This window comes from Xyrauchen texanus, chromosome 13, assembly GCF_025860055.1.
Source record: "Xyrauchen texanus isolate HMW12.3.18 chromosome 13, RBS_HiC_50CHRs, whole genome shotgun sequence".
Classification (NCBI taxonomy): Eukaryota; Metazoa; Chordata; class Actinopteri; order Cypriniformes; family Catostomidae; genus Xyrauchen; species Xyrauchen texanus.
In genome coordinates, this window is record NC_068288.1 from 17,458,599 (window position 1) to 17,602,777 (window position 144,179).

Sequence of the window (144,179 nt, forward strand, 5' to 3'; positions counted from 1 at the left end):
GAAACATCTTGGTTACTGTTATAACCACCGTTCCCTGATTGAGGTAACGAGAAGTTGTATCGATGTAGTGACACTAGGGGTCACTCTTGAGAGCCTCGGTTACCTATTATCTTTGAAAAAAGGCCATTGTGAATTGGTGAACAGAATTTGCATGTCCCTCCCCCGGACATACGGGTATAAAAGGAAAGGTGAAAGGTGCTATAAGCAATCAATACACCCGGCCAGCTGTTCCATATTACCAAATTCTAAACAAAACATGGGACGAGACCAGCTCAACCCAGAAATTTTAAAATCTTGCAAAGGTATTGGGTGTTGTCTGGCCCGCCACTCTTCAGATGTTTGCAGGAGAGGTGCCATTGGCCAGTGCCCACGAGGATGCCACACTACTCATAGAGTGTGCTCGAACCTGCAAGGGGATGAGCACGGCCTGGGTCTGGTAGGCCAACACAATGGCATCCACGATCCAGTGGGCAAGCTTCTGTTTGGAGACAGCGTTCCCTTTTCGCTGTCCACCAAAGCAGATAAAGTGCTGCTCAGAGTGTCTAAAGTGCTCTGTGTGCAATCCAAATAAGTGCGCAAAGCACTTACCGGACACAGCAAAGCTAAGGTTGGTCTGCCTCCTCCTGGGGCAGCACTTGGGTAGAAGGCGTGACACAGGTGGTGGCTCGAGTGGCTTTCACCGCAACTTTGCCATGTTGCCAACAAATGCCTTTATCAGTCAACTAACAAATGATAATGCATCTATGTAGACTTCTGCAGTTAATCCAGAATGGACTTCAAAGACATTAGTCAATAATATTACAATTAAAACTAAACCTTTACACTTTGTTTAATTTTTTAAACCATAACTTGCACTGCACATTGATAAGTAATATTGGTATTATATTTATGCTGTTAACTAGAGGGGAGAGCCTGGTTTCTCCCAAGGTTATTTTTCTCCATTAACTAACATCTTATGGAGTTTTGTGTTCCTTGCCACAGTTGCCTTTGGCTTGCTCACTTATTTAATATTTATTTTTTGACACAATTTACAATTACACATTGTTGAATTTAAGACTTTATAGATATTTCAGTTCCCCGTCTGTCGCTTTCTTCGACGTTGTGTCAGAGAAGTGACACTAGGGGTCTCTCTTGAGCAACGAATATACCTCTGATCTATGAAAAAAGGCCAATGAGAAGTTGGCAGCTAGTATTTGCATACCCCGCCCCCGGACATACAGGTATAAAGGCGAGGAAATACTATGAGTTCATTCAGAAATTTTCTTTGGAGCCGATGGTTTTGCATGCTGTTTGCTATGAGTCACACCTGTTCCTGTATTCCTCTGACGATCTGCATGCTGTTGGATTCTACGGTGCATTACAGTGGCTTTCTCCTTCTCTGCACGGCAGTGCAGTTGCCCCTGGGCGCATCAACAGCGCAGTTAAAAGAGTTATTTTCTCTAAAAGAGCAAATACACAGCTGGCATTGAACGTCCTTTTCAGGACGCGTCTTTTTAAAGGCGTGTTTCCGCCTCTGTGCAGTTTCTGGATGCGCTTGATTTCTCCCCTCCTCTGACGGTCATAAAAGCTGCCTGGCGTGCCTGGGCTGCGATTACACGCAGGCAGCATTTTTATGAATGGTCTATGTTTTCAGTGCGAGAACATAGCCATGACAGCATTGCGGTCGCGGCTTTCTTTTGTCACGAGAGAAATGAGAGAAAAGGGATTGGGGCAGGCGTCGCGGGCGATGAAGGCGATTTGGGGATTGGGGGACAATGACGGGCTCTGTTCGCCGGGTAAATCCCCTCGAACCACCTGCCGGCATGCTTGCTGGCTTCCGTCCGAGCTCGGGATGAGCGATTTCTCTCCAATGGGTTATGTTCTTTGTCTGAGAACATACTGTAGCTGTGGCAGCATTGCAGTCGCGTCTTTCTTTTGTCATGAGAGAAAGCCACTTCAGCCGCCCTCCCTTCAGTCTGAGCCTGATGCACAGAGGTCCGCTATGCTTTCCCGGGTACCGCGAGCACGAGGCTGGACTGGAAAATCCTGTCCCCCCCTCATGGCTACTTGATTGGTTCCGCGGGCATGTGCACTGCTCACAGCCGCACCCCCCCAGTTCCTTTCTTCCCGGATGTGCACGACGAGTTGAGTAAGCCATAAAAGGCTTTTACTGCCCGGAACCGGCTTCCTCGCTCCTCCGCTCTCACTACTCTCGACGGTAAAGCGGTCCCAGACCGCTTCCACCTTGCATGCCACGGCCCCTCCTGCAACCAACACCAGGCTAAGGCTCTTCAAACTTGCACTTGGGTAGTCCTGTTTTTGATGTGCTGCAGGAACTACACTCAAAGACCGATCGCACCCCGGGCCATGAAGGTCAGAAGCTCCAGCACTCGAACAGGCGATGGCCACCCCTGTGGTCCAGAAATGCAACCTATGGACTGGACCTGGTCGAAATACGGGCGCCTTCTCGAATGCCCCCGTCTCCCAGCTCCGTCCATTCGGCGGCACCGTTGACGACTCCGCCCAGCAGGTCCTCAGTGGTGAAGAAGCAGACGGAGACCATTTCACACATCCTGCCTGCCCTGTCTGCTCACCGAGGGCGTCCTCCTGCGGCTTAAAAAAACAAACAAAAAAAAAGGTGCTGCTCTGCCTCAACCAAGAGTGGGCCCAGCTCTCAGCCCCAGCGTCGAGCACCCCGCAGGAAGCGCACGCCCCCCGTCTCACAGACCCCTTCGAGGACCCGGAAGGCTTCCAAGCGTTCCAGAGACGGACGACCCAGAGATCGAGATGTTTGCTCCGGAGTTGGTAAACAGAACACTCCGTCCCCGGTAGAGGGCCGGGAAGAGAACCTGCAGTTAAAGGTACTTTTTTTTTTCATGTTTTTCACTAACAGAGCTATTTCTTCTTTCTGGGTCACCTGGCCCGCAGATGTTGTTCTGCCGCCACACCTCAACAGTTCCGGCATGCTGGACGCGGACCCTCCACCCTCATGACTGTTCCCTGGCCGGCCGGTTCTGATGAGTCCAGAGGACGCTGCTACAGGACCTCCTCCTCAGTCACTAACCCGCCCCCTGCCGGGTGTGCGGAGCAAGGTATGAGAGCCTCGGGACGCGGCCTCACCTTCTGACGCCATACTACCTGCTCCGCCCCGCTGCGAAGCCCCGCCGGGTACGTCAAAAGTTATCGTCCCCTTAGTGCCCCCAGCACGGAGCTTGGATGCGTGTCTTTCACTTCCCAATCCGTCACGCTGGCTGGCCAGTACCATCCGACTCGGTTATGCAATTCAGTTTGCCAGGAGTACACGGCAAATATGCCAAATCCCTGCGTGTGGAAATCATCTCTTACTCAAAGACGCGATAGAGCCTGTCCCTCCAACCGAGATGAAGAAGGGCCCTTACTTCATCTTACCCAAGCAAGCGTGGCGGCTTACAACCGATCTTGAACTTATGAGTTTTTCAACCAGGCTTTGCACAAACTCCCGTTCAAAAATTCTCACGCAAGAACACATTTAAAACTTGTGTTCGGCCTCTAGATTGGTTCGCAGTGGTAGACCTGAAGCACGCGTACTTCCACGTCTCAATTCTGCTTCGAAACCGACACTTTCTGTGGTTTGCATTCAACGGCCAGGCATTCCAGTACAAAGTCCTCCCCTTCGGCATGTCTCCATCCCCTCGCGTCTTCATATGCTCTCACAGAGACCAGGTGCTCAGGCACCTCAGCCCTTTGGGGCTTCACGTCAACTGGGAAAAGACCAAGCTCGCCCAGGTTCAGAGCATCTCTTTTCTTGGCATGGAGTTAGACTCAGTCTCAATGTCAGCCCGCCTCGCCAACGAGCGCACGCAGTCAGTGCTGAAATGCCTCGCCGCCTTCAGGCCGGGCAAGGCGGGCCCTTTAAAACCTTTCCAAGCTCCTGGGGCATATGACATCCTCCACGCCGGTCACGCCGCTGGGGTTGATGCATATGAGACCACTTCAGCAATGGCCCCAGACTTGAGTCACGAGACAAGCATGGCACCGCGGCACGCATCGTGTGATCATCACCCCCGCCTGCCGCCAAACCTTAAAACACTGGACAGACCTCTGCTTTCTGTGGACAGGAGTACCCTTGCAGCAGGTGTCCCGACGCGTCCTGGTCACAACCGATGCCTCCAGACTGGGTTGGGGTGCCATGTGCAACAGGCATGCAGCTGCCACTGCACTGGCATATCAATTGCCTAGAGTTGCTGACTGTTTTCTTTGCCCTGTGGAAGTTCCTCCCGTTAGTTCGGAACAAACATGTCCTAGTCAGGTCAGACAGCACCACTGTGTTAGCGTACATATATCGCCAAGGCGGCATACACTCCTGCCACATGTCACGACTCGCCCGTCGTCTCCTCCTTTGGAGCCAGCAGCGACTCAGGTCACTGTGTGCCACTTACATCCCCGGCAAACTCAATGTGATAGCGGGCGCACTGTGACGACAACGCTTGCCCAGCGGAGAGTGGAAGCTTCACCCCCAGTCGGTCCAGCTGATTGGGAATGATTCGGCAAGGCCCAGGTAGATCTGTTTGCCTCCCGAGAGACCTCCCACTGCCCGCTCTGGTATGCCCAAATAGAGGCTCCCCTCTGGGCAGACGCACTGTCACACAGCTGGCCTACGGGGCTGCGCAAGTATGCATTTCCCCCAGTGAGCCTTCTTGCATAGGTGCTGTGCAAGGTTGGGAGGATGAGGAACAAGTCACACTAGTGGCTCCCTATTGGCCCACCCGGTTCTGGTTCTCGGACCTCATACTCCTCGCAACAGCCCCTCCCTGGCTAATTCCCCTGAGGAAGGACCTTCTTTCTCAGGGGCAGGGCACGCTCTGGCATCCGCACCCAGACCTTTGGAACCTCCACATCTGGCCCCTGGACGGGGCGTGGAAGATCTAGCTGGTCTACCGCCGCTTACCGTCGTAGACATGATCAACCAAGCCAGAGCCCCTTCTACCAGGCATCTCTACGCCCTAAAGTGGAGCTTGTTTGCAAATTGGTGTTCTTCCCAGGCCGAAGACCCTCAGAGGTGCACAGTTAGTTCAGTGCTCTTATTCCTGCAAGAGAGGCTAGAGGGGAGGCTGTCCCCTTCCACCCTAAAGGTGTATGTCGCTGCTATCGCGGCCCACCACGACACAGTAGATGGCAAGTCCTTGGGTAAGCACAACTTAATTATCAGGTTCCTAAGAGGTGCTCGTAGGTTAAATCCCTCCCAGCCAAGCCTGTTCCCCTCCTGGGACCTCTTGGTAGTCCTCACGGGCCTCCAGAGACCTCCCTTCGAGCCACTAGAATCAGATGGATCAGGGCCTCTCTCTTAAGACTGCCCTGCTGATGGTGCTCGCCTCCATCAAGAGTGTTGGGGACCTGCAAGCGTTCTCTGTCAGCGACACTTGCCTGGAGTTCGGTCCGGCAGACACATTTGTGATCCTAAGACCGCGACCGGGCTACGTGCCCAAGGTTCCTACCACCAGGTAGTGAATCTGCAAGCACTGCCCTGGGAGGAGGCAGACCCTGCCCCTTCGTTGCTGTGTCCGGTACGTGTTTTGCGTACCCACCTGGACCGCACGCAGAGCTTTAGATGTTCTGAGCAGCTCTTTGTCTGCTTTGTGGGACAGCAGAAAGGGAGCACTGTCTCCAAACAAAGGCTTTCCCACTGGGTAGTGGATGCCATTTCATTGGCCTATCACACCCAGGCCGTGCCCCCCCTTGCGGATCCAAGCTCACTCAACAAGGAGTGTTGCGTCCTCGTGGGCACTGGCCAGGGGGACCTCTCTGGCAGACATATGTAGAGCAGCGGGTTGGGCAACACCCGTTACCATTGCGAGATTTTCCAGTCTCAGGGTTGAGTCAGTATCATCCCGTGTTTTCTCAGGTCCGAGCCAGTAGAACTCGGTAACACGCTGATGGGGTGGCCGGGTGAATCGCTTGCATATAGCACCCTTTCCCTCGGTTGAGGTAAAATTGTGCGTTTTTTTCTCCCAGGAGATCCCACTCCTCAGATCCCTGGAGGATTCCTCCCTAGCCCTCGTGGGTCCGCAGTTCAGCGGAGGAACTCGCCAACCCAATCCACTGCGGGTACTCAATCTACCCTGTACTGGAATAGGTGCTCCACAGGGTGAGGACTCCCCCTGTGTGTATTTTCCACGATACGGTCCCCTTACAAAAGTGGACCCGCATTTTCCTTAGGCAGTCCCTGGCTGCCCTCCGGTCACCGTGTTGTAGCAACTCCCCCCTCCTCGAGGCTGGATCTACCACCGCGCCACTTTCCACGTGCCGCCTAAAAACACGTGACATATTCACCACTCTTACCTCCCCTTCCGGGCAGATGTGGTCTCCGCAGGGTCTTTTCCCCCTGAAAGAATAGGAAACTGGGTAAGACTCCCTTCCCTTAATGGATGTAAGGGCCCCGGCCGTTTATTGCTCTATGTGAGAAACACAGAGAGAAAAGAGGCCCAGCCAAGCTTGGCCCGTTCCCAAGCGTCGCCTTGCTCCCCTGTCTAGGGTAACCAGAAGGACTCTGACAAGTCATTGGCGAAGTGTACATGCAGTCTGACACAGCTGGTCGTCTTGGCACATAAAATACCTGCCCGCTCCTGTGTCAGCAAAACACGTACAGGGCTCAGCGCATGGCGTGATTTAAATTGGACCCCTAGTGTCGCTTCTCCAACACAACGTCGAAGAGAGCGACAGATGGGGAACATCTAGGTTATGGATGTACTCATAGTACTTCCTCGCCTTTATACTTGCCTATATATATATTTAATATTCCCTCTGTGAATAAATATATCTGTATCTATATATCAAATGCCCATCTGCTGTGAATTAAGAATTTAACATTGAATTTAAGAAGAACTTAATGACTTATTTTTTACTTTCTTATAGCTTTCTGAATGTACATTCATACCCTGAGATACAAATTAGTTAATTTATTATCAATTTCTCTCACCCTCTGCAGGAATCTCCTGGTGAAATGACATTTTGATTATTTTCATAGCTGGTTAAATAAATGACTAAATAAATGTTTCCCATTTTCATTAGGCTTCTATACAGAACACAGTCGTATAGATCTCAGTTTTTTTTTTATTACATTTTCACCATGGTATTCTTACATTCAATTCAGCATAATTTCCCCATAATCATTACCGCAGATGGCCTACTTAAGTGACATTACCTCCTGATTCACAGACATTCACCAACATGTGCAGAAACAAATCACAATCCCAGCAGTTGGTTAATTTAGCCATATAATGAGTGTACATTTTCTCTTACAACATTGAATGTACTGTATGAACAATAATTATATAAAACAAATTCCATTCAATAAGGACTTTTTACCAATAACATATGCATGCATACAAAATATCACACACAAAATTTGATGACAATAAAAAATAGCAACCTTTATTTGTATTTTTATTTTTCAAATCAATACGATAACTCTGAACTTATACTACAACAAAATACAATAAGGTGTACAATATTAATAAAATTATCTGTTTTAAAGTACATCTCAGCCTGGACATAATCAGGGTCAAACAGGACACTAGAATACTGTAAATTATTTTTGGTTTTGGGATGGAAAATAACGTGATTGACTCAAAGAATTTGCTGACATCCATAGAAGCTCATATGTTATTCTAATATAATGCTATTTACTGGCCAACAATTGGTGGGACAAAATTGTGATGTTTTGTTAGCTATCTTATTAAAAACACACCAAATTCAGGCCCTACAAAATATGCAGAGAGACATTATTTAAGCAAAAAATTTATTTAGACAGATCATCTGCAAACAGGTAAAAATATTTTAAGGTCCATAAGATAAACCCTTTTACCATTGTAAAAAAAATAAAAATAAAATAAAAAATAGATGGCTTATATCCAGGACACTTTGTTATTATTAACCAAATTATTCAGCTGCCCACATAATTATTAATGATGTGGTTTTCCACTAACAAAATAAAATGCATATAATTAATATATCACAGTGGCATTTATACAGAATGAAGAGAGATGGATAGACTGATTCAGAACTTGCTTTACTAAACAATGAGACTGAGGGTCACTGTAATAACATTCTGGAAATCTAAATATGTGATCTACAAAAACCATACTATTACATTTGGGTAACTTGCAGTATATAAATACATAATTCTTTACAAATCAAAATATGAATGTTAGCCTAAAAACATAAGGACATTTAGTTTGTTTTACAAATAAAAAGCACAATAATTACAATAATAATATAAATGATCTATGCTTAAAAAAACTGAAAAAAATGCAAATATGGCACAAAGTACGTGAACATATCAAAAATCAGTGAAGATACCAGGGCAGAGTCACTACAAAAAAGGGGCTACTAAAATGCCTTAAAATCTGTTAACACTTGATTAAAAAATGTTTTCATTGACTACATTCATCAAGCCTCATGTCTGAAATGAAGTGACTGCTCAGGGTCAGGGTCACATTTTCTAGAGTACAGGACTGTAATACACCAGAAATAATTTTCCACGTTTGTCTTTGTTCCATGAAAATATGTCAAAGATTTTCACACAAAAACCTTATTTATTCGGCTCTAAAGCCCCTAAAGCACATTTTTATTTAAACATTTTTGAATGCTGAACAGTCATACGATGATCATCAAGTTCAAATTAAACCAATGATTTAAGCTTTATGGACTATGGCATGGTACACTTTTGACAGATGTCATTATTTCCACTCTGAGTAATTCCCTTAAATGAGGATATTGAAAAGACACACAGTAGTACATCTTTAATAAAATACTAAACAAATAAATTACAGAACATCACATTTTGCTACAGGCTTAAACGTGCCACTCAGATTCATTTCCACACATAAGGTTTTTTTTTGTTTTGTTTTTTTGGAAAATTAGTGGTCAGCTGAAACCACAAGACAAAATGGAGGCAGAGTAAATACAGGAAGAAAATGTTGATGTTAAAAATGTTGGGATTGACGTAGAATCAGATGGACAGATGAATGGATGGATGTATGGGCAGATTGATGTTTACATTTCATGGGAAAGGATTTCATGCTCAGCTATACCGTTGGCGTGGATTGCTGGCTGCCCATTCGTTTGTGTGTTGTTCTCATTGAATCTGCGTATGCGATACATCTCGTAATGGATGCTGCTTGTGATGTCTTTGATGTTCTGCATGTGAGTTCTGAAAGAGGATCAGGGAAACAAACAGAGAGAGAGAAGAGAGGGAGGGAAGTTGGTAGTGGCTTTCAATTGAAATTCACATCTTACTCTTTACTAACAAATGAACAGAACTGAAATGCAGAATTTGTATTACCTGATGAGCAGGTCCCGCAGGTAGGAAAACTCACAGTGTGCTGTGTTCTCAACTGCACAAATAAAAAAGGATGTTGTTTTAGTGAATAGTGCAGCTGTAAATACTTTTTATTTTAATATGGTACTTTTACTTAATTTTAATATGAATGTCTTATTGAATTAAATGTTTGCCACTGTATGTTTCAAAGGGGGTTGTAATATTGCTATAATGCTGGAGTAGCATATTTTTAGCCACTAGATGGCAGTGCTATAACGCAAAAACGAGAGATGCCGTTTGAGCAGACAAAATCTTCTTAAAGTAATAACACATTACATAGGGCTTTACCAAGAGCACTGCGAAAACTATTCCACTTTCTTGTAGAGCGAGGTTGTGCATGAATGACAGATTCTTCCACATTCACAGGTATTAAAACAACCATGTCTAATACTTGCACTTTAAAAGCCCCTTGAAGGAAATAAAAACCCATTTGAACATTTGAAGGGAGCTGACAATGGTTTAAAATAAGAGACAAAATTTTTTTTATGTTAATTAGTGGTGGTTAAACAGCCCTGAGTCTATTTAGCAATAGAGGGAAGAGCATTGTTTTAGATCATTAGGTATGATGTTAAAAGGATTAATTCACCCAAAAATGAAAATGTTCTCATCATTTACTCACCCTCATGCATCCCAGATGTGTATGACTTTATTTCATCCGCTGAACATAAACAAAGATTTTTAGAAGAATATCTCAGGTCCTTACAATGCAAATGTGTGGGTGCAAAATCTTTGAAGCTCCAAACTCCTCATAGGACAACATAAAAGTACTCCAGACAACTCTGGTGGTTAAATCCATATCATTTGAATCTATATGTTAGGTGTGGGTGAGAAACAGATCAATATTTAAGTCCTTTTTCCTTCACTTTCTTCTTCTGTTTCTGGAGATTCACATTCTTTCTGCATATCATACCCTACTGGGCAGGGAGGAGAATATATGATAAAACAATTACTTAAATAGTTATCCATTTCTCACCCACACCTATCACTTGCATTGTAAGGACCTACAGAGCTAAGATATTCTTCTAAAAATCTTAATTTGTGTTCTGCTGAAGAAAAAAAGTCATACACATCTGGGATGTGAGGAGGGTGAGTAAATTATGAGAGATTGGGTGAACTATCCCTTTAAAGTGCTTTGGAAGACAGTGCCCTAATGAGGTCCCAGAAAATGCTGCCTGTGAAGTCATTGACTGACTAGACCATATGTTTTTATTTATTTATTTTTATTCCTGATTGTACAAATTCAGATTCTATCTACACTGTGTGATTTGATTTGCTCTTGGCAACAAGAAAAGGAAATAGGTTTCATAGACACAAACACAGAGCTAATGTGTGTTTAATAATCTGTCCATCTGTCATTTTGAGAGCACAGCACAATTATGTGATCTGGCTCTCACTGTATGAAGATTTAAGAGTTTAGCTCAACTGTTTAAATCCTAAGAATCTGTTCAAATACAGTTAAACAAATAAGTCGATGGAGGATGATGTGGGCAAGGGAACATAAAAATTCCTTACAACCAAACACTGCAAGTTTAAATTAAGAAGAGTTCCAGTGTACACCAATCCAACAACAAAGCGTACTGCCAGAGGGGATGTGCAGATATGTGTTTGGGCAAGAGAAAGTTAAAAGAGAAGAGTGGAGAGGGAGAGAGGCTGAGCGTGTGTGTGTGTGTGTGTGTACACTACCTTCTACTGTCCCCCATCTTGTTTTCCTGCCCAGAAGTCTTTTTCCATTGACCTGATATTCCTGATCACTTCCCACCACAGCAAACGGGATCATCTCCTACAACAGAGACATAAAAACAACAAATAGACTAATATAATTTTTTTTTTTACTATTCCTTTTTAATGATATGGTACCATTTATTTAGGTGTCCAATTACAGATATGCAGAACCTATAAAATAATTAATAAATAAGCATTAAACTACAAAAAAAAAAAAAAAAAAACATTAATTTTGAAAACCTCCTTATTGATCCTACTACTATTGATGATAATAATAATAATAGTTGCTTTGATATATAAATCATTGCCCAAAACTAACATAAAAAAAAAAAAAAATTAATTGGCAATGTCTAGCTTTTAAGCTTTAAAAGCTAATTGTGTCTCACTTGAGAACCAATAAAAATAGTAATAACTGCTGTTATCATATTTTCCTGATAAACAAACAGTGGTGTAATGGCATTTTTGGGTGCAAGTCTTTAGAAGTACACCAAATACCAGCACTTATCAGAAGACTCTCAGTTTACCAGTTAAGTGTAAAAGTGTGAATATTGGTAAAAGATCCTTATCACACTAATTATCAATATCTGTAATAAAAATCCTAGATATATACTACTGTTTGAAATCAAATATTTGGAATCGCTGTGACATTTTTGTTTTGAAAGAAAATAATAATTGTCTTCAACAAGGATGGTTTAAATTCTTCAAGAATTACAATAAAGACATTTATAATGTCACAAATTACTATTTCAATTTAAAAATAAATATGTATGCATCTACTAATCATTTTAACATTAACAGGCATTTTTTGGCAGTTTATTATGATATTCAAGTGAAATTTCATCCCCTGTTTTCTGAAGTACTTCCCAAAGATGTAACTGATTTGTAGAGCACTTTTCTAACAAAAGTTCAACACTTCAAACTTTGATTCAGTAATCCACAATACTCTTTTTAATGATTTACCACTCAATCTAAATACTTTTTTCCATACTTGACAGTTTCAGATGTGGCTTTTTCTATGAAACTCAACATCCCAGAGTCTTCACCTCAACGTTGCAGATGAATCTGGTGTTTGGCCTGTAAGGGGTCTGTTTCTCAAACTAGAGACTCTGATGTACATGTCTTCCACTTGTTGTACATATGGGCCATCCACCTCTCTCTATTTCCTGGTCAGATCAAGTTTGATTTTTTATTTTAAATCAGTAATGCATAAAAGAGCCTTCACCTCTTAAAAGAATATCAAGAGTTTTTAAAGAAATTTGTTTATTTTTCGCCATTTTTCTGACCAAAATTTGACAAAATATTTCAAACAGTAATAATAATTTTCAATGTTGGTAATGCTTTTGGCAGCATTTTTGATCATTTTAATGCATCCTTTGTGAACTGAATACATTTCTTCCAAAAAAAAAAAAGCTTTTGAAAGGCCTACAAATACAATACTTGGAGTAAAAAAAAAAGGGACAAGACAGCCCTTCATAACAGATACTATAGGAGTGATTGTATGATGAGTAAAAGAGATATACCCTGATCTTTTCATTAATCATTCTGTCCTCTGCATCTTCATCAAACTCCTTTTGAGGGTAGACCTCGATTTCATTGGCTCGCAAGTCCTCTCTTATCTGTGGGCACGCAAACACACATGCACACACACGCGCACGCACACGCACACACACACACACACACACACACACACACACACACACACACACACACACACACACACAAATTCATGAATCATTGTTCAGTTTCTCTGACATCTATGGGAAACATGCATGAATGTGCAGGCACAAAAGTCCTAGTAATCCATTTCCAAAAACAGAGAATGATTCATTTTAGAAAAATAATGACAAAATGAGTAACAATATATTTAGTGTGGTAAAACAAAACAGGTAAAGACATTCAAGAAACACAACACTAACTATATCATTAATGATGCATTCTGTAAATAAAAGGTCACCAGATGTCTGACTAAATAATTTTAACCGACATTCAGACTTCTGGCAGTGAAGATTTAAACTCACCATTGGCTGCCTAAAGAACCAATGGAATGAACACAGACAGAGAGCTTTCAGCCTGCGGGAGGCTTTAATGAATGACCACGAATCAAAATTACACCCTTTACAGAATCCACTCTGAGATTTTATTTGGATTCGAGCCTGACATTAAAATCAAATAAACCAGACATATGCAGCAGGTCAACATCAATATGCTCAGGAGCTCAGGGTTGAAAATAGAGTCACCCCACTCTCCTGTCAGGTCACAGGCTGAGTAAGGCAGAGGAAAGGGATTCAAGGATTTTGTGTTGACCACACAGCCAAGCATAACAGTTGCGTACAAGCCTGAAGAGCTTCTGGAGCCTGGGGTTTGTTCAGTTTGGCAGATGAGGCAAATGTAAGGAGGAATTGTATCTTGGATGCCCAGTGAGTTTCCTCTGGCAGCATTTGCACAGGCAAAACCAATAGACGTTATGCTGGGTGAAGTATAAGAATGATACAGTTGCTGTCACACAGGGTCATCATCATGGAGGATTACTGGGAAAATTGTCCCAGACCATTTGAAGAACGTGATCCACTAAGATCATATCTGAAACAGCCTTCTCACTGAAGCCAGGGGAAAGGGAGGCCCATCCATTAAAGTTTTGTCCTAGACCCTGTGATATTAAACAATGACCCAACACTCATGCACTACCAGAGTAACAGTTTCACTGAATAAAAACATTAAAAAGAGCACTCAGTAATTTGTTTCTCATTAAAAATGTTTCACCTTTTAAAAAAAAAAATTACTTTTGATAAATGTTTTAAAAGTTGTGCACTCACATGGGACAAAGACTTCAGTCATATCCGATTAGAGGAGTCATTGCACTATTCATAGAGGCGAAGAGGTCCTCTTCTGCCCTGTAAAATCTCAACCAGATTTGTTCCAAGTGGAGGGAGCCCTAGCACTTAAAATGGTCTCGATAACCTCAGGAGAAAGCACTGTGTACCTCAGTTGGTACCCTTCAGGGGTCAAGTGTGAAAGGTTCCACAATTCGGGCCGGGGATGTAATATTGTCCCCTGTGCCTGAGAAAGAAGGTCCTTCCTGTTCGGAATCGCCCAAGGCGAGCCGTCGAGGAGAGATATTAACCCCGAGAACCATACCCTGTTCGGCCAGCGCGGCGCTATCAGTAAGAGGTAAGACCCTTGCTGGCAAACTCTGGCCAAGACTCCCGGGAGCAGAGAAACCGGGGAAAAACGCATACTGACGCATTCAGGGCCATGTATGCGCCATCGCGTCCAGACCCAGGGGAGCTACTCAGGGAGAAGTAGAGGAGACATTGCACTGTTCATAGAGGCGAAGAGGTCCTCTTCTGCCCTGTAAAATCTCACCAAGATTTGTTCCACTACCTAGGGGTCAAGTTTCCACTCCCCCGTCAGTATTTTCTGTCTGGACAGTAAATCTGCTCCCATATACGGGCATCCAGGGATATAAACTGCCCTGAGTGACAGGGGCTTGCCCTGTGCCCAACAGAGAATCCGATGTGCCAGAAATTTAGCTGACATGAACGTGGACCTCCTTGATGGTTTATGTAAGAGACTACCGCTATATTGCCCACGCGCACTAAGACATGGCAGCCTCTCAAATGCTGGTGGAAGTATTTTAGGGCCAGAAATACAGCCATCAACTCGAGACAGTTACAGTGACAACCGAGCTGACGACCCTCCCATTCCCCTTGAGCTGGACGACCACTTAAGACCACTACCCAGCCCGTCAGTGAGGCGTCTGTCGTTAGCAACCTGCGATGACGAGACACACCTAGAGTGGGACCCAAGGTAAGAAACCGTGGTCTGAACCACATAGAAAGGGAACGAAGCCTGCGGCTTGTAACCCTTATTTTCCTTAGGGGAACGGCCCTTGGATGAAACCCCCTGGATTTTAGCCACAGCTGGAACGGTCTCATGTGCAGAAGGCCCAAAGGGATCACCGCGGACACAGATGCCATGAGACCTAGTATTTGTTGATACTGATGAGCAGTGCAACCTTGACCTAGTCTGACCTTGCTCAGGGTGTTCTGAAAGGAAATGATTCGTGCGGGAGACAATTGTGCCTCCATCGTGATCGAATTCCATATAACCCCCCGATAAGTGATTCCCCGGGTGGGAGAGAGAACGCTCTCTGACGTTAAGTCTCATACCCAGAGAAACCAGATGAGCTAAGATGATATCCCTGTGCTGAACTGCCAGTTCTTGGAACTGCGCTAGGATCAGCCAGTCGTCTATGTAATTCAGAATGCAGATGTCCCAGAGTTGCAAAGGAACCAGTGCTGCATCCCTGCATTTTATGAATGTGCGGGTTAACAGGGCTAGGCCGAATGGAAGAACCCGATACTGGAAGGCATCGCCCCCGAAAGTGAACCTCAGGAACTTCCTGTGCTGTGGCGGAATTTCTATATGAAGATATGCATCCATGAGATCGATCGTGACCAGCCAAACATGATGTTGGGCATGTGACACGATCGTCTTGATAGTTAGCATCTTGGACTTGAACACCCTGACTGGGCAGTTCAAGCCTTGAAGATCTAAGGTCGGACGCAACCCCCCACCCTTTATGGGAACCAGGAAGTATTCACTGTAATAACCTGACTCTTTCTCTGGAAGGGGAACATGTTCTATGGCCCCTTAGACCGAGAGATTTTGCAGTTCTTTTCACAGTAGAAATGCCTGCTCCGGTTTATGGTAGTGGGGACCAAACCATTGTAATATGGAGGGAGGCGAGCAAATTGAATTCTGTAGCCCTTCTCTACTGTTCTTAGGACCCACATAAAAATATCTGGCAGAAGTTTCCATGCTGCCAGGTACTCTGAGATGGGTATTAATTTAAGACTTCCTGTTGAGGGGGTGTTGAGTGTTCGGTGTCCTGGATTAAGGCAGGAAGCAACGGTACACCCAACTCTTTGTTGGAAGCCTCTATCACCCGAAGCAAGTCAAGTCAATTTTATTTGTAAAGCGCCTTTCACAACACACATCGTTTCAAAGCAGCTTTACAGAAGATCAGCATTAACAGACAATAAAACTGTAATGTCTATAAAGTCGATGAATCATCATTGTGTAATTAGATAAAATACGATTCTTAATCGTGTATAAAAATAATTAAACAATAGTTGTATTAATAACTCCAGAGAGCAAGCTGTAGGCAACTGTGGCAAGGAACACAAAACTCCATAAGATGTAGATTAATGGAGAAAAATAACCTTGGGAGAAACCAGACTCACTGTGGGGGCCAGATTCCCTCTGGCTAACATCATGAATATAATGTAAATATTACTTATGTATAGTTAAAGTCATGGTTTAAAATTATTAAACTAAGTAAGTGTTACGGGTCAGTGTTTAAACATCTATTGTGTTTGAACTGTAAGATAAATGACCAATGTCTTTGAAGTCCATCCTTGATTAATTGCAGAAGCACCAAAGGCAGCGGGAGTGAAGAGGTTTCGTGAGGGTATCGGGAGGGCCGAAGTGGATGGTACACATGCCCCGTCCCGAGGGGAACTACCCCCACAAGGCTGGGTACAAGACCATCAGGGCTTCTTTCTTTTAGAAATCACGACCCTGAGGTCCTGCTTGGGTGGCTGTTGAGGGCGACGAGACTGTCCCTAGTCACCGCGAGGAGGAGCAGGACTTGCCACGGTTTGCTTTTGAACCTCCCTTCTAACAGGACTGAGGCAGGTCTGGGTTGCCGACGGACCCGCCCCCTGAGTGTGGCGAGGGAGGAACTGCTTGAAAGCCTCCTCGTGGCTTTTCGCCTCTTGGAACCTGGAGATAACCATGCTCATGGCGTCTCCGAATAGGCCAGTAGGCGAAACCGGGGCATCAAGGAGGAAAACATTATCCTTGTCCCTGATGCCAGAAAGGTTAAGCCAAAGATGCCTCGCCACGCTGACCAAGGCAGACATAGACCGGCCAATAGCACGGTCATCAAAGACAGGAAGGGACTAATATAGCATTCCCTTCCTTTTTATTTTTTTTTTTTGTTTTTTTATTTTATTTATTTATTTTTCAGCCACCGGGGGGGGGTTCTTGTTTGCGTGGCCAGTCCAGCTGTAGTCTGGCCACAGCCCGAGTAACCCCCTCAAGTAATTTCTCAGCCACTTTATTATTATGCGTGGAATGTACAGAGGTGTCATCCCCCTTGTGAACCGAAGAGGCGCCAAGGTGCGCTTCAGGCTTATGAGAAGGATCAGCTGGATCTGGGGAGAGAGCGAGCGATAGGGACGGACCTGTCTCTCGCTCCTCAGCCAGATATATGCGAGACCCCCATGATGAAAGAGTGGCCGCTGACTCCCAGAAGTAAGCGAGGCGAGCATGAAGCATTTCGCCAGAAAGCAGATCACAATGCTCGCACCCGCCCCGCTCCAACCCGAGAGCAGCATGCTCTTCCCCCAAACAAACAAAGCAAAACTGATGCGTGTCCCTCTCGGCAATAGTGCGTAAACAAGGGAACATGCATCGCTTGCTCTGATTCTCAGTCATTCTCTCTCTATTTATATATATATATATATATATATATATATATATATATATATATATATATATATATATATATAAAGCAGAGAAAGAGAAAAGGTTCACTGCGCACTGCCTAACCAAATTCTAACACCTAGCAGAGGAAAGTTTGTGACAGGCTTGTGAGACACACTCACACAGAATGGGCTCTGAAAAAAATGGATCTGACGACACGTTGGTGACGCGTCTTTATATTTATAGCATGGCCACAGGTGCATCCAATGATCTCACCAGCCGAGGCAATAAATTCCGGTCAATGTTCATTGACGTGTTACACACATATTCACAGCTGGTCACAATGTAGGATTGTTCCCAAAGAGTTTTTCTCAGCGCAGCATCCTAGTGAAGCTTTTTGTAAAGAGAACAATGTATGTGAGCTTGTTTAAAAAATAAATAAATAAATTGGAATTCTTGCCAGAATGATAATTCAATCTTGAAACGTAATTCAACTCTTCCATACAATCAATGCTCAGATAACTGTAAATTGTACATTGCAGCTATGTATGCAATGTAAGGTCCAGATGTTTCCATATGTGTGTGCATGTTTTAAAGGGTCACTAAGCCCACCTAATTAAAACCCAATTTTTCACACCTCAGACAGAAAAACTAGTCTCGATATGGGTGGGAAAATATGTGGGCTGGCGGGAAGAGGGAAAATGGGAGGGGGTCAGGGAATGGACTGCAGAGCATTTGTGGAGTGATTTTGATCTGACCATGGTGTTTAGTGTAAAATTCCACTCATGTCTGTTCCCCGAGTCCTGTTGAAGTCTCGCGTCTGCAGAACAGCTGTTACGTAGCCTACGTAAGTTTGAATTCTCTACTGTAATGCCTGCTCTTGCACGAGGCAGCACTGTGTTTGGATGGAAGCTTTCCTTCTCATGAATGATGTGGAAAAACTCTCAGAATCTAGTAATGTAAATACGTGCTGTCCTACCAATCATTACTCTGGGTTTACGCATTTACCTAATTTTTGTGAAATTGCTTCAACTTTCATTTTGAAACTGGAAGAATGAAATGCCTCAATAAAACAAAATAAATAAATAAATAACCACTTTCCCCTTAACAACAAACATAATGATTGCTATCACTGTTTTCAGTGATGTGCATCCTGTACATATCTGTTCACATATCAAAAAATTTGTTTTGGGGTTTCATGGCCCTTTAACAGCAAACCTCCATATGCCCACTGCTGGATATATTCTGTAAACCTCTAAAAGTCTGTGAAGTTCTGCCAAGTTATTACAGCTTAAGCTGAGGTTGAGCAAAACACAACATGCCTCACCAGCCCATGAACCCAAGAGAGTTTCAACACAAACATACTCAGACAAAGATTCAAGTACATAATTGTGTCCAAGCAGGACTGAAGATATTTTTATTTTTTTACTTTCCACACATTGGTCCTTCAATTTATGGGTGGTTACAGAGATCCATTTAAGTTGAGAAAAAAATTAACTAATGGTATAATAACATATACACACATACTATTGTACCTGCCAACACCCCACGCCAACAGTGTGGTATGTTACCAGCATACAAAAACAGAAGCTTAAATGGAAGAATTGGAAATGCTGCAAAGAACACTGAGAGGGGCAATCTAAACCAGAGCAGTTCTGACCAAATTTACACCATCAGGAAGGCTATTCCACAGATGACATTATGTTATCACAGTGTGTAATGAGGTAAAGGAGATCATCCTACTACTCATATAGATACTGGGACAGGTGTGGCAAAATGCCTTCAAATAAATGGAAAACTTATGACAAATGCACTTTCTATGGTGTCAGGGATGACTGAGAATATTGACACACAAGAGGAAGAGAACCCTCACCAGAATTTGACAAGTAGATGAATTAAAAAAAATCGAATAAAAAGCAAATCAATATACAGTATTGTTGGAAAAGAGCCACCATTTTCATTCTGTGGAAATCTGAAATGAATTGCTCACCTTCTTTTTGAAGAAGTCTCTCTCCTCCAGGGTGAGTGTGTCTGCCTTGGCAATAACAGGGACAATGTTCACCACTTTACTCAGGTGCATCATAAACTCAATGTCAATTGGCCGCAAACTAAAATGGGGACAAAACAAAGCAATAAGACCCAAAGAGGACAAACTGGAGGTAATGTCAGGGAAAGCCTCAGAAAGAGTGGTCTCTCTGCTGAAAAAAAAAAACACACAAAAAGCTGATCTCTCAGTCTGACCAAGCTGGTCTTTTATTTTGGCTTTAGAGAGGATTGAGGCATTTGGAAACAGGTCAGGTCAGCTTAAACCAGCTAAGACCAGCAAACCAGCATAGGCTGGTTTAAGCCCTTTTTTCCCAGCAGGGAGTAAATATATATCATATACCAGTGATATACCATTTACAGTATACTGTAAGTTGCTATAACCTTGTGTTTCACATTCTAACAGGTGCAACAGCACAGAAAAATTAACAAGGCATTAAAAGAGTGATAAGCATTTATTACCAGGTTGAGACCAAGTTGCATACATTTCACTTGTGCTTTTGAAATGGTATCACATTTACGTTTATTAAATTATTACATAGAACCAACTTGTGTGTGTTTATGTCTGCTTGGTAGAGAAAGTATTGTGAGTGTACAGTATTCACAACTGCAAGGCACAAACTAGCAACACTAAGATCTTTATTAACTCACATAACACACATAATTTTGCCTTAATAAAAACTGGAATGAAAGAACACAGTCTCTTAGTCCCCCGAACAAAAATATGTCACAATCTGGGATGGCATTCTATTACATGGAGATGACTACTGTGCAGAAGGGCTTTAAACAATCCGCTGTCTGTTTAAACACGCAAAATATTCAATTGCATACAGAGAAGAATGACATTCAAGCATTAACCTCACACAGTATCGCAATACCTATAAGAAACACCTTTGTAATATACACTTAAGTTTGTGCTAAAGTTTACTCTGCAAAGTACAGTGAGCCTAGAGTGTATTATTTGATTTAGCTAAATAATGCCATCCTTACCCAGAAGATACGCAGAAGAAAAGCTGCATCTGAAGCAGCACATATACATGAAAATTGTTCTGTGTAACACGAAGGCAGCATAAATGCATGCACATTGGAACTGAGTAAATAAGATTATGGCATCAATGTTTTAAATATGAAAAAAGGAAATTGTTTTCTTTAAACAAGCAGTGTGTAACGCAGTTCAATGGAAAGGAGGCAGTGAGAACCGGCTTGACAATATAAATAATAGATTTAATGATAAACTTAAACAAAAGATACAAACACACACATGACGGACATGCCCGTAAACGATCTCTCTCTCCCGCACTGTCTTCCGCAGTCGGCCTTTATCCCTCTCGGAGGCTTGATTAGCCTGATAAGGGACCGGGTGTGTAGAATCACGACCTGGCCCTGCCCTGCACCCTGCCACACAGTAGGCTTTTAGTTTTGGCCACCACTTGATGATTGTCATCATCTGCTTGTCATAACAACAACAGTTAAAGGCAGATTTAGCATTTTATGTGCATAGATCCAGAGCAGCATCAGAGCTGCTTTTGATAACAGGGGCTGAGGTGAGTCACAGCTGGCATATTTTAGTATGGCTTTTATGTGACACTGATGTTACTAATGTTTTCATGCACATCAATATTCCTCTTTTAATCAGTATATGGCAATAATCTGTTTGCTAATGCATCATGTACAGCAAAAGTGGGGAACTTCAGGCCTATTTTATCCAGCCCGCATGGCTGTTTTAGAAATAATTTGAAAAATGTGGCAATGTTGAAAAAAATGCCCTTGTTTCAATTAACTGTAAAAAAACAAAAACAATACAATTAATGATTGAAAGTATTTTTAAATAATAACAATGCAAAATACTGCATAATAGACTCAGTTATTCTTTCATAGAGGAAGGAGTCAACATTTGCAGTGGACACTTTCGTTTTAATTCCGATTTCCCACATAACCATAATATAAAGATGGCTACCAATCAGTTTGACATCCACAAATGCGATTATACAAGTTTGAAATGTTCAAGAACCAACTTTATGGCAATCTTGCAGCCAGTGCTAACAGCTGAATCTGAGATTTGATCAGCCAACTAAAGGGGCTTTTCCACTCGACTCAACTCGACTCTGCTCGCTGTTTTGGGTTTTCCACTGTGGATAGTACCTGGTACCTGAAACTTTTTTAGTACCACCTTGGTCGAGGTTCCAAGTGAGCCGAAACGATACTAAATGTGACATCAAAATCCTGCAGATCACTGATTGGTCAGGGAGAATCGTCACTACCAGCATCACTGGATTTCCAACACGCGACATCAACCCGCTAGTTTTAAAGTTAGCAACAGCGTTAACAGTATCATTTGTTCACGTGACTCTCGAATAAAATAAATGGCTGTGCGCAAAACCTCACCATGGTCAATAAACGAGGTGCAGACGGTCCACTCGTTAGTGATATGCGAAACAAAAAAGTCTCTCAGGAATTGTCTCAGCTGTTAGCTGCACACAGCTACCACCTGACCTACCAACAGTGTAGGGAAAATATTTTTTTATTATAAAATTGACTAAGAACATCAAGGAAAAGTGGAAGTGGTTCGACCAAATGGAAGCTATCTAAACTGGCGAGCAATGGGAGGCAGAGTGCCCTGGACTCGATGGAGGATGGTACCTTTTTTTACGTTAACTCTATACTCTGCTTGAAAGCTTCTCTTTATTTAGTTGACCAGCTACTGGAAGCTTGCTTCTAAAACAACCAGGCCAATTTAATTGTTACACTTGTGTCAAATCACCATGCAACAACTGCTTTATGCAGCACAATGAGCTAGTAGCTAACAGCTATCGGTCGTGTTATTGTTTTGGACAGTTTGTATCGTGTTTAAGATAATGTCATGGCAGAAGAGGTGGCGCAACTATGACGATCAGCCTATAATCCCACCCATGTACAGGTGGCACTAAACTGCAGTGGAAATGCAAGCTCCGAAAAGTAAAGCGAGTAGAGTTGGAAAAGTGCCATAAAGGGTTTACAGTTTGTTTGTACTCTATTGAAAACATGACCATTTGAAAGCAATTTTAATAAAGTGGGCGAAAAGTCAAATGCTGACTGAGGTATTATGGTCTGTCTAATGCTAGTCACCTAACAGCATAAATACAGATCTCTGATGTTACATGCTAAAACCACTGAAATACAATTTGTGTTACTTAATATTCAGGTCTGTAATTTTTTATTAACAAAAAAACATTCCAAACATTATTTCAAAGCATTATTATATTTTATGACACAATATTATTAGATATCTATAGATATTCTAAGATCAATATATTTTTTGTTAAATTTTTCACATACATAATATTTGAGAAAAAGAAAATAAGCATTACTCAGAGCAAGTGTGTGAGAAAAGAAAATACTAAGGCATTAGGTCTACAAACAGTTTTGTACAACCAAAATGCAAACTCAGAAAAAGCAAAGAATGTTTAAAATACTCAGTATCGAAGTCCAATGAAAATAAATGAAAAACAAGTGAGTATAAAGATGCAAAATATTGTATCACAGTTTTTAATCACAATATACTAAACTTAAAATAAACATTTTTGTATTGCACATCAATACAATTGCAATCAATACAATATTCTCACCCTACTTTTTAGGTAAAATAGGCTCTTTCTAGGAAGTTTGAAACACAGGAACTGAAGTCTGTTTGTGACTGAAGTGATGTGGCATATAGTGAGACACGCAGCTGTTGATATACAGTATCTGTACAAGCACCAGCTGCTTTGAGACAAGAAGGAAGGGCCATGTCTAATAACGGTGTGCACACATCCCAAAACACACTCAGATAGAAACACTCTCTTTAAAAGTTGGACATAAGAAACTGTTTTACAATCTCAGTTTCAGTGTCGATGAATCTTGGCTTTACAGGCCAGAGCAGTGTGCATTATCACACTGTAAAAAGTAGCGAGAGTGTGTGTGTGAGAGAGTGTGAATGAATATATATTATCATTCAATAGTTTGGCCACAATTGACTGAATCTGCTGGTGCAGATGCACACTTCTGCTCTATTCCATGGCATTTTGTAGTAATGCATACTACAAATAGAGTAGTATGTTAACTGAAAATGCAACAAAAATAATTGTACTACTTGTACCCAGATGATGTACTTCTTTAACCATCAAAATGGAGTGTGGAATGTTGGACACTTCATGCACTCAGCACTTGTGGCTTGTCAAACGCAGCAGAAGGGGCAGAGTTACCTGGTTGTTATGCTGGTCTGACAAAACAATTGTAAATAATGGAGAATGTGCGCTGAATGCTTTACATTCACCCCAAGCTGTGTGAATCTGTACATTATTTTAGAAATAATGTAAGTGATTTTGAACTGAGTTTGGCTAATGCACTAAAGCGGCAACTTATTACATGTGTTTAAAACGTCACTTCTGTTAGCTGTTAAACAGTGAATACTTCCATGTAGTAAAACATTTTTAAGTGTTCCATTTGGGACAAAACTACACTATAAAAATTCATACACCACATGGCTGAGTGCATAATACAGTATATTGTGTAAGTGCATAGTGCTTCATTTGAGAGACAGCATGTGTTTCTCAAAATCTTAAAAAACTTTTATCTAAAGGCACATGCTCAAATGAATAAATAGGACCGGATAGTAAAGGAAAGGCAACCAAAAAATTCCCAGCATTCATGATAACTACTTTAAATATTGTTTAAATATCTTCTCAAATAGTCTTGTGATTAGGAAATTATGACCAGAATTCAATGAGAACCACACAGGTCTAAAAAATAAACAAAAACCACTGTAACACGAAATAATTTACATTTGCTTCAAGATGTCTGGCACTAGTTTAAGTGAGTTTTCATGGGCTAAGCTGATTGTGATGTTTGTGTGTAAATATGTTTGCATGCCTACACAAATGAGTGCACATATGTGTGTTTGTTTATGTGTTTGTTTGTTTGTGTGCATGGTCTCACCAGTGGCCGGTAGGAGGAATGAAGTATATGCAGCAGTGGACTCGTGAGTCTGGAATCCTCTTCTTCCTGTCGATGTTGATCTCTTCCTGTAAATACTGTTCGTACTGTGCATTAATGAATTTCATGATGGGCTGCCAGCTGTAAACAGACAGAGATGGCAGGAAACATATGAGATCTAACAAGGCCTACATGAATTTAAAAAAAATTTGAAATTCAGTTGAATTTAGTGTTTAATAGTGAATAATAGGTTTGGCTATTCATGATATTCCAGTGAAGAGAAATCTTAATGCAACAACATACAGTGGCATTCTAGATAATTCTGTGCTTCTAACTGTTTCAACAGTTGGAGGATGGCCCTTTTCTGATCCAGCATGACAATGCCCTGTGTACAAAGCAAAGTCTGGTGATGATTTAGTGATTCTGGTCTGGAAAAACTTGACTGGCCTGCACAAAGCTCAGATCTGAGACCTACTGAAAAACTTTGGATTGAATTGGATGGCAGTAAGCGAGCCAGGCCCCATCACCCAACATCAGAGCCTGGCCTCACTCATGCTCTTGTGTCTGAATTGGAGCAACTCCCTGCAGCCATATTCTAACATCTTGGAACATGGAACGTAGAAAGCCTTCCAAGAAGAGGGAGGCTGGGAAGACCAACTCAATATTCAGGTCAATGGTTAAGTGTAGTGCTTTTGGCCATATGCTCAGGATAAGCTTAGGCATATAAAACTTTATTAATTAACACTTGGTTATTTACAGGTTATTAAATCGACAATTATCAAGATGCCATACAGGATAAAAATGAAAAGCCAAAGTTTGCCATTGGCTGAGTGAGGGATTGAGAGTTATCTTACATGAGGGTGTCAACTAAGGCTTATTTTGATGTATTTTTGTCCATCTTCTGATTTTGACAATATCATGGTGATTTCTGTAATTTTATCTAACAGGATAAATGCTTTAAAGTGAGACAGATCAACTAATACCACAGAACATGTTTTTCCATAACAAACACACAAAAAACCTTTCACTTCCTGTAAGACAGAGACATGAGAGACCTGGCTTTTGTTAGTTAAAGTGATATTACAAAACACTGACAGAATGAAAGATTTTTGACGAAATTGAGGAAACCCATAAAATATTTACCAATTAAAAAAATATTCCAAAGAAAACATACTTTGTTTTTGTGATTGAGGGGAAAAGTTAGCACAGAGTGGCAAAAAAATTACATTTGCTCACATCAAAGGCGTCAAATAATTTCAAATTCACCCCAAGGTTCACTTATTTTGAATATTGCGGTGAAACAATTAACTAATATGATTTTCATCTTAAAAATTTGTGCGTTTAATATTTTATCTGAAATATGTACACATATTTCATGAGGACGTGTACTACATAACAGCAATGCCCCCAATATTGGCCGCTGTGGTACATAGAGGTATCTAGTTTATATTACATTGTTTCATAGCAGATATCAGCACTGAATGGTGAATAAGGAGAAACTGACCAATTCTCATTGTTTATCTGGTCTCCAAAGCCTGGTGTGTCAATGACAGTCAGCTTCATTCTCACTCCTTTTTCCTCGATGTCTGTTTAAAAAAAAAAAAAAAAGAGTTTGAGGAACTGAATGTGCACCAAAATTCATGAGACAGTGGGTCTTTTCCAAAACCTAGTGGGTGTACTCCGGAGGCAGCATTTTAAGACATTATAGGCACGCTCCTGACCCCAAGGCATGTGCCAAAAAGTACTGTAGTTATCTTAATTATGCTGCCTCTTAAGATATCTCATTTTGGATAAATTATAAGGTAGCATCATATGTATCCTTCCCCGGGTAGGCGATCCCAGAATGCACCATGATGAGCCGAATGGACGAAACGAGAGAAATTCTGATTATAAATTTACTTACTGTATAATTCATTCACTACAGAAACGTATCGAGAAATAACAGTTTAATGTGACACAAAACTGACCATTATACCCAAAATGTGTGTGTGTGCTCTGCGTATTTATGCTCGTTGGAGAATCACGTCGTTTCTCTTGTGTCACTAGTATTGTAATCAGTTGAGAGTCGAGACTCCCTTGCGATGCGTGTGAGGAGTACTATATTGCTCCTCAATGGATAAGGTGTTAAAGTTTCAGTTCTGTCAGGGTGAATGTCTATTTACCGTGGCTGATGGACTTGATCTCAATGGTCTTGGGGATTTGCTCTTCCTCTGGTGTCATCACAGATCTGCGGCTCACTTTAGATTTAAAAAGTGTGTTCATCAGTGTGGATTTACCCAGACCACTCTGACCTGCAAACATGGGAGAGATTTTTTTTTTATTTTTAGGGGCCTTGTTTTAAAAATTATATTACAATTATACAACAGTTAGGTCCAGTCCTCTAATCTGATAGGACAAGTGGCATTCCATGCTTCACTGTTTGTATCACTCCTCTTGTCTGTGTAACTTTCCAGCATTCTAGACGGACTGTCAATCTATCCTTTTATTTGTGAAACAAAACAGTTTCTTCTTTAAGTATTTTTGTTAGCAGAGCTAAAAATAGAAAAAACAACTGGTCATATGTTGTATAAAAGCAATGTCACATTCACAATCATTCTGTCATACTGAATATCAGCACAGCAGTGATTATCTGCAGAATCATGCCTGCAGCCGAATCACAGCCATCTATTTAGCTCTCCAGAACAGTAACTTTTTCACACATACATACGTAACCTTTCTCCAAACACACAAGAGACACATATTCAATTGAGTTAAGATGGCAAAAGGGATGTGGTGGGTTTTGGCGTATGTAGCATAATCGTCACCCTCACAAGCTGAACAGACCCACCAGCTGCCCCCTGGTCCATTCAATGACACACACACACACACACACACACACACACACACACACACACACACACACACACACACACACACACGTTGTGTTTCCATGTTTTATGGGGACTTTCCATAGACATAATGGTTTTTATACTGTACAAACTTTATATTCTATCCCCTAAACCTAACCCTACCCCTAAACCTAACCCTCACAGAAAACATTCTGCATTTTTACATTTTCAAAAAACATAATTTAGTATGATTTATAAGCTGTTTTCCTCATGGGGACCGACAAAATGTCCCCACAAGGTCAAAAATTTCGGGTTTTACTATCCTTATGGGGACATTTGGTCCCCACAAAGTGATAAATACACGCTCACACACACACACACACACACACACACACACACACACACACACACACACACACACACACAAAGAGGCAGTGCTTAAGAGGAGGTTAAACAGAGGATCTCTCATTTGATATCCATGAAGCAGGAACAAGGGGCAGCTGGGATCAGTTGAGTGAGGCAGCTGGGCAGTTGCTCTCAATACAGAGAGCAGAAACCATTTGGGATTAGTTGTTTTTGTAAAACATTTTTAACATATTATTGGGCATTTGATTTAAAAACAATTCACTCCTTTGACAATAATTAGCATCTTAAATCCTAAGGAATAATTAAGTGTATCTTGCTAAATTCTTCTTTGAACTTGATCTCACACCTACCTTTTGTACCACCATCAAGCATGTATTGCAATGGAGGTATCTGTGCATTGCCAGCTTAATGATATCCTCATGAAACCGGTTTCCTCTGAGTATCTTTGGATGGCTCTCCTATGAGCACTTGGCATTCAAGTAAACACACTTGTGGCATTGAAAGATTTGTTTAGCATGTTGTCAGCTAAACACCTGAAAACCATTTCTGATGTTCACAAACCTCAAGATTAAGAGAGCTGATCAGATTATTAAAGGTGTCCAAATAGACAACAGACATCTGACAAAACCAGTCATCGACTACCAAAAAAACAAGCCTTTGAAAAGAGAGATCTACTCAGAAAAAAAACATTTAATGATTTAGTAAACCCAGTAGACTAAGAGACTACATACTTCACATATTCACTTCTCAATGCAGTGGATTAGAACAAGCATCAACACTTTCACTCAAGAGACACAAATGCTTTTGTCTTAGTCCTCAGAGCTAAAGTCTTCCAAAAACTTAATGTACCAGTTCCTGGAAAGAGGCCCACCCATCCAGCCCTTGGCTTTTAACAATAAACTAATTTGGCTTGCTGTCTCGGATGGAGGGGCTCGAGATCGAGACTTGAATGGAGAAAGGAAGGTTAGAATAATGGAGAATAAGGTGGAGCTGGGGAAGAGGTGACAACATTAAAACCCCCTGCCTAATATCTCTGTTGACCTCTCTCATCAATGAGGCATTTCCATCCTCAGAACTGCCCCTCACTGGATGTTTTTTGTTTTTGAGTAAATTCTAGAGACAGATGTGCATGAAAATTCCAGGAGATTCGCAGTTACGGAAATACACAAACCAGCCCATCTGGCAACAACAATCATCCATGCGATTCTCTAATCAGCCAATTGTGTGGCATCAGTGCAGTGCATAAAATCATTCAGATATGGGTCAGGAGCTTCAGTTAATGTTCACATCAACCATCAGAATGGGGGAAAAAAAAATTGGACCGTAGTATGATTGTTGGTGACACACACACACACACACACACACACACACACACACACACACACACACACACACACACACACACACACACACACACACACAATCTGTACTCACCGACAACCATGATGTTAAACTCAAAGCCTTGTTTCATGGCTTTCCTCCTCATCTGTTCCAGGATGGCATCGATACCCACATAGCCAAACTCTGTGCTGGTCTTCTCACCCCGCTCCACAGGCATCTTTCCTGCATCTGCCATACTGCTGTGAATACTTGTGATGACCTCTGACCCTGTTGACAATGAGAGAGAGAGAGAAAGTTAGCATTCTTGTGGTATCTAAGATGTTTTTGGCTTCAGCAGTTTTGTATGGAGCATGAAATTTGCCATATTAAATAAATAAATGCAGTGACAAAGATGAAAATTAAAACCCCATTAACAACTTAATTTCCACTAAGTTTCTGCAAAATATGCAAAATTATAAAATTTTCTTTTTCATTTTCACAGTGACAATGCATCATCCTTGTCAAATTAGAACTAAAATGCAATTGGTGATTTGACATTCCATTATTGCAACAATCTTGAGGCAAGACTGCCAATATTAAAATGAAAAGGCAAGAAATTGCAAATTCATATTTTACAAAGCATTTTTTTAAGTCAATGGAATAAAGATAACATAATTAAAATTAAAATGCAAAGTTCAGTTTTATTTATTTGATTTTGATTTTTAATTTCAAATCCAAAATGTAAATTCTAAGTTAATGAGTAGGTGGTGATACTTTAATACAGCAGTTCTGACTCTAGATAAGTGGCTGCAGCCTGCGGCTCATCACTAAATGCATTAGGGCAATGTCTTAATTTATGACATAATTAAAAAAAAATTTAAGCAAATATTACATCTTGCAATTCTCATATTTAAACATATTTATTACATTATGGTAGCATTGAAAATGAGTTAAATTTCTGGTCTTTCAATAGTGCAATATTATTTGTACATACACTTTCCTCTTCTCACATAATTTTTCACATTCATATGTATATATCCTCCTACATGAGTTATTCTATCTGTTTTCTATTGCGCATTTCTATATATTTTATCTCTACATTATTTTATTTATGTCTCATTCGTCATATTCCTTGTGACCTGGAACTATGCAAATTCCTTGTGTGTGTAACCATCATTGCCAATAAAACTCTGATTCGGAGTTCATCCAAATTTGAAACATTCCTTTTGTTATTAAATCAATGCTTAGCCTACTGGTAAATAAATCTATTGGTAGTATTGGTAATCATCTCAATGGAACAGAGACAGCACTGACTTCTGAAAATACATTCATCAGACACATTATTTGAGCTTTTGAGCTCTTGTCACCACTGGATTTGATCTTAACTTCCAACACATTTCAAGGCTTCACGACTTGACATTGTCATTCCAAGCAGTTCAAACATTTCAATTAAATTTTGCTGCATTAGAAAGACAACACTTAGTACATGTTAAGTTTACTCTAATGGCAATAAATCAAAACAAATAATTTACCTGATATTTACTAATACTAATTTACGGAGTTTTAGTATGAAAGTTTTTTTGGTCAAGAAGCCAAGAAACGCATTTTAAATGTTTATTATTAGCTATTATTATTAGCCTAATCATGCTGTTTGAATAACAGGCTGAATTATGTAATTTGTTGTTGTATAAGTTTAATTCTTTAGTTTGATACAATTTTTGAATCTAAAGTATTAAATATTGGAATATTAGTATAACATTTTTTGTATATTAATGAACTGTATTTGTATCATACATTCTCGGCTTTTCTCTCAGTTCACTGTTAAGGCAGGAAGGTGGCTAGCCTAGCCCATGTCTTGAAAACATAATTCGTTTTAATGGACAAAATGGCATGCAAGATTATAAAACATTAGCATACACTATGGTCATCTCTTTCCAGCTCTTCCGCACACCTTTCAACAAACTTGAAACAAGATCCTCTGCATTGAAAATGCTTTAGATCTTCCATATTTCTTTTGTTTAATTACTATTATTGATATATTAAATTAATAACGGCAAATAACTGATGATATATTAATCAATAACAACCTTAATATACACATATACTCAGGGTTGGGGAATACAAAATATAAGTAACTATTGGTAATAAAGTGGTAAAACACTTTTTATTATGATGTGTTACGATCAGACAGAGAAGTTTGAAGTAAGTTTGGAGCAGAAGAAATAGAAATAAATCTTGTGTACATTTTCAGCATTACGCTAAGCTAAAACGCTATTTCTAGCCATTTTACATGCACATGTTACCAGGCACGATCATATTTTTTTATCATGAAAATTCACGTTGGATCATAATTTCTTTTTCCTAGTAAGACCTTTGATATTAGTACAAAAATCTTATTCTTATAAAATATATACAAATATAAAGCAAACCTTAAAACAAGATCAATTTGATTCATCTTGTTTTAGAAACAACACTGCATAAGATATTTAGGTTTTCAGAGATTGTAACTGTAGTGAAATATAGTTACTTATATTTTGTATTTTAAATATGTAATCCCATTACCAGAGGTGGGAGACTCGAGTCATATGACTTGACTCGAGTCAGACTCGAGTCGCAATTTTCTGGACTTGAGACTTACTTGACTAGATCTCTAAAAATACTCGACTTGACTTTAGACTTGCTCCTTGTGACTTTAGACTTGACTCGGACTTGTGCCTATTTACTTGAAATGACTTGTGGAAAAAAATGTTTTTCAATTATTGTGATTTTTTTATATATTTAAGAATGAACTATATATTTTCCAATAAGTCGGCGAACCCAATCTACTCTTCTTTATACGCATGCGTAATCAGGAAGCCGCTTGCCGCCTGCCAAAACAGCAGATCCCTCCGCGGACAACATGGATACAGCAACAACAAAACCAGCTCCAGCCCCGAGGATAATAAAGTTTGGGTTTAGAGATTTCGTGTATACGGCCAAGAAAAGAACGGCTGTGTGTAATATCTGCAGTGCCAAGATAAGTGATTCATCGGCCACAACTTCAAATTTCATTCGTCACTTCAAGTTGCACAGCGAGAAGTAAGTGGTTTTGCTAGTTTTCAAGCACGAGGTTTTCTGTGGTATCTATCTACTTCCAACTTAGTGTAAATTAAATTGCAGGTTAACCACCACAACCAATTAATGTGTAAATTAAAGTGCTCAATATGTATATTTTTTAAAAATTGCTTAAGTCTTAAAATGCCTTAAAATAACATTTATTGGGGTTTCTTCAAAGGTAGCATGTTTTTTTTTTTTTTTTACAGTAACTGGGTGATGACGTTATAAGAGGGAGCGCGGGCGGTATTCCACTCACTCTGTGTGTGCGGGTTGAGGGAGAATAAAATAACATGTTTGCAGCGTTGAGCGATGTAGCCAATCACAGACATATGTGTTGATTTCTTGAACGCAATGGCCAATCAGAAGCATTTACGATAGACTTCCCTCACCTTTCAAAACAGACTTTTTGTTCAGTGCTGAATTCTGTATGCTGGCAAATCCTCTAATTATAACAAACAAAGTGTATGTATTATGAAAGCTTCATTGATAATAACAGAGATGTGTGAGATCACGATGAACTGATGTCAGCTTTTTAGGAATTATCAAGTCATGCCAAACCATGCACGCAGTAGCCTGCTTGCTTTTATGTTATAACAGTGGTTTGTGTGTTAATGCTTTAATAACAAATAATTTATCAGGAGCATCTATGCTGATGTGTATGGTGGCGACACGTAGGCTAACTTGAAAGTATTTGGAGGTACAGAAAAAATGTCTTTTTGCGGGCGGGAGCGGGACAAAACATAATTGCGGGCGGGAGAAAGTAATATAGAAAGTAGTTGAGAACGTCAGTTATAATGACCCACGTATTAAACAATAGTCAGGTTTAAATCATTTAAATGATTAGATTTGTTTTCTTAAAATTTCCATATAATATTTTGTGTTATGGGATCAAATCACCTGGATATTTAGAAAAATATCTTTTTAGTTTTTTTTTTTTAAGATTATGTTTATAATTACTCTAGCCTAATGTTTAAAATGTGTCTATTACATAAAGTAATAGGTGCTTTTCTTTTCTTTTAGATATGAAGAGTACCTCAAGGCCAAAATTGAGATGACAGTATAGGTATTATTACTATATGTTGAGATGGGGGCATGTGACAATGTTCAGTCCATGTTTACACAGATACATCAGGGTATTCATAGATAGAAATGATCTTAGTTCTTTTTAAGCGTGTTCACGTTGGCCTAATTGGATTAAATTGAAACTTTTAATGTTTTTGTTTAGTTTACACTTTCATAGGGGACATCACAGCAAAATAACTATATGCAGGGCTAGCACAAGATGGGAAAAGGTTTATTAATTCTTGTTTACTTGTGTTCATTTAATTTATTTTTATTTTAGAGCATTTAAAGTGCTTCTTAATGATATTTTATTTATTACACAAGTTAATTTATTTATTTTTGTAACCCATCAGCCCTCTGTGTCCAAATAAGTAATAGAAGTCCCAGAGTTAAAAAAATGTGTATAACTAGCCTGTGTGCGACTTGGTATGACTTGATGACTAAGTTGCGACTTGACTTGACATGACTTGACCCTTACAACAGAATGACTTGACTTGGACTTGACCCTTACAACAGAATGACTTGACTTGACTTGACTTGACCCTTACAACAGAATGACTTGACTTGACTTTGACTTGCAATGTTAACACTTGGACTTGACTTGAGACTTGCATTTAGTGATTTACTCCCACCTCTGCCCATTACATGCATTCCGTTAGTCCCCAACGCTGAGTATATGTGTATATATTTTTAATATGTGTACTTACTGTAGTCAAAACAAGTGAAAAAAATCTAAAAGTAATCCAAAGTATTTAGAATACGTTACTGGCCTTGAGAAATTTATGGAATACATTACAAATTACATTTTACAGCATGTATTCTGTAATCTGTAGTGGAATACATTTCAAAAGAAACCCTCTCAGCCCTGCATATACTGTATCTCCCTTGCAACATCTCAGCGCCCCCTAGTCTGATACCCAATGTACTGAAAGACCTCTCTTAAGCTCCACTCACTCATTTCCATATAAATTACATATTGACTTTGAAAATAAAGATTGAAAAATAAAAGATAAAATAAAAAATAAACACTCAAAATTTGCATTTTAACTCTGTCACTGATAACTTTTAAGAAAATGCTTTGTAAAAATGTTATTTGCAATGTTTTTTTCCACATTTGCCTATTCATTTTAATATTGTCTTCCCTCAAGATTGTAATGAAAATGGAGTGTCAAATATTTTATTACATTTAAGTTTTCAATTTGACAGGGATGATTCATTGTCACTCTGAAAGTTAAAATGAACATTTCATAATTTTATTTTATTTTGACACATATTTTGCAGACACTTAGTTGAAATAAAATGGTAAATGAGGTTTATCCAGGGGTTTAATGGTCCACTACATGTGGGTCAACCAAACCAAATAGCAATGTTCACATGACATTTGTTTAGCTATTAAATAGTAAATCTGTACCTCTGACTTGTGTGATGGTATTTAATTTGAAAATGAACCCGATTCTTGGTTTCAATAAAGTTAAGCCAAATGTTCAACACCAGGTAATGAATAATGTCTTAGTTTGTTTCTGAAGTGTGCCCGGATGTCAGAACACATGGAAATAATGTAGTGGAAAACCCACAATATTAAAAACAGTTATCTCAGATTAATGAAACACATTCTATACATCAAAGTCCAACATTTATTTTCTAGATCACCATTGTTACACCCGTGATCCACATGACAGCTACAAAGACAATGAAAATCACTTTTTATCAAGCTCTTAATTTGTTCCTCAAACTCACAGTAACCTTGTAGGTAAATTCTCCTCAAATGATTACCTGATCATTGACTTCACCAAAGAAATTCAAAAATCAAAATCAAACCACAACCTTACCTGGAAGAGAAAGGATATTTTGTCTGCAAAGCTGATGAATTTGATGAATCTATAGCTTAAAAGTTGTGTTTAGTAGTATGTGTGTGTGTCTGAGAGAGAGTGACACACAACTCACTATGTGAGAGTGGGAAGGGACAAGATAGCTATGCTTTCCTTTATAACGACAACATGTGGCTTCCTCTACCCATAGTGTCTAGACACTTGCACAAAACCTTTACCAAAGAACAGAAGCACAGCTAAAAGTTCTCATAAATAAATAAATGAACACACATTAACACACATAACACAGTGTATGCAAATTCTAATGCAGAGAATTTACTGAACAGCAAAGAATGTACAGGTATGTACAAACATAACAGATATGAAAAATATTATTGCTTCATCAGATGCCTGAGGTGCTGCCATGAAATCCCAATCTGTGACATTCTTAACCTGTACACCCACGGTGCATTTCATTAACTGTTTAATAGCATTTAGCATTTGATAAAACACTATTACTATTACGTGTTTTAAAACTTCTTGTTTAGAGGAATCATAATTTTTTTCTCATCTTTTTTATGATACAAACATTATATATTTTTTATTATAAGAATAACTATCAATCAATCATAGAACAAAATGTGTATAAGTGTATCACAGCATTGAGAAAACACTTCCTCAGTCTGTAACTTATTTCCTGTCAGTGAGTTACACACAGTACTTGACAGATGCTACATGACAGAAAACAGAGAGTGGCACGGGCCTGAACCATCACCCCAGATCACTATCAGGCAACTACAGACAGTTATGAGATACATGCATTACCTAGAGCATTGCTACTCTAATGGGCTGCTTCAGGACCCAGATTTGACATTAGACATCAAGTGGAAATCCAACACAGTTTATTATACAAAAGCAAACAAAAATGTAATTAACAATTAAAGGTATCCAGTATTATTAACAAAACAGAACAGGCAACATTTCCTTTCCACACCAAGAAACTGAATAGTGACTGAAACTAACATCATGTCTAACATCTAATTTGGGTACCATAGAGGAAGCAAAGTTATAAGGGTTTGAAACAACCAAGTAAATTATTACAGAATTTTGTTTTTGAGTGAACAACTCCTTTAAAGGGATAGTTTACCCAAAAATGAAAAATCTCTTATAATTTACTCACCCTCATACCATATCCTAATATAAGCAATATAATAGGTGTGGGTGAAAAGTGAAACTAAACTTGCACCACATGTGACTTTCGATGTAAAAGTTAAAGTGGAGATTTAGAATAAAAAAATACTTAAATTTGTATCTGTTCCTCACCCACACCTATTAAATTGATTCTGAAGATATGGATTTAAACAATGGAGACATATTGATTACTTTTATGTTTAATTTATGTGATTTTTAGAGCAAAGATATTTTTAAAGATATATTTTTGTGTTCAGCAGAAGAAAGTCATATACATCTGGGCTGGCATGAGGATGAGTAAATGATGAGATAATTTTCATTTTTGGGTGAACTATTTGTTTCAGTGTGGAGCTGGGAATTAGCAAAATAAACATGCTGTGAGCTAATTCATTTCAATGTGCATGTCTAATTCATTATTCAAATTATAAACACATTTTCCAGTCACTGGTCACCAATGTGATTGTGACTGTGGCCTCTCATACTAAACACTTTGATCTTATTTTTCACTTTGTCTATTTATACCAGCTAATCTTAAAATAATTGTCCTATAATTCACCTCACTCCAGTTCCATTCTTTAAAAAAATACCGGAATCGTATGATCTTTGACTTTCGGTTCTGTTAATGGTTCTCCAGAGTGCAATTTCTGCCGATGCAGCTGAAACACAGTCTTGAAGTACTCTGACAGTGTTTCCAGCAGCACATTTCTACAGTAGCGCTTCCCTCTACTGACTCTACAGCGTTAAACACACAGCTCTAACAGTGTATTTGATTCCCGATCGAACAAGTCTCCAGATGGCTCTTTTGAATCTACAGCAGGAAACATACACGCTTCTGGTATAGTTTGATTCCCAAATTAATTTTTCATAGGAGCCAGTTCTTTTGAATCTATAGTGCATAAAATCTGTCCTCTGCACTTCAATAACTGCCTGGTTTGGTTCAGCAATGAAATCGGACATCAGAAGTCTACAAAGGACAGTTCAGACGGCTGAGAAGAATATTGGTTGCTCCCTACCCTCCCTTCAAGAACTGTACACTTCCAGAGTGAGGAAAAGGACTGGAAAAATATCTCTGGACCCCACTCACCCTGCCGAATACCTTTTTGAACTGTTGCCTTCTGGTCGATGCTACAGAGCACTGAGCACAAGAACCATCAAGCATGAGAAAAGATTTTACCTTCAGGCTATCCATTTCATGAATAGTTAAAACTGCCACATTGAGCAATAATTATGTGCAATACACAGCGTAGTCTATTTATATTTATAAAACACATCCTACCTCTTTATAACAGATATGTATTTGTACATACGTACATATAAACTCAGCAAAAAAAGAAACGTCCTCTCTCTTTCATCTGCTTTTATTTTCAGCAAACTTAACATGTGTAAATATTTGTATGAGCATAAAAAGATTCAATAACTAAGACATAAACTGAACAAGTTTTACAGACATGTGACTAACAGAAATGGAATAATGTATCCCTGAACCAAAGGGGGTTCAAAATCAAAAGTAACATTCAGTATCTGGTGTGGCCACCAGCTTCATTAAGTAGTGCATCCTCCTCATGTACTGCACCAGATTTGCCCATTCTTACTGGGAGATGTTACTCCACTCTTCCAACAAGGCACTTGCAAGTTCCCGGACATTTCTGGGTGAAAGGGCCCTAGCCCTCACCATCCGATCCAACAGGTCCCAGACGTGCTCAATGGGATTGAGATCCGGATTCTTTGTTGACCATGGCAGAACACTGACATTTTTGTCTTGCAGGAAATCATGCACAGAACGAGCAGTATGGCTGGTGGCATTGTCATGCTGGAGGGTCATGACAGGATGAGCCTGCAGGAAGGAAGATGTCTTCCCTGTAATGCCCAGCATTGAGGTTGCCTGCAATGACAACAAGTTCAGTCCGATGATGCTGTGACACACCACTCCAGACCATGACGGACCCTCCACCTCCAAATCAATCCCGCTCCAGAGTACAGGCCTCAGTGTAACGTGCATTCCTTCGAAGATAAAACAGAGTCTGACCATCACCCCTGGTGAAACAAAACCACGACTCGTCAGTGAAGAGCACTTTTTGCCAGTCCTGTCTGGTCCAGCGAAGGTGGGTTTGTGCCCATAGGCAACATTGTTGCCGGTGACCTGCCTTATAACAGGCCAACAAGCCCTCAGTCCAGCCTCTCTCAGCCTATTGCGGACAGTCTCAGCACTGATGTAGGGATTGTGCATTCCTGGTGTAACTCGGCAGTTGTGGTTGCCATCCTGTACCTGTCCCGCGGGTGAGATATTCGGATGCAGGTATTGTTACATGAGGTCTGCCACTGCGAGGATGATCAGTGCTGTCATAGGCATCTCACAGTATGGACATTGCAATTTATTGCCCTAGCCACATTTGCAGTCCTCATGCCTCCATGCAGCATGACTAAGGCCTGTTCACGCAGATGAGCAGGGACTCTGGGCATCTTTCTTTTGGTGTTTTTCAGAGTCAGTAGAAAGGTCTCTTTAGTGTCCTAACTTTTTATAACTGACCTTAATTGTCTACTGTCTGTAAGCTGTTAGTGTCTTAATGACCGTTCCACAGGTGCATGTTCATGAATTATTTATGATTCTTTATGACGCAACAGCAAACGTGATAAAATTAAATGCTGTGTTTTATCAATTTATCTACTGATATAGTATTTTTATTTATCATTTTTATGCAGTTCAGGTGAGTTTTAATCAATGTATGAATAGAAATTATTGCCCCTCTCAACTGTAAACTGACTAATGAAAATGGATATTCAAATCATTCAGCAACGTCATCTGCTTCCATCTAACTGCGTTTGGAAAAAAAAAAAAAAAAAACTTTGACAAGTGTTGTGTTGTGCTGGTGATCAGACATATTATTACACATCAACAATTTAAGATATCAAGGAGAGATAATCTGTGTACGGTAGCATAAATACTAGCAAGAAACAAGTGATAATAAAACATCATATTAAAACTAGGGCTGTTGATTTTTTTAACGTGTTATTTTTAGTCAAATTAATCGCAATGCTCCCGGACCGTAATATGGAAGATTCCTGAGAAATGCAAGCTTGTAGTACCACCTGTTAACTCCAGAGGACAGTAAGTGAAACTTCAGCTGCGTGGCAATGTTTATATGGTGATGAAAAACACGCTTGAGCAGCAGAACAATACAAACACCCTTGCGTTCAAAACACTTGATGGAACGCAAATCCAAACTAAGGGATCTCAATATGTGTTCTAAGTATTAAACTATATTTAACTTGAGACAGTGACCTAAACAGTTTATGTTTATGACGCAACACATCCAAGACGCTACACAAGCATGTCTGATGCAGCTGTTCATTGACGGGTCCTTAAACAAGCCCTCATAATACATCTCGAAGTGATTGACAAATTCACTTGTGAAATGGATTGCTGTGAACTGTATGCCAATGATTGGAATATGTTCAATAATATGGTAGTAAACAATACATTGTATTCTAAAGGCACTTTTTGTATTGTCTTATTAATGATGAACTCTTCTGCCACAAGAATGTAATGCATTTTAATTATCTGAATATTTTTTTATTTATATATACAGTGTATATATATATACAGTGTATATATATATATATATATATATATATATATATATATATATATATAAATATTTAAAGATAACTATGTACCATTATTTCAGCATTATATATATAATTATTGTTATATGAGGGGCTTTCTCAGCAAATATTTGTATATGCAATTAATTAATCGGGACACCATGTAATTCATTCGATTCAAAAATTTTATCGATTGACAGCCCTAATTAAAACCCATTGATTTTACATATCAGCCTCCCCAGAAAATTCCCTCACGGACCACCACTGAGAGTTAGAGAGATAAAGTAGTATTTGGCTGGTTGTGTGATCTCAACATGGCGGCCCCCATCAGGCAACCTGCTCCATGTAAAATAAATGAGCAAGTAATCACTTTTACTAGGCTACTGATATGACTGTAGTCTTCATCCAATGTGAGTGTAAATAATAATAAAAAAAAATCTAAAATACGATTCCATTCTTCAGGGGTAAAACTTTCAAATGAAGAAAAATTGCTAAGTGCACCTTCAAGTATGAAGATTGTTTATTGTGTAAGTATTGTGTATTGATACATGTAAAGAAACAGCCTTGAGAAGAGGAAAAACTACCATATAAATATGTTGAGAGCAGAGCTGTTGGAATAAATCATTTCAGTGATGCATCGCTATTCATACTCAAACGATTCTGAATCGATTCTCAAAAGTTCAGTTCAGAGTTTTAAATCACGGCAGAGCAGTGGTGCATGCCAAAGACAGATGTGGAAACAAAGACGTGAGTTAAGTCCATACACTAAAGTTAAGTGCACTAACACAACTGTTTGCAGACCAGCTGTATCAAACACATGACCAATTGTGCCCGAATGAAACTACGATCTCGAAATTCTTTCACAAACCCATGCACATAGCAATGGGAGAGTTGCCCCCGATACCTTTCTCTACTGTTGCGCACTCTCCATTTCATTGGCTTTTGTCATTGCCGGTCACTCCTTTGTCAGGACAAATGATAAAGGTTTTATCTTCTACTCGCAGAGCAAACAGATAGAACGTCTTGGGTTACTTAACTGTAACCCCTGTTCCCTGAAAAATCAGAACAAGATGCTGTGCTGAGTTTGCGCTTTGGGGACGTCTTTAGGTGTGACCAGATGTGAATATGTGTGCAACACGTCAATGAAATTGACAAGAATATATAGCCTCTGCCGGAGACATCATCAGGATGCGCCAGTACCAGGGGATGATGCGCCACAGATGCATTGTCAGGTATTTTGTCTGAAGAGCAGTCCTGGGGAATCCTCAGTGCGGCAATGAAGCGCAGCATCTCATTTTGCTTTTTCAGGCCCCCCTGGTTGAGTGAGCCCTGATACCTACTGTCGAATCTTGATAGCATCCCTCACCCAATGTGACATCGTTTGCTTGGTGGCGGCCGCACCCTTGTTACGGCCCCCATGAAAAATGAATAGTTGCCCTGACTTATGCCATTGGCTAGTGCGGTGGATGTAAGCCTGAAAGGTACAGACTGGACACAGTCCGTGAAGTCTCTCCTGATCTGGTGTTGTAAACACTGGGGAACAGAAGGCTTCAAGAGTGACCGGATGTATGGCCGAGAAAGCAATCTTAGGCAGGTAGTCAGGATGAGGGTGCAATATTGCTTTAGCCTTTCCTGGGGCAAAATCTAAGCAGGATGGCAAGACAGACAGAGCCAGCAAATCCCCAATTCATTTTAGAGAAGTAATCGCCTAGTAATCACAGGCGATTACTTATCACAGAAGTAACCACATCTTGAGAGTCATTAGTTTATCAGATGCTGACTCTAGAGGTTCAAAGGGGGTCTCAACCAGACCCTTAAGGACTATTTATAAGTCCCTTAAAGGGATCCTGGTGCTAGCAGGAGGTCTCAATCGCATGGCTACACGAACGCAGCAAGTGAGCAGAGGATGTTTCTCCAATGGCATCTCGTCAATCTAGGCATGGCAAGCCGATAGAGCGGCCACATAAACCCTGAGAGTGGCGGGGCATGTACCTGCTGATAATTTTTCCTGCAGAATATCCAGAACTGAAGTAATCTGGCAGTTAACTGGATCTGCATTATGTGCAGTGCACCATCTTTCAAATACACCCCATTTATTGGCATAACTTCTAGTAAAGGGAGCCCTAGTGCTCAGAATGGTCTCGATGACTTCAGGTGAAAGCCCGGTGTCCCTCAGTTGGTACACTTCAGGGGCCAAACATGAAGGTTCCACAGATCGGGCTTGGGATGAAATATCGCCCCCTGCGCCTGAGAAAGAAGGTCCCTCCTGTCCGGAATCGCCAAAGTTCGGCCAACGCGGCGCTATCAGTAAGAGCCAGGACCCTTGCTGGCAAACTTTGGCCAGGACTCCCGGGAGCAGAGAAGCTGGAGGAAACGCATACAGGCGCATTCTATGCCATGTATGCGCCATCTTGTCCAGACCCAGGGGGGCTGGGTGACTCAGAGAGAAGTAGAAGGGGTATTGCGCTGTCTGTTGGGAGGCGAAGAGGTCCACTTCCGCTATGTAAAATCTCAACCATATTTGTTTCACTACCTCTGGGTGGCGTTTCCACTCCCCCTTTGGTATTTTCTGTCTGGACAGTAAATCTGTTCCCACATTCAGTCATCCAGGGATATAAACTGCACTGATTGACAGGAGCTTGGCCTGGGCCCAAAGGATAATCTTTTCTGTTCAGCTGGCGTGAACGTAGACCTCCTTGATGGTTTATGTAAGAGACTACTGCTGTGTTGTCCACCCACACCAGGACATGGCAGCCTCACAGATACTGGAGGAAGTATTTCAGGGCCAGAAATACAGCCATCAACTTGAGACAGTTGATGTGCTAATCGAGTTGATGGCCCTCCAATTCCCCTTGTGCTGGATGACCACTTAAGACTGCTCCCCAACCCCCAGGCGTCTGTCGTTAGCAACTTGCGATGGCAAGACGCACCTAGAGTGGGACCCAAGGTGAGGAACCGGGGTCTGAACCACATAGAAAGGGTACCCTTATCTGCCTTAGGGGACTGGCCCTTGGATGAAATCCCCTGACTTTGAGACCCAACTGAAATGGTCTCATGTGCAAAAGGCCCAAAAGAATCACTGAGGATGCAGATGCCATGAGACCTAGTATTCGTTGATACTGATGAACAGTGCAACTTTTGCCTAGCCTGACTTCGCTCAGGGTGTTCTGAATGGTCTCGATTCGAGCGGGAGACAATTGTGCCCGCATCATGATCGAATTCCATACGATCCCCAGATAGGTAGTTCCCTGAGTGGGAGAGAGAACGCCTTTCCTGACGTTGAGTCTCAAACCCAGAGAAACCAGCTAAGAATATATCCCTGTGCCATAATGGCAGTTCTTGTGACTGTGCTAGTATCAGCCAGTCGTCTATATAATTCAGAATGCGGATACACCGGAGTCGCAAAGGAGCCAGTGCTGCATCCGTGCACTTCATGAATGTGCGGGGTGATAAGGCTAGGCCGAATGGAAGAACCCGATATTGGAAATTTTCGCCACCGAAAGCGAACCTCAGGAACTTCCTGTGTTGTGTGCAGAATTTCGATATGAAAGTAAGCGTCCATGAGATTGATTGCAACCAACCAATCGTGATGTTTGATTTGAGACACGACTGTCTTGATGGTTAGCATCTTGAACTTGAACGCCTTGACTAAGTGTTTCAAGCTTCGAAGGTCTCAAATCGGACGCAAACCCCCATCCTTCTAGGGAACCAGGAAGTATCTGCTGTTGTAACCTGACTCTCTCTCTGGAAGGGGAACATGTTCTATGGCCCCTTTGACAAAGAGATTTTGCAGTTCTTTCCATAGTAGACATGCTTGTTCTGGTTTCACGGTAGTGGGAACCACTCCGTTGAAACGCGGAAGACGGCGAACAAATTTAATTCTGTAACATTTTCCTACTGTTCTTAAGACCAACATAGAAACACCCGGCAGTAGCTTCCACACTGCCAGGTTCTCCGAGATGGGTATCAATTTTGACACTTCCTGTTGAGGGGATGTCGAGTGCTCAGTGTCCAGGACTACGGCAGGAAGCAACGGAACACACAACATTTAGCTGGAAACCACTAACTCCCGAAACACCAGAGGCGGCGGGAATGGAGAGGTTTCGCGGGGGTATCGGGAAGGTGCAGGTGAATGTCTCTCACAACCCATCCCAAGGGGGCTACCTCCACATGGCTGGGCGCAAGACTGTCAGGACTTTCTCTTCCTGGAGATAACGGTCCTGAGGTCTTACTTTGGGGGCTGCTGAGGGCGAAAAGCCGGTCCCCAGTCTCTACAAGGAAGGAATTGCCCGAAGGCTTCCTCACGACTCTTTGCCTCCTTGAACCTTGTGATGACATTGTTCATAGAGTCACCGAACAAGCCAGAAGGTGAAATCGGGGCATCAAGAAGGAACACTTTGTCCTTGTTTCTGATCCCCGAAATGTTCAGCCATAAGTGTCTCTCCATGCTGACCAAAGCAGCCATAGGCCGGCCATTGTCGCGAGCCGTCTGTTTGGTCACCCGGAGAGACAGATCCGTGGCTCGACGAAGCTCTGAGAAAGCCTCATAGTCGACCGTACTTCCGGCACTCAGATCCTTCAACAGGTCAGCCTGGTACGCCTGCAACACTGCCATAGTGTGCAAGGCAGCACCAGCCTGACCTGCTACCTGATAAGCTTTCCCCACAAGCGTAGAGGTGGTCCTGCATGGCTTTGTGGGGAGAGTAGGTCTCTTTAGAGACGATGCCGAGCCAGGCGAGAGATAACCCACAAATGTCTCTTCTTCCTGTGGCATCATGGAATACCCACGATAGTCTAATATGTCGATGTCGAAGGCACGAAGACATGGGAAGTATAAGCCTTCCACCATGAATGAGAAAACTCGTCATGGAGGTCATCAAAGAAAGGAAGGGACTGATTTAGCATTCCCTTACCTTGGCCACCAGACAGAAATCTGTCCTCCTGCTTGGAGTGTTTGTGGGTCTCTTGTCTAGTCTGGCCACCGCCCGAGTAACCACCTCAAGTAATTCCTCAACCGCTTTATTATAGTGTGAGGAATGCTCAAAGGTGGGTAGTTCGAAGTCCACAGACTCAAGAGATTTAGTGTCCCCCTCGTGAACCGAAGATCTTGGAGCACGCTTCAAGATCACGAGAAGGACTGGCTGGATCTGGGGAGAGAGGGAGCGATAGGGACGGACCCGTCTCTTACTCCTCGGCCAGATCCATATGAGAGCCCCACGATGGAAGGGTGGGCGCTGGCTCTCTGAAGCGAGACAAGTGCGAAGCATTTTGACTGAAAACAGATCGCAATGCTCGCACCCGCACCGCCCCAGTGCAACAGTGGCATGCTCCTCCCCCAAACACAAAACAAAACTGGTGTGTGTCTGTTTCAGAATGTAAACACGGGAAAACACCGCTTGCTTTGTTTATTATCCATTTTTTTTTTAAAGAGAAAGGTTTTCTGTGCACTATCTTCGAACTCCTAACAGAGGAAAGTAGAACGTTTTGACAGGGTTGAGAAGCACAACACACACAGAATGGTCTGAAGACAAAAGACCTGACGATGCACCTGTGGCGCATCTATTTATAGCCCCTGGTACTGGCGCATCCTTATGATGTCACCGGCAGGGGCTATAAATTCAAGTCAATTTCATTGATGTGTTGCACACATTTTCACAGCTGGTTACTCCTAAAGACTTTCCTAAAGCGCTAAATCAGCACAGCATCAAGTGTAGCTTTTGATAGGGAACAGTGCATACAGGACAGCTGATACATTTATGAAGCAACAACTGCGCTATTTTAACTGCTTTACTATCACCTGTGCAGGTGAAGAGCAGATTCACTGACAGCTTCACTCTCATAGAAGCAGATATATCTCTCATCCTCTCATATCTCTATTTAAAATGAATAGAATGGCATAGATTCATTTTAAATAATAATTAAATACTATTAAATGATTTACAATGCTTTAACAAAATGTAAATAATAATATAATCAGTATTCAGTGTGTTTTGATGGAGAACCAATATTTGTTTTTGTGCTTTTAAGAGATTTTTCTAAAAAGGTTCTAAATAAAGGATCTGAAAAACTGAGATACTCTTTTAAACTATAGAAACATTTATTTAATCTTGCAGATGTTCCATGTTTTGTTCACAGCTTATAATGAATGTAAAAGGCCAGTTTATGTAATGTGACTCATTCAAATTTTTAAAACAGCAGTTAAATAAAAAGCTGGAAGGGAAAAATAGATAGTTAAAAAAAACTATTTTGAAGAAACTGAAAAAAGAATGATATTGAAGGACAATATGCATTGTGATGCATCAAGAATAGATTTATAATCGAATCATTACCCTTTGAATCATAATAGAATAGAATCGTGAGGCCAAATAGATTCACACCTCTAGTTGGGAGTATGCCAAATCCATCCTGTAGGGCACTCATATCTGAGCCAGGACAGGGCTGTCATTCTGCTTGCCAGGTGGGTGGGAGGAATCACACTGTGTGGGCATGATAATTATGGTTTAATACACAGATACCAACTATTATTTGTGCCATTGATGGCATGACTGTCTTGCCGCCCCTTAGGGCATGTGCTGCCAGCAGCTGTTGTGTGACATCTGATGAGAGACAGCTATAGAGTCAGGCATAAATAGGAAAGGGGGCAGTGACAAAAGCATAATATCAATGATTTTAAATATAAATTAACTCAACTAAATATGAATCCACCTTGTGGTTGTGGTTTAACATTTAACAATAGTGAAATGTAAAATGCCATTTCATAACCAATATCAAGGATTTTCTAGAATAATCTTGAGCGATTAGACTTAAAGCATGACATGTGGATAGAACTCCACAGAGAGATCAAAGAATACACTAATTTGCAAAGTCTGTGGCCTATATTTTCACTAGCATGTGTCAGTGTTCTGACAAACAGGAAACAGGGTCTACTGCTGAAGTGCGTCCCTGCACATTTTATGCACATTTTGTGATTCTTAAGACTCTAAATGTCAACTTTGTTATAACTGCATTATCTTAATGCTGATACCACTGCCTTATATTTTAAAAGGGAGTTTCCAAAGAGACTCAAAGAATTGATCTGCTTTATAAATTAAACTAATTTCAACTTTATAAATAATCAAGTTTATCCCAATCCGTTCTGAAAAGTATGCATGAAGTTAGACTTCGTATTTGCAGTTTGACCACATATGATATACATGTACTTCATCATGTTCATCCATAAGTATAGCTCGTTTTGTCTTATCTAAATATTACAACATTTTGAAACATCCAAACATCCCAGATACATCCCAGTTTTCCACAGGTCTTATTTTTCAAAGGAGTTCTCCAATGCACGTTAAACACCACAGAGAACTCCCACCCATCTGAAATCTTGCACATGGTTGATTTCCTGTTTTCAGTTTAAGAACTCTATAGTTTGTGTGTTTCCCATCTGAAGCTGATCCAACCCCATACAGAAACCAAAAAGCCACAGAAGAAGCCCTGTAACAAGATCATCTAACAATTAATTCTTCATACACAACATACAATTTGATTCTATATTCATTCTGAGCCAGGAGGCTTGGGAATTTGCCCATGTTTTGTGGTCTGTGGCATATTGGGCTCTTTGACTGGACTTTGGTCTGGCAATAAACATTCAAAGCCAGGAGTGAGTCAAACATAAAACATTTGTAAAATTAACAATTAAGGTCAACATCAAATTACGCCTAGCAGACCTGACAGTTGCCCTACATGTGTAAATATACATTTATTTATTGGTTTTATTTTCTCTATCCCTGTGTTTCTATTGCTGTTAACAAACAGAGGATAAAAATACAAAAATGACGAAAATAAGTTTATGAAGGAAGTCATACAGACTTATTTGCTGGCAAGTGGAAAAGTAAAAGACAGAAAAACATTTTCACAAAGTGACCACATTTATCATGGTTTAGGGATACTATGTGGCTGCAATCACAGCAAAGTTATCACACTAATTCAAAGGAGAAACAGGCAGAACTAATGCTGAATTAACTGTTGGGATGGAGAAACACATAGTCCCATATGCGTTATCCGATGAGAGCTCTCAGAAAGAAATAAAAGTCATATAGCACAAGTATGTATTTCCACAGAGTTCATCTACTTTGGTTGAAATGCTCAATTTGAAATACTATATTGATAAAGGAGTATGAAACCATATGGTATACCTAGATCATCAAATCTGATTGGTCTCAGATCAACAAGCTTGGCCTGTCTGTGTTTCATGTTTAAATCTAACAGAAAACACAAAATGTCAATTTCTTAGATCCAGGATGAACTTGGAAGAAGTGGTCAAAGTTTTCTGTCTCTATCCGTCTGAAGCAGATATATGGAGCCTCAAGTTACATAGAGCATTTCTAGAAACTCTCACTAAAAAGACCATCTGGAAGTAGGGCTGGGCGATATGGCAAAAAATATTATCACAATATTCTTTTCATATCATACGATATCGATATTTATCATGATGAATCACCAATGCAGTGGTGTCTGAGTGATCTTCTATAAAAATATTACAATATTTTAGAGTTCATCAATTGAGTGCAGTTCGATATGAATGTTATAAGATGATCTGTTCATTTTGAATCATAATAACAGTATATATATATATATATATATATATATATATATATATATATATATATATATATATATATATTTTTTTTATTTACATTAAAATGATTTTAATATTAAATATTATTTCTTTACATAGAGATTTCCAAGTATAGGGGCTAGTGCTGCACGATTAATCATATCGCAACCGCAATGTCAGCCTGTGCGATTATATCATGGCAAATGTTGCAATTTTAGTAAATAAATAAGTGCATGTATGGACGTGACAGCCCATACTCTCTGAGAGCTGTTTGCAGATTTTTTAAACAACTAATCAAAAGATGACCAGTCAGTCTCAGTTTAGGGAGTGGCACATGTGGTCATGTGAGTTTCTGGTGTGCAGCGTGGAAATCAGGTGAAGATGGATGCCGAGCAGACAGACGCTGAACTGGTGGTCAGAAAAAAAAAAAATCACAGATCACAGCTTGGCGATATGTCTTTATTTCATCAATAATTAAAGTTAATATAATACGGGAGCGCGACATGTAAAAAAGCACAAACTCCAAAACTGTCATTCTCTGTGCGGTCAGAGCTGCTTCAACCAGTCGCGGAAGAGACCCAATCTGAGTGGGAGTCGAGTCCGAGAGAGATTTAAAGTTCCGCTGGCTGATACGTACTCTTACATGGAGACGCTCGTCTGTAGCTTGCAATGTTTTGCATCATTGATGAGATCATCATAAGATCAATCTTATGTGAAAAATAACATCAAAATTACAACAATAAAATATGCGTGTATGTATATATGTGTGTATATATATATATATATATCACACACACACACACAACAGTTTTAGTGGTTTTATTGAGTGAACCACACTTTTATATCCAGTTTCCTTTTCAAATGAGTTTATACAAAGTACGTGTTACATCCTGCTTAAATGTCCCTGTTTGTTTGGACAATCTTATTTTCGTGAAAATCTGTATGTTCTTATTTATTGTTCTATTTTATTTAGGTGTAATACTGAGAAAATAACAAGTTTGCAGTAATGCAAAGATATTATTTAATATTTAAAACACTGTGCATTTATAGTTGTTGTTGTTGCTAGTTTGTAAGTTTTAGTTGAAAAATACACATTTCAGCATTATCAGCAATCTATTTGTGCATTTTCCTTGATAACCAAGCAAGTTGACTCATGATACCATTTGTTTATTATATCGCAAATCGCAATATTAACCTCAATAATCGCAATATGACATTTTACCCAAATCGTGCACTGAGGAATGATACTGTATGGGGGTTCAGGGGTATCTCCAGAGAGAAACTTTTGAAAGTGTAAAAGTCTGAATGGACCATTTTTCTATTTTCATTAAAGTGAGAAAGACTAGGCTACAAACTAGTAATTGTTTTGTCTTTCATCCTTAAAATCCTTATAATTTCACAAAATTATAACTGACATCTATTTGTTTATTATTAAAGGCTTGGAACATGCTGATTAATATTTTTTTTTTGTCTAAAAGGCACTCTGGAAACAGGTACCTCATGTTAAGAGGGGGAAAAGAGGGTGCGGACAGGGACAGGGCATCAGTGAAGCGTGTTTCAGTGCTAGAGAATAATATTCAAGAATACAGCGCAGAAAGATCAGATATGATGTAACCGGCGCTGTTGTTTTGTCGCACTGCTCACTAGAGACGAGGAGAGGGTGTAACCATCGTCATGATGTCTTGCAGTCAAGATGGAATCAATCTGGGATCCAGAACGCGGTGACCTGCGTAGCTGGGGCAATAGCAACTTCATACAGTCTGAAGCTGCGTTTCCACTGAAGCGGAAGAAATCTGCACAAAGCCACTCCCAACGCTAGGGAACAGCTTGCCCCGCGCTGCTGTCAATTTTACAATCCACCTTGTGAGCTTGACGCTCGGATTCCATAGGAAGGAATTGAAAGCGATCGCTCACATTCGCTCAGCACGTGACAGAGGAAACATAGGACAAGAAAGCCAAACTGCTAGTGTTTTTAGCAACACGCATGTCTAGATGTAGAACACAGGCTAAATATCGAAAATTACTCAAAAGCTTATTGTCAATATCGTGGACTTTTTTTATCGCGATAAATACTGATATCGTTTTATCGGCCAGCCCTATCTGGAAGACACTGATGATCATTACATGCTTCCTTTCTTTATGTGTGCACAAGATGCATCAAACACAAGAGCTATAAGTTGACTTGAGGATATTTCACAATGGCAGTATCAAAGCCAGCAGGAAATCCTTATATTTGTGGTGCTTTTCTTTTAAGTTTCTCATTAGGCACATTGAGACTGTGATGGATGGATAGATGGAGCTACTTTCATCCCACACTTCATGATCATCCATGGGTAAATTGCCTCTAAAATGTCCATCATTTTCAAAATTCAAACATTAAAAGGACCTACAAAACATATGTTGATTTCATGAGTTCACATGTTCATGTAATCTTTGAAATGAAGAGAAGGTAAACATATTTCAGACTCGACCCGAGCACGAGGACCCCCCTGGACTTCCTTTAGTCTTCCTTTAGACTTCACTAGTCATGCATGTGGAGTTGGGGTGGTGGAGTGATGCCGGAAGATCTGTCACAGGACAGAGATAAGAAATGGCAGTTTGGATTAAATTAACATTACTTCACCCAAACATTTGTTAAGAACTCCATGTGTTGAAATAGTGAGGTGAAATCTGGTACTGAGATGAAGAATGCTACTGGTACACTCATCTTTTATTCATCCAAGGCTCAAGAGAATTCAACCAATTCCATTACACGCCACAAAAGCAGATGGTGAGAAAAGGTGTTAAACTACTGTTTTCTACACAGAAACTTCAGGAAAGGAAACTGTAGGCTTGACTGAGTACTGAGAACAACAACATGGGGAACCAAATTAAAACCCTACATTCAACCCTAGTAAATAATATAGGCCAGTGGCTTTCATTTGGTGGGTCACAGTTCTGTCCTGATATGGTCTCCCTTAACCATAAACAAGACTATGCAAGATAAATCTAAATATGACCCAGTCTACATTATTGCAAGTCACCACTTGATTTCTAATTTAAAATCTGGGTCCTGAAGCAAATCCAGTTGAAAAACAATGATATCAGCTATGCTGCAAATAAAATGATTTTTTTTTTTATGGCAGCCGTTCTACAGATGTGAAAGTATTTTGGGTGAAATAATTGAGCTATTGTATGAGGAAGTTGTGTATTATCTGAAAGAGAAACTCCGTGGAACAGGTATCAGGAAAACTTGATGTAATTGGAGATGACAAGTATTTTCAATTGGTTTACAACCAGGCTAAAATACAGTAAATTGAAAACTGAAAGTTACTGCTGTTACTGGGGGGAAAAATAATAAAAAAAAAAAAGGTAGAAGTAATCTGACACTCTGTGTCAAATTGAATCAAAAGAGTTAAACAGAGGGAAAAATAGCTCTATACTGAACAGACAGTTTTCCACAAACCTACCATTTTAAATCACAACACTAGTCAAGTGTAAGATAATGCAATGCAAAAACACTAGAAAGATTGCAAGGAACAGTGGTATAGACACTTAGGCAGTCATTCAAATATTCCTGATTGGACATTTATAATACACTCAGACTGAACATCTGCAGCTAACAACACAAAAGCATGAATGTGTGGGGTTCTGGGCCAGTGTAAACTAATTAGTAGAACTGATTGCAGTGTAATCAAAACGTCATGTGATGGAAGAAACTGAGAGCTGTGATGACAGATCCACCACTCAAAGAAAAGAGAGGGCCAGAAGGATGACAGAAAAGGAGCAGTTGGAAGAAAAGTAAAAGTATCATTGAGCTTATATCTGTTTCAATGCACAGAAAACCAAGAGAAAGAGAGGTATTAAAACACAGTAAAAACTCAAGCCAAAATCTCCTATTCTCTTCCTCTCTCCCATTTCCTTTCCTCACTGGCAAGAACACAGCTAGGACACTTGGGAAACTTGTACATGCAGCAACACACACACACACACACACACACACACACACACACACACACACACACACACACACACACACACACACACACACACACACACACACACACACACACACACACACACACACACACACGTCACTCGCTCTCTTGTAAAAGCATTACAGCCAGCCCGTTTGAATGAGACTCTGGAAAGAGATGTAAAACTCATGCAGAGAAAAAAATATTTTAAAAGAAGAAAACTGTAGAACACATTGTGACTCACCCTTCCTTTTGCAGCTCTTGCTGTCTTTATCTCTCTTTCTGTCCCTCTTTCTCTGATTCAGCCTGCAACACCATCTGGACTCACAGCCACGCCCACTCCAGTGTCATGTGACCACAGAGCTGCCAAGCAGCACTCATGCATTCATACAGACTGTAGTATAATCTGTCATGGAGAGTGTTGTGTGCGTGCTTGTGTGAGAGAGAAATGATCTTGGTATGTATGACAGCAAATATTTTTCACTAAAATATTTACTTATACAGTATGTCTAATTTGTATTGTAATTAATATTTTTAGCATAAATGGACATTTCTGAAATCATATTTAAATACAGGGAACATATTTAAGAACAGAGCTAGATTACAAAACAATTCCAGTGGGTCAGACATTTACATACACTAAGTTAACTGCCTTTAAGCAGCTTGGAATATTCCAGAAAATTATATTAAGCTTTTAGGCAATTAGCCAGTTAGCTTCTGATAGGCTGATAGGAGTCAATCGGAGGTGTACCTTTGGATGCATTTTAAGGCCTACCTTCAAACTCAGTGCCTCTATGCTTGACACCATGGGAAAATCAAAAGAAATCAGAAAAATAATTGTGGACCTCCACAAGTCTGGTTCACTCTTGGGAGCAATTTCCAAATACCTGAAGGTACCAAGTTCATCTCTACAGACAATATTACGCAAGTATAAACACCACAGGACCACACAGCCATCATACTGCTCTAGAAGGAGACGCATTCTGTCTCCTAGAGTTGAACATAGTTTGGTGCGAAAAGTGCAAAACAATCCCAGAACAACAGCAAAGGACCTTGTGAAGATGCTGGAGGAAACGGGTAGACAAGTATCTATATCCACAGTAAAATGAGTCTATATCGACATAACCTGAAAGGCTGCTCAGCAAGGAAGAAGCCACTTCTCCAAAATTGCCATAAAAAAAGCCAGACTACAGTTTCCAAGTGCACATGGGGACAAAGCTCTTACTTTTTGGAGAAATGTCCTCTGGTCTGATGAAACAAAAATTTAACAGTTTGGCCATAATAACCATTGTTATGTTTGGAGGAAAAAGGGTGAAGCTTGCAATCTGAAAAACACCATCCCAACCATGAAGCATGGGGTGGAAGCATCATATTGTGGCAGTGCTTTGTTGCAGGAGGGACTGGTGCACAAAATAGGTGGCATCATCAAGGAAGGAAAATTATATGGATATATTGAAGCAACATCTCAAGACATCATCCAAATTGACAATGACCTCCAAAGTTGTGGCAACATGGCTTAAGGACAACTAAGTCAAGGTACTGGAGTGGCCATCACAAAGCCCTGACCTCAATCCGATAGGACATTTGTGGGCAGAACTGAAAAAGCATGTGCAAGCAAGGAGGCCTACAAACCTGACTCATTTACACAAGTTCTGTCAAAATTCCAGCAACTTATTATAAGAAGTTTGTGGAAGGCTACACAAAACATTTGACCCAAGTTAAACTATTTAAAGACAATGCTACCAAATACTAACAAAGTGTATGTAAACTTCTGACCCACTGGGAATGGGATGAAATAAATTAATAATTCTCTCTACTATTATTCTAACATTTACATTTTTTTCCAATAAAGTAGTGATGTTAACTCTCCTAAGACAGGGAATGTTTTCTATGATTAAATGTCAGGAATTGTGAAAAACTGAGTTTAAATGCATTTGGCTAAGGCGTATGCAAACTTGTGACTTCAACTGTATACTGTATGTTATGTATACATATAGGCTATTTTAGTAGATGGGCAAGAATGCTAACATGTAAAATGCAGGAAGTCAGTAAAAAGCGTAAGAAAGTATTGCATCTTTAAAAAGTTACTGTAAAAGAAACCAACATATAATTTTTCAGCAGTTCACTTTTATTCTACCCATTTGAGACAGTTCTTTGGAAACACTCTGCGGCAGTTTCAGTTGTCTGAGAGAAACCACATCCAGCCTCCTGTATAACTGCTGGAAATGAGTGCACACTTTTGCTATCATTTAAAAATGAAGAAATTAGTTTCATTTTGATAGTATTGTAGCTAAAAGGAATATTAAGCAAGTTAAGCTCAATCAACAGAATTGTGTGGCTTAATGTTCATTTCCACAAAAAAATAATTTCAACTCGTCCCTCATTTATAAAAAAAAAAGTTTCCAGTATTACAACTTCGCAACTTGACAGTGAAATCCTGTATAACTTTACACGGACAAGGTCAGTAAGTGATTTTATGGTACTAAAACCATGTTAACACATATAAACTGTGTATTTTAGGGTTTATGGACTGCCACTTTCACTTCTGCTTTTTTGTGGCAATAACTTTTATTGAACCAAGAACATTCCTTTAAACTGATCGCAAAAAAAAAATTTAATAAAAGATGATATTTTGTGATTCTGCCGAAAGTAAACAGACACAGATGAAGGAAGGAGGCCAAGCCATGATTTAGGGTACAGGAAGTAGTCTGTGTCAGGGATGCATTAGTGCATAATTCTGAACACATCTGAGAAAAGCTACATTCTGTTCCTCAAGACCAGTCATAAGCTTATTGAAATTTGTAACAGACCACATGGGGGGGGGGGGTCTTCTTCCTGTAGGGATTTACATTTATTTTCTTATCTTAGTTACACACACAGATAAAGACATTGGTCCTTAGAGATTTGACAACATAATTTCTGGCCAGTCACTGCTCTTTTCACAAAAGCAACATTATCCTAAATTTCCAGATTGTTAGAATGGATTATTTGTTATTCTACAATTATATTATTTGTGTTGTTTTCCTCCCAGGAAGTTATCAGAGAGCAGATAAAGGTTTATCACTATCCAGTGGCAAAATAGATAAACACCAGAGTCAAAGAAAGACAAAAAGACAGAGAGAGGAGTTAGAAAGTGTAGATCAGAGGCCGACTGGCCACCGGAAGAACCGGGACTGTTCCCAGTGGGCCGGCCAGAAACGGGGCCGCAATATGACGAGGGGGGCCGTTGATAAGCTGAAGAAGGGGACAGTGAAACATTACCACAATCCTGCCATACCCACCCCCCCCTCCACAAATTTTCTCTAGGGCCACATTTTTTTGTAGACTCTCAGGAAGTAGTAAGTGCTGTGCAAGATTAGACAATGTAAGATATTGAGAGGGATGTTTACAGCATATGGAAATTATTTTACAGCTTATTCGATATGGAGGCAGCGAAGATGACTCATTCCTAAAGCTTTTGGAGTTTTAGCTCAGAGATGGGACAAGACTGCAGCTCAGTCTTGTTTGTTTAAAGCTTGAGTGTTGCATTTAATGACTTTACTGTCCCCCTGGTGTCTTTCTGTCCAAAACAACTGAAAGCCATTTAGTTTGAGGGTTATATGTGGTTATCGTATAACTGTCACCATCACACAAAATGGTTTCAATGATTCGATGAAGTCATAAACCAAGGTCAGAATTTAATATTGCTTAATAGAAGCATTTGAGTTTGATCTTTTGTGTGTGAAAATATGTAAGGCTTGTGATTCACACTCACTCAGTATTACTAAAGATTGGGCATATATTGACATATTTCAATGTAAATTATCTGGTAGCATGCACTTCCTAAATGTTACCCAAAGCTTAGTGCTGTTTGCTTTTTCATCAGCTCATTTCTTCACTCTAGAGACTGAGTTTGAACAAGTTCTGCACCATAGATAAACTTTGAGGGTTTGTGGTTAAAGCTGCAAAGTAATTTGTTTAAATTTGTGTGTTATTCTAGTGAGTTATAAACCACTGAAGCTTTCCCATCTGCAGAGCTACAATCATCACTTTATGTATTCAGCAACTTGATTTACAGCTAAAAACTGGACACTTTTGCCCAAAGCAAAAGAGTTCAAAACAGAAAAGGAACATTGGGACAGTTTGTTCTTTTGTTTAAAGGCTGTTTCTCTAAGGTGTAGTAAAAAACAGTGTATTGTAGCCATGTATGACATTGCAATGTTCCTGCCAAGTAGGCAGTAGGGATGTAACTGTTACAATATACCTCGGTTTTAAAATTGATTTTTATTATACCCGTTGAAATTTTCTCATTGACAGTATTGATGAAGATAAAGAACTTTTCTAAAATCCTAATCAGTTTATTTAAGGCAGAATCTGTAACATTTACACATCATCATATAAAATTGGCTAGATCAAATAAATCTTTAAATTGTGCCTTCCTCATGTTGCATTTGACTGTCACTCAATGAGCGCTGCACATCAAGAGTACATCAGAAGTCCAGCACGAGCGCAACATATACAGACATGTCCGGGCGAGCCTGAACCTTTATTTCCACTGGCTGTTGTAAAAGACCCACGAAGCACAATCAATATTGATGGCTACCCAGTCTGAAAAGTTTGATGCAAACATTATCGGCTCAGGCGGAAAGCACTTCAAACCTTAAGCCGTGAGCTCCATCCCACAGGATTTGCGGAGATGAATGTATGTGGAAATACTTTACACGGGATAATAAATTATAGCCTGTTTCATAAAAACACAAGATTCAATGTCATTTTACATAATTTGTAATGACTAGTTAGGCTAACGTTAAGTTTATGCTTTGTCACATTCTCAAATGCAGCAAACAGATTTAAAACCTCTTTCAACATTACGATGTGCCAACTGTTCTTTTGCCAAGTGCAGCGCAACAGCAGGCCAATGTGTTTGATAATACTAATAATATGTTTTATTTGTAAAACATTGTACTAAATAGGGTTTACAAAATGCATGGCTTTTGGTGTTCAGGAAATTGACATTTAACAATATTGTAACACGCACAAGAAGAGACAGTCACAATGTCGGGGTAAAACTGCTTTAATGGCAGAAAGGCAAAAGTACAAAGGGGCAAATCCAAAAAAGCGTAGTCAAGGGGGGCGTAAGGTCGAAGCCGGGAGATCAGAATATAACAAAGACAAACACGAGAGTAGTAGAAACAGGGGAAAGCTAGCGAAACCCTAGAGCTGGCAAAGCGAAGGGGTAACTAAACAATAACCAACAAGTGTGGGGAGAAAGGGCAGAGTGTATATAGAGGAAGTGAACCGTGCAGGTGAAACTAATATTCTGGTGATTGGGAGCGAGCGTGAGAGCTAGAGGGGGCGGGGTGAACTTGAGGATCAGAGTTCGTTACAGTACTCCCCCCTCTGCTACGGACGGCTCCGGACGGCCGCGCTCGGTTGCGAGGAGCGCGACCTCTGGGAAGTGGTGCGGGACGATCGGGATGCTGGCGATGGTAATCCAGCTTGAGGGCTTGGTCCAAGACATCCCTGGACCGTACCCACGACTGTTCCTCAGGTCCGTAGCCCTCCCAGTCTACCAGATACTGCAACTCGCCACCCTGACGTCGGGAGTCTAACAAGGCCCGGACCGTATAGGCAGGCTGACCTCCGACATCGAGTGGTGGAGGGGGTGTTTGGGATGCCGTGGGCGGGAACATGGGGCTATAGAACACGGGCTTGAGAAGGGAAACATGAAACACAGGACAAATTTTGTAGCGGGGTGGCAAAAGCAATTTATAGGTGACTGGGTTAACTCTCTGAACAATCTTAAAAGGGCCGACATACATTGGGCTCAGCTTCTTGGACGGGAGAAGGAGACGGATGTCTCGGGTCGATAGCCATACTCGCTGGCCCGGATGGAATATGGGGGCAGGTCGGCGTCGGCGGTCTGCCTTAGACTTCTGGGTCTGGGTGGAGCGTTGTATACGGTCATGGGTGGCTCTCCAGACCTGGGCACACCTCTGGGCCCAGGCATCCACTGCCGGAACGTCACTGGGATAGGCCTCCCAAGGGAAAAGGGGTGGTTGATAGCCCAGGACGCATTGGAATAGGTTGAGGCGAGTCGAAGAGCTGACCAGGCTGTTTTGGGCGTATTCGGCCCAGGGAAGGTAGGTGTGCCAGTTGCCTTGGTTCTGGGCACAGTAGGCCCTCAGGTATTTACCAATCTCTTGGTTGAGATGCTCAGTCTGGCCATTGGTCTGGGGGTGGTATCCCGAGGAGAAGTTGAGTTGAATACCCAGTCTGTCGCTGAAGGCTCGCCAGAAGCGAGAAGTGAATTGGGTACCTCGATCTGAAGTAATCTCCTCGGGAATGCCGAAGTTCCTAAAGACGTGGTTGATCATGAGGTCAGCCAGTTGGGTAGCGTTGGGTAGTCCGGGTAGGGGAATCAAGCGGCACATCTTGGAAATGTGGGACTACGGTCGATCGGGTATAGGCAACGGTTGGAGGAGCCCTGCGGGAAGGTGACGAGGAGTTCTGGACTGGGTACAGACTGGACACGAGAAGACATAGTCATGGACGTCGTCCTTGAGCGAGGGCTACCAAAATCTCCTTGCGAGTAGCTCGGTAGAACGGGTGATACCCGGGTGGCCAGAACAAAGGGAAGTGTGGACCCACTGCATCAGCTGAGGGCGAATAATGGTGGGTACGTACATCTTGTTGGGGGGGGTTTGAGGAGGCGCGGGCTCATTGCCTTGAGCCTGCAGGATGGCCTCCGTCAATTCCCACCTAACGGGTGCTACGACACACGACGTGGGGAGAATAGTCTCCGGCCCCGGAGGTTCAGAGCCATAGCTGAAGAGACGAGAGAGGGTGTCAGCCTTGATGTTCTGGGAGCCAGGGCGAAAAGTAACAGAGAAATTAAAACGAGTGAAGAACATGGCCCACCTGGCTTGTCTGGGGTTCAACCTCTTGGCCGAGCGAAGGTACTCCAGGTTTTTATGGTCGGTGAAGACGACGAAAGGGAACTTAGAACCCTCCAACCAATGGCGCCATTCCTCAAGGGCAAGCTTAATGGCCAGTAACTCTCTATTCCCGACGTCGTAGTTTTGTTCGGGGGAGGATAGTTTATGGGAGTAGAAAGCGCAAGGGTACAGCTTAGCGGGAGTCCCGTGTGGTTGAGAGAGTACTGCTCCCACATCCACCTCTACCATGAACGGGAGAGTGGAATCGGGGTGTTGGAGAACAGGGAAAGTAGTAAAGGCGTCCTTTAGAGCCTGGAAGGCCTGTTGAGCGGGTGCGCTCCATGTGAGGGACTTTGGGTTGCCTCGTGTCAGAGAAGTGAGAGGTGTGGCGATCTTACCGAAGTCTCTGATAAAGCGCCTGTAGTAGTTGGCGAAACCCAGAAACCGTTGGAGCTCCTTGAGCGTCCTAGGTTCCGGCCAGGACAGGACTGCAGCAACCTTGTCGGTCTCCATCTCCATGGTTCCTGCAGACAGGACATAGCCCAGAAAGGAGACGGAGGAACGGTGAAAGGCACACTTCTCTGCCTTAACGAATAGGTCATGCTCTCTCAGTCGCTGTAACACCCTCGAGATGTGATTGGTGTGTTCTGAGAGCGTGGAGGAGTAAATTAAAAGGTCGTCTATGTAGATGACGAGGAAGAGGTCCAGCACCGTGGACCGTGGGGGAGTTGGCGAGGCCGTACGGCATCACCAAGTATTGGTAGTGCCCCCTGGTGGTGATGAACGCAGTCTTCCACTCGTCCCCCTTGCGAATGCGTACGAGGTTGTACGCGCTCCTGAGGTCAAGCTTTGTGAAGATCTTGGCCTTACTGACCTGCTCGAGGGCCGGCTGGATGAGAGGCAAGGGATAGGTGAACTTCACCGGTGCCTTATTTAAGGCACGGTAATCGATGCAGGGGCGAAGCCCGCCATCCTTCTTGTCCACGAAAAAGAAGCCAGATGCTACTGGGGAGGTGGATCGTCGAATTATGCCAAGACTGAGCGCCTCGTCAATGTAGTCCTCCATAGCTTTGGTTTCAGGCAGCGTTAAGGGGTACACTCTGCTCTTAGGGAGTGGGGACCCCGGAAGGAGATCGATGGCGCAGTCCACACTACGATGTGGAGGGAGACTAACCTGGGTCTTCTCGAACACATCAGCGTAGGAAGAATACTCAGGGGGAATGGAGACCGGAGATTTCACTTCGGGGCTCTCTACGGAGGTGGAGAACACCGGAAGGGAAATACAGTGAGACAGACAGTGGTCAGTCCAGCGCAACAGCTCCCCTGTGAGCCAGAAAATGTGGGGGTCGTGAAGCGATAACCAGGGGTGACCCAAAACCACTGGGTCCCTGGGTGACTGAACAATAAAAAACTGAATGAGTTCCGTGTGGAATAAGCCCACTTGGAGGGACAATGGCATGGTTCTGAAGGAGATGAAACCCAATCCGAGGGGTGCCCCATCCAAATAATTCACTTTGAGAGGTGGCACGACCGGACTGAGTGGGATACCTAGTCTCTGGACCAAGCCATCGTCCAAAAAATTCCCAGCTGCCCCGGAATCCACTAGGGCTGGGGTAGAAAAGGAGGCATGGTTAAAAATCAACATCACAGGGAGGCAGACCTGCTTCTGGGTAATGCGGAGTATGACAGACGTTCTAACCTGGTTCCTGGAGAGAGAAGGCTGGGGACAGACCGGGCAGGAGGCCATACGATGACCTGGCTTGCCACAGTACAGACAGAAGTTCTGTGACTAGCGTCTAGTGCGCTCCGCAGGGGTTAATGGGGTGCGCCCAAGCTGCATGGGTTCGGAACCGGACGGGTTTTCGAGAGGTGGGGTTTTGGTCAAGTCAGAGCCCACTGAGTGACCTCGGACGACTACGGGACTGCGAAAAGCACGATCGCGCAGGAGGTTATCCACCGTGATGGAAAGCTGAATATAATTTTCCAGCGGCTCCATCTGTAGCTGGCTGTTCAAACCCAGGCGGTAGACAGATAACAGAGTGGGGTCGCTCCACCCTCTACCCGCGGCAAGGGTGCGAAAATCTAGTGCATAGTCGGAGGCAGTGCGTGACGCCTGTTTAAGAAACACGAGGTGACTGCCCACATCTCTACCAGCTGCTGGGTGATCAAAAACCACCGCAATCTGGTGGCAAAACTGATCGTATGACGCAAGAATGGGGCTATCAGCCGTCCATAATGCGGTGGCCCATTGCCGTGCTTTGCCAGTGAGAAGTGAGATTAAAAAATGAATTCTCTCATTGTCAGTGCGTAAAAGGGGGTGATACTTCATGTATATGCTGCATTGCATTAAAAACCTCTGGCAAGCGTCCGAAGAGCCATCAAACCTCTCGGGGGGTTGAAAACTCGCGGCGCTCGGGAACACGCTGGGTGTATCAACGGGTTCAGGGACAGACACAGGTGGAGCAGGTGTAAACTGATCAGAAATAGCACGTACCGTCAGTAGTATCTCCTGTATCTGCTGCCCCTGGGCTGTGAGCGCTTGGTCATGTCTCCCAACCGTAGATCCTTGGGCAGAAAGTGCCGCACAAATCCGCTCTAGTGAGCTTTGCAGGTTCTCTGTGGAATCCATTGTGACTATCTTCTGTGAGGTTGGTTATTCTGTAACACGCACAAGAAGAGACAGTCACAATGTCGGGGTAAAACTGCTTTAATGGCAGAAAGGCAAAAGTACAAAGGGGCAAATCCAGAGAAGCGTAGTCAAGGGGGGCGTAAGGTCGAAGCCGGGAAATCAGTATATAACTGTGGCAGCGGGGGCGTGGTCAAGCGGTAAGGGCGCTTACACCTGAGCTAAATTATGCCTAACACCTGTCTCTAATTCCAGTGAGCACGAGGAGAGCGGCATAAAAACAGACACAGAGCCTCCAGTGGGGGAGAGCACCGACAAGCCAACTCAGTGTGCTTGTATTATATTATATTGTATTGTGTTGTAGTGTATTGTTATAAGGAAGATGGCAATTTAAGCCTTACCTTTGGTTGAAGACTCGTTTCATGTCCTCCTTCCCGTAAGGGTTGTTACACTGGTGCCGAAACCCGGGAATTAAAAAAAATTAAAAATTCCAAGCATGGAGAAAGGTCACTCCATAGAGTCCTCCCAGCTGGTGGAGGTCCTCCAGTCCCTCGCGACGCTACATCAAAGCCACCAGCAATCCCTGCTTGAGCTCCGGCAGGACCAAGATCGGCGGTTTTTTGAAGTCATGCGGGCTCAGGCAGAGGACCGGCACGCCATCCGGAGCCTCCTCAGCCAGGACACCGCGTCGGCCACAACCGCGACCCCGGACACCCGCGCTACGCTGCCCCCGCCCACGTTACAGAAGATGGGGGCAGCAGATGATCCTGAGGCCTTCCTCGATTTGTTTGAGCGCACGGCAGAAATCTGGGGCTGGCCGCTCAAACAGTGGGCAGCCGCCTAATCCCCCTCCTGTCCAGGGAAGCTCAACTTGCGGCACAACAACTGCCGGCGACGAACATCCTGGCCCATCCAGATCTGAAGAAAGCCATTCGGCAACGGGTCGGTCGGAGCCCGGAAGAGAATCGTCAGCTCTTCCGCGGCATGAAGATAGAAATGTCCGATCGGCCGTTTGCGTTTGCGCAACGGCTCTGGGACACCTGTTGGAGTAGGCTGCTCGCGGGGTACCGCGACATCGAGGGAGTGATCGACCAGGTGGTACTGGAGCAATTCGTCCAACGGCTGCCCCGGAAGACGGCGGAGTGGGTCCAGTGCCACCGCCCGGCGTCGCTGGAGGAGGCTGTTCGTCTGGCGGAGGACCATTTGGCGGTGATCCTGAGGGCGGACGAGCCCTCTTCTTCTCTCTCCCCTTCCCCTGTGTCTGCATCCCCCTCCTCCCCCTCCCCTGTGTTCTCTCGCTCTGTTCTCTCCCCAGGGCCCGTTCCTGCCCCGCGCAGGCGTGGAGTGTATGTGCGAGCAGCTTCCCGGCCTTGGGAGAATGTTCCTTCCCCGTCCTTCAGCCGCTCTCCTCCTCAGGTGGGGGTGTCCGCCAGCACAAGTGCGGGCGTAACGCCTGGGCCGGCCTGTTGGAGGTGCGGGGACCCGGACCACTTCCGGGATCAATGTCCGCTGATGGAGGTGGGGATGATGGTGCGGGTCTCCGACGTCCCACAGGCTGCCCCTGATCGGGCTGGAGCATACCGGATTCCGGTAAGGATCAGGGGGGGTATTTACCAAGCTTTGCTGGATACCGGCTGCAATCAGACCACCATCCACCAACGCTTTGTTCAGCTCGGGGCTTTGGGTTTAGCTAAACTGGTGAGGGTGAGGTGTGTGCATGGGGATGTTCACAAGTATCCCATGGTGACTTTGGCGATTAAATTCAGGGGAAGAAACCATAGTGTGGAGGCAGCGGTTAGTTCCCGCCTCACTCATCCGCTAATCTTGGGTACTGATTGGCCTAATTTTAGAGACATTTTGGAGGGTATTTGCACGGATGAGTCCTGCATAAAGAGGTGTGCGGTGTGCGATGCTTTGGCAGGGGAGGCGGAGCCGGGGCCGTCCTCAGCTGCTCTGAATGACGAGGGAAGGGGCGAGGTGGCCACCCCTCCTCTCAGGGAATTCCCTGGGGGGGACTTCCCTCTAGAGCAGTCACGGGACGAAACCCTTAAACATGCTCTTGACCAAGTGAGAGTAATCGATGGTCAACAGCTCCGGCCGGGCATCGCCATTTCATACCCGTATTTTGCCATGATTAAAGATCGGCTATATAGAGTGACGCAGGACGCTCAAACAAAGGAGGAAGTGACACAATTATTGATTCCACGGAGCCGCCGGGAAATGGTTTTCCAGGCGGCTCACTATAATCCTATGGCCGGTCACCTAGGGGAACGAAAAACACTTCTCCGTCTAATAGCCCGTTTCTATTGGCCGGGCATTGGCGGTGACGTCCGCAGGTGGTGTGCAGCGTGCCGTGAATGTCAGCTGGTAAACCCACCGGCCACCCCAAAAGCGCCATTGCGCCCTCTACCATTGATCGAGGTCCCCTTCGAAAGAATTGGTATTGAAGGGTGAGGGTCAAAATCCCTTGGCTCTTCAGATATATCAATACATATATATCCTTTTATATCAATATCTATCTGTATTCAGTTGCTTAACTTCTTTAATAAAGTGATGAATTAACTATATGCATGATCACATAATCAATTCTATTTTCTTATGCATAATTGAAATATACTTTGAATCATATGTGTGTTGAATGTTAATTAGTCTCTTTTAGGAACATTCCAGAGTCTCTCTGTCCTGCACGTCGGCTGAAGGTCTTTTGGGGGATAAGCTTATTTGTGACGCTCTCCAGCCTCTCAGGGGAGGGGGTCAGGGGGAATGCGTTAAACATGTGTTCCAAATGTATTCTGTGTTTGATTGTTACCTTTCCATGACTAATTATATGGTTTAAAGTCCTATGTAATAACACCTGAATAGTAGAAGTGTGATTTTCTCTTATTATTTCTTTAGGGAAGAAATGTATGTTATTTCAACCCTCTCCTCTGCCCGAGGAGTGAATATTTGATCTCTCTGTTTTGGTTCAAATGGCCTGATAATGTGTGCTCTGGCTCTCTTGTGCCCAGAGAAGAACTGTCGTTCGTCAGTGTTTTGTGTGTGCGTTTGACCTTCTACCCAGTTTTTGAACCCAGGGATGCACACCAGGCCGACTCGAAGATGCCCCGCGACCATCTGCGAGGTCACTTCAGATGTAAATCTCGGGCTCGGACGACAAGTGCACCGATTAATGTTGATAGGCCGCATAGCTGTCTATATGTTGTGACTGTATGTTCTTTTAGCCAATCAGGAGTAAAATAATGGAATGTACGTCCTTGAAAATGGTATAATTGATGTAAGATTTTGTGTAAGGTACGAGTTGGCTTTCGATCTCCTCGTGAGACTTTGCCGCTGGCTCTACCAATTTCACTGCAGACTATACTTCAGTAAATTTTTGACTCTTTTAATTGAACTTCTCGACTCCTGGTTTTCTTTTTCCATATCTGGTCCGGGCCATAACTGTTATACCCCTAACAGTATGGACCTCGTCGGGCCATTAGAACGGTCAGCACGCGGACATCGCTTCGTGTTAGTCCTAGTGGATTACGCGACGTGATATCCGGAAGCAGTGCCTCTGAGCAACATCTCCGCACGTAGTGTTGCAGGGGCACTCTTCAAGATAATCTCCCGGGTGGGGATTCCGAAAGAAATCCTCACCGATCAAGGCACGACTTTCATGTCACGAACACTCCGCAAACTTTACGAGCTCTTGGGCATTAAGTCGATTCGCACTAGCGTTTACCATCCCCAGACAGATGGCCTAGTGGAACGATTTAATAAAACGCTCAAGAACATGATTCGTAAATTTGTACATGATGATGCTAGAAATTGGGATAAGTGGTTAGACCCCCTGTTGTTCGCAGTACGGGAGGTCCCACAAGCCTCCACAGGGTTCTCCCCGTTTGAGCTGCTGTACGGGCGACGCCCACGCGGGTCCTTGACGTCATCCGCGAAGCTTGGGAGGAGGGACCTTCAAATAGCAAAAATGAAATTCAGTTCGTTCTCGATCTTAGAGCAAAACTCCACACACTGGGGCGACTAACACAGGAGAATTTGCTCCATGCTCAAGAATGCCAACGCCGGCTGTATGACAGGGGTGCTCGGCTACGGGAATTTGCACTGGGAGATAAGGTACTCGTATTACTCCCGACATCGAGCTCTAAATTACTCGCCAAGTGGCAAGGGCCCTTTGAGGTCACACGACGAGTAGGGGATCTCGATTATGAAGTTAAACGTACCGATAGAGGGGGCGCACGCCAAATATAATCACCTCAACCTCCTGAAATTGTGGAGAGAAGAGGCGGCCTCTGTGACGTTGGCCACGGTAGTTCCGGAGAGGGCGGAGCTCGGACCGGAGGTAAACAAAGCCCGCAATCTTAATATCCCGGTTGCTTGTGGAGACCACCTCTCACCGCGTCAACTCGCAGAGGTTTCCGATTTACAAAAGGAATTTGCAGATGTGTTTCATCATACAGCACCACATCATACAGCACCACATCGAGACCGAGCCGGGTGTGGTGGTGCGTTGCCGCCCCTATCGTTTACCCGAACATAAAAAGAAAATAGTTTGGGAGGAATTAGATGCGATGCTTGATATGGGCGTAATAGAGGAATCCCACAGTGATTGGTCCAGCCCGGTTGTTCTTGTTCCTAAGAGTGATGGGTCTGTTCGATTCTGTGTGGATTACAGAAAAGTCAACGCGGTATCTAAATTTGACGCGTACCCAATGCCCCGTGTTGATGAACTGCTCGATCGGTTAGGTACTGCTCGATTTTATTCAACCTTGGATCTAACAAAGGGTTATTGGCAGATCCCCTTGACACCAATGTCCTGTGAGAAAACAGCCTTCACGACGCCGTTTGGATTACACCAATTTGTGACGCTTCCTTTCAGTTTGTTTGGGGCACCAGCCACGTTTCAGCGACTCATGGATTGGATCCTCAGACCTCACACCGCTTACACATGCAACATCTGAGGGCCGTCCTGAGATCGCTGCGACGGGCGGGGCTCACAGCAAACCCTAAGAAGTGCGCGATTGGGCATGTGGAGGTACGGTATCTGGGGTTCCACTTGGGTCATGGCCAGGTGCATCCCCAAATTGATAAGACCGCGGCGGTTGCGACTTGCCCTAGACCTAAGACCAAAAAGGGGGTGAGGCAGTTCCTGGGGCTGGCTGGCTATTATAGAAGGTTTGTGCCTAATTATTCGGACGTCACCAGCCCGCTGACTGACCTCACTAAAAAGAGGGCTCCAGATCCGGTTCAATGGTCGGAGCAGTGCCAACAGGCGTTTATGCAGATTAAAGCCGCACTTTGTGGGGGGCCGCTTCTTCATGCACCTGACTTCTCTCTCCCTTTTATTTTGCAGACGGGCCATTATAACTGTTATACCCCTAACAGTTTGGTGGAGGATTTGGCGGGCAATCACTCCGTGGTGACATCTCTGGCAAATCAGCAAACAAGGTAGGAAGCTTTTATTAATTGTTAGGGCTGTCTGACTGGAAGAGATTTTGAAGGGGAGCGGGAGAGCTTCACTCCGACGAGGCGAGTGAAGAGTAATTTAATTATACTATTGAAAGTATAAGAAGTCGCTGAGAGAGCTGTTAAGGGTTAAAACAGCAAACAGCGCAAGTGAAGCGTGCTCTGTGGGGGGCCCAGGTGGGCATTGGTGTAGCACCACCCCGGCAGAGTGCGCCCTGGACGGGAGGTCCAGTGGCACCATAAACCTGCTCAATCTCTTCCACCTCAGATAGGGGTACCCGAGCTTAGTGAATCAGGCAGTTAGGGATTCAGATATTAGGTATAAAATAAAATAAAATACAATAGGGATTGTTTTGCCAGGGATGCATCAGGAGCGGTCCCAAGTAAATAAATAAATTATGACCGAATTGGTATGGATCAGTATATGTGACCAGGATGTTTGTGAAGAATACTTTGTGGTGTATTGTGTAGAAATCCAGTATTGTTGCTGCTATAGTTAATTTATCCGAGTAAAATATTTGCTGCTAAAATCTTTTCGGTAGTGATTTTCAACTGTGACCAAGAAAAATGACTGATAAAGGGAATTTTCTGAGTAGTTCTGACCAAAACGAGGAGGGCACATGCTGTAAACAGCTCTGCTCTGACGAGCTCAAATCAAAATGTGCACAGCTCATTAAGAAAATGGTCAGTCAGGGGTTTGATTCTGATTGGAACATCATGCAGCAGATTGACTGGCTGCAGAACAAAAAAGACGCTGATAGGGCCAAATATCTATCCGTGTTTGCCTATTCATGGATTTGTAAACTGGGTGGTATACCTTTAAGCCATGAAAAGGCAATCCAAATATGATGGACGGATGGTCTAGTTTGATTGCCCAGCGTGATAGAGTGGCAAAAATTATTGGGCAGGAAGTCGGCTGTGATCTGTGTAGTTTGAGTAAGGGTTTTGAGGCTGTTTGTGAGAAGGCAGAAAATGCTGTGAAAAATGAGATAGTTCCCAGTGCTCCCTTGGCCCCCACCTGGTCTTCTCAGACTGCTCAGGCAGCTGCTGCTTTCAGCGCTGCTGATCAGACTGATAATCAGAATGATGGGCCATATGCTGAGGCGCGCGGATTGTTGAATATGGCTGTTTCGCGCCCCCCACCTTATGACATTTCGGAGATTCCTGCCGTGCAAGCAAAGCAGATTAAGCAAAAACTGGGGGTCGGAAATCTTAACTTGTCCCCCAGAGAAATGTCTAAACCCATTGAGACGGCATTCGCCGCCCCAATCCGACATCAGGCTTGGGGTGGATTGAATACTGAGATGGGTGCTGGCTGGGAGGATGGTCAATGGGTCAGACTCACAGCGGCTGAGAAAAACAGTTTGCTTGCAGTGTTGGAACCTTTTAAGTTGTATAACCCAAACAAAATTCTATGGGACAGGCTAGAGGCCGTTGCTAGGCAACAGAATCTGGGGATGGCAGATATACAGTCTTTGGTTGAGGGTTTGGTTCCCACCAGCAAATTAAGGGTGGTTCAGATTGCTCCTTTACACCCCAGAGTCCCCACAGATTGGCCTGAGTTTTGTGAAGCTTACTCAGATTACAAGTTACGCGTGCAAGATATTTTGGGTCGGGGGTCTTTTCCCTGGACCAGTGTGACACAGATTAAACAGAGGGCTGGCTGAAAACCCCTTAGAATACATTGAGCGCTTAGATAGCCTATGAAACGTACTGTGCTGCAAACAACAACGCAGAAGATCTTGATTCTGCCATAGTGATAGAATCCGCTACAGGCGGATTGAATAAACAATACTCAGGCATGTTGTTGAACAGTGCCATTGACATCAGATATTGGGAGGATTTGCTTCGTTGGTGCTCTGTAAGCTGGAGCCGTTTGCAAACACGTGATGATGATGTTAATGTGGGTAAAGTATCTGCTGTATCAGTTGAAGTGGAAATGAGTCCCGCAATAACATAACCTGCTATAATTGTGACGAGAGGTCATACCTCTAGAGATTGTACCAAGCCTGTTGCCAGATGCAGAAACTGTAACAGAGAGGGCCACATTGCTAGACATTGTCGTAGTGGTAAACCACAAATGTATATCATAAATCTGTTCCTATCCCTCTAACCATTTCTAACTCTGAAAAAGTCTATTGGACTGAATTTTGGGTAGGGAGAAATACTGTAGGGACTCTAATCGGTGTTGACATTCTGAAAGAACTCGAAGCTGATGTTTTGCTTTCTCAAGATAAGCTAGTGCTTGGCTGCAATGAAACAATTCAGCTTATCTCAGAGTGGCCCCCACCATGAGCAGAGATGTGCAGTGGCTGAACCTGCTATTCTAACTGAAACTCGCCCTGAGTGGAAGTTTATAATTTCCAAATTTCCTGATGTATGGGCAAAAGATAAATATGATTGTGGTTTAGCACAGATTCAGCCACTGAGCATCCCAGGTCCTTTGCATGAAGCCAGAAGACAATATCCTTTGAAAAATTAGGCTTGAGATGGAGCTGACACTGTTGTAGATGAACTATGCAAACGGGGGATTGTGATTCCCTGTTCCTCTCCCACTAACTCTCCCATGTGGCCTGTCAAAAAGCCGGATGGGAGCTGGCGTTTGACCAAAGTGAACTTGAAGAAAGCACAGCTAGCACTGCCTGAAGTGACTTATTTGGGGCAAATTGTGGGTGTGCACGGCAGACGCATCACTCCTGAACGAGTTAAAGCTATCATTGAACTTCCAAAACCAAACACGGTTACTGGTCTAAGGCAAGTAATGGGTCTTTTGAATTACTGCCGCCAGTATGTTTCTGAAATTGTTAACAAACACTCGTTTAGGCTCTATCTCTAATCAAAGACGAGCTAAATGGGAGGCCACTCTCTTGAGTAAAAATGTGGATATAAATATTGACATTGAAACTGCTATCAACCCTGCCTCCTTACTTCCAGAAGAAGGAACTGCACACAACTGTGCCCGACTGATCGAGACGGACAGCCAGAGCCCTCTTCAATCTGAACCACTTTCTGATGCCATGAAGTTGTTCGTGGATGGTTCCAGCTTTCATGAACAGGAAAACGCTTCACTGGCTGGGCTGTTGTAAATGAACATGGTGAAACTGTTGACTGTGGTTCTCTTTCAGGAGGAGGGGCTCAAGTGGCCGAGCTGGTCGCATTGACACGAGCATTGCAGTATGGCCAGGGGAAACGAGTCAATGTTTACACCGACAGCCGTTATGCATATGGTGCTGTTCATGACTTCGGCCCTGTGTGGAGACGCAGAGGATTTCTAACCACTGCCGGTCTGTCGATCTCTCATCAACAGCAGGTAAAAGAACTTATGAATGCCTGTGATCTTCCTGCAACAGGAGCAGTTATCAAAGTCACTGGACATGCAACGGACAATTCTCCTGAGGCCACAGGAAACCGAGCTGCTGACACAGCTGCCAGAGAGGCTGCAACACGGACTGAGACTTGCGTGAGTGTTATGGCTCTTGCTCCTCAGGAGAGTGAGACCCCCAGAGACCTCTTTAAACTCTATGATGAGGATGACCCTGAAGAGATAGAACAAAATTAGGAGCTCAGAAAAATGCAGAAGGACTGTGGAAATTTAATGAGCGTTTTGTTTGTCCTGTTTCTGCTAGAACTGAACTAATGTCTTTGTATCATGGTTTGGAACATGCAGGTCCTGAAAAACTACATGCAATGATTTCCAAAACCTGGTGGTGGCCCCGACTGAGGGCTTCTTGCAATGATTTTGCAAGAGATGTCTAGTATGCCTTAAGGTTAATTCTTCTTCTAAGCTGAAAATTCCCTTAGGACATGCCCCTCGACCTCAAGGGCGTGGACACACCTCCAAATTGATTTCATAGGTCCACTGCCCCCTAGTGGAGGTTTTACATACATTCTAATGATTGTTGATCTGTTTTCCAGATGGGTTGAGGCATTTCCACTGAGAAACTGCACCGCAGATGCAACCGCCAAGATTATGTTGAATGAAGTTTTCCCAAGATGGGGTTTGCCCTTACAAATTGATTCAGATCAGGGTACACATTTTACTGGGAAGGTGATGAAAAATGTCATGAAATTGATGGGGGTGAGGCAACACTTTCACATTCCATTTAGGCCCCAATCTAGCGGATCTATTGAACGCACTAATCGTACGCTTAAAACTTCATTGAGAAAGAGATTGTTGGAGTGGGGGAAAGGGTGGCATGCGGCTGTCACAGCGATTTTGTTGAGAGCCAGCCCTAACAAGACTACACAGCTCAGCCCTTTTGAGGTAATGACAGGTCGCTACATGCGGCTGCCCTGGGATGCCCCCTTGCAACATGAGGGACCATCTGGGCCTTTGAAAGACGCTTTACAAAATTATCTGAAAGCTTTGGATGACAGTCTGCGAGACACACGGGTTAGTGTTAGCACACGACAAGCAGATCGAGATAATGTTGAGCAAAAAGACATGCCTGCTTTGCCTGAAATAGGTGACAATGTAATGTTACAGCGGAGATAGTTTCCCCTTAGGTCCGAAATTTGATGGGCCTTATCAGGTGGTATTGACCACTAACACCTCTGTTCTACTGGACAGGGGGTTTTGGGTACCGTATGGAGACATTGGTCACAGATGAAACCACTTGAAAAGTGTAACAACTTACTACCTCGGATCATTAAATGTCTGTCGTGTATGTTAAAATTCTAGAATTCTAGAACAAATGTTTTATCATTACAGATGGCTGAATCCGACGACATACTGAAGCTGCTAATTCTTCAAGAAGAAGTGCGTAGTGAGAGACGACTGAAAGTGAAACGAGCTTTCATCCTATTGGTACTTCCGCCTCGTTGGTATTTTTAATTCTGATCGCTTTATCATTTTTGATGTGGATTCAAATTTCAATTTGGACAGGGAGATTCCATGCGTTTTCAACTCATTGGGATTGTGAGGAGATCGATAACCGTCCATCATGGGTACAATACCCATGTCTAAATTCAACTGAGGGTCTAAATTTAATTCCGACCATGTACCAAAAGGTAAATGATCGTTGTTATCGCCTGGACGGAAATGAGACAGTGACCTATTGGCTTGGTCACTCCCCAAATTATCCCGATACTACCCTCATTATGCAAAAAGGTCGGTGGATGAGGAGTGGAGGCATTGACCTGTTTGAAGGAGATTTCAGTTCAATGAGCTGGATCCCTGACCACATAGCTCGTGAAAACATGAGTGCATGCTCTATACGAATGGATATGGTTAATCGATATTTGTTAAAATCTAGAAAAGGTGAGAGTAGAGCAGAACGAAGGAGGCGTCAGGTAGCAGATGTGAATGACTCCCACATGATATTAGGTGGAAAAGCAGTGAAACTTCCGTTATACCCAAGTGCTCCTGATCCTCGCCACATCATGTCATACTATCTTCCCAAAGCTAAGAATGAACTTGGTTACAACAAAGTCATTAAAGATGTAGCCCAAAGCTATATATACAGCAATATTGTGATTAGAGAAGAACCGGGGTCTGATGAGTATCAAACAGCAATAAATGATAAGGATTTGATGAGATGGGGAGTGTTAGTCCCAACGAAATGCCACATGATCCAATGGGACACTAATAGGGCTTACGGTGTAGTCTGTGATAGGTTAGGACGGATAGATAAAACTGACAAGGACAAGTTCGATCTGAATGGCAGTAAAAATGGTTTGCCTGCTATTAATGCTTTGTCCCTCTCTTGGCCCAGGTACACTAGATTCGATGACCCTTGGAAGGAGACTGCACATGTTGAGCATTGTTTAGGTAAAGAAATTCAACAGTGGTTTGTTAAGATGTTTCCTCCTGGAGATGTTGATAAATGTAGAGAAATTTCTGAGAAGCTCACCGGTGTGAAGATGATGGAGATACCCTGGGAGGTGTGTAATGCTTCTTTTGTTAAGTCAGGTTACACTTGGGCTAGTTTTTCTGATGTGTTGCACCACTATGAGTTTGCTAGGAACCTTGCTAACAAAACTGTTTTCAACATGGATCACTTGCATGATTACCTTGAAGATAAATGTTGTAATCCTACATCGATGGCTTATAATGTGACAGCATGGATGCATTTGCAAGTGTTTAAACTGAATATTGAAATGATGTACACTTCGAGCAAAGACTAGTCTGGTACCTTTAAAGTATGAGGAGCTGTTGTGGGACAATTATAAATCATTTCAGGTGAGGATGTGGCCTCAGTTGTCCGATGTAGCTATTGGAGATGAGTGGTTTGACAGGGCAAAACAATTTAGACAATTTCTGAGTCCAATTCCTTCAGTACAGGAAATCAGAGATCTAGAGTCTAAGACTCCATCAGAGGACTGTGCTAAACACAGGTTGACACACCCCATGGGTCCTGCATGGCGTCCAGTTGATAAGAGTAAGAAGGCTAACGAAGCAGAGCTGTCTCTTTGTGTTGCAGAGTTGAAGCAGAAGACTGAATATTTTCCTCGGTTGAAGGCAAAACAGCTCGGCAGAAATTTATCACTGCATTTCTGGAACAGATAAAAACTAATGATCCATTTGCAGGTTATGAGTATTTGAATTCTGTATGGCTTAAATCTAAGGGCACTCCATGGTATACTGATTCGAACCTCCGTCTGCTATAGCCGTAGCATTGGTTTTGGCTTTTTCGGTAGGAGCAATATTTACTGACATGACGGAAACAGTGGAGGAATATGTGGAGGAAGCTTGGGAGGAGTTTGTGGCTAGCGTCAGAGGATTTGGTCATGGGAGCTGTTAAATATGTGTTATATGCTTTTGGAGCTCTTTTGGGAGTGGGTGTCCTCTGTCTGTGTGTGTGGATGTGTGTTCATTTCTGTTTTTCTTATGTATGCAGGTCTGCTTGCAGTAACTTGAACCCTTCCGAGGAGGAGAACCGACTGAGAAAACTGACGACACGCTTGGAAGAGAAACTTAAGAAGGATAACATCCATGCCCTGTTGTGAGTGGAAGGTGGGAGAGCCTTCGCGTGGGGACTGGGAATTTTTAGTATCCAGCATGTCCACAATGAGGCTGAAGAGACAAGTGTGACCCGTCAGGGAAGCATGCGTTACCACTCCACCTTCCGTAGTGACCTCACTTGGTAGACCAGGCGTGGCGGTATTGGACCCCACATTGGTCTAAAACGGGGACTGAAGGGTGAGGGTCAAAATCCCTTGGCTCTTCAGATATATCAATACATATATATATATATATATATATATATATATATATATATATCCTTTTATATCAATATCTATCTGTATTCAGTTGCTTAACTTCTCTAATAAAGTGATGAATTAACTATATGCATGATCACATAATCAATTCTATTTTCTTATGCATAATTGAAATATACTTTGAATCATATGTGTGTTGAATGTTAATTAGTCTCTTTTAGGAACATTCCAGAGTCTCTCTGTCCTGCACGTCGGCTGAAGGTCTTTTGGGGGATAAGCTTATTTGTGACGCTCTCCAGCCTTTCAGGGGAGGGGGTCAGGGGGAATGCGTTAAACATGTGTTCCAAATGTATTCTGTGTTTGATTGTTACATTTCCATGACTAATTATATGGTTTAAAGTCCTATGTAATAACACCTGAATAGTAGAAGTGTGATTTTCTCTTATTATTTCTTTAGGGAAGAAATGTATGTTATTTCAACCCTCTCCTCTGCCCGAGGAGTGAATATTTGATCTCTCTGTTTTGGTTCAAATGGCCTGATAATGTGTGCTCTGGCTCTCTTGTGCCCAGAGAAGAACTGTCGTTCGTCAGTGTTTTGTGTGTGCGTTTGACCTTCTACCCAGTTTTTGAACCCAGGGATGCACACCAGGCCGACTCGAAGACGCCCGCGACCATCTGCGAGGTCACTTCAGATGTAAATCTCGGGCTCGGACGACAAGTGCGCTGATTAATGTTGATAGGCCGCATAGCTGTCTATATGTTGTGACTGTATGTTCTTTTAGCCAATCAGGAGTAAAATAATGGAATGTACGTCCTTGCAAATGGTATAATTGATGTAAGATTTTGTGTAAGGTACGAGTTGGCTTTCGATCTCCTCGTGAGACTTTGCCGCTGGCTCTACCAATTTCACTGCAGACTATACTTCAGTAAATTTTTGACTCTTTTAATTGAACTTCTCGACTCCTGGTTTTCTTTTTCCATATCTGGTCCGGGCCATAACTGTTATACCCCTAACAGTATGGACCTCGTCGGGCCATTAGAACGGTCAGCACGCGGACATCACTTCGTGTTAGTCCTAGTGGATTACGCGACGCGATATCCAGAAGCAGTGCCTCTGAGCAACATCTCCGCACGTAGTGTTGCAGGGGCACTCTTCAAGATAATCTCCCGGGTGGGGATTCCGAAAGAAATCCTCACCGATCAAGGCACGACTTTCATGTCACGAACACTCCGCGAACTTTACGAGCTCTTGGGCATTAAGTCGATTCGCAATAGCGTTTACCATCCCCAGACAGATGGCCTAGTGGAACAATTTAATAAAACGCTCAAGAACATGATTCGTAAATTCGTACACGATGATGCTAGAAATTGGGATAAGTGGTTAGACCCCCTGTTGTTCGCAGTACGGGAGGTCCCGCAAGCCTCCACAGGGTTCTCCCCGTTTGAGCTGCTGTACGGGCGACGCCCACGCGGGGGTCCTTGACGTCATCCGTGAAGCTTGGGAGGAGGGACCTTCAAATAGCAAAAATGAAATTCAGTTCGTTCTCGATCTTAGAGCAAAACTCCACACACTGGGGCGACTAACACAGGAGAATTTGCTCCAGGCTCAAGAACGCCAACGCCGGCTGTATGACAGGGGTGCTCGGCTACGGGAATTTGCACTGGGAGATAAGGTACTTGTATTACTCCGACATCGGAGCTCTAAATTACTCGCCAAGTGGCAAGGGCCCTTTGAGGTCACACGACGAGTAGGGGATCTCGATTATGAAGTTAAACGTACCGATAGAGGGGGCGCACGCCAAATATAATCACCTCAACCTCCTGAAATTGTGGAGAGAAGAGGCGGCCTCTGTGACGTTGGCCACGGTAGTTCCGGAGAGGGCGGAGCTCGGACCGGAGGTAAACAAAGCCCACAATCTCAATATCCCGGTTGCTTGTGGAGACCACCTCTCACCGCGTTAACTCACAGAGGTTTCCGATTTACAAAAGGAATTTGCAGATGTGTTTCATCATACAGCACCACATCATACAGCACCACATCGAGACTGAGCTGGGCGTGGTGGTGCGTTGCCGCCCCTATCGTTTACCCGAACATAAAAAGAAAATAGTTCGGGAGGAATTAGATGCGATGCTTGATATGGGCGTAATAGAGGAATCCCACAGTGATTGGTCCAGCCCGGTTGTTCTTGTTCCTAAGAGTGATGGGTCTGTTCGATTCTGTGTGGATTACAGAAAAGTCAACGCGGTGTCTAAATTTGACGCGTACCCAATGCCCCGTGTTGATGAACTGCTCGATCGGTTAGGTACTGCTCGATTTTATTCGCCCTTGGATCTAACAAAGGGTTATTGGCAGATCCCCTTGACACCAATGTCCCGTGAGAAAACAGCCTTCACGATGCCGTTTGGATTACACCAATTTGTGACACTTCCTTTCAGTTTGTTTGGGGCACCAGCCACGTTTCAGCGACTCATGGATCGGATCCTCAGACCTCACACCGCTTACACATGCAACATCTGAGGGCCGTCCTGAGATCGCTGCGGCGGGCGGGGCTCACAGCAAACCCTAAGAAGTGCGCGATTGGGCATGTGGAGGTACGGTATCTGGGGTTCCACTTGGGTCATGGCCAGGTGCGTCCCCAAATTGATAAGACCGCGGCGGTTGCGACTTGCCCTAGACCTAAGACCAAAAAGGGGGTGAGGCAGTTCCTGGGGCTGGCTGGCTATTATAGAAGGTTTGTGCCTAATTATTCGGACGTCACCAGCCTGCTGACTGACCTCACTAAAAAGAGGGCTCCAGATCCGGTTCAATGGTCGGAGCAGTGCCAACAGGCGTTTATGCAGATTAAAGCCGCACTTTGTGGGGGGCCACTTCTTCATGCACCTGACTTCTCTCTCCCTTTTATTTTGCAGACGGATGCTTCAGACAGAGGGCTGGGGGCCGTACTCACGAGGTGGTGGAGGGGAGGAGCCCAGTGCTGTACATTAGCCGGAAGCTCTCTTTGAGGGAGACTAAATACAGCACCGTGGAGAAGGAGTGTTTGGCCATCAAGTGGGCGGTCCTCACCCTCCGGTATTACCTGCTGGGGCGGGCCTTCACCCTCTGCTCGGATCACGCCCCACTCCAGTGGCTCCACCGCATGAAAGATACTAACGCCCAGATCACCCGTTGGTACCTGGCTCTCCAGCCCTTTAAGTTCAAGGTGGTCCACAGACCGGGGGTGCAGATGGCTGTCGCCGACTTTCTCTCCAGAAATGAGGGGGGAGTGGTAGACAGGCCGGATGGCGCCCCATGTGGCAGCGGGGGCGTGGTCAAGCGCCCGTCCGGGAGAGGAAAGCGGTAAGGGCACTTACACCTGAGCTAAATTATGCCTAACACCTGTCTCTAATTCCAGTGAGCACGAGTAGAGCGGCATAAAAACAGACACAGAGCCTCCAGTGGGGGAGAGCCCCGACAAGCCAACTCAGTGCTATTATATTATATTGTATTGTGTTGTAGTGTATTGTTATAAGAAAGACGGCAATTAAAGCCTTACCTTTGGTTGAAGACTCGTTTCATGTCCTCCTTCCCATAAGGGTCGTTACAATAACAAATGGGCAAATCCAAAGAAGCGTAATACAGGGAAGCGTAAGGTCGAAGCCGGGAGATCAGAATATAACAAAGACAAACACGAGAGTAGTAGAAACAGGGGAAAGCTAGCGAAACACTAGAGCTGGCAAAGCGAAGGGGTAACTAAACAATAACCAACAAGTGTGGGGAGAAAGGGCAGAGTATATATAGAGGAAGTGAACTGTGCAGGTGAAACTAATACTCTGGTGATTGGGAGCGAGCGTGAGAGCTAGAGGGGGCGGGGTGAACTTGAGGATCAGAGTTCGTTACAAATATGCATGAAAGAAATTGACAGTGAAACTGTGGCAGAAATTGTCAGTATTGGACAAAATGCAAAAAATTAGACTGCACATGAATAATATATTTTCAGTATGTATTGTACAATTGAACTAAATCACAAATGCAACAAATTGCTGAATGCATGCAAATGCATATTTGAAGTGTTAACCACGTACAAGCCCCTCTGCACAGTTAACCCCCCCGTCCAATTTGGAAAACGTTGTCCCCATGTCCATAAATCCTGATGGCGGCCCTGCTGCTCACTAAGAATTTCAAAAATGTTTAGCAGTACACAAACATATAGATAGCCTTAAATCAAACACACATGGAGTAAAAGCCACTAAACTGAAATTACAATTTCATTGGGTCTTTAATAATCACATCAGCAGGCACAAATAATATCTAGGATTATAATTTTTTTTTTTTAAAAGACCAAGGGAGCCCAAGGATAAAGTTATTTGAATGGAGAGGGTCTGCACTGTGTTGGGAAACCAGTATGACCTCTGACCTCTCTCTTGCATGTGAAGTAAATACATGTTTCCGGAAAGTTCATCAAGAGAGGACTACAGTATTTCAAGTGACACTTCCAGTTATTTCAGCTCAACTCTTCCTAGAGACAGAGTGGTCCTCTATAAATATTACACACAAATCTATCAAATAAATGAATAAATATAAAAACTCCCATTTTTGTTTCTTAACCTGACACTGCACAGTGCAGGTAGGTCTATGTTTGTTGCATATGTCCTTCTTGGATTCAGTAATATATTAGTTCCCCAGACAATTAAAGTGTACTAAAATGAACTGCTTTAAGCTTTTTACAAGTTGTTGATATGTTGATAATGAAATCGTCTAGGTTACAGATGTAACCTGCATTCCCTGATGGAGAGAACGAGACGTTGTGTCGAAGAAGCTACACTAGGAGTCTCTCTTGAGAGTATTTTGCATCTCTGATCTATGAGAAAAGGCCAATGAGAAATTGGCAGACAGAATTTGCATGTCCTGCCCCGGACATACGGGTATAAAGGGAGGGAAATGCGTCTGTTTCATTCAGGATTTTTCTGAGGAGCCGACAATGAGGTTCGGCCGCAACAGTGGCTCGGTTCAGCGACGTGGCCGGGAGGACACAACATCCCGTTCCCTCCATCAGGGAATGGAGGTTACATCCGTAACCTAGACGTTCCCCGTCTGTCGCTCACGTCGCCGTTGTGTCGAAGAAGCGACACTAGGGGTCCAATTTAAATCACACCATGCGCTGAGCCGTGTACGTGTACTGCTGACACAGGAGCAGGCAGGTATTTTACGTGCCAAAGCGACCAGCTGTGCGAGGCTGCAAGTACCCTTCCCCAATGCCCCTCTCTGGTTCTTTACCCAATATAGGGGGGAACAAGGCGACGTGCCAAGCATGGGAGCAGGCCACGCCAGCCACACCTTTTCTCTCTCTATGTTTCTCGCATAGAGTTAAAGTGGCTGGGGCCATCTTAACGCTATCATACGCATCGGGGAAGGCAATCTTTCCCAGTTTTCCTATTCTTTCAGGAGGGAAAGACCCTGCAGAGACCACACCTGCCCAGACTGGGGGAGGTAAAGAGTGGTGAAATACATCACATGGGCTTTTAGGTCACATGTGGAGAATGGCGTGGTGGTAGATCCTACCTCATTGGGAGGGAGGAGTTGCAACAAACACGGCGACCGGGGGTCCATGAGGACTGCCCAAGGGAGACGCGGGTCCGCTCGCAAGGGGACCATACCACGGAAAATACACACAGGGGGAAAAGTCGACATGCCAGTCCTGTGGAGCACCTATTCCAGTACAGAGTAAATGGAGTACCCGCATTGGTCTTGATCGGCGAATTCCTCCGCTGAATTCACGGACCAGAGGGCTAGGGAGGAGTCATCCAGGCAGTCAAGTTCATGGGATCTCCTGGGGTAAAGGTGCAAAGTATTACCTCTGTGGAGGGAAAGGGCGCTATGTGCAAGCGGTCCACCCTTTACAGATTGTAAAATCTTGCAAAGGTATTGGGTGTTGCCCAACCCGCTGCTCTACATATGTCTGCTAGGGAGGTGCCCCTGGGGGGCACGGCTTGAGTGCGATAGGCCAACGTAATGGCGTCCACCACCCAGTGGGAAAGCCTCTGTTTGGAGACAGCGTTCGTTTTCCGCTGTCCACCAAAGCAGACAAAGAGCTGCTCAGAACGTCTAAAGCTCTGCGGTCCAAGTAGATAAGCAAAGTACGTACCGGACACAGCAACGAAGGGGCTGGGCCTGCCTCCTCCTGGGGCAGTGCTTGCAGATTCACTACCTGGTCCCAGAAGGGAGTGGGCACGTAGCCCGGTCACGCTCTTAGCATCACGTGTGTCTGCCGGACCGATCTCCAGGCAGTTGTCACTGACAGAGAACGCTGGCAGGTCCCCGAACCTTTTGATGGAGGCGAGTGCTCTTCAAGGAGAGAGCCCTAAGTCCGACTGATTCTAGCGGCTCGAAGGGGGGTCTCTGAAGGCCCAAGAAGACCACTGAGAGATCCCAGGAGGGGAACAGGCTCAGCCGAGAAGGAATTAACCTCCGGTCGCCTCTTAGGAACCTGATAATCAAGTTGTGCTTACCCAAAGACTTGCCGTCTACTGCATCGTGGTGGGCCACGATAGCAGCTACATACACCTTCAAGGTGGAGGGGACAGCCTCCCCTCCAACCTCTTCTGCAGGAATGAAAGCACTGACCTAACTGCGCACCTCTGTGGGTCTTCAGCCTGGGAAGAACACCAATTTGCGATCAAGCACCACTGCAGAGTGTGAATTTTCCTGGTAGAAGGGGCTCTGTCTTGGTTGAGCGTGTCTATGACAGCAGGTGGTAGATCAGCTAGATCTGCCACATCCCGTCCAGGGGCCAGACGTGGAGGTTCCAGAGGTCTGGGTGCGGATGCCAGAGCGTGCCCCGTCCCTGAGAAAGAAGGTCCTTCCTCTGGGGGATTTGCCAGGGAGGGGCTGTCGCGAGGAGTACGAGATCCGAGAACCAAGTCTGAGTGGGCCAATAGGGAGCCACTAGAATGACTTGTTCCCCGTCCTCCCTGATCTTGCACAGTACCTGTGCAAGCAGGCTCACTGGGGGAAATGCATACTTGCGCAACCCCATGGGCCAGCTGTGTGCCAGCGTGTCTGCCCCGAGGGGAGCCTCCGTTCAGGTGTACCAGAGCGGGCAGTGGGAGGTCTCTCGGGAGACGAACAGGTCTACCTGGGCCTTGCCGAACCGTTCCCAAATCAGCTGGACCGACTGGGGTGAAGCCTCCACTCTCCACTGGGCAAGCATTGTCGTGATAGCGCGTCCGCTACCACATTGAGGTTGCCTGGGATGTGAGTGGCACGCAGCGACTTGAGTTGCTGCTGGCTCCAAAGGAGGAGACGACGGGTGAGTTGTGACATGTGACGGGAGCATACACCGCCTTGGCGATTTATGTACGCTACCGTGGTGGTGCTGTCTGATCAGATCAAGACGTGTTTGCCCTGAATGAGTGGGAGAAACCTCCGCAGGGCAAAAAGTACAGCCAACAACTCTAGGCAGTTGATGTGCCAGCACAGCGGGGCCCCTTTCCAATGGCCCGCGGCTGCTTGCCCGTTGCACATGGCGCCCCAACCCAATTTGGAGGCGTCTGTGGTGACCAGGACGCGTCGGGACACCTGCTGCAAGGGGAATCCTGTCCGTAGAAAGCAGAGGTCTGTCCAGGGTTTGAAAGTTTGGTGGCAGGCGGGGGTGATGAACACATGGTGCATGCCACGGCGCCATCCCCAAATCAACTCCATCGCCAGCAGGGTCATCCTCAATCCAGTGGGAAGAAGGAGCGATGTGGGGGACGGCTGGAGTGGAGTTCCTTCTGGAGGAAGAAAAGCCACGACCGCAACGTTGCCATGGTCATGTTCTCGCAGTGAGAACATGAGCCATCCACAAACGCTGCCTCGGTGTGATCACTGCCCAGACACACGAGACAGCACCTGTGGCCGTCAGGAGCGGAGAGCACTCTACCGCATCCAGGAACTACACGGGCAGAAGGGCATCTTTATAAAGACACGTCCTGAAAAGGATGTTCAACGCCAGCTGTGCATATGCTCTATTAGAGAAATAACTCTTTTACTGCGCTATCGAAGCGCCCAGGGGCAAAACTGCACTGCCGTGCAGAGAAGGGAGAAAGCCGCTGATATGCACCGTAGATCCAACAGCAATCGCACTCGGCTCCAAAGAATATTTCTGAATGAAACAGATGCATTTCCCTCCCTTTATACCCGTATGTCTGGGGGCGGAACATGCACATTCTGTCTGCCAATTTCTCATTGGCCTTTTCTCATAGATCAGAGATGCAAAAGGCTCTCAAGAGAGACCCCTAGTGTCGCTTCTTCGACACAACGTCGAAGTGATCGACTGACGGGGAACAAAGTATTATTGTATTAAAATAATATTTATCATAAAAGAATGTCTTCTCTCTATCTTATACCATGCATTTGTCATGTACCTGAGGAACTTTAAATTATGTATATAAATATTTAATTTTGTACCTTGAAAAAATATAACAAAATGTGCAGACTGTCTATAAATTTTGCCATACAATTTTGACATGTATTTGTGTTCCTTTGATGAGAAAGGTATATTACCAAAAATTATTTTCATTTTCTTTCTTTTTCTAAAAAAAGGCTAAAACCCTGTGACAGGGTTAAGTCTGAACTCACACCAACCACTCTCAGCCTGTAAAAATAATGGTTCCACCCATATGTGACATTATTAACCAGAAGTGACATCTACTTATTAATTGCATACATGCTATGTGGTCTTCTGTCCTACACCACATGGACATGCACATAGACCACAGAGGCCATTTTGAGCAAACTGTCAAAAACATTTCTTCACTCTAACCCTCTTGACTGAGTTATTCACTACATTTATGAATATTCAAAAAAAAGATTGAATATTCAATATATTATACCTTACAAATTCTATATATTTACTTCAATGCAACATGGTGTTAAAAATATGGGGAAAAAGTAGCCTAGTGGTTTGAGAGTTGTGTTTGCCGAGCACAGCCCAACATGTTAAGAGTTAACTCAAAAAAGCTGGGGTTTTAGTTAAAAATCTGAATTAAATAAATTAAAACATCAAAATAATGAGACCACATACACACAATTTGCCTTTTTGTTCATCACAAAAAAATAAGAAACTGTCATAAATGCAATACTTGCAATACTTGTAGTCATTAAATTAGTTTGAGGGACATAGCAGTAAGTAGATGTTCTTTTTATAACAAGTATTGTGCAGAAACATTTTCAAAACACTTCCATTATGTCAGAAATGAGATTGAGAACAAAAATTATCAACATTAGAGAAAAATAATAAAGAGCTTTGATGCCTGAGGAGGAGAATATGATTTGTTGGACGTTTAATGTGTGCCTAATGTTGTGGAGTATTCAGAGAATGAATAAAATGTAGATGAAAAAAAAAATAAAAGAATTCAAAGTAAAAAAAAAAGACAGAATCCCAGTAATGACCCATGTGCAGGGCCATTACTTGAACTCACACACTGCAAGAAATTATTTTCTTAATTAGAATTTTTGTCTTGTTTTCCAGTAAAATATGTAAAGATTCTTAAAACAAGAAAATTGGCACAAGATAGTTTGTCTTGTTTTCAGAGAAATGTAACTAAATTAAGTGTGGTTTATTCTTAAAACAAGGAAAAACTATTTGCCCCAATAGCAGATTTTTTTGTCTTGTATGAAGCATACATTTACAAAATTGTATTGAAATTGTGCTTAGAATTAGCGCTCTCGTGAAAATTAGATTAGTATTCCACCACGTCTTATCTAATAGTGCTGCATGTAGTGACATTTTTTTTAATCAAAATTTCGTCAGTGCAATGATCATAAACACTTGATTCACAACAGTATGACCCATTGAGGAGACTAAGTCTATCCCTCACAGCCTCATTGTCATTCACATCAAAAATTTAAGATGGTGCTACTGTGAATAATGTCCATGCAGGCCACCAGCTAGACAAGCAACAAACACGCATAAACCAACCTGGACCATCTTGGAAATTCATGCAGATCTAAGCTGACATTTTCAGCAGGTTTGCCTCTGCTTCCATCTATCTCAAGTTGAATATGGCTTCAGAAAACAACCCAACTGAGCATGACCCTTGCACAATTCTATTGCAGAATTCAGATGCACTTGAGTACAACAGAAACATATCTCTATCACACACACAGGATGGGTCAGGGAGCCAGTCAAAACACTCTGTAGTGGGCCAGAGACTCTGGAGCACCTATTCGTCACCATTTTAACAGCCCCTCTCGCTCCTGCATGGACTGCTAGTTTGGACCAATGGTATGGGTATGACCCTTCTGAAGCTATAGACACAGCACTACTTCTGTGTTAAAGCTCCAAGAGCTCTCCAATAAGGATGGGTCACAGGACCTGTAGGAAGGATCCAGGTATTGGGATCTGACCACATGTCAGGAATAGATCCCACAGTGAATGAAGCCAGTTTAGAATTGTATAACACTAAGATAAAACAAAGGGTATTGTAAATTGGCAAAGTTTATTAAACAGTGTACACACATATATTTGGTTTAGTATAAATTATGATTTGTGGAACCATATGTTAGTGTTCAAGTCAAAATAAAAAAATAAAACCTCTCTCTATTCACACAGAGTACATAACATCTTAAATGTCAGTTCAAGGGGATATCATTGTGGTAGCAGATGGAAGGAAGGTTGTGAGGCAGGCTTCCTGTCCAAAAACTTAATGGATAGGAAGGAAGCAAAACTGTCACACTCACAACACACAACTATAGATAGATGATGCCTTTTGCTGTGATCATGAAGTGTATTGGGTAATTACAAGACTGTAAAAACCAAGATTTTATAAATCACTTATTATTTATAATTATATATAAAAACTTTAGCTGATCTCCCTTGTGATACAGTGAATACACAAGCCAATAAATCAACTAAGCCAAATGCATAAAAACAAAAACAAAAATCACATATATATATATATATATATATATATATATATATATATATATATATATATATATATATATATATATATATATATTACTAATGAGATTCTTTTGTCTTATTTTTTAGTAAAATATAAAAACGTCCATAATTTACAAACCCCTCATGCCCCTAAAATTAATCCCTATAACTCCAGTTGTTAAATTAATGTCTACTGAAGCGATATAATAGGTGTGGGTGAAAATCTGATCAAAATATATGTCCTTTTTTGTTTTGTTTTTTGAAGAGCAAATAGTTTTCCTAAAAATGTATGTCCTCATTTGGTGATAGCGGGAATAAGTTCTGAAATTTTAAATAATACAGAAAGTCAGATTTTTTTATTAAATAGTTTATAATGTTTCTAGGAGTGTTGGTTATTCATGTTTTTGAGAAGTTACAGATGTTATAGCTGATTTTCTGTTAAGCCATAAGATTTCGGAATAATGTGTATTGGGTAAAGCACAAATAAAAAACTATAAAAAAAATGATTTGACTTGTTACAATGTTGTTCCCCGTCTGTCACTCACTCGACGTTGTGTCAATGAGTTGACACTAGGGGTCGCTCCTGCGGAGCCCATACATGTCTGATCTTGAGAAAAGGCCAATGAGAATTGTCATGTGGAATTTGGATGCCACTCCCCCGGACATACGGATATAAAAGGAGTGACGCTGCACATCCACATCAGATTTCTTCTTCGGTGCTAAGAGAGCAGTCACAGAGCTTAATTCCTCTGCCGTCTTCATCATCTCTACAAAGCTGTTGGGTCTACGGTGCTTTCCAGCGGTTCTCCCCCTCGCACACTGCGATGTGCTGAGCATACACCCCTGGTCACTTCAGCAGCAGAGAAAAAAAAGAGCTCACGGAGTGAATAACTTCATTATATATATATATATATAAACACAAATAAAAGAGTATATTTCTCTAAAAGAGTGGCGCAAACGGTGAAGCGTCTTTTTCAAGATGTCTTTCCGTTTGTGTGTATTTCCTGGTTGCGGTCGTTGTCTCTCCCCGTCTGATGGCCACGATCGCTGCCTCTCGTGTCTGGGTGCTACCCACGCGGAGTCAGCGTTAGTGGATGTCCTCACTGCGAGTGGCTGTCACAGATGCCTTGGCACACAGCTGGCCCCCTGGGATTCGCAAGTATGCGTTTCCCCCAGTGAGCCTACTTGCACAGATGTTGTGCAAAGTCAGAGAGGACGGGGAACAGGTCCTCTTAGTGGCCCCTTATTGGCCCTACCGGATTTGGTTCTCGGAACTCACGCTCCTCGCGACAGCCCCCCCCCTGGCAAATTCCCCTGAGGAAGGACCTTCTTTCTCAGGGACGGAGCACCATCTGGCACCTGCGACCAGACCTCTGGAATCTCAATGTCTGGCCCTTGGACGGGATGTGGTAGACTTAGGTGGCCTACCACCCATGGTGGTAGACACGATCACTCAGGCGAGAGCCCCCTCAACAAGGTGCGTTTACGGCCTGAAGTGGAATCTGTTCGCTCAGTGGAGTTCTTCCCGTGGTGAAGACCCCAGAGATTTTCTCCAGGAAAAGTTGGAGGGCCGGCTGTCCCCCTCCACCTTGAAGGTATATGTACCCCCTATATCGGCACATCACGATACAGTGGAAGGTAAGTATTTAGGGAAGCAGAATTTGGTCATCAGGTTCCTGAGTGGCGCTGCAGGTGTTCTCTGTCAGCGAACTGTGCCAAGAGTTCAGTCCGCCTTACTCTCACATTATCCTGAGACCCCAACTGGGCTATGTGCCCAAGGATCCCACGACCCCTTTTTGGGATCAGGTGGTGAACCTGCAAGCGCTGCCCCATGAGGAGGCAGACCCAGCCTTGGCATTGCTGTGTCCGGTGCGAGCTCTTCGCATCTACTTGGACTGCACACAGAGCTTCAGAAGCTCCGAGCAGCTCTTGTTTGCTTCTGCGGACAGCGGAAGGGAAGCGCTGTCTCCACACAGAGGATTGCCCACTGGGTCGTCGATGCCATCACCATGGCATACCACGGCCAGCACCTGCCACCCCCTGCTGGACTATGAGCCTATTCTACCAGGGGCATTGCGGCTTCTTGGGCGTTGTCTCAATGCGCCTCTCTAGCAGACATATGTAGAGCTGCGGGTTGGGCAACACCTTACACCTTTGCAAGGTTCTATAACCTCAGGGTTGAGCCAGTTTCATCCCGTGTGTTATCAGGTGACACAAACAGGTAAGTTCGGGTCAGCTGGCCGGGTGTATTGCTTGTGCATAGTGCCTTTCCCCTCCCTTGAGGCGAAGACGTGCGTTCTTTCCCCAGTTGCGTTCGCAAGAAGGGTGAACCCTGGACGTTCTTCCTCCCTAGCCTAGCGGCCGTTGAGTCTTCGGGCGTCACCAGGCCCCCATACTGAGGTAAGTGCTCCACATGTGCTGGTTGTCCCCCTGTGCAACCCTGTCTGATGTATATTCTGCAAAATGGTTTCCCTGCCGGTAAACCGCGTCTTCCTTGAACAGAGGGCCCTCTGCCCTTGGTCGCCGTTTTTGTAGTAACTCCTCCCCCATTGGGTAGGATCTACCATGACGCCGCTCCACACGATGTGCTTCCGCTCCTAACTGGTAAGACCGTGTGTGTATTCCACCTAACCCCTCCCCCCCATCTCGGGGCCGGGTGTGGTCTCCGCGGTGTCCTCCTCTTTGGATGGACCCCCCCCCCAGGTTGGACCATATATTTGGCCCCCAGCCGAACGTTTCCATTCCTTTTACAGGGGAGAGTAATAGAGAGAAGGCCCCAGCTGGGCCAGCCAGTCCTTATACTTCTGAGCAGTTAGCCATTCCCCTAGTTGCAGGGGACCGCTTCATGCCTGCTAGTGTGTTGGGGTAGTTATGCGACGGCTTGCTGCGCTGGCTACGAGGCACACAGAGGTATGCCCATAACGCACCGCCAGTCTGCGTAACTCGGTTCAGCTCTTGTGGCATTTTCCATGGGGACCCCTAGTGTCAACACATCGACACAACGTCGAGTGAATGACAGGCGGGGAACGTCTCGGTTACTGACGTAACCTCCATTCCCTGATGGAGGGAACTAGACGTTGTGTTCCTCCAGCCACAATACTGAACCAACCGCTGAAAGTGCCAGGTCTTTGTCTCGGCTCCTCAGGGCGATACCTGATGTGGATGTGCAGCGTCACTCCTTTAATACCCGTATGTCTGGGGGAGTGGCATACAAATTCCACACGCCAATTCTCATTCGCCTTTTCTTAAGATCAGAGATGTCTGGGCTCCGCAGGAGCGACCCCCAGTGTCAACACATCGACACAACGTCTCGTTCCCTCCATCAGGGAACGGAGGTTACGTCAGTAATGGCCAGCATCCCCCAATCACTGCCAACCATGTTATAATAAATTTTGTATCATGAATTTTGAATCTATGTATTGATTAACAGGGGGGCTGGGAAGAGAAATCGGCCCTGGGTTTTATATAGAAACTATAGGATGCTCCCTTGCTCTCTATTAAGTGAATGACTTAACCTCCAGGGTGCTGTCTGTCTGTATTGGTTTCAGTTTGAAATGCACCTTATTTTCATCCAAACTCCATTTACAGCCACTGAAAGCTAAATTTTCTAGCTTTTGGATGCACCCCTTGATTCTCAGTGTGATTTCTAATGGAATAATAGTCCTATGGTTCTCATCTGTGTTTAACAGCGTGCTGTTTCACGATAAATTAATAAAATGTTAAAAATGGCACTTCAGATGAACCTAGAGACTGTAGTCTTTTGACTTAAAAAGGTTTAAATGTAAAAACTTGAGGTTTCTTAGCAAATGTAGTTTTGTTGATGTTTCTCCCAAAGACAAACTCCGCTGTCATCGGTGCTATGTTGTTTTGTCACATTATTCGGTGCATCAAAACTCTTTGATGGCAGCCCAGAGTGTCCTGAATTTAGATCAGTCAGTTTAAATGAAATTAAATTATGCATAGCGTATAGCAAAGACAAAACAATGTACGCACACAAGTATGTGTGGATTGCAGGAGGTTAATCTGAATACATATTAAAATGGTATTTTTGTTTTCAAAACATCCACACTGACATTTTCAAAAATGTTCAAAAAGTTGCTCGTCCACACTGAAACGTATGAAACCGCTTCAATCACCTTACTGCGCATGCGAAAAAGAAAAAACACAGAAGCATGGCCCTCAGCCATTACCATGTACAGTCTGACATACAAGTGTCCTCATGTTCCACCGCAAGACACCAATTCAGAGTAAACTTTTATTTGTCAAGCTGGTTCCCGCCTCCTCCTTTTCATTAATCCCTTTACACTTGTATAAGTGTAACTGGAACTGCTCGACCTGCCCTGAGCAGGATTGGAACCGGTGTCAGCCAGCATGGGAGGCCGGCATGCTAACGAGGAGGCTAAAGGCTACAGCCTCTAGCGTCAGTCGCTAGTGTGCCTCGAGGCTAGGGGAGTGAAGTTTACACATACCGCACAGCTATCACATACCAGCTGGCTCCTACACAAGTTAACATTTATCTTTAACAATCCAATCAATGTAGATAGCAGGCACAAAACGCCACTACAACATGGGCCGCCATCTTGATTGTTTTGGGTTCGATGGATCACGTGACTCTGTCACATGACAACAAATACGTAATGATTTGATTGCATTAAAAACAAGCTGATTTGATTGCATTAAAATAGTTTTAATGCAATCTTCATTAAATTTGTTACATTCAATGCTTATAAATGTTGCTTAATTTTAAGAATTTTGGTTAATACACACAAGGGTTGTCAAGCCACCCGTGGACATGGTGCATGGAGGACATGGTGCATTGGTAGATCCTGCCTGACAAGGGAGGAGTTGCTACAGACACGGCGACCGGGGGACAGCGAGGACTGCCCAAGGGAGACGCGGGCCCTGCCAGTGGGGGGACCGTACCGTGGAAAATACGTCACAGGGAGTTGCCTGAAACGGGAACTATGCCTGTGGAGCCCAAGCCCAACACGGAGCACTCCCAGAGGGCTAGGGAGGAAGAGCATCCAGGAAGCGAGAGCTTGCTGGCTCACCTGAGAAAGTAGGCGCACTGGATCAGCTTGGTGAAGGGCGCAAGGTGCAAGCAGAACACCCAGTCGGTTGTTTCGTATTACCGAGTTCTACCGGCTTAGACCTGTCAAAGCAGGGGATGAGACCGACTCAACCCTGAGGTTGTAGAACCTAGCAAAGATGTTGGGTGTTGCCCAGCCCGCCGCTCTGCAGATGTCTGCTAAGGAGGTGCCGTGGAATGCCACACTTCGCATAGAGTGTACTCGAACCCGCAAGGGGGGGGGCATGGCCTGGGTGTGATAGGCTAGGGAAATAGTGTCAACAACCCAATGAGCTAACCTCTGTTTAGAAATGGCATTCCCTTTCCACTGTCCGCCAAATCAGACTAAGAGCTGCTCAGAGCATCTAGAGCCCTGCGTGCGGTCCACATGGGTATGCAAAGCACGTACCGGACACAGCAACGAAGAGACTGGATCTGCCTCCTCCCAAAGCTTTGCATGCAGGTTCACAACCTAAACCCTGAAGGGGGGTCAAAGGAACCTTGGGCACGTAGCCCGGTCGTGGTCTTAGGATGAGGTGAGCATCTGCCGGACTGAACTCCAGGCAAGTCTCGCTGACAGAGAACGCTTGCAGGTCCCCAATCTTCTTGATGGAAGCAAGCGTGGTCAGGAGGGCCATCTTCAAGGAGAGGGCTTTGAGCTTGACTGAATCAAGCGGCTCGAAGGGGGTGTCTCTGAAGGCCTGAGAGGACCACTGAGAGATCCCAGGAGGGGAACAGGCTTGGCCGGGAAGGGTTCAACCTCCAGGCACCTCTTAAGGAACCTGATAATCAAGTCCAAGGGACTTGCCGTCTGCTGCATCATGGTGGGCTGCGATAGCAATGACACACACCTTCAAGGTGGAGGGGGACAGCCTCCCCTCCAGCCACTCCTGCATGAATGAAGCACTGACCAAACTGCATATCTCTGTGGGTCTTCAGATCTCGAAGAACACCAATTTGCAAACAGACGCCACTTGTGGGCATAAAGTTAAAGGAGGTCCTTCCTCAGGGGAATTTGCCAGGAAGGTGCTGTCTCGAGGAGTGTGAGATCCGAGAACCAGGTCCAGGTGGGCCAATAAGGAGCCACCAAGGTGACCTGTTCCTCGTCCTCCCTGACCTTCCACAGCACCAGTGCAAGAAGGCTCACTGGGGGAAATGCGTACTTGCGCAGCCCCCAGGGCCAGCTGTGTGCCAGCGCATCTGTGCCGAGAGGGGCCTCCATTAGGGAGAACCAGAGCGGGCAGTGGGAGTTGTCTTGGGGGGGTCAATCTGTGCCCTGCTGAAGTGGCCCCAAATCAGCTGGACCACCTGTGGGTGGAGCCTCCACTCTCCGCTGAGAGAGACCTGTCGCGACAGCGCATCGCCAGGGATATGAGTGGCAAGTAGCGACCTGAGTCGCAGTTGACTCCAAAGGAGGAGATGGCGGGCGAGTTGTGACATGTGACGGGAGCGTACGGCGCCATGGCGATTTATGTACGCTACCGTGGCGGTGCTGTCTGAACGGATCAAGATGTGCTTGCCCTGAATCAGCAGGAGAAGGCAGTTGATGTGCCAGCGCAGGTGGGGCCCCGTCCAGGAGCCAGCGGCTGCGTGCCCGTAGCACCTGGCGCCCGAACCCAGTTGAGAGGCGTCTGTGGTGACCACGACACGTCTGGACACCTGCTGTAGGGGGACTCCTGTCCGCAGAAAACAGAGGTCTGTCCAAGGGTTGAAAGTCTGATGGCAGGAACCGTAAGAAGGGTCGGTGTCGAGGCAGAATGGAGATGTGGAGCGAATACCGCTGCCACGAGGCAGGAGCCTGGCAAATTGAATTGCGTAGCCGAGTCGGATGGTCCTGGCCAGCCATCGCGACGGCTGGAAAGTGCAAGCCATGCATCTAAGCTCCATGCGAGGGGCACTAACGGGACAATTGTTTGGACGTACCGGGTGGGGCCTCACGATGGGGGGGAGCATGTAATAGTGCGTCGGGAGGCAAAGGTGTGTCCCAAAGCTTGAGTGCTGAGAAAAAACTCAAAAGCACTTACCTACTCCGTGCACCCGGCAGGGGGCGGGTTATAGACAGACAAGTCCTGCAGGGACGTCCTTGAGACTCGTCAGCGTTGGCCTGCCGGGGCTGGGCAGTCGTGTGTCCAGAGACGAGATGGCCAATGGTTATTATAACCATTTACTTTAAACGTCTAGCATAAACAGCCTTTTTGTTTTATAGTTTGAACAACAAATAGAATTACGTTTTTGAGATACTCCTGAGTGTTTAGTCATAGCAGCTGTACTGACTTTCATGACCACTTCCCTTCTCAATCAGACCAGTTATTTTCTGCCTCAGGTCCTCTGTGACCCTAAGTTACCACAGTATGTTTATGACTGAGTGCAGGCTGTCTGAAGCACAGCTGGACTGAAAGGCTCCAGTCCAGACAGAGTAATAGGCCTGTGGCTGCCTCACAGCTTTCTTCCACTCATGGCTCATTTGCATCTTGTTCATTTCTCAGGGACAGTACAGGGTCAAAATTCAGTTTAAGTTCAGTGTCCAGCAGAGATCAAACTACATCTACCAACATGGTAGTTGGAACCATTTTAATGGCTACTGGGATTTAGCACCCATTACTTTATATCAAAGAATACATAGCGAAACAGTCACTTTACTGACACTTTTACCAATGCAGAGCATTGAACAAAAATAAATTAGGTTTCTTTGGGAAAGACATGGCACAAAGTGAAATATATAATAATACAGTAGATATCAATATTGCACTATCATTATGTAACGTCACCTAATTGAGATTTATGAACTAAGTTGATAAGATTTATAATGTTTCTCCCCACTTTTTAGACATTTCAAATGCTCCTGTCTACCAGCAGGTGCTAACTGGACAGTAAAACATTGACCCCTTGGATCCAACCACAAAAGAGTAGGGAACCTCAGGATAGACCAGTAAAGCAAATAATGCTTAAAAAATTAAGTGCACTAGTATTGTTTCAAAAATATTGAATTTACTCAGAAATATTAAAAAGAATTGTTATCAGTAACAGAAGAAAATGGACCAACTGTGAGGTTTCCTTATAGCATCATTCCTCAGATAAATGTAGCTCTCAGAAAACATTTGTGTCATTGGCTTAGTACTTACGATGTCCATCAGCACCAGGAGATTTCAGGCCGGCATGATTAGATGATGGACACCTTGTCACAACAAGTGGATGATGACTGTCATGAACTCTGATGTCTGTTGCTTTGGTGATGCTGATTTCAGGCTCTCTCGCCAATCCGTCTCCAGGGCTCGGTGGTTCGCTTCTCCTGAAAGTGGTCTCTGGGAGTTTAGCGCTTGCGTGTGGAGCAATGTTAGAAGCTGCACGTGTGATGGGAGCAATGGTTTCAAGTGTCTTGCTGAAGGTGACAGAGTGCTTCTGCATCTCAGGGGTCTTACTGTGGCCCAAGACATCTGGCCTCTTCAGACCAAACCGAGCTGTGCCAGGACTGGGACACAATAACACTAGAGTTACATTTCAGCTATTACAAAAACTGGGACAAATCTGGATTGAATTCTGAGAACAGACTTAAATCTAGTGATAGACCAATATATTGGTCAGGCCGATTAGTCAGCCAATATTTGGCCATTTGGCCAAGATTATAGGCATTGGCCGATAACCATGTTCACGTGGCCGATTAACAAGTGTTAACTTTCCCTTATTACTGTTATAAAATCTACTAATAGATTTGTTAATGAATAGAAAACAATCTGTTTTAAACTTTTGTTTTGTTTTTTTGTTTTTGTTGCAGAAATTGTGTGTACTCCCAATTTGCTGTTGTTTTTCTATGCATTTCTATTGGCCATCCTGTTTGCTTGATATCAATTTTGCATCGGCCACTAATAAAATTAATATTTGTTCTAAATGAAAAACAGGGAGAGCTCAGAGGAACTTCAAATAGTTTTTGGTTTTCCCTCATACTGTAAATCCTAAAAAAAAAGTGGATTCCAGACACAAACCAGTTTGATGATGACTTGAGCTGTGCTGTTGTGAGTCAAGTGTTATTTTATTCTGGCTGTGATATATCATTTGTCGTCATTCAGCTCTCACTCAGGAATGAGTTTTCAATGCAAAACCACACAACCTTAATTGCCAGTGAAGACAATGCCGCACAAGATACATTTGGTTTCCCCATAAAGTCTAAGAAATTGACAATGAAGTGAAAAATGCAACTATACACCATATTTTAGTTTGTACCTGGGAGAGTCATCTATAGCTTTGCCATTGTTTTTTGATGTGATGTCAAATCCCAGCTCTGTCCTGCGTGGTTCTGGGGTTCTCACTTTGGGCCTAGTAGTGTCAGGAGTCTTGGTGCCATTGGAGCAGAGTTCATAATGCCGGCCATTGGTTGGAGAAACAGCAAAACGCTGAGAGTTGGATGGTGCTCGGCGTGTAAGAGGCAAGGAGGAGTGCAGGGCGGAGTCCACGTCGTCCACTTCAAATGAGCGTTTCAGAGCTGGAGAAACAGCATAGATTACACAATCTGTGGTCAAGTTTAGACCCAACCATTTGTAGTCAACATAACAATTATAGTGTTAGCAAAGTGAAGGAAGGCTGAGCGGACGCAGACTGTGTGACAAACTGTCCAAACCCACCGCAAACATTCTGCAGATTGTAAGAGTCAGTCCCAGTGACATGTTAACCAGTGTGCCCGTATAAATCTAGAAGGGTTTATAAATCACCATTTATTGTTAAAATTAATTTTCAGTAGAGTGAAACTGCTAAATTCAGGGCTTTGGCCATTTTACGCTGACATTATTGGATATTGTGATTGTAAAAGTAAGCAAAATACTGAATAAAAAGCTGAGAGAAAATGAGCTCAGTATCACAAGCATAATTTACTCTAATTTGTGAACTAATTACAGAGCTGGTAATGCTTTTCTCAGTCAATTCATTCTGAACTGTTTCTCTTGAACCATAATTTTGCTTTTAAAAAAATTAAAATGCAGAACTTTGAGAGCCAAAACATACAGTAAGTAAATGTGTCAGAACAACTTCATGTTGCATACATCATGATTCTGGAAATTATGTTATTCTTAAATTAAAGAGCCCTCTCATCCAGTCAAATATTTTCACTTTCAAACAATACTAATGCAAATGAAGTGTAGCAAAAAAAATATGATGAAGAGCCAGCAATGTTAAACAAATCAATCATCAGCAAATGTTTGATTTCCCATGCATAACCCTTGATGTCTTCCTTTATTCCTGATTCAACCCAACAAAGTATTTTGATTGACCTGTTATTTTAGCAACAATCACATTTTTATTATTGGTTGCTTATAAAAAAAAATGCATTCTACATCTGTACTTACTGTAACCTTATCTCTCTTTTTATCTATGTGGCCTCAACCACTTTATTTTTACCAATAATACTTTGAACCCCTAATGAACAAATTTGAGTAAGACAACACTCTTTGGTCACATTCACTTCTCAGTGCATCAGAAGAAATCTAAATCTGAAACAGTTATCTGACTAATAAATTTCAAACAATAGACCAACTCATATCAGGTCATATCCTGCAGATAGTGAAGTTGTCTGTTGTGGTTAAGTGTATTGTTTTCTCATGCTTTGCAGTGTTTTTGTTGGAGTGTTGTGTATACCTACTGCCACTGCCAGAGAAACATCCTAGAGACTTCTGTTTACTTTAATTTTTACTTTAAGGGTAGCAAGGAGCCTTTTAAGCATCACCTTGGTAACTGCCTAGCAACCTGATGTGGTTACCCTAGCAACCAATAAACAAATAACATATCTCTGCACCAGAACATTATAGACACTTCCAGTTTCTTTCACTTGACTCAGGATAGCAAGGAGCCTTTTGATTATCACCTTGGTAACTGCCTATTGAGTTTTACCTTGGTAACTGCATAGCAACCATATGGGGTTATTTTAGCAACTAAATAACAAAACATATATCTCTGCACCAGAACATGCATAATTCCAGTTTAGTTCATTTCATTTAGGGCAGCAAGGAGACTTTTCAGTATCACATTGGTAATTGGCTAGCAACTAGATGGGGTTAACATGGCAACCAAGTAACAAATAAAATATCTGTTCACCAGAAAATTTTTAGAGATTTCTGGTTTCACCCATTTGACTCAGGGTAGCAAGAAACATTTTGAGTATCACCATGAAACTGCCTACCAGCCAGATGGGGTTATCCTAGCAACCATGTAACAAATCACATATCTCTTCACAAGAAAATCATAGAGACTTCTGGTTACTTTCATTTGACTCAGGATAGCAAGGAGCCTTTTGAGTGTCACCTTGGTAACTGCCTAGCAACCATATTAGGTTACCCTAACAACCAAGTAACACTCACTTATCTCTGCACCAGAACATCATACATACTTCCAGTTTAGTTCATTTCATTTAGGGTAGCAAGGAGCCTTTTTTGTATCACCTTCGTAACTGGCTAGCAACTAGATGGGGTTACCATAGCAACCAAGCTATTGAGTATCACCTTGAGTACTACAGCGTATAAAGGTTTGGGCCAATCACAATATTATTGTGTACAAAGCTTTATGAAAATCACCCACAATGTGGCGCTATAACAAAGACATTTACTTTTTTGCCAATTACTCTGCAACTGAGTTAAATAATCTCAAATCCTTTTTCCTCTAATTTCTTACACCGTTTTGAGTCAACATGCACAATCGCAAAAGAACTTGCCTATAGGGCGTGATACAACAACAAAATGCTCATAGCTCCACAACTGGATTATCAATGAAGTTGAAAATTGTTATACTTGTACGGCCAAATACTAACATATTCTTCAATATGACTCAAATAAAAAAACATGGCCACCAGCAGCCAATCAAATTGCAGCAAAATGTCTGTATAAATGGGGTGTAAATGACTGTATATTATTCAATGTTACCTGCTTTTGTGAATTACATCTAGGACTCCCTAGGTCAACAATTATCAAAGAAAATTTTAACTTTATTTATTTACTAATTTAGGGGTTGCATTTATCATGTGGGTTTGACCAAGTGTATCCAAAAGCCTATAATTCCTCAAATAAATATTACAATTTCTAAAACCTTTTTGGAGATTGGGTGCTTTGTTGATTTATAACAGTGTAAAGCAGTTCAATGGAAAGGAGGAGGTGAGAACCGGCCTGGCGATATAAACAAAAGACAAACATACACACACATGACGGACATGTCCGTAAACGATCTCTCTCTTGTCGCACCACCGTCCGCAAACGGCCTTTATCCCTCTCGGAGGCTTAATTAGCCTGATAAGGGACCGGTGTATATAATCACGACCCGGCCCGCCCTGTCACAAACAGTTAAAAAGTAAATATAAATTAGGCTAGAAACCTAATGTTTTTGTTAGGATTTTATTATTAGGGTTTCAAGCCTGAAGGGCTAGAAACCTATTGTTTTTGTTAGGATGTGAATTATTATTAGTCCGCCATAAAACTGATTGGGTACGGACTCGGAATAGGGGGCGCTACAGTGATCAAAAACACGTAACTGCTCATAACTCCTAGACTGTTTGTCGTAGACTCAAGTGCTCAAGTTATTCCATTAGAATCCTTGGCTCAAACCAAACAAAACGTATATCTACGATTTCATTTCCATTTGGTATCCATCATTTCTATAATAACAAAAAAACATGAAAACAGCTCTTACTATGCAACCGTTAATCTGACTGAGTTGAAAATTGGCATGCAATGTCTTTGTCCAAGGTACCATGACTGTCTATGAGGATATTGGTGTATTGAGGGCACCTATTACACAAGGTTAAAGGAGGCTGATCGGCACAAAACTTAGCGGGCCTGTTCGACTCCTGGCCCTAAAGGTCTGTGAGAAATTTTAAAGAAATCAGCCAGTGGATGCCGGTAATGAGATTTACACCTATGAAATCACTTGGTGTTTCACACATACACACAACGGCTGTGTCCCAATTCAAAGGCTGCATCCTTCGGAGAACTCCGAATTCAAGGGCCGCGAAGGTCAGACTGAGCATTGTTAATTGGGACAACCTAGCCTACGGAGGACTGTTCTTGTCACCTTATAACTGTGACAGCTTCCGAGTGACTGTAACATTTGTATTGGACTTTTTTGAAAGTTATATTAAACAGTCTGAAAATAAAACAGGGTTCACAAACTTACAAAATTAAATTTCTGTAATAAACAGTATAAACTATATATAATCACATCTTAGTAAGATATAAGTCAACATCTGAACCACTTTAAATGTTTTTTTTTTTTTCATTTGTTCCACTAGATATTTAAGTAAGTTGAAACCTAATATTTACGTTTAAAAGTGTAATTCGGCAATTTCTCTCAAAAACTCCTGTCGTAACAGGCGTGCAATTAATTCTGGAGTAGGCAGGGACACAAAGGGTCCAACTGTTGTATCCTTCATTTCAGGGGAAATGAAGGACGCATTTGGAGGCCACATTTGAAGGAGCCTTCGAATTGAGGACAGCCTTTGTTGCGCAGCAGTGATGCAATCTGACTTCGATTGTGACCTTTGAAGGATAAAGCCTCTGAATTGGGACGCAGCTATAATTCATATAATTTGTTAGATCTCCTCATACGGAACAACTTTGCCTCAAGAACCACTGCTGTCAAACAAATCATTCATTAAATATTCATGATTATGTAAAAAAATTTACGAACTAGTCCTAGGTTTTTTGCTCAATCTCAAAAAAACCAATGCAGTACAATTCTCTGGACTCTCTAATAATTATAAAAAAAAAATTGGAACTTTAACCTTTTGGGTAGCTAAACAGTGCCATTTAGATAATGGGTGTGGTCAATTGTGCAAACAAGCCCATAATTCCTAAACAAAAAGTCAGAACTTCACGAAATTAGGCGAGCACATGCACCATATGATCCTAAACAAGCATGCAGACTTTTATGTAGATCGAACCATAGGTGGCGCTATGAGCTTTAAAAACCATGCATTTCCTTAGTAAATTGACTATGTTGGCTGTAAATGGTCTAATTCATCTATAATTTAGGTGGTTACATGCTTGCTAAATAAAACAAAATACCCTTTTATGCATGTGCTTAAAGGCCTTAAACTGCTTGAACCCCTTTATTTGCTGCTTGCAGCTATATTTATTATTATTATTATTATTATTATTACGCTCAAGCCTATGACAGCCCATAGAACCGCTTGCGGGAACGTTATGAAATTTGAAACAGATAGAGGATATTCTGAACTGTTACCACATCAAATTTGGCGTCTCTGCCTCAAAACCGCTAGCACCACCCAAATTTGCACTCATGGTTATGTTAATAACTTTTGAACCGTGAGTCCCAGAAACGAAATTCTTTTTTTCCTATGATTCCTTAGCTGAGATAATTGCAACCATTTTCCACATAAATTTTCCGCATAAATTGCATAAACCATACCGTTTTCGAATGGTGCTTCAACTATTTCCACTCAAGTCTATGGCAGCCCATATAACTGCTTGCAGGAAAGTAATGAAATTATGGCATACAGATAGAGGATAGTCTGATGTATTACCACAGCAAATTTGGCATCTATTCCTCAAAAAATCTAGCGCCACCAACTGCCCAAATTTGCACTCATGTTTATGTTAATAACTTTTGAACCATGAGTCCTTGCAACTAAATTCATTTTCCTCTGATTCATTGGCTCAAGTTGATTTGATTGCACCCTATGATGTCATTTTCCATCATGAAAATGTTTCCGCCATTTTGAATTTTCTGAAGAACCTACTTTTTCAAACTCGTCCTTAGCTGTTTGTTCTATTTGCACAAAAATGGTCCTGCATCATCTAGAGGCACTCACGACAAAGTTATTCACAGAATTTTGATAAACCATTCCCTTTTCGAATGGTGCTTCAACTAATTCGACAAAGAACATGCAAAATTGAAGTTGAGACTGAGGGATTGGGACAAAACTTGATACGTGTCATCGCCATTAGGTCCTGGGGTTACCTACAGCGTTTTAGTGCTCTGCCCCCTACTTGTCATGAGATAGAAAAATGGCTATTTTGGCTTATAACTCTTGAACACTTTCCTGAATGATAACAATCGTGCTCAGATACTATCTGAGTAGTTTCAGAACAGGACACATACTGGAATTTTTTTTTTAAATGTTACTTTTTGTAACTCCTCATACACTGTTCATCGGACTAACCAAAAACATGTCACAAAGCTTCTTTTGCTGCTCATGGTGCCAATAGTTGGCTTGACCCCGGTAACGCTACTTCCAGCTATATTCTTTTCTATTTCTGCTTTACTACTGAAATAAGATCCATATGAAGCCAAAGCAGGATAAACTGCTGCATGTCTCAGAGCATCGCACAGATTAGCTACATGTGTGGTACACTCCAAACACAGACAGGCAGACTGATACAAACAGTGAAGCGTGCAGGACATTGATTGGAACAAGCAGCATTTCAAGAGTGCTCTGGGACACAGTGTCCCAGAGTACTCAGCATCCCACAGCACTCTTGAATTGCCACTTGTTCATTCAGATTGTAACAGTTTTATAAAGAGAAACTTTCGAGCTGCTTTGGTAGTGTAAATGTAAGCTTAATCTTTTGGACACTGTTATTTGATTGTGCAATGACTACCATCTTGTCTGCCCATCTTCTTGTTAATATAAAACTTAGAAATATGCCCTATTTATGCTAATCTAAAGAAGAGGCCATAGTGTTGTGTGACAATTTAGTTTTACCTTTTAGTTTAATGGCATCTGAATAAATGCTTAAACACAGGATTTACTGAAAGACAGTATACCTATTTCACATCTCACAACTCACACTTGATTGCAAAGTTAAGAGCTGTCTGTTATAAACTTAAAAACAATAGATAAAATCTGAACTGCTTATTTGAGGGTCTTACTCCCTTTCTGAATATTTTTTTATAATCAGATCTGGATTTGTGAACATGACAAAAAAAGAAATTACAGTCTTTAAGGGTTCACTTGCATGTCCAAACCACTCTGCCACTGAATTCTGATTTTTTTTGAAAACACAATATCTCTAATGTTGGACCAGATATTCCAGGCACAATCTTTCCCAGATACATATATGGGTTTGCCAAAGTGCCTGCAATATTTCCAGTGCTTTGAAAATCCCTTAAGAATTTCTAACACTCAGCAACCAAACAGTAATGAATTATGATTGTTATAACACCATATTCTACATGACGACAACACATTAACGTTCAGGTAGAACTATTCTTTCTGATGTATTTCTGATGGAAGATGCTGTAGCTTCACTAATAAGCTTCCTGACCTTTCTCAAATACTAAGTATGCCAAAAAGTTCAGAAGAACTTGATGTAGTCACAGAAATCATGGATACAGTCTTCTCTAGCACTTTAGACAGTGTCGCCTCCCTTTGATTAAAGAAGGTTAAAGAGAAAAGACCTGTACCATTGTAGAATAATCACACTCACACAGTAATTATGATTACATACATTTCTTTACAAATAAAATAGAGACCATCTGAAAGACAATTGGAATTATGCAACCGACTGCAATAACACCTCAGAAGCCAGTGTCTCATAGTATTCCCTGCACGCAACTTCAGTCCTTTCCTTTTAAAGGTCAAAAAGAGCTAACAAAACTTGTACGAGCATCAAAACCAACAAAATGTGTGCTTGACCCTATACCAACTATTAGTGCTTTCAAGTCATGTTGGAATGATCATATTTGCGAGATGAGCGCACATGAACGCCACCACAAATTCGTAATTATGAGTGGGAAACTCAGGACTTTCCACGTTGGGGGTATGTCTATTTGAGAATCATAGTGGAAACAAATTGTTATTAGTAGCAATTCAGTTTTGCTTGTGGATTTTTATGTTCATTATAGTTGCATTTTTTATTTTTTTATTTTTTGTATTAATTAAGAATAACAATAAAGCTTTCCAGAAAATATGACAAATTTTAGCTGTGACATGTTTTTGCAATAAAACTAAATTTCCCATAATTATATGTTGCTGCACAAGAAAAGATAAAAAAAAGATAAAGCATTAATTACATGTCTAATGCTTGGTGTCACATCTATATTTTGTTGCATTGGTAGTAAAACATGCTTCCTGTCTTCATCAGTATGAGAGAGAAAGAATTTTGAAATTGCAAAACAGCTCCTTTCTTTCCAACTAAAATCACTTGAATGCTTATCACATTATATTTACGATCTCCGACCTTGTAAGTATGGACTTCCCAGGAGGACTTGAGGAGCTATCTGTGTACTAAAACAGTATGTGTTTAAAAGTTACATGGACTAACATTTAACGCTGTATCTGCAGCTGTTTGTTTGTGCCAAGCACAGTCCAAGAGCTCCTCTTTACACTGGTTTCTAAAAAAAATGCTAACAAGCATTTGAGGGATTATGGGAGCACTCTGCTTGTCCATCCCACACAACTGGGATGATAGAATAAAAAAAAAACAACAATAAAAAGAAAATCCATGCCAGAGCAATACAAGAGCCTGTTGTTGTCCTGGACAATAATAATTTACTGTTCTCAGAGGTAACTGCTCTTAATGCCACTGAGATACTCAGAAAACAACACCAGTCAGGACTGAGTCAGCTGAAGCAACAGATACACCAAACAGACCTCTGCCACACACACACACAAACACATATACAGTATATGTACAGACAGAAAGGGAAAGGCTGACATCAATCAATGAGTAACTATTATCAAGAAAACTTGTGGGAGACTGTAAAATACAGTCTGTATTCAAAAGCACTTTTAAAAGCAGGAAAAGTAGATAGTGTCAAAATCTGATATAAATAATGGTGTGTGTTAGTGAAATTTGACAATGTAGTTGTTTATACCAGTCAAGAGAGTCTTCCTTGTGCTCCATGCATCAAACAAGTCACTTCTCAAAACAAATCCCAAATTTGGGGTCTCTGTTTGGTAGAAGGTAAAGCTGGAGTGCCTGTCCACAACAGTATGTTTAGAAAGAAAGCCTCCCCCTCTTTCTATCTCCCTCTATCCCTGCCTCTCTGGGGTAGACACCATACTTCATTGCTAAAAAAAAAACAGCTTAGATCAAGCTGGTTTATGCTAGTTAGTGCTTTTTTAGTGCTGTTCTATCTGTGGACCAACATAGCCATGTTTTTCATCAACGAAAAAAGAAATGCTTGTCAACCAGCATAGTCTTTCTGATGAAGAATAACAAATTCTGGAGACCAGCGATGATGGATATTTTAACAGAGTCACCCAGCAGAGGCTCAGCAATTTGGACCGTAAGTAGAAACACATCTAAAATATAAATGCAACAATATGTAAATATGCAAATCATTTGTCTCACAAACAAACACACAACAAACAATAACCAAACACACCCAGAGGCATGAAAAAGTAATTGAAAAAATGTTAATTGTAAATGTAAAATTACCTCAAGTCACTCAGTCACTCTCCTCAGCAGCATCCAAGTCATTACACTTAGACCAAGGACAGCCTTATGTTTAAGATAAATCAACCAACCTTTACAGACAATTTATTTTAAATGGCTTTCCAACTCTATGTAGAGCAGATATTGGCAACATACGGCCCGCGAGCCAGATCAGACTATCCACAACACCCCCAGTTTGAGATTTATACTTGCACAAATTGGAAATATTCCACCTAATGTTATACTTATTTTGTGCAATCTGGCAACCATGCACGCGAGTGCTCTTTTCTATCTCACTTTCCCCTTTGAACAAACTTAGCGATCTGTGGTACAATATTCGGCTCAAGGAAAAGTGGTATACGGCTACTCTGTGTCCATTCTTGAGGCTCATTTTGATGTTTGGTTCTACTTTGCAGGTAAACCTTCTCAGTGATTAAATTAAATATAAAAGTAGATCTCGGCATCATTGACATGTGAGCAAAAGCAAGTATTTTTTATTTGTGCAATTTAGAAATGTTGAAGTCCCTTCTTACCTGTATGTTAATCTAACTCTTGCAGTAATCATTTATCATAGTCATGCAGCCTGTGTTATTCAGTTGTGTGCTGAAAGTCAAACCATCGAGGAGACCCGCATCATGACACTTTTAGAATGTAAACGGGTAATGTTTTAGAAAAAAAATAAGTAAACTCGCCCGCTTTGTGACAAACATTAAAAGTTCTATAATTAAAAAAAAAATAAAGACCCCTGATGTACAGATTGTTAAATTGAACAATAAATTAACAGGGAAGTAGATATGGTAAAATAAGCTCAGCCTTTATTTTGTTTTTTAATGCCTGAAAAGTATCTACCTTTATAGAACAATACAATACTTTAGGCAATTGCAGAATAGTCCCATTAGTCGCACATACACTTCAGAAAATTGAGTACACAACTATTTCTGGGCTTAAAATGAACAAAAACCAAATCAATGCAGAACATTGTATCTCAAAAGGAGTACAATGTGGCCCCCCCATGCACTACTAAAAGCCCAATGTGGCCCCTTAACCAAAATAGTTGCCCACCCCTGATGTAGAGGCTTACAGCAGCTTCTGGGCAGAACATAAATAAAAATGGACCTATACACTCCTTTCTTAGAACTGAAGAATCTTTAGCTGTCATTAGTTTCATTGTTTAGGTACGGGCCTTTAGTAAAAATGATGGCATCAAAATACTTAAAAACAATAAAAGCTTTTTCATTGACAAAATGTTTTACATTTGTAATTGTTTTTTGTTTAGTTTTCTGGCCCTCAGTGGACAGTATAAAGGAAACTGGTGGGGACAAGTTGCTATATGATTCTCAAATGTAGGGGTTGAACAACAATGTACAAAAACAAGGAGAGGTAAAAAAAAAAAAAGTTCTCATTTCCCTTCCACTTGAATAACATTCAGTTAATAAAGCTAGCGAGCACCATATGGAGTAGCCGTGTTTTTTGTGCGCTTCACAATCCTCTGTTATTCTTTATTTTCACCAATCATTTTATTGTTAAACTTTGCTCATTACCATTCTTTACGATCGCTGACAACATGACTAAGCCAATATCCAAGAAAGGAGACAAATCAGTGGAGGACACAAGTGAACAAGGCGCCTGTCAATCAGACGACGCCCAGGCCGTTGCTAATCTCACCGACCCAGTTAATCTAGTAGCCTATATTTAAATAATTGGAGCAGATCGGCTTGATCTGCATGATTATCCATCTTTCTTCTTTATGTAGGTATGAGCAAAATGTGTTACAGTGCATTTTTAGTGTTTATTTTTCTGATGATCAATTTGTGTCTTTTTGTTGTTGTTGATAAAAATGTTTAAAGGGATTTAATGGGTGCATTTCAGACCCAGGCATTCTCATATGTCTTTTTCATTTAGCTTTATTCAGTTTGTAATACTGCTACTCTTTATGTTGCCTTTTGGCCCCACAGTAAATATTGGTTTCTTAAACCGCTTAGATTGGGTAAGCGGTTAGGATGGGGGGTATAGTTTGTGTTTACTGTCGTTTATCTTTTTTACCCTTCATTCTATCTGTGCGATTCTGTTTTTGCTGTTGAATTAGTGCATCCTGTAAAATGGCATGTAACATGATTTCACACACTAGGTGGCGATATTACCTTAGCTAGCTGGAATGTGTGCGGCTTGAATGGTCAGGTGAAGTGAGCTAAAGTGTTTTCGTATTTGTGCTCCATTTCGGCTGATATAATTTTCCTACAAGAGAAACTCAAAAAACATGGAGAACAGAAACGTTTAAAGTGTAATTGGATTTCCCAGGTATTTCAATTCGCTCATGTAGAGCCAAAGGGGTTGCAATATTATTTCGTATTTCAGTTTCGTTTAAACATATATCTAAGTTAACAGACCCTAACAGTCGCTATGTGCTTGTCACTGGCTTAATTGCCTCTCAACACTTTACTTCTTTAAATCTCTATGCCCCTAATTATGACGACCCTGTTTTTCTTTTTCGTAAAGTATTCAATCTTCTACCTTCTCTAACAGATACTCACTTTATAGTTGGTGGTGATTTTAACTGTATATTGGACCCTGTTTTGGACAAATTTCCTGTTTGTTCAGATCCTTCTCTTAATTCTATGTGGGTCATTAAATCTTACAGAGTCACTGGATATTGTTGATATCTGGAGGCTACATCATCCTGCTGATGAGTACTCATTCTTTTCCCATGTCCACATCATATTCAAGAAAAGATTTAGAATTTTTCTAATAGATTAGAACTCTAAATTATCTAATGTCTCTACATCTAAATATCATTAAATACTGATCTCTAATCATTCTGCTGTTACGGTATCTTTCGATTTCAGCTGGGCAAAGCCAAGTTATAATTGGAAATGTAATACTTTCCTCTTTTCAGATGAGAAATTTTGCCAGCATATTTCAGATTCCTTGACAGAGTTTATCGAGGACAACGATAAAGGAAATGTTTCCAATTCTGTGTTATGGGAAACGTTTAAAGTTGTGATGAGGGGACACATCATTTCTTATGAGACAGTAGCAAAGAAACAAAGAAACGTGGAGATAGATGCCCGTTTTACTTCCTGACCCATTAATAGCAATTCTTGGTTGGTCAGACTCACAGACTCTCAGTCCAAAGTTACGGTTACTTGTTCAATATGGTATGATTTTAGCTAAGAATGTTATCCTGTTTTTATGGAAGAAAAACACTAGGCCCCTCTTTTCTGACTGGCTAACTGGACTCACTTCTATGCTACATCTGGAAAGAATTAGATAAACCATTTTTTGGAATTCTGCAAAATTCGACAAAATGTGGGAAAATTTTTTACTTTTTTGTTGAGACACGAGGTCTAATGATTTATTTATTATTTGTTTATATCAGATATGTAACAATCACTTTCTGTTATTATTGTGATTGCACTTTGTAGGAGAGGTTGGCTTCGTATATCATCATCCCCTTTGTTTGTCATATTTTTGTGTTTCATTTTACATATTGCACATATTTCTGTTATATAAAGGGTAGTTTTGTCTGTTATTAGCCTAGTTTCCATCCACCTTTCGAGCTATTTTGTTATCAACAAAGTGAAAATGCAAAAAAAAAAAAATTGTGACATTTGCCGCTTTCTGCCCATTTCCATTCAAATGGCCATTTATCGATAAAAATGGTGTGCGTGATGACGTCATGCCTAAAAAACTCTGTCACATAGATTTTGGTTTAGTGCAAAAGAAATGTGTTTATCGTTAATTCGCTTCCCAGATGTCCCTAATTTTTTTCCTCTGATGTTAAGGTAAAATGGGGAGATTATTGAGACAATTAATTGAAATTAGTCAGCTTACCGTCATTTTAATTAACAAATAAAAGCAATCAGAAGAGGAGGAATTGCAATCAAAAGGGAGAAGTTGCCCTTCTGATAGAACTGTAATATTGGTCCTGGTGTTGCGCATATCGCAGATTGGCACCGGTTCCGACCCAAAAGCGGATCGTCATGGCCCTTATCAAGCTGACAACCTGCCGGCAAAAGTAGTGGGGGAAACTTTCTGTCTCAGTATAAGGACCATCAATCGATGTGTATATGCGGTGTGCACAGCTAAAGAAAAAAAAAAAATGATGCGGTGTAATATCAGGGTTTACAGATTCTTAATATTCAATATTTTGAACAATAGTCTAATCAAAAGCATCGCCATCACAACTGCATTATGTCCCGCATATTTCTCCAGCAACTTTTAATGATCAACTGAACTTGATTATCATCTAAAATTTATCTTAGCTTCATAATGCAAATGTACATTTTCTGAAGAAGCAGTAAATGTGATCTGAGTTAAAGATGGTTAGATTTAAAGTATTTAAACGTTTTAAAATGTTCAAAAGCTCGTTTTCTGAAAGTGAACTCAATGGACAAATAGTTTTGATAGTTTATAGTCTTGAAAAAAAGAGAATGTCATTCAGCCAACAGTTTTCGTCTACAGAACAGGGTAAAGCTAATTTCAGTTTGTGTAAAGACATATATAGGTCTAAAAAAAAATGTTTTACAAAAAATTATTATTTTTTTTTTTTTTTGGTAATTAAATTTTTTATTTAATGCTTTTTTTCGTTTTGTAATTTCTTTTTTTATTTTAATGCTTTTTCGTTTGGCAATTTATTTTATTTAATTCAGAGAATTTTGCTGGCATTTTTTCAAAAGTAAAACTGAACAATAATTTAATAGAATTGGGCTCTAAGTGTTCCAAAAAAGCACACTGATGCTTTTATCCTAGTATTGTGTATTTATTTTAAATTTTTTTGAATGGTGTGGAAAAGAAACTTTAATAAATAAACAGATGGATACTGAAATTAAATTAATCGCAAAAAGTGGCCATTCATTTGTTCAATGTGCATAAGATATTTGTGTTGGCACTCCTGGAAGTGTCACTTTTGCAGATCGGCTGAATATGCCATAAAGATCAATCCATAATCATGTACAATTAATTGTCTTTCAATACTGTCGTCATGATTAACACAGGCTAACGATTGGAGCAAACTCTGTCATATGACTACATATTTGCATTAATGCCAATTTTAGCTACAAAGTGTTTCCAAACCAGTTTGTCGTGACATTTGATGTATCGACATCAACAGTGCTTAATTTTGATGCAATTTATGCCCTCGGGACAGGGCGCGCGCACCATCCACTTCTCCCCTCCCGGTATCCCCATGAAACCTATCCGTTTCGCTGCTACCTGCATTTATTAAGGACGTGGAGCACTCGACACCCCCTCAACTCGACACCTGTTAAAATTAATACCCATCTCAGAGAGCCTGGCAGCATGGAAACTTCTGCCAGATATTTTTATGTGGGTCCTAAGTACAGTAGTAAAGGGCTACAGAATTCAATTCCCTCGCCGCCTTCCGTGTTTCAATGACGTGGTCCCCACTACCGTAAACCGGAGCAGGCATGTCTACTGTGGAAAGAACTGCAAAATCTCTCGGTCTAAGGGGCCATAGAACATATTCCCCTTCCAGAGAAAGAGTCAGGTTATTACAGCAAATACTTCCTGGTTCCCAAGAAGGGTGGGGGGTTGCATCCGACTTTAGATCTTCAAGGCTTGAACTGCTTCAGTCAAGTCCTAAAGACGATGTGTCACAAGCCCAACATCACGTTCGGCTGGTCACAATCGGACTCATGGATGCATATCTTCCTTTAGAAATTCTGCCATAGCACAGGAAGTTCCTGAGGTTCGCTTTCGGGGGCAAAGCCTTCCAGTATCGGGTTCTTCCATACGGCCTAGCCCTATTAACCCGCACATTCACGTAATGCATGGATGCAGCACTGGCTCCTTTGCGACTCAGGGGCATAAGTATTCTGAATTACATAGACGACTGACTGATACTAGCGCAGTTCCAAGAACTGGCAGTTCAGCCCAGGTATATTGTCTTAGCTCATCTGGTTTCTCTGGGGTTAAGGCTCAACGCCAAGAAAAGAGCCCTCTCTCCCACTCAGAAAACTACCTATCTAGGGATTGTATGGAATTCGATAATGCGGGCACAATTGTCTCCCGCTTGGATACTCCTTGGGGCCCAGGGCAAGCTCCTGTCACTCAGGGCAGTTTATATCCCTGGATGCCCATATGTGGGAGCAGATTTACTGTCCAGACAGAATATACCTTCGAGGGAGTGGAAACTCCACCCTGAGGTAGTGAGACAAATCTGGATGTGATTTTACAAGACAGAAGTGAACCTCTTCGCCTCTTCTCAGACAGCGTAATGTTCCCTCTACTTCTCTCTGAGTTAATTGTGCTGACTAATTAAAAATGCTGCAACAATTCTGTTTGGAAAATGTAATAAAAATGAAGCAGCAGTATTGCACAACCGAGTCATGTTGTGGGCTACTTTATTTCTTCCTTTAGGGGAGTAGAACGTTTGTTGCACTGTTTGAGCATGATGCTTTTTAGATGGATAGGTTAAACATAGTGCATTCTCCTGACAAATGTGTTATTAACAGCTTAATTGTTTAAGAGGGAGTAAAAGATGGTAGTGTATCGGTATTGATATCGGCAGATACTCAAGGTTGTGGTATCGGATTCGGTATCGGACATGAAAAAGTGGTATCGAGCCACCCCTAGGCGCAACTATGACGATCAGCCTATAATCCAGAGGGGTTACCAGGATATCATGTTTGGGGGGGGCATTTGGCTTGTTTGGGGGGGCAACATAAACAATTGAAAAAAATCGGCGCAAAATTAAGCTATACTACACACAATCTGTTTTAGTGCATATCTTTTTCTAAGCCAGGAACCCAGAGATAGGCACAGGGCCCCTATTAGACTATAGGGCTTAAACTGGATTTTTGTTGTGTCAGACCTCACTCATCTGCTAGCGATGGAAAAATATGCACAAAACAATCCACTTTTAAATTGTAATTTATCATCAGATTCAGATGGACAGATTATTTCTCAAATTCTCAGGGGAGGCAGAGCTTATCCTAGGGGAGGCACTGCCTCCCCCAGCCTCCCCCTAGACACGCCCCTGCTATAATCCCACCCACGTTGAGGCTGTACAAAACTGCAGTGGAAATGCAAGCTCAGAAAAGTAAAGTGAACAGAATCGAGTCAAACCGTAACATGCAGTGGAAAAGTACCATCTGACTCTGTTCTAAAACTGCATCTTTTTAAAGCCATCAAACACCAGCATTTCTGAAGGGTAAAACTGAGGTTTATGTTGTAAAATAGCAGTGTAATAATTACTGAAAGTATGTTGGTTTATGTGTGTGTCCACATATGAGGTCATGAGTCAGGATATCCCATACGCCACTTCAATGGAACAAGACCAGTACTTCAGCCTCCCTTTTAGTGGTCAGTGAACACAGGATGTTCACTTTAAAGTCTGAAATAATTACACAACGGTGAGCAACCATGTGATTACATTGCTGGATGAGTGATTTTGCTGTTACTTTCAAATGCACAATGTGTCCACGGATGCTGCCTCTGAACACATACTATACCTAACATTATAACTAGGTCATGACAGAAACTCACAGAGAAATTCACATGTTTATACACATTCAGGTAAAAAGAACACTTAAATGCAATAACGTTCTGACATTTTCAAGTGTAACTTAAGTGTTTGAAATGTTCTTTTTTGCAGCCATTGAATATGCACATGTATCCACAGATTTCCTAAGCATCCCCTGGGTGGCGCCATGATGATTCTAATTACCTTTTTTATATTTCTGGTCTCAAGACTAACTTCCAAAATGAGCAATTCAGATGGAGAACATCCATTTTATTTTTTTTATTTATTTTTTAGTAAAAATGAACTTCAGCCTCAACTTGTGCTGTGGTTGGCTGTCATGACAAAGTTAATGATATCAACATAACTAACTTCGGGCCATTGCTTCATGACATCTACACACTCAAGTGAGCCACAGTAAAAAGCTGTTATCTCAAAGTATCGACACTACATAGCCACATGTTTGTTTGTTTTTTTGGACAATTTTTACAAATGTAAAAACTTAACCCGTGTGCACCAATAAAGATGCCAAAAATGTCTGAGTCAAAAAACTGTAATAATTATTTTCCACTTTTCAATAAGTTAATTTTACCACCATAGGTACACACACACACGGCGAATACATTTTAGCTGCATAATTTATTCAGTTGGCCTGCAGTGCTCTATAATACAGCTAACAGAAAATAAGGAAAAAAACGTCTAGGTTACGTATGTAACCAAATTCGGGAGTTCATTCAGGATTTTTCTGAGGAGCCGGAAATGGTCCGGCCACAACAGTGGCTCGGCTCAGCGACGTGGCGGGGAAGACACAACGCCTCATTCCCTCCATCGGGGAACGGAGGTTACATACATAACCTAGACGTTCCCCTTCTGTCGCTCTGTCCACGTTGTGTCAGAGAAGCGACACTAGGGGTCCACTTATAAAAGTGCCATGCGCTGAGCCGTGTACGTGAACTGCTGATACAGGAGCGAGCAGGTATTCTTACGTGCAGGACGACCAACTGTATCAGACTGCACGTAGCCTTCCCCAGTGCCCCATTCAAGCCATCAGAATCCTTTTCGTTACCCTGGAGGGGGGAACAAGGTGATGGCCGCCAACCTGGGAACGGGCCAAGCCTGGCTGGGCCTCTTTTCTCTCTATGTTTCTCGCATAGAGCAACTACGGCCGGGGCCCTTACACGCATTGAGGGAAGGGGGTCTTAGCCCTTCTTTCAGGGGGAGAAGACCCTGCGGAGGCCACACCTACCCGGCAGGGGAGGCAAAGAGTGGCGAATGCAACACATGGCCTGTTAGGACCTATGTGGAAAAAGTTGGTGTGGTGGCAGCTTAACCGTGGAATTACACACAGGGGGAGTCCGAGCAGGAGGCCTTACCTGCAGAACACCTATTCCAGTACAGGGTAGCCTTCGGGTACCCGTAGTGGCTTGGGTCAGCGAGTTCCTCCGCTGAACTGCGGACCCAAAAGGGCTAGGGAGGAGTCAACCAGCGACCGAAGATGGGGTCTCCTGGGAACGAATGCGCAAGTGATTCACCCGGTCAGAACGTCAGCGTGTTACCGAATTCTACGGGCTCGGACATGAGAAAACACGGGACGATTCTGACTCAACACGGAGATTGTAAAACCTCGAGAAATTGTTAGGTGTTGCCCACCCTGCTGCTCTGCAGATGTCTGCTAGGGAGGTGCCCCTGGCCAGTGCCCATGAGGCCGCAACACCCCTAGTGGAGTGAGCTGGGACCCGCAAGGGGGGGGGGGGGGGCACGGCCTGGGTGTGATAAGCCAATGAAATGGCGTTGACAACCCAGTGGGTAAGCCTCTGTTTGGAGACAGCGTTCCCTTTCCGCTGTCCCCCGAAGCAGACAAAGAGCTGCTCAGAACGTCTAGTGCTCTGCGTGCGGTCCAGATAGATACGCAAAGCACGTACTGGACACAGCAACGCAAGGGTTGGGTCTGCCTCCTCCCGGGGCAGCGCTTGCAGGTTCACTACCTGATCTCTGAAGGGTGTGGTAGGAACCTTGGGCACATAGCCCGGTCGCGGTCTTAGGATCACGTATGTGTCTGCTGGACCAAACTCCAGGCAAGTGTCGCTAACAGAGAACGCTTGCAGGTCCCCGACCCTCTTGATGGAGGCGAGCACGATCATCAGGGCGGTCTTGAGAGAGAGGGCCCTGAGTCCAGCTGAGTCTAGCGGCTCGAAGGGGGGTCTCTGGAGGCCCGAGAGGACAACCGAGAGATCCCAGGAGGGAAACAGGTTAGGCCGGGAGGGAGTCAGCCTCCGGGCACCTATTAGGAACCTGACAATTAAGTCGTGCTTACCAAGAGACTTGCCGTCTACCGTGTTGTGGTGAGCCACGATGGCGGTGACATACACCTTGAGTGTGGAGGGGACAGCCTCCTCTCCAGCCTCTCCTGTAGAAACACGAGCACTGACCTAACCGCGCACTTCTGTGGGTCTTCGGCTCAGGAAGAACACCAGTCTGCGAAGAGACGCCACTTTAGGGCATAAAGATGCCTGGTAGAGGGGGCTCTGGCTTGGTTGATCGTATCTATGATGGTCGATGGTAGGCCGGCTAGATCTTCCGCATCCCGTCCAGGGGCCAGACGTGGAGGTTCCAGAGGTCTGGGTGCGGGTGCCAGAGCGTGCCCCGTCCTCAGGGGAAATCGCCAGGGAGGGGCTGTCGTGAGGAGCGTGAGGTCCGAGAACCAAGTCCGGGTGGGTCAGTAGGGGGCCACCAGAATTACTTGCTCTTCGTCCTCCCTGACCTTGCATAGCACCTGTGCAAGAAGGCTCACTGGGGGAAATGCGTACTTGCGCAGCCCCGCGGACCAGCTGTGTGCCAACGCATCTGCCCCAAGGGGAGCCTCTGTCCGGGCATACCAGAGCGGGCAGTGGGAGCTTTCTTGGGAGGCAAACAGGTCTACCTGGGCCTTGCCGAACCAGTCCCAAATCAGCTGGACCGACTGGGGGTGGAGCCTCCACTCTCCGCCAGGCAAGCTTCGTCTTGACAGCGCGTCCGCTATCACATTGAGGTTGCCGGGGATGTGAGTGGCGCACAGTGACTTGAGTCGCTGCTGACTCCAAAGGAGGAGACGACGGGCGAGCTGTGAGATGTGGAGGGAGCGTACTCCGCCTTGGCGATTTATGTAGGCTACGACCGTGGTGCTGTCTGTCCTGACTAGGACGTGCTTGCCCCGAATTAACGGGAGAAACGTCCTCAGGGCAAGGAAAACAGCCAGCAGCTATAGGCAGTTGATGTGCCAACGCAGTGGGCCTCGGTTCAACCGGCCTGCGGCTGCGCGCCCGTTGAGCACAGCACCCCAACCCATTTTGGAGGCGTCGGTTGTAACCAGAATGCGTCGGCACACCTGCTGCAAGGGTACTCCTGCCCGTAGAAAGCAGATGTCTGTCCAGAGTTTGAAGGTTTGGCGGCAGGCAGTGGTAACTTTCACGTTGTGCGTGCCGCGGCGCCATGCTCGTCTCGGGACTAGAGTCTGGAGCCAGTGCTGAAGTGGTCTCATATGCATCAACCCCAGCAGTGCGGCCGCCGCGGAGGATGCCATATGCCCCAGGAGCTGTTGGAATCGTTTTAGAGGGACCACAGCACCTGGCTTGAAGGAAGCAAGGCATTTCAGCACTGATTGAGCACGCTCGTTGGAGTGACGTGCTGTCATTGAGACCGAGTCTAACTCCAAACCGAGAAAAGAGATGCTCTGGACCGGGATGAGCTTGCTCTTTTCCCAGTTGACCTGAAGCCCCAAACGGCTGAGGTGGCTGAGCACCTGGTCTCTGTGTGCACATAGTAACTCTCGGGAGTGGGCCAGTATGAGCCAGTCGTCGAGGTAAATGAGTATGCGTATGCTGGCTTCTCGGAGCGGGGCAAGAGCTGCCTCTGCGACTTTCGTGAAGACGCGAGGGGACAGAGACAGGCCGAAGGGGAGGACTTTGTACTGATATGCCTGGCCGTCGAACGCGAACTGTAGGAAGGGTCGATGTCGAGGGCGAATTGAGACGTGGAAGTACGCGTCCTTCAGGTCTACCGAACCAATCTAGATGCCGGACGCCAGATAGAATTTGTTTCTGGGTGAGCATTTTGAATGGGAGTTTGGACAAGGTCCGATTGAAAACCGCAGGTCCAAGATCGGTCGTAAGCCACCGCCTTTCTTGGGTACAACGAAGTAAGGGCTGTAGAAACCCTTCTTCGTTTCGGTTGGAGGGACAGGCTCTATCGCATCCTTGATTAGAAGGGAGGCGATTTCTTCATGCAGGGAGTGGGCATGTTCGCCGTGTACTGCGGAAAAATGAACGCCCACGAAGGGGGGCGGAGACCTGGCAAACTGAATTGCGTAACCGAGTCGAATGGTCCGTTGCAGCCAGCGTGACGGGCTGCAACGGGGGCGGGGACACCGCATCCAGGAAGCCGGGACTGTTGAGGCACGAAAGCAGAGTGGCGTGAGAACGGCATTTGCGGGCCATGTGCCCCAGAGACAAAGGAAATAGCTCTTTTATTGAGAATTTGGGTACAAATGAAAAAACACAGGATTCTCCTCCCGGCTCTCCACCGGGGGACGGAGCGGTCTTACCACCTCCGGCGCTAACGTCTTGGACTCTGGGTGCGTTGCCTCAGGAGTGCCTGGGAGCCTTCCGGGTCCTCGAGGGGGTCCGTGAGACAGGGGGCGTGTGCTTCCCGCGGTTTGCTCGACGCTGGGGCTGAAAGCTGGGCCCGGGTTGAGGCGGAGCAGGAGCTTGTCTTCTGGCCGTGGGAGGACGCCCTCGGCGAGCAGACGGGGCATGGGCCGTGGCGGCAGGCTTGCGGCGAGGCATGATGTGAGAAATGGCCTCCGTCTGTTTCTTCACCATGGAGAACTGCTGGGCGAAGTCCTCGACGGTGTCACCGAAGAGGCCAAACTGGGAGACAGGGGCGTTGAGGAAGCGAGTCTTGTCAGCTTCATGCATCTCGACCATGTTCAGCCATAGTTGACATTCCTGGACCACACAGCGCAGGCACCTGCCCGAGCTGTGACCTTCGTCGCTCTCAGGGCGAGGTCGGTCGCTGAGCGCAGTTCCTGCAGCGTGTCGGGATCAGGGCCACCCCCGTGCATGTTGCGTAGTGCCTTGGCTTGGTGGACCTGCAGGAGAGCCATGGCATGCAGGGCGGAAGCGGCGCGTCCAGTGGCACTGTAGGCCTTCGCGGTCAGCGAGGATATTGCTCTACAGGTCCGGGAAGGGAGTACAGGGCGGCCCCACCAGGTGGTAGGGCTTCCGGGGCATAGATTGAGCGCAACTGCCCTATCCACCTGGGGAATCGCCGTGTACCCGTGGCGTGCTCCGCCGTCGAGGGTGGCGAGGGCGGATGAGCAGGTGGCGGTGTGACGAGTGGAGAGGGGTGCTCTCCACGAAGACGTCAGCTCATCATGCACCTCCGGGAAAAACGGGACCGGGGGGGCCGAGGCTGTGAGCGGCACCCAGACCCCAGGAACCAGTCGTCCAGCCGTGATGGCTGTGGGGAGGATGGAAGGTTCCAGTCCAAGCCCACGCTGTTGGCTGCCCGGGAAAGCATGTCGGTCATCTGTGCGTCGGCCTCAGCCAGGGCGTGCAGGCCCGAAAGCGGCAGCCCAGGGGAGTCCTCAGCATCAGATACCATGCCCTCCGATGCCGTGGCGAGCTCATCTGTTTCCACTGCAAGAGGGTCGGCAGACTGGCTGTGAGGCGAGTCGCTGCCGCCTTGAGCACGGACGGGAATCAACGAGCATGCTGGGGTGCGGGTGGTCCGAGGGGGCGTACCCGGCAGAGCTGCACCCGCTGCCATCCCCAAATCGCCTCCATCGCCAGCCGCATCGTCCTCAATCCCGTGGGAAGAAGGAGCAACGAGGGGGGAGGCTGGAGTAGCTTGCTTACGGTTGTAAGCAAGCCGCGACCGCAACGTTGTCATGGTCATGTTCTCGCAGTGAGAACATGAACCATCCACAAACGCAGCCTCGGTGTGATCGCAACCCCAGACACACGAGACAACGCCTGTGGCCGTCTGAAGCGGAGAGCACTCTACCGCATCCAGAAACAACACAGGGGCGGAAAGGCATCTTTATAAAGACGCGTCCTTAAAAGGACGTTCAACGCCACTGTGTTTTGCTCTTTTAGAGGAAATTACTCTTTTAAATAAAATCACTCTTTTATGAAAAAAGGACTCGTGAGAGTTTTATGATCTGCACTGTCGAAGCGCCCAGGGGCAGGAATGCACAGCCGTGCAAACAGGAGAAAGCCGCTGTTGTGCGCCGTGAAATCCAACAGCATGCAGCAGAGGAATGACAGGAACTCTGTGTGTAATGCAGCAATTGCAGACACGACCATCGGCTCCGAAGACATTTTCTGAATGAACTCCCGTATTTGCTCCGCTTAAATAACCGTATGTCAGGGGGCAGGGACATGCAAATACCGGCTGCCAACTCTCATTGGCCATTTTTCATAGATCAGAGGTGGATATCGTCACTCAAGAGAGACCCCTAGTGTCGCTTCTCTGACACAACGTGGAGAGAGTGGCAGAAGGGGAGCATGTATTTGCTCCATAGGATAAACTTCTGGTGGAAAATATTACAAATTTAAATTTTTAAGCCAGGGCTCTGGAATGAAAGCATAATATCATACAATTCATGATTTTATGCTTTAATGGCATAGGGATTAAATATTGCAGTTTTAATGATGACGTTTTGGTCCTGAAGGGCCTGAGTGTAACTATTTTGTGTACACAGTGTATACGTGTATATTATAGTGTATTATAGGAACTGAGGTTGAAATATGCACACCTTTGGCTAAATGTATGCCTTTGGCATTAACAGCCAAAATGATTGAAAAAATAGCAAAACTGAAAAAGACAAAAATGTCCCGAAGGTTGCACAAGGGTTAAACATTACATTACCCACTAAGAATGCTGCTGCAAGTGAAAACACTGGAGATCAGAGACTGAAAACAGTCGAATCGTGGAACACATCCTCATTCAGGAAAAAGGTGCATACACACACAGTTTGTTCTATCGCTAATCCAGCTACTGTGTTGCTGAATTTCTTTAAAAATATTATGATTTAAAATCAATAATAAAGCACACATCATAATAATAATGTTCTATAATAATAATAAATGCTTTATAACCAAGCTGCATGTACGAAATTATCAATGTTTCTTTTGGTGCACTTTTTGTTTTAATTCTGCTAAAGTGTTGACATGCAATGTAATCTTGAATCTAAAAATGTGGGCACAAGTGAAATCACTTTCAAAACAAAGCGGTTTGTTACTTGCCATGGCAAGACACACCAATGGCTAGGCAGAACCAGGAAGTAGCTCTACCCACAACTTCCCCAATAAAGCTGAACTTGGTGTTCGGAAATCTGTTCCCGAGAGAGACACACACACACACACACACACACACACACACACACACACACACACACACACACACACATACACGTTTAATAAACAGGTTTACGCATATACTGTAGGAACACCTCCTACAACAAAGACAAATGCTTTTACACTCTCACAGAATGAGTTCCCATGTCTTTGTGATCACCACAACAAGGAAGAGTATCAGCATATTTGAATCGGTTTAATACACTATGTGGCTGCAGAAACGCTCCAACGCTACTTAGTGGTCATATGTTAAACTGCACAGTAGCACAAATTCAGAACAAACCTACAATAACATAATAGATGCATATATTTGTTTTTCTCAGTATTCTCAGTTGACTTTTTGACTTTGACCAGCATTCTGCACAAAAATACGACATTGAGTGTTATGTGTGCGAAACCATAATACATGGATAAATAAAACGGACTGTATCATACAATAAGCTTGTGTGGCATTGCCGATAAGAACAGCTGATGTTACAGGAGCTCCAATGATTTCAAGCATGCCACACAGCAAACCACTCCCTGCACAGCTGCTCTGTGGTGTAGTACTGACAAAATCATTATGGGAGATTCTGCTGAGTAAGGTAAACTCTCTCACTCTGTCACACTCACACATATGCTCTCTCGTAATGCAGTCAAATTAATCACTAGGGAGGTGTCCACATTCTAAATAAGTATATTTCTGTCAGTTCTTCACTTAAAAACTGAACATTTGATACATCAGTTCACCAGATCACATAGCATTAAATAAAGAGAAATATCTAAAATATAGAGTGAGTGAGTTCAGTTAAGACCTTATATATATGAGAAAAGTGAAGAAGAAAAAAGCAGAAATGTAAAAAGGTTATACTTCCTTACTGATGAAATCACACCCTTTGTCATGTGTTTTCCTTAACATAAAAAAATCAAATTCAAGATTCTCATTCCTCAATTTGTGCACTTTCAACTTCAAGGAAAAACACTGAAGAACAGAAAAACTAGCAAAGGAAAAACCTAATGACATAAATGACAGAGTAAATGTTTACTGGACAAATACAAAGCTAGTATTTAGTCAATTTAGAAAACAATGCCAGAAACTAAGAGTAGAATTCTATGATACAGTCCATTTTATTTATCTATGCACTGTGCTTGATTACCACCTGCCCTACCCTCCACAGTATAGAAATGATATACAAAGTGCTTTAAAATGAGAATAATTTTTCACTTTCAGACCCCAAATCTATTCCATAAGTTGCTTATTGTCAACACTTTACTTTAAACTGAAAGTAAATAGAGAGAAAAGGTTACTTACCAGCTATTTTGTATCGCTCCATAACTGAATTATGGCTCCTAACAGCCACATGTGGTTTCTAGCATTTCTCCTCCTCTCCCTTTATTTGCAGACTTCCCCTTTTGCTTTTTTTCGACAGTTTAGTCACTCTCCCCCTCTCTCTCTCTCTCTCTCTCTTCAACTCTAACTATTTGCTCTTTTTTCTTCCTCTGTTTTTCTCCCTTTCTTTTCTTTTTCTCACTTCCTCTCTTTCTCTCATCTTTGCCAGAAACTGGATTTTAAATCGTTCCAAGTATTTATTGCAGTATTGCATTGACAATTGCATCTAAAGTATTGGCACTGACATGTGCTAATCATATGGCTTAGTACTTTCTTCTATCGTCTTCCCTTTGATCTCCTATAGCACTGAAGTTCACTTGTGTCTCTAAGGTGGACAAGCCATGTGACTCTTTCTGAAATCAGACTCATGTATGCACTGTGAAGGAAAATGGGGAACTTTACATGTATAAAATCATCACCACTCATGCAAGATAAAAGGCTGTTTTATTCCTCATGGAGCGGGTCCCCTCATGGTGGCTGCCATGTTAGGTTCACACAACCAGCCGAATACTACTAGCTTAATTTCAGTAACTGCCCTGTTATTAGACACTTTCACTCATGGATTAAATAAATTATGGCTGACTATAAATAGTGAATATCTATAATTGCAACTGATGGTTTCTGAGACGTAGGATCTATGTGCTGGCTTTAATACAAATTATGACAGGGAAATAACAAATGGGAACTGACAAAGGAATACAAAAACTAAAGGGTATTAATACAAAAAAAAAAAAGCAAATGATGGAATGGAAAGCAGGTGAAAATAATCAGGAACGGATGGCAGTGATGCAGTGCATACTGGGAAATGTAGTAAGAGTTCTAAGTAGTAATAAGAGTCCTAGGAAACATGAGAGAGACAGACTGACAATAATGGCATAAGCAACTGAAAGCTATTGCATTTGAATGATGCTGCATCCAAGCCCCTAGCAATAAGTCAAGTCCAACACAACATAACAAAATGAGTGCAACTATAAATCAAATAAAATCAAAATTTACTCTTATTTACTTTATTAATGCATGTTCTTGTTCTTATTGTAAGCACTACATTGGTGCATATTAACCAATAGCCAAATAGCTATTTAGGCATTGTTTTAGAAAACTAGTATTCTGTCTGGCTCCATTCTGGTATGTAGTGCCCACTAAACTTTTCACGATCCATTGAGTCCCAGCACCAGACCTAGGCCCACTCAGAATATTAGAGGTTATTCTTTGATTTAAATATATACATTTAAAAAAATAGTAAAAATTTTGTAAAAAATTATAATAAATCAAATAAATTAGGTGAAAATGTTGCCCATTCATTTTTATTGAGGCCCACCCAAAAGTAATTTCCTGGTCATGCCCTTTCCCATCACACATTTTTTTTCTTATTGAAAAAAAGAAAGAAAAGGGTTTCTATCCTGTTTCACCCAATCACATTACGAAAGTAAAATAGGTTCTGAACGGCAATTCACTTTCACTTAAAGGAATAGTACGCATTCACACACCGTCTTTACACCCCATGCTACTGCAGCAAAATCCACTGTTTAGCTTATCGTATATTTTTGTGGTTTCATCCTACTATTGGGGTGCAAATAGTTTCATTGTGTGGCAGATGCTATTTACACATATTTGCACCCCGTTGTAAATAGCATCTGCCACACAATGCAGCTATTTGCACAACGATAGTCTGGTGGAACCACAGAAATATACAACAAGCTAAACAGTACATTACGCTGAAGTGGTGTGGGGTGTAAATTAAAGGTAAAAAAGGTTCCAACCCACATTTTTTCCCACTCTTTTTCCCCATCAGATTTCCTGTTTCCACTCTACTCTTAATATTTCCTTTAATTCTACTTAATTCTAGGCGGGGTCTATAAATCGCACTCGTTCCCACTGCTTGCCATTTCTTGTGCGTAGATTGCATCACTGTACGGTAATATTGTAGTAACCATGTTTTTTTTATTTTGGCAGAAAACAGTTTTAATGCAATTAACCATGATGTTACTACAGTAATATGTTGTTAATATAGTAACCATGATTAATTTTGTGATTACCATGAATACCATGGTTACTGTACTAAAACCAAGGTTATTTTTTCTAAGGTAAGGTTAAAGTTAGGTTTAGCAGTAGAGGTTAATGTTGTGTGTAGTGTTGTGTTCGAGGCCAGGCAGCTCTCCTCAGTGCCAGCCTTCAGGCCAAGGCGCTAAAAGAGCTGCACGTGGGTAGTTCTGATCCCAATGTGCTACAAGAACTGCGCTCGGCGACCCATCTCGCCCTCTGTGCAACGAAGGTAATGGCACGCACACTCGGGCAGACAATGTCCACTCACATGGTCCAGGAGCGGCACCTGTGGCTGAACTCGCCCAGCAGTTCTCGGCGGTGAAGCAACAGACCAAGGCCATCCATCACATCTTGCCCGGGCGTGATTCAAGAGTATGCACACCGTCTGTTTGCCAAGGGCTTCCCCCGGTGGTGACACAAGTACAAGTGGCTCCGCCCCAGCCTGAACCAAGCTCTCTTCCCCGGCGTAGAGCCCCCAAGAGTGTTGCTAGGGGCCCCTAGGAAGGGAGACCCGAGGAAGATGACTGCCGGAACTCTGGAGCTGGTAAGCAGATAACTCCATGCCCCGTGTGACACTGCAATAGGAGACCTGAAGGATGCGTACATTCACGTCTCAATTTTACCTCGACACAGACCCTTCGACAGACCCTTAGTGGGAATGTGGTGAGCCTGCAAGTGAAGCTGCCACGGGAGGAGACAGACCCAGCCATATCGTTGCTGTGTCCAGTGCGTGCTTTGCTCATCTATTTGGATCACAAGCAGAGCACTAGATGCTCTGATCACCTCTTTGACAGCAACGCTGTCCCCAAACAGAGCCTTGCCCACTGAGTAGTGAATGCAATCATGTTAGCCCCTTCAGGTAAGGAGTCTGGCATCCTCATGGGCACTCGCCAGTGGCACCTCTCTAGCAGATATCTGCAGGATCGACACAACGTCGAGTGAGTGACAGAAAGGGAACATCTTGGTTACTGTTGTAACCGCCGTTCCCTGATGTTGGGAACAACACACTGTGTCCCTCTTGCTACAGGCTGTACTACACCACTGTAATGTCCAAGACCTTGTATCAGCTCCTATGCACAAAACATGAATGCATTCCATTTCCCTTTTATACCATTTGAATCTGGGAGCCAATTTGCATGCTTAAAATCTGAAGGGAAGGTCCTTACTAGACAGCCAGACCTTCTGCCCTGGATGTAGAGATGGTGCTGGTCTACGGCGAAGGTTGGCCCGTTGCTGTTGTAGCTGTGAAGTTTTCAGATGTGCAGCTCGGGCCTTCCTCCACACCCTGCGGCACCGTTGAACCATATGTTGGGCCGCTGGAACTCCCACCTCAGACTCCTGCTCAGAGAACAAAGGTGGTTGATACCCAAACTGACACTCAAAAGGAGACATACCTGTTGAGGAATGGCGAAGAGTATTATGGGCAAATTCTGCCCATATCAGGTGTTTGCTCCAGGACGTTGGGTTGGACGAGGTTAGACACCTCAAGGTTGTCTCAATATCTTGCTTAGTTCTTTCAGTCTGTCCATTAGACTGGGGATGAAAACCAGATGACAGGCTGGCTGAAGCCCCAATCAGCTTGCAGAAGGCCTTCCAGAACCTGGATGTAAACTGAGGACCACGGTCTGAAACCACATCTTGGGGAAAGCCATGCAACCTAAAAGACATGCTGCAATACAATCTCAGCGGTCTGAGGGGCTGAGGGGAGTTTTGGCAATGGTATAAGGTGGCATGCCTTTGAAAATCTATCCACAACTACCAAAATCACTTTGTTACCTTCGGAGAGTGGTATGCCGGTTACAAAATCCATAAAAATATGTGACCAAGGCCGGGCAGGGACAGGGAGGGGAAGGAGTTGACCTTGTGGACGAGACCTGGAGTCCTTATGCTGGGCAAAAATGGGGCAGGCAGCAACAAAGGATTTGATGTCATCAGTGATCTTTGGCCACCAGAAGCGTCTGCAAATGAACTCTAGAGTCCTACTGACTCCTGGGTGGCATGTGATTGATGAGGAGTGTCCCCCACTGTAAAACATTAGTGCGCACATTCTTGGTTACGAAAAGACAGTCAGGTGGCCCATTACCTGGATCGGTGTCCTGCTGCTGTGCTTTTCTAACCATGGTCTCGATTCCCCATCTAACTGGAGCCAGAATCTTGGAAGGGGGGATAATCGTCACTGGGGCTGAAATCAAGTTGGGTGGGTCAAACTGCCTGGAGAGAGCATCAGGCTTTTGATTCTTAGAACCTGGTCTATAGGAGAGAACAAAGTCAAAACGATTAAAGAATAGAGCCCATCGGGCCTGGCGAGAGTTCAGTCTCTTGGCGTCTTGGATGTAAGCTAGATTCTTGTGGTCAGTCCATACGACAAAGGGATGTTTGGCCCCTTCCAACAAGTGCCTCCGTTCTTCCAATGCTAGCTTGACTGCTAATAATTCCCTGTTCCCAATATCATAATTTCTTTCAGTAGAACAGAGCTTGTGTGAAAAGAAGGCACAAGGATGCAGTCTGTCGTCCTTTCTGGCCCGCTGGGAAAGAACAGCTCCGACCCCTACCTCAGAGGCATCCACCTCAACAATAAAGGGCAGCTCGGGATCTGGGATAGTGAGAATGGGTGCTGAAGTAAATCTGTCCTTTAATTTGCAGAATGCCCTTTCAGCCTCCTCGGGCCACTGGAAACCCTTAATGTTCTTCCTAGTGAGAGTCGTATGTGGAGCAGCAATGGCACTGAAATTTCTTATGAACTTTCGGTAGAAATTGGAAAAGCCGAGAAAACGATTGAGGTGGGTTGAGGCCAGTCTTTAACTGCTCTGGTCTTGGCAGGGTCCATCTGGATATGACCAGTAGAGACTATGAAGCCCAAAAAGGAAACCTCTTGAACATGGAACTCACTCTTCTCAAGTTTGATGAACAAATGGTTCCTCAGGAGTTGCTGGAGAACTAGGCGAACATGCTGCACATGCTCCTGGAGATCCTTGGAAAAGATAAGAATATCATCCAAGTAGACAAATACAAATCTGTTCAGCATGTATCTTAACACATCATTAATCAAAGCCTGAAATACTGCAGGGGCATTTACCAAACCAAAAGGCATTACTTTATACTCATAGTGACCTGCGGGTGTATTAAAGGCGGTCTTCCATTCATCACCAGCACAAATGCGGACTAGATGATAAGCATTACGAAGGTCCAGTTTAGTGAATATAGTAGCCCCCTGAAGCAGCTCGAAGGCAGTAGACATTAATGGAAGAGGATAACGGTTCTTTATGGTGATCTTATTGAGACCTCTGTAATCAATACAGGGACGGAGCCCCCCATCCTTCTTTGCAACAAAAAAAAATCCAGCTCCTGCTGGTGAAGACGAGGGACGTATAAAACCAGATGTCAGGGCCTCCTGGATGTAATCTTCCATGGCCTTCCTCTCTGGTTGTGAAAGGGAAAAAAGTCTCCCCCTTGGAGGGCACGTCCCAGGTAACAGGTCAATTGCACAATCATACGGTCTGTGGGGGGGCATGGACGAGGCCTTCTTCCTGCTGAACACTTCTAACAGGTCTGCATAGTCAGGGGGAACAAGGGACAGTTCTGGGGGGGGGTCCCGGATAACTGCAGAGTGGTCTTTAACAGCACAGGGGTGACCCGACCAAACTTGGGGGAAACAAAAGGTTCAAGAGATGAAGCAGAGAGACACATGCTATCACAGTTAGGCCCCCATTTGACAATGTTACCAGAGGACCAGTCAATCTGGGGGTTATGAAGGGCTAGCCATGGAAAACCAAGGATTAAGGGAAATTCTGGTGACTTGATTACATAAAACTGTATAGTTTCTTGGTGACCCCAACCCGGAGATGTACAGGAATAGTGCTCAGACTCACCCGAACCCAGGGGGCTTCCATCCAATGCAGTTATGGTCAGGGGGTCATCAAGGTTGGTAAGTGGCACCTGAAGATGTCTGGCAATTTCCAAATCCATAAAGTTTCTGGCAGCACCGGAATCCACAAAGGCCTTTAGGGGATATGACTGATCATTCCATAAAAGAGTAGAAGAAAAGAGAACCCCAGAAGAAGTCAAGTTGGGAGGGGTAGTATCTCTCATCACAGTCCTCCCTTTACTGGACGAGAGTTGGCTTTTCCCGAAAGGATTGGGCAGAAAGCATGAAAGTGGCCAGGCTCACCACAGTACAGGCAGCATCTATCCTTCATTCTGCGGTCTCGCTCTGACTGGGAGAGCCGTGATCGGGCTAGCTGCATGGGCTCCTCAGTGCAGGTTACAGATGAAGCAGGTTGATCATGAGGCAAAGGCAGTACCAAGGGATGATGACTGGGAACATATCTAGAGGACTCGGTGCGCTCCCTTCGCCTCTCTCGGAGATGATTATCTAATCTAATGGCCATATCAATCAGGGATTCTAGGTCCGTTGCAGCGTCCCGGGATGCCAACTCGTCCTTGAGTTCATCAGAAAGAGCTCTATTGAAAGCAACCGTCAATGCCTCCTGATTCCAGCCACTCTCCATAGCTAGGGTTCGAAAATCCACAGCTAATTCTGCAACGCTTTGAGTACCCTGGGTTAGCTGAAGGAGACGGCTAGCTGCCTCACGTCCGCTTACTGGATAATCAAACACCTGCCTCATCTCATCAATAAAGCGACTGTAAACCGAGCAGACTGCTGGTTGTGGAAACTGCTCCCACAGTGCAGTGGCCCAGGCTAGAGCTTTCCCAGATAAAAGGGTAATGACATAGGCAACCTTGCTACGTGATGTTGGAAACTTGTTAGGTTGTAACTCAAAACTCAATGAGCATTGGGTGAGGAAGCCTTTGCATCTGCCAGGGCTTCCATCATACCTTTCAGGGTGAGGCAAGTGAACTTCAGAGTGGCTGGAAGTGGTGCTGGTAGCTGCTGGTGGAATCTGGGGTTGATGTTCAGCATTCTGCTGTGGGTTTGAAAGGGTTTGAAGGTGCTGTAAGATCTCTGAGATAGCTTGACCAAGTCTTGATACAGCAACCTCCTGTTGTGCTAGGATTTGTTCATGTCGTTCCATGGTGGCTGCCTGGCTTGAAACAGCAGCCAAGAAGCATTCTGTATTGGATATTACTCTGCTGGGTTTGAATCCATGGTTCAGTCCTACTGTTATGATCCAGCTGGGGATCGAACCCGGGTCTGTGGAGTGTGTGTCCGAGAGGCAGACCGCTCCACCAAAATCTTGAGTTTAATCCTTTGCTCTTTATTTCAGAGGAAAAAACAAAAACATTAACTTCAGTCTTGGGCAACACTTTAGGTTAACGTGCCACAGGGTGACTCAAACATCTCTCCTTGAGAGGCAAAGCAAAGGATGAATCCAGATGTCCACAATCCAGTAAAAGTAACAGAAACTGATTATCCAAGAACAAAACAGAAGACTCACAAAATCACAAACCTCAGCACATCCTTAGGAATGGCAAAGCTAAGGAAAACATCAGGACTGAACAAAAACAAAAGGGCAATGAGGCCTTAAATAGGGTCTATCATTAGGAGTGATTCAACACAGGTGAGAGCATTGCAACTAATTAACAAGGTAGTAATCTGAGTTGAAATTACGCCATCTAGTGGTGAAATCAAGGAGCTTCAGTCAAAAACATTACAGAAACAACTAAGGTTACTCTATGATTTCAGGGGCTAATACAGCTACATGCAAACAGAGATGCGTTAATTAATTTATGTTTTTTTTTTCATTGCATCACAAATGTCATGGTCTTGTCTGGACTCTGAAAGGCTCGAGTCTGTGACAAGTCCAAGTCCAAGTTAATTAAAATTGGACTTGTGACTCTGACTCGAGTCGGAGTCCAAACTCGTGTCGTGTCTGTGGGACTCTAAATAAACACAATAAACACACTGCAGTGATGCCCATACTGTATGTTATTATTTCAATATGGGTGCAAATAGTGTCTACCATTATTTGCACCAGGGTTGGGGTGCAAATAATGTCTGCCACTATTTGCACTGGGGTGTAAATAGCATATACCATTATTTGCACCGGGGTGTAAATATCATCTGCCTTCTTTTAAGTGTGTTGGTATAAAAGTCACAACTGCAAATTTTACTAGGGATGCACCGAAATTTCAGCTGCCGAAAATTTTCGGCCGAAAATGGCACTTTCGGCACTTTCGGTTTTTGGCCGAAAGAGAAAAAAGGCCGAAAATATGAGCCGAAAATATATACCTCCTCGCCCCGCCCCTCAGTGCTCAGATTTCACTCTGGATCGATCTAGCCCTTATCACAGCGCTACCAAACAAAGGCCGATCATGTCAGCGGTGTGGAAATTCTTCAAAGTTTCTGATAAGGACATCACATTTGCGATCTGCAGTGTTTATTCAGCAGAACTTTCAAGATATATATATACAGAGTACAGCAAGAGATTCTACAGGAAAATGCCACAACTAGCGCAGCTACACCACAACTTGAGACGTATCTAGCAGAACTACGCCAGAAGCGACAATCCCCTTGACTACGGGCGCATAAACAAAGACCGCTTTCCTTTGCTTGCGCAGATTGCGCACAGGTATTTATCTGCCCAAGCACCAGCACAGAGAGTGAGAGACTGTTCAGTGCAGCATCTCATGTTCTTGATGAGCTTTCTGACAGGAGAGACTGTCAGAAAATTTAGCAACTTTTGTTCTTGAAGAGAAACCTGTCACTTGTACTTAAATAGAAAGCGGTCCAATATGATGTGTAAAGCAATTACATTACACTTGTTCTTCACTTGAGGATACATCTGTCGTTTACAGTTGCCTTTGGATTTAGTTCAATTACTGCTGTTTTGCACAATAATGTTCACTTAAAGTGTGCATACGTTTACATAAACAGAATAGAGCACTGATCTATATATATATAATTATATATTATAGTTATAGATCAGTGGAATAGAGGCCCTCTGCCATTCTGTGTTCTGCCTTTTTGTTTTAATTAAAATTACTGTTGCATATTTAAACTTTTTGAAAGATGCTAGCTAAGTTCATTACTTGACTGTTGTTTTGCATATAATAGTTTTCTAAAACTTTACATTATTTGGATAATTGTTAATAAAATCTGTAAAATTTGATTTTTACAGAACTGAAAGAATAATATTTTTTGTCCAATTTTGGTGTTACTTTCAATAAAAGTGTGATTATTTTATTGGTTTGTAGTTTTTCAATTCAGATTAATTAATTTTTATTGATAAATTTTTTTTTTTAAATAGGTAAAAATTTCGGTTTCGGTTTCGGTTTTCGGCCAAGTGCATCCTGGATTTTCGGTTTCGGTTTCGGCCCAGAATTTTCATTTCGGTGCATCCCTAAATTTTACTCTAACATAACTGCAATGACATGGCATGTTTTCAAGTCAATCATGTGGTCTCATTTTATACATGGGATTAAAGAAAACACAGAAAGGACCCACAGAAAGGCTGTTCCATATTGTATATTGCATCAATAGCGGGAGATGCGGATATAAACAGAGAGACAGTGCACGAATGCGAAAGTGAAAGCCGCCAGAGCAGCGTGCACAATGATAAAAAAAGAACTGTTTAAACCCCCAAACTCCCCTCCCAGTCAGCAAGAATTTCTAACTGCAGCCCTGCTTAAAGCAGTGGCATTCAGCAGCTGTCCATAGTCTGCAAGTCATTACCCTAAACAAAATTAACTTAACACTTCTAAGGTCAATGGTACTTTGGGACTCTGGTTATTTTGTGTGCAAGATATTAGGATAGACCTAAACTAAATTTCAAAAGGGATACAAAAATATCACTCTACCACACTGATGATTATTACTCCTGGGTCATAGATGATGCAGGAGAAATAAGCCTATAATAAACAGGTTCTCAAAATAATTGGCTTTTCCAGAAAGTACAGTATTTATTTTGCTCAAACATGCACTTAAAAGAAATCTTTCAAGGAAAGACATGAATGGAGTCTAAATACTGTTTAAATGGTTTACTACTGTTAAAACGGTTTACTATGTAAAGCATACATAGCATAAGTCTAGTTTCTCTATTGAGTTTCAAAATGTAGTGAAAATCAACCAATCTAATAAATGCACAAGTATCACAGAGGAAATGGAGGGTCCAGCTATAGTGGAAAGACATTGGACATTTGTTCATGGCAACAAAATAACTATGAAAGGAGCTAAACCAGCAGGTGAAAAAAACATTCAGGCGACAAGAATGTAATCAAATATGCAAGATTGGGGCTGTATGAATCGACAAATGATCTCAATGTCTATGGTGGTTACAGCTCCTGGTTATAACTATATAATCTCCAGACATGAAGATACACAGGCATTAAACAAATGTACCCAACCATGATCAGCCAGCTCTGTAGCTAATCAGATGCATTATTTTTTTTAAAGAAATTAAGATGAGTAATAATGCTACATGGTGGATATGTTTAAAACTGAGTCCTGCAACCACAGCCTGTATGATGTCACTGGAATTAATAGCATAGTAACAAGGATATTTATAGTCATATTCTAGGCACATGTTCATCTGGCTGAATCTCAGTGCAGGAAGTGCAGCAGCTGTTGGTGAAGATGGGAAAGGCCGTAAGCTTTTATCAGTCAATGAAAGAGACAGGGGAGATCTCTGCCATAAGTTTCAATACTATTATCAAGCCTGACACACACGCACACATGCACACACACTTCTCCAGCCTGATATTCAAGCACATTCCTCTTCCATTATCGAAAAGCCTGTAAACACATATGTGCACACATGCTCTCTCATATATATTTCTTTCAGCAAAGATGGACACAAAATAAAGATGCAGATAAATTCACAAATAGCACATAAATGCAACTAAAGTACACATGCCTTATAGCCCAAAACATCCTGACCTATAAGCAGGACTCAAACATGCAGATTTGCTATATAAGCATGTGAGCTTTAATCACTAGACTGGCGATTTCTGACAGCAGGGTTGAAGGGCAGTGTTACCTACTGAAGCAGAGAAAGCAGTCGGAAAAGAATGAGACCTACAAGAAAAAGGGTGATGTCATAAGGGATGGAATGAAAAGACGTGGCGTAATTCAGTGAACAGAAAGGGGAGGGGGGCTGGAGAACTTCTTCATAAGTGCATATAGGAAACACATGAAAGACGACATGGAAAAGTAGAGTAGTATCTCTAAAACCTGCAGCAACCATATTCTTCGAAGCCATGTTTTTTTTTCTTAGATGTGCAATGTGTCAGTTCTTCTTTTCAGCCATCTGGATAACCACATTTCATGTTCTTCCTCTAATAGATGATGGCTGCCAAGTGTTCTACATTTCAGTGTTCTACATTTCAAAACGACTAATAATAAAACACTTGGCCTTATGGTCATCAAATGTAATAAGAGACAGATATATGATTTAGTATAAACTGGAGACTGGATGTTTCTCCATCTTTGAAGCCTATATCCTCCCTGAACATTTGTTTTTAACATGCTCTGATAATAAAAGCATAAAATCTAATATAACACATTTTATTTGAATTATAATACAAAAAAGAGATGCAAAGTATTCATGGAGGAAATTTTTTTTAAAAATTTCATTATTTTTCATATATATTTCACAAAGAATTCTCCAGCTATAGTGCAACTCTATCAACATATCATCTTTGACAACTAACTGGAAAGCCTTCTGAACTTTAAAATGACATTCATTGCTGAGGCAATATGAAATAATCTCTAATCTCTAATAATCATGAATTCATGAAAAAAGCACTTCCAAAATAGTATTTTACTATTTAAATAGGGTTTGTATTGGTTATTATTCTAATGTCATTTAGTACAATCAGGTTTAAAAACAGGCTGTCTGTGTCAGTCCTATATACTTCTCAATTCAGATCAGCCTTTTCATCTGCAAAAATGTTGTTTAATTATGTTGTTCGTCAACGTGCACTATAAAAAAATCTATTAATAATATTTGGTTCCTTTTTGCATGGGCTTTTATTAATTTACAGGCCTCATTGGAAAGGTTTCACAAATTAAAATGTTATCTGAACTGATTAAATGTAGTTGTGAAAACTGAACTTTAATTGGATGTAGTTATAAAAAAAATAGATTTTTGTAAGCTGAACTTTAAGGCCTGCCTCTATAAAGGTAGTATTCAGTAAACCTGACTTCTTGGCATTGCAGGATGGTCTCTTCTTGAGAGGCAAACCTGAACATTTAAAAGCTTGATCAGGAGGCACATAAATTGCAACGCTTTGCTCGCAAACATCATTCACACTTAAACATGATAGGTAAAAGATCAGCTCTTAACATCACCACACAGCTATTAACTAATAGTGATGTCAAAAGCAAAAACAACAGCACAAATAAAGTCTCCAAATAGCAACAAATAATAAATAAATAAAGCCTACAACATTAACCTCATTATTTTCTGCTTTGTTAAGCAGTTGACAGGGCAAATATGCTTGTTAATTCAACTATACAAGCTGATAGAATCTAATGTCTAAATTAACAGAGGCATAATCTCCACATGTGGAGTTTGGTCATAGACTCCACAGAATTAGCCACACATTTTTGGCAGTGTACACAACTTTTAATATGAAAGCACTAAGCATGACCTTGAGAAAGATGTAACTATTTATTAGAATGACAATCTAGGCAATCCGCAGTCTTTAAGCATTAGGTAGTTACCACATTCCCTGTAGTTCCAAAGCGTTAGGCTTAAAAGAGTATAATATACTAAGAGAGCATGTGCAGATGAATGAAGCATGATTTTTTTTAATCATTTGAATCATTTATGATGCTATATTATATGTAGCTGGTGGGTTGAAAATAATCACCATAGGATACAAAAATATCTTTTGGAGTTTTATTCTGATGGCTGTTAATAAAAAATTAAATTGGCATGGTAATGAAATACAGTGATGAAATATGGCAGAGGCTAATGTTAAATGAAAACAGTTCATTAGCCTACCCATTTGCTTCAGAATACATCATCTTAATACATACTTCTATCATTCAGAGCATTTTATACATTCAAGTACTCGCTTAAATCACTCATTGTTTAGCCAGGATTTAAAGACATGTATAACAGTTTAACAGATAAAATTCTCATTACACGTTAACTCAATTGGAAAACACTAAAAATTGGAGAAATGTCATGTAAATTAAGTCATTACAAATTGAAAGTGGCCCCTTTAAGTGTTTTGCAACACCCACTTTAGAAACGCGCTTGTGTTAGAAATGTGAGAGCATACATTGGGCAAAAGAGCTCTAAACAAAATGTTGTTAAATTGCATTAAATATGTGTTCACAAGAGTCATGTTAAAATTGAGTATTTGTTCTGGATCATTTTTGAAGAATGCATGTGATTGCATGTGTGGAGTTTGACCACATTTTGGTGCACATGCAAGGACAGGGTATGTAAATTTAGTATTAATCATATCTTATTTAATGATTTATAGCCCAGAGTGTTTTCCAGTTTGCTGAATAAGTATGAGGTGTTTTATAAAAAATATTTGTTATGAGAATTCTATTGTTTTGGACTGTTGTGAATGTCCTTAAAGCGTGGTTAAAAGTGTGATTTAAGCATGTTAAATGCATAAAATGCTGTGAATGGTATAAGCATGTATTAAGGTGATGTATCCTGATGCATGTAGGTAGGCTAATGCTCTGTTTGTGTTTTCATTTGACATTAGCCTATACCGGATTTCTTTGAACCATATTTAATTAAGTGTATTTCATTTCTTTCTACTGATTTTCATGTTGCTGAAATTCATTGAATTGTTTTTGCTCTCATTTGGGACATTGTCCTCTTTGAGTCACATTTACAAATTGTCAGAAAACTACTGTATTATAATCCAATTTTTCATTCTTCGAATGAGTACAAAAACACAGTTTTATAATTTATTCTGTTTTTCTATACTGCCCCGTCGACTGCTGTTTTTTTCTTTGTTTAAGAGTCATTAGATTAAACCCCCAAAATATATTTTTGTATCCTGTTGTGATTATTTTCAACCCACTGGCTACATACATACCCAGATCTCAAATGTGTGCACAGAATATGGTCAAACTCCACACATGCAATCCATATTCATCCTTCAACAATAACCCATAACAAACACTACATTTTAACATACAACTCTTCTGAACACATATTTAATGTCATTTATCAGCATTTTGTGTAAAATTGTAATTACTCAAAGAATTCTAAAACAATTAACAAAATCTGGAACTCTCCTGCACAACGCATGCTCACATGTCTCCAACCAGAGTGCTGGAATGTGGGCGTTGCAAAACTCCAGTGTCACAAACGCTGGTCTTAAAGGGGCCACGTCCAATTTATGACTAGAGTTAAATTAGATGTGATATGTTTCACCTGCATAAGTCCAGACTCTAATGTTACTTTGCCCTTTTGAATCCTTCTAATTAAATGAACATGCACTCTTTAGACCACATTTGTGATGCTGAAAATCAAAAGATCATAAAAGAGTGGCAGTCCATTATAACTCCTCCCTCAGCTGATGAAGCTATGGCGTTAGGATCAGCTCCCTAACAAGCATCGATTTGTGGGAATGACTAAATGTTCACGCCTAATGGCTTAACATCAGCGAAGAATAATAACAACATTACCTGTTTTTCTCCATCTGTTCACAAGCAAGCTGTAATGATGCTGCTGGTGCTGGTAATGACAAAGGCGATGACGATGGAGTGAAGAACCCAAGTGCAATTTTATTAACAAAAGTGAGATCCAATAACCCTAACTATAAGCATGAACTAAACAAAACATTAACATGAACTTGACTTGACTGTTCTTGAATTGACATGACAACATTGCCAAACATAATACCTGACAAAGGACAATGGAAAACGTCTCTGGTTACATGTGTAACCCTTGTTCCCTGAAAAAAGCAGAACGAGATGCTGCGCTTTTGCTAAGTGCTTTTGGGAACAATCCTGCATTGAGACCAGCTGTGAATATGTGTGTAACACGTCAATGAACATTGACCGGTATTTATAGCCTCGGCTGGTGATGATCATTAAATGCACCTGTGGCCAGGCTATAAAATAGAGGTGTCACCAGCGTGTCGTCAGATATCTTTATCTGAAGAGCAGTCCTGGGATGTCCCAGTGCGCCAAAGAAGCGCATCATTTCGTTCCGCTTTTTTCAGGGAACAAGTGTTACACATGTAACCCGAGATGTTCCCTTTACAAAAAGCTTCACTATGATGCTGCGCTTTTGCTAAGCGCTACGGGGAACGCAATACCCACGCCGCTACACTGGGGCTCTCCAGACCCCTACGGTTGTGAAGTGTGCTCACAAAAACACAAGAGGTCTCAGACATGAGCTTGAGATGTCGACTCAAGGGCGTAAGAGCCCGGAGTAGCATAAACATCTAAACCATAAAATTTGACGAATGTGTGCGGAGAGGACCAGCCTGCCGCATCACAAACTTGTTCAGACATGAGCTTGAGATGTCGACTCAAGGACGTAAGAGTCCGGAGTAGCAGAAACATCCAAACTATAAAATCTGATGAATGTATGCGGAGAGGACCAGCCTGCCGCATCAAAACCTGCTGCAAAGGGACCCCTCTAACCAAGGCTTTAGAGGCGGCGACCCCTCTGGTGGAGTGAGCCCTGACACCTACTGGCGAAGCTTGACCGCGCGCCTCATAGGCCAGGGCAATAGCATCCCTCACCCAATGTAACATAGTCTGCTTGGTAGCGGCCGCCCCCCTGTTTCGGCCTCCATAGCAGACAAATAATTGCCTTGACTTACGCCACTGGCTAGTGCAGTGGACATAAGTCTGAAAGGGCACGAACTGGGCAGAGTCCGTGAAGTCTTTCCTGCTCAGGCTTCCAGAGTGACAGGATGTAGTGTCGAAAAGGGCACCTTAGGAAGGTAGTCAGGATGAGGATGCAGAATAGCTTTAGCCATACCTGGGGCAAATTCTAAACAGGCCGGCAAAACAGACAGAGCCTAAACAGACAGAGGTAATCGCCATAAGAAAAACCATCCTGAGAGTCAGAAGTCTGTCAGACGCTGACTCTAGAGGTTCAAAGGGGGTCTCAACCAGACCCTCCAGGACTATTGCTAAGTCCCATGAGGGAGTTCTGGTCCTAACAGGAGGCCTCAATTGCCTGGCTCCACGAATGAAGCGAGTGAGTAGAGGATGCCTCCCTAAAGGCACCCCGTCCATCAAGGCGTAGCAAGCCGAAATGGTGGCCACATAAACCCTGAGAGTAGCAGGGTATATGCCTGCTGACAGTTTTTCCTGCAGAAAGTCCAGATCTGGAACTATTTGGCAGTTAACTGGATCTGCACCATGTGAACTGCACAACTTTTCGAAGACACCACATCTATTGGTGTAGATTCTTCTGGTGGAGGGGCGATGGCACATACATGGCCCTGAATGTGTCTGTATGCGTTTCCTCCGGACTCGATAACTTCAGGCGACAGCCCTGTGTCCCTCAGTTGGTACCTTTCAGGGGCCAAACATGAATTTTCCACAATTCGGGCCAGGGATAAAATATCGTCCCCTGTGTCTGAGACAGAAAGTCCCTCCTGTCCGGAATCGCCCAAGGCGAGCCGTCGAGGAGAGATATCATCTCTGAGAACCAAATCCTGTTCGGCCAGCGAGGCGCTATCAGTAAGAGGCAAAACCCTTGCTGGCGAACTCTGGCCAAGACTCCCGGGAGCAGAGAAACTGGGGAAAATGCATACAGACACATTCTGGGCCATGTATGCGCCATCGCATCCAGACCCAGGGGGGCTGTGTGACTCAGAGAGAAGTAGAGGGGACATTGCGCAGTCTCTTGAGAGATGAAGAGGTCCACTTTTGCTCTGTAAAATCGCTCCCAAATTTGTTGTACTACCTCGAGGTGGAGTTTCCACTCGCCCCTCGGTATGTTTTGTCTGGACAGAAAATCTGCTCCCACATTTAGGCCTCCAGGGATATAAATTGCCCTGAGTGACAGGAGCTTTCCCTGGGCCCAAAGGAGAATCCGACGTGCCAGCAAATTCAGGTGGCAAGAACGTAGACCTCCTTGATGGTTTATGTAGGAGACTGCTGCTGTGTTGTCCACTCGCACAAGGATATGGCAGCCTCTCAGATGTCGGAGGAAGTATTTCAGGGACAGAAATACTGCCATCAGCTCGAGGCAGTTGATGTGCCAATTGAGTTGATGACCCTCCCATTCCCCTTGGGCTGGACGACCACTTAAGACCGCACCCCAACCCGTCAGATTGGTGTCTGTCATTAGCATCCTGCGACGACATGACACACTGAGAGTGGGACACAAGGTAAGAAACCGGGGTCTGAACCACATAGAAAGGGAACGAAGCGCTCGGCACATAACCCTTATTTGCCTTAGGGGACTGGCCCTTGGATGAAATCCCCTGGCTTTTAGCCACAGCTCTTTTTGACGTTGAGTCTCAGACCCAGAGAAGCTAGATGAGCCAAGACGATATCTCTGTGCTGAACTAACAGTTCTTGAGACTGTGCTAGTATCAGCCAGTTGTCTAGATAATTCAGAATGCGGACGCCCTGGAGTCGCAAAGGAGCCAGTGCTGCATCCATGCATTTCGTGAATGTGATAGGGCTAGACTGAATGGAAGAACCCGATATTGGAAGGCTTCGTCCCCAAAAGCGAACCTCAGGAACTTCCTGTGCTGTGGCAGAATTCGAATATGGAAATATGCGTCCATGAGATCGATCGTGACCAGCCAATCGTGATGTTGGATCTGAGACACGACCGACTTGACAGTTAGCATCTTGAACTTGAACACCATGACCGAGCGGTTCAAGCCTCGAAGATCTAGAATTGGATGCAACCCCCCACCCTTCTTGGGAACCAGGAAGTATCTGCTGTAATAGCCTGACTATTTATCTGGAAGGGGAACATGTCCTATGGCCCCTTTTATTTTTTGCAGTTCTTTCCACAGTAGACATGCCTGCTCTGGTCTTACGGTAGTGGGAACCACGCTGTTGAAACTCGGAGGGCGGCGAGCTAATTTTATTCTGTAGCCTCTTTCTACTGTCTTTAGAACCCACATAGAAATACCTGGCAGAAGTTTCCATGCGGTTCTCTGAGATGGGTACTAATTTCAAGACTTCCTGTTGAGGGGGTGTTGAGTGTTCCGTGTCCTGGATTAAGGCAGGAAGCAACGGTACACCCAACTCTTTGTTGGAAGCCTCTATCACCTGAAACACCAAAGGCGGCGGGAGTGAAGAGGTTTTGTGAGGGTATCGGGAGGGCTGAAGTGGATGATACACGCGCCCCGTCCCAAAGGGAACTACCCTCACAAGGTTGGGTACAAGACCGTCAGGGTTTCTTTCTTTTAGAAATCACAGCCCTGAGGTCTTGCTTGCCAATGGCACGGGCTGACTGCTTGGTCACACGGAGAGACAAATCTGTAGCTCGAAGAAGTACTGAAACAGCTTCTTCGTCAAGAGTTTCACCTGCACTCAGGTCTTTTAGCAGGTCAGCCTGGTATGCCTGTAACACAGCCATGGTGTGCAGCGCAGCACCAGCCTGACCTGCCGCTTGATAAGCCCTCCCCACTAGCATGGAGTTAGTTCTGCATGGCTTAGAGGGGAGAGCAGGTTTTTTCAAAGATGATGCAGAACTCGGCGAGAGATAACCCGCAAGTGTCTCTTCGACTAGCGGCATCATTGAATACCCTCGCACCTCAGCACCCATGACAGTCAAATATAACAGCATTGAGGGCACGTGAACGCGTGAGGTATAAGGTAGAAGGGACTGATGAGGTGTTCCCTTCCCTTGGCCACCAGACAGAAATCTGTCCTCTAACTTGGAGCGTTTGGGGGTTTCTTGGTCACGTGGCCAGTCTAATTGAAGTCTGGCCACTGCACGAGTAACCACATCGAGTAACTCTTCAGAGGATTTTGAGTCATGCTTTGAGTGCTCGGATGTGGGTAACTCAAAAGCTGCAGATCCAAGAGAATTGAGGTCCCCCTCGTGAACTGAAGAGGCACCAGAGTGCGCTTCAAGATCACGCGAAGGACAAGCCTGATCTGGGGAGAGAGCGAGCGAAAGGGACAGACCCGTCTCTCGGTCCTCAGCCAGATCCATACGAGAGCCCCACAAATGAAGTGTGGGTGCCGGCTCTTGGAAGTAAGCAAGGCAAGCGCGAAGCATTCTGAACGAAAGAAGGTCACAATGTGCGCACCCGCCCTGCCCAAACGCGAGAGCAGCATGCTCTTCCCCCAAACAAACAAAACAAAACTCATGCGTGTCCTTGTCAGTCATGTAACGCTGACAAGGAAACACGAATCGTTTGCTCTGTTTCTCCGCCATTCTCCTTATTTATATATATATATATATATATATGTAATCTTTTTCAGAGCAGAGAGAGAAAGGAAAGAAAGTTCTGCGCACTGCCTAACAATCTCTAACTCCTAACAAAGGGAAGAAAGATTTCCACACAGCACAGAATGCACAGAAAAAATATCTTACAACACGCTGGTGACACCTCTATTTTATAGCCTGGCCACAGGTTCATCTAATGAACATCACCAGCTGAGGCTATAAATTCCGGTCAATGTTCATTGACGTGTTACACACATATTCACAGCTGGTCTCAATGCAGGATTGTTCCCAAAAGCGCTTAGCAAAAGCGCAGCATCATAGTGAAGCTTTTTGTAAAGGGAACATGAGGGCTTAAATACATGGACAAGGGGTAAAACAATGACGAGGAACCAACGAACAGACATAACTGATAACAAGAAAACGAGACACATGAACATGGAGGGAAACAGGAATCACATGACTAGGGAACCACTTGATATGAATCAGGAAATAAACTTTCAAAATAAAAGACATTAATTACATGAATCAACAAAATACACATGCTTTATCAGAGCTATTTATAGATAACCTATGGCCCACCAGCGAATTATGTAATATCGAGAAAGAGTGGATGCTGCCAGTCTGAAAATGTTCATTTCAACATGAGTTCTAAAACGTCTAGTTTACGTATGTAACCTCCGTTCCCTGATGGAGGGAACGAGACGGTGTGTTGAAGAAGCGACACTAGGGGTCTCTCTTGAGCACCGAATATACCTCTGATCTATGACAAAAGGCCAATGAGAAGTTGGCGGACAGAATTTGCATGTCCTGCCCCCGGACATACGGGTATAAAGGCGGGGAAATGCGTCTGTTTCATTCAGAATTTTCTGAGGAGCCAGAAATGGTCCAGCCACAACAGTGGCTCGGCTCAGCGACGTGGCTGGGAGGACACAACGTCTCGTTCCCTCCATCAGGGAACGGAGGTTACATACATAACCTACACATTCCCCGTCTGTTGCTCACTTCATCATTGTGTCAAAGAAGCGACACTAGGGGTCCAATTTAAATCATGCCATTTAACACAGAAGTGGGCAGGTACTTGACATGCCAAAACGACCAGCTGTATCAGACTGCACGTACCCTTCCCCAATGCCCCATAAAGTCGTCGGAACCCTTATAGTTACCCTAGACAGGAGAACAAGGCAACGCTTGCCAACCTGGGAACAGGCCGAGCCTTGCCACTTGCCAGGCCTCTGTTTCTCGCATAGAGCAAAGTGGCTGGGGCCCTTACACGCATCGTGGGAAGGGGGTCTTATCCAGTTTCCTATTCTTTCAGGGGGAAAAGACCCTGCGGAGACCACACCCACCCAGAGAGGGGGAGGTAAAAGTGGCAAAATACACCACATTGGATTTTAGGTCACATGTGGGAAGTGGCGCGGTGGAAGATCCCGCCTCTTCGGAGGGAGAAGTTGCTACATTGGGAACTGCCCAAGGGAGACGCGGGCCACTCGTAAGGAGACCGTACCGCAGAAAATACACACGGGGGAAAGTCCACATAGGAGCCCTGACCTGTGGAGCACCTATTCCAGTACAGGGTAGATTGAGTACCCACAGTGGATTGGATCAGCGAATTCCTCTGCTGAATTGCGGACCCCGAGGGCTAGGGAGGAGTCATCCAGGGAGCCGAGTGAGTGTGATCGCCAGGGAGAAAAAGCGCAAGGTTTTACCTCAGCCGAGGGAAAGGGCACTAGGTGCAAGCGGTCCACCCGGTCAGTCCATCAGCGTGTTACAGAGTTTTACTGGCTCGGACCTGAGAAAACACGGGACCGACTCAACCCTGAGATTGTAAAATCTCGTAAAGGTATTGGGTGTACATGTCTGCTAGGCAGGTGCCTCTGGCCAGTGCCCACGAGGACGCAACACTTCTTGTCCTGTGTGCTCGACTCCGCAAGGTGGATAGGTGTGATAGGCCAATGTAATGGTGTCAACTACCCAGTGTGAAGGCCTCTGTTTGGAGACAGCGTTCCATTTCCGCTGTCCACCAAGGCAGACAAAGAGCTGCTCAGAACATCTAGAGCTTTGCGTGTGGTCCAAATAGATACGCAAAGCACGTACCGGACATCTAGGGGCCAGACGTGGAGGTTCCAGTGGTCTGGGTGCGGATGCCAGAGCGTGTCCCCACCCTGAGAAAGAAGGTCTTTCCTCAGGGGAATTTGCCAGGGAGGGGCTCCAACCCAATTTGGAGGCATCGGTCATGACCGGGACGCATCAGGACACCTGCTGCAAGGGGACTCCTGCTCGCAGAAAGCAGGGGTCTGTCCAGGGTTTGAATGTTTGGCGGCAGGCGGGGGTGACCATCACATGGTGCGTTCTGCGGCTCCATGCTCGTCTTGGGACTCGAGTCTGGACTCAGTGCTGAAGCGGTATCATATGCATCAACCCCAGCGGCCGCCGCGGAGAATGCCATATGCCCCAGGAGCTTCTGGAAAAGTTTTAAAAGGACCGCCGTGCCCGGCCTGAAGGCGGTGAGGCATTTTAGCACTGACTGTGTGTGCTCGTTAGTGAGGCGCGCTGACATTGAAACTGAGTCTACCTCCATGCCGAGAAAAGAGATGCTCTGATCCGAGGCGAGCTTGCTCTATTCCCAGTTGACCTGAAGCCCTAAACAGCGGTCAAGGGCCGCCTCTGCGAACTTTGTAAAGACGCGAGGGGACAGGGACATTCCGAAGGGGGGACCTTGTACTGATATGCCTGGCCGTCGAATGTGAGCCGTAGAAAGGGTCGATGTCTGAAAGGTCTGCCACTGAGAACCAATCTAGGTGCCAGACGCAAGTTAGGATGTTTCTTGTGTGAGCATTTTTCACGGGAGTTTGTGCAAGGCCCAGTTGAAAACTCGAAAGTCCAAGATCGGTCGTAAGCCGCCACCTTTCTTGGGTACGATGAAGTAAGGGCTGTAGGGACCCTTCTTCATCTCAGCTGGAGGGACAGGCTCTATCGCGTCTTTGAGTAAGAGACGTTTTCCACACGCAGGGATTTGGCGTCTTCGCAGTGCACTGCGGTAAAGCGGACGCCCACGAATGGGGGCGGAGGCCTGGCAAACTGAACTGCGCAACCGAGTCGGATGGTCCTGGCCAGCCAGCGTGACGGATTGGGACGCATCCAAGCTCCGTGCTAGGGGCACTAAGGGGACGATTATTTTTTATGTACCCGGCGGGGCGGAGCAGCTGGGCGGAGCAGGTAATGCGCCGTCAGGAGGCAAAGGTGCGTTCCGAGGCTCTGGTGCTGAGAGAAGACTCGAAGCACTTACCTTGCTCCGCACACCCGGCAGGGGGCGGGTTAGTGACTGAATTTTACTGAAAATGAATCAATGAATGGCTTACTAACAGTTGACTCTACATATTAAGCTGGAAGGTACATTCAGTGAAATAGTTTTCTGGGACCGTAAAACATAAGTACTCTGTGTAAAAGAAAGAAATTCAGATATGTAACATGGAAGCCTGCCTATAATGCCCTTATATATATAAAGATATAAAGTTGAGTAAGCCGGCGAATTGATAGAGAAGGCAAATTCACTGTGGAGTAAAGTGTACTGTGATGAGTGAGATAAAAGTATACCTGACCTGGTATGTGTTATCTAACATGATCACATGGGAAGTTGGTCGTAAACTCTCCATAAAGTAATGCGTAGTCACATAATATGACGTTTACCTGTATTGATCCAATAAACAGTCTTCAAATGTATACACAGAAGTGTTAAAAAGCCGCAAATTTAAGATTTATCTCGCTTCGGTTGATGTTCAAACCTTGTCTGCTCGTGTAACTGTCAGCTGTAATAAATGATATCCCCATTAAAATATGATATGCAATAAAAGTAGATTTAATAAATAGTATATTTGCCCTGTGTAAATAACAAAATATAGGAACTGTATCTAAAATAAATAAGGGGTGATAATTAAATGCTAATTCAACAGGCTGGAAAAATAGACATTAGAAAAATAGACATTTATTCATTTTAATATCTTATATATTTTGTATATGTTGACACTTGATGCCGGATGACGCACACTGAAAACTGCACCGTTTGAATGGTTTCATGCTGAACAACGTCTCGTTCCGTCCATCAGGGAATGGAGGTTACGTTAGTAACATGACCTTCCCCTTCTGTCACTCAATCGATGTTGTGTCGATGTAGTGACACTAGGGGTCCCTATGGACAATGCCACAACTACTGAACTGTGAGATGGGCTCTGTGTGCCTCGTAGCCATCCTATCAGGCCACCACGTAACTACCACCAACGTACTCATAGGCATCAAATGGTCCCCTGCACATTGGGGACAAGTCAACAGCTCAAAAAAAAGGACCAGCTGACCCAGCCGCGGCCTCTTCTCTTTTTTCTCCCCAAAAGTAACAAAATCGTTCAGCTGAGGGCCATATAAGGTCCATGTTGGGCGGGTGTCCCTCCAAAGGGAAGGACATCGTGGAGACCACACCCCGCCTGGAGGGGGGGGGGGGCTTAGTGTTGGAATACATCACATGGTCTTACCTAGTCCGGTTGGAAGCATGTCATGCGGAAGGTTCCAGAGGTAGATCCTAAACAAAGGTGAAGTAGTTACTACAAACACAGTGACCAGGGACAGAGAGGCCGCTACCTAAGGAAGATGCGGTTTAAAAACGGGGAAACACTTTTGCAGAAAATACATCACATGGGGTTATCAACGGGATAAGCAGCGCATGTGGGGCACCTACCCCATTACAGGGCCT

At 43.2% G+C, this 144,179-nt stretch overlaps 1 protein-coding gene and 1 long non-coding RNA gene across 6 annotated transcripts; one reads left to right on the forward strand and one right to left on the reverse strand.

The window, feature by feature from the left end:
* Window positions 1–7,060: 7,060 nt before the first annotated feature.
* septin9b (septin 9b) lies at window positions 7,061–120,121 on the reverse strand. Of its 4 annotated transcripts, XM_052140652.1 has the most exons (12): window positions 120,051–120,121; window positions 94,731–94,989; window positions 93,635–93,981; window positions 29,173–29,346; window positions 26,707–26,835; window positions 26,049–26,130; window positions 24,548–24,685; window positions 19,542–19,659; window positions 12,580–12,675; window positions 11,021–11,117; window positions 9,302–9,353; window positions 7,061–9,169 (listed from the first exon to the last, which is right to left on the reverse strand). In XM_052140652.1, exons 1-12 carry the CDS (start codon window positions 120,070–120,072, stop codon window positions 9,013–9,015), a joined length of 1,671 nt encoding a protein of 556 aa, XP_051996612.1. In that variant the 5' UTR covers window positions 120,073–120,121; the 3' UTR covers window positions 7,061–9,012. The 4 variants fall into 4 exon arrangements, with proteins under 4 accessions (XP_051996612.1, XP_051996613.1, XP_051996614.1 ...); XM_052140653.1 differs by lacking the exons at window positions 93,635–93,981; window positions 120,051–120,121 and having other exon boundaries at window positions 94,731–94,876; XM_052140654.1 differs by lacking the exons at window positions 93,635–93,981; window positions 94,731–94,989; window positions 120,051–120,121 and adding an exon at window positions 52,621–52,696.
* LOC127653859 (uncharacterized) lies at window positions 52,787–74,351 on the forward strand. Of its 2 annotated transcripts, none has more exons than XR_007971871.1 (4): window positions 52,787–52,833; window positions 67,267–67,361; window positions 72,091–72,186; window positions 74,219–74,351. It is a non-coding gene; the product is annotated as an uncharacterized LOC127653859 (long non-coding RNA). The 2 variants fall into 2 exon arrangements; XR_007971872.1 differs by lacking the exon at window positions 74,219–74,351 and adding an exon at window positions 73,094–73,377.
* Window positions 120,122–144,179: the final 24,058 nt, after the last annotated feature.

Coding starts and splice junctions, on each gene's coding strand:
- septin9b (XM_052140652.1), bottom strand. CDS start 120,072: ATGGAGCGATACAAAATAGCTG. Junction 94,990..120,050: donor GGAGCGATACAAAATAGCTG/GTAAGTAACCTT, acceptor CTGTTTCTCCAG/CTCTGAAACGCTCATTTGAA. Junction 26,836..29,172: donor GTTTAACATCATGGTTGTCG/GTGAGTACAGAT, acceptor CCATGTTTGCAG/GTCAGAGTGGTCTGGGTAAA.